Source organism: Arachis hypogaea, chromosome 17 (assembly GCF_003086295.3).
Source record: "Arachis hypogaea cultivar Tifrunner chromosome 17, arahy.Tifrunner.gnm2.J5K5, whole genome shotgun sequence".
Classification (NCBI taxonomy): domain Eukaryota; kingdom Viridiplantae; phylum Streptophyta; class Magnoliopsida; order Fabales; family Fabaceae; genus Arachis; species Arachis hypogaea.
Window position 1 is genome coordinate 37,325,615 of NC_092052.1, and position 144,179 is coordinate 37,469,793.

General features: G+C 35.1%; 3 protein-coding genes, 2 long non-coding RNA genes, 1 other non-coding gene and 2 pseudogenes across 7 annotated transcripts; 3 read left to right on the forward strand and 5 right to left on the reverse strand.

Annotated features, from left to right (window-relative positions):
* Positions 1-4,372: 4,372 nt before the first annotated feature.
* Positions 4,373-7,594, reverse strand: LOC112767223 (pentatricopeptide repeat-containing protein At4g14850-like). The gene is made up of 2 exons (XM_025813110.2): positions 5,085-7,594; positions 4,373-4,959 (listed from the first exon to the last, which is right to left on the reverse strand). The coding sequence occupies exons 1-2, from the start codon at positions 6,677-6,679 to the stop codon at positions 4,494-4,496; spliced, it is 2,061 nt and encodes a 686-aa protein (XP_025668895.1). The 5' UTR covers positions 6,680-7,594; the 3' UTR covers positions 4,373-4,493.
* Positions 7,595-10,357: 2,763 nt separating this feature from the next.
* On the reverse strand, positions 10,358-15,202 carry LOC112766620 (protein JASON). 2 transcript variants are annotated; one of them, XM_025812517.3, is made up of 8 exons: positions 14,665-15,202; positions 14,176-14,224; positions 13,957-14,036; positions 12,546-12,751; positions 11,660-11,742; positions 11,142-11,542; positions 10,967-11,049; positions 10,358-10,686 (listed from the first exon to the last, which is right to left on the reverse strand). In XM_025812517.3, exons 1-8 carry the CDS (start codon positions 14,824-14,826, stop codon positions 10,578-10,580), a joined length of 1,173 nt encoding a protein of 390 aa, XP_025668302.1. In that variant the 5' UTR covers positions 14,827-15,202; the 3' UTR covers positions 10,358-10,577. The 2 variants fall into 2 exon arrangements, with proteins under 2 accessions (XP_025668302.1, XP_025668303.1); XM_025812518.3 differs by having other exon boundaries at positions 11,142-11,461; positions 14,665-15,073.
* A 3,895-nt stretch (positions 15,203-19,097) lies between these two features.
* Positions 19,098-20,351, reverse strand: LOC140180579 (uncharacterized). The gene is made up of 3 exons (XM_072221820.1): positions 19,978-20,351; positions 19,642-19,800; positions 19,098-19,554 (listed from the first exon to the last, which is right to left on the reverse strand). The coding sequence occupies exons 1-3, from the start codon at positions 20,349-20,351 to the stop codon at positions 19,098-19,100; spliced, it is 990 nt and encodes a 329-aa protein (XP_072077921.1).
* Positions 20,352-31,029: 10,678 nt separating this feature from the next.
* Positions 31,030-113,799, forward strand: LOC140180580 (coniferyl alcohol acyltransferase-like; annotated as a pseudogene).
* LOC112763167 (fasciclin-like arabinogalactan protein 2) lies at positions 34,918-35,675 on the forward strand (annotated as a pseudogene).
* On the reverse strand, positions 63,613-63,716 carry LOC112767846 (small nucleolar RNA R71). The gene has a single exon (XR_003185287.1). It is a non-coding gene; the product is annotated as a small nucleolar RNA R71 (small nucleolar RNA).
* On the forward strand, positions 100,119-103,261 carry LOC112766067 (uncharacterized). Its single transcript, XR_003184087.3, has 3 exons — positions 100,119-100,853; positions 101,022-101,102; positions 102,596-103,261. It is a non-coding gene; the product is annotated as an uncharacterized lncRNA (long non-coding RNA).
* On the reverse strand, positions 104,248-105,464 carry LOC112763168 (uncharacterized). Its single transcript, XR_011875169.1, has 2 exons — positions 104,748-105,464; positions 104,248-104,409 (listed from the first exon to the last, which is right to left on the reverse strand). It is a non-coding gene; the product is annotated as an uncharacterized lncRNA (long non-coding RNA).
* Positions 113,800-144,179: the final 30,380 nt, after the last annotated feature.

Genomic DNA, 144,179 nt, shown 5'->3' on the forward strand with positions numbered 1-144,179 from the left:
GAGGAAAAATGTGGTGGATACTGCTGTGTGCCAGAGCTAGAACCACCGCCCACCAATGCAGGACCAGTCGCTCTAACCTCGTCGCCGCTGTCATCCTCAATCGTATCCGGCTCGACGTCGTCCTCATCTGCATCACCCAAGACTCCGTCTCCGACGCCAACCGGTTGAATGCCCTGTAAAGCGTTCGGCAGAATATCAAAGGATCCTACCTCGTCGCCTACGCCGTCATTCAGATCAACAGCAAAAGACGGGGAGGCGACAAGTTGGACCGCTGGCTCGTACACTGGGACGGAGGTAGAAGCCACAGCAGCCATGGAACTGGAACCAGCTGCCGTGGCTACATTGGTGGTATTCCGGTTCGAACCCCCTGAGCTGGATACCACATCAATCAGCTTTGCCAGCAATTCTGGTGTCCTCACCTCCGGAAACTGCCTCCGACAAAGAAACATGACTTGTAGGTCCTCATCACTACCAATCGTGAGACAATCATACTTCATCGTATCGTGCAGGATCGTGACTGGAATGCGATAGAAAAACTTCTTAACCCGCTTCACACCTTCCATGCCAAGTTTCATCAGCACAGATCTAACAAGGTCATCATAACTCGTCGTTGGATTCACGACAATACAGAGAGGATCCTTATCTGTGAACTTCACTCCGGAACGAGTTTTCATCTTAATGGATCCTCTGTGGTGAACCAGAACAACAAAACTCTCCTCACTAGCCATCTTACTCCATCTAATGAGACCAACTCACGTTTACAACCCTATATATACTGCCCTGTCTACCACTAAATCGAACCATACTGGTTCGAATTAGTTGTAGTGTAATTCGAACCATCTTGGTTCGAATTACATGACGCAGCATCTCTCCCTATAATTCGAACCAGCTTGATTCGAATTATATGTTGCAGTTTCTCCCTCTGTAATTCGAACCAGCTTGGTTCGAATTACTTGAACCAGCTACTCTCCATGTAATTCGAACTGGCTTGGTTCGAATTATTAAGGATTCGAGTTCGAACCACATTGGTTCGAATTATATAAATATATGATTTGGCTCATTGCTGAAACGAATTTCACTTTGGCTTATTTAGGTAGTTTGCAACTTCCCTTGGCTTATTCTAGTTTTTTGCCCTAAAATTTATGTGTATTTGTTAAGAAATTTTGGTATATATGCATAATTCAAAACTCTTTCTCTTTCTCTTTATCTTCTTTTTTTTTATTTATTCATCTTTTTTTTCTTGTTTTACCTTCTCAAGTTTTTTCTTGTTTTACTCTCTTAACAAGAATAAAAACAAAAAAAATCAAATAAAGAAAAAGAAAAAACATATAATGCTATAAAATTACTAGAAAGAGGATAAAACTACATTTATTCAACTAAAAGAAAGAAAGAAATAAGGGAAAAACAAAGAAGAAAAAATAAAACATTAAAGAAGACATTTTTGTACTTTTGTAGCAAAATTTTGGTATAAAAACTAAGAAATTTATATGTATTTGTTAATAAATTTCGATGTATTTTATTTATGATAAATTCTGTATAATTCAAAACTTTTTCTCTTCCTCCTCCTCATCTGCTGCTTCTTCTTCTTCTTTTTCATCATTATCTTCTTCTTTTTTCTTATTTATCTTTTCATTCTTGTTTTACCTTTTTAAGTTTATTTCTTGATTTACTATCTTAATAAAAATAAAAACAAAAAAAATCAAACAAAGAAGAAAAAAACACATATGCTGTAAAATTACTAGGAACAGAATAAACCTACATTCATTTAACTAAAAAAATAAAGAAATAAAAAAAGAAAAATATAGCATTAAAGAAGACATTTTTGTGTTTTTCTAGCAAAATTTCGGTGTAAAAACTAAAAAATCTATGTCTATTTGTTAAGAAATTTCAGTGTATTTTTATTCTTTATCTTCTTCTTCTTATTTTATTTTCTCATAATTCTTCTAGTTTCATTCTCTTGAGATGAATAAAAAAAAAGAAAGAAAATCAATGCTGCAAAATTACTAGGACAAAAATAAAGAGAAAAAAATGCAGCAACAACAGTAGTAATAAAAAAACGACGATGGAGAGAAAACGCAAAAAAGAAAAAGGAGGAATGCGAAAAAGAAGGAGGAAGAAAGCGTAGAAAAAGAAGGAACGCGAATACGAAAAAGGATATATTTACGTTAGTAAAACGCACATGTATACATAGTGTGTGTATTGAAAGTGGTTTTTGTTGGGTTTGGGCCAACTTTTTTTTTCCAAGATAAAATTCATTTCATTAAATGAAAATGAATGGTCCAAAAAAGGACAGCATAACAAGAGAAAGGTTGGAACGATCCAACTTTAGCCATAATACATAATTCAATAGAGGAGAGAAAATCAAAAGGTAAAGTGAATAAAAGTGAAGGAGATCTCCAGGAAGAAAGGTCAAGAACGGTGTCGGTCTTCTCCCATGGCGTGGCGAGCAGCATCAACCAACGGCGTCTCTTATTCTCGAATAGCTTCTCGTTCCGGGTAATCCAAATCTGACATAATACATTTGCTGCGAATTCTTTCTTCTTCGTCGCGTTGCTCACAAATTTCAGATTTTTGTCAAGCTCACTCCACCAAATCCATGGTTCTTCAATTAAAGTTGGAACAGGTAGATTAGTGATTCTCCAAGCCTCAATAGCGTCGGTGCACATCCAGAGGCAATGTGCAACCGTTTCAGGGAACCTGATACATTGCTGACATAATGGACTCACTAATGGAAGTCTTTCACTTAGCCTTTGTTGAACAGGTAGGCCTTTGTGCATAATTTTCCAAAGAAAATTTTTTATCTTGGGTTGGCATTTGATGCTCCAAATATCATACCATAGTTACTTATTTTGACACTATTCTGGCAGAAACTCTAGTGGGGGTGAAAGAATTGGAATGCTAGCTGGTACCCAGACGCTACTGAATAGTATCCATTTTTCTCCTTTAGCCAGGTAACCTCATCATCACCTTGTTGGATTTCAGTGTTTATGATTGCCTCTGCAATATCTAGTCTAAATAGTTCTTGTATTAGTATCTGATTTCCATGATTTGGTTGGTAAAAGTAGGTCTGAAACTCATGTAGGATTGTGCTCTGAATTAGTCTCTGTATTAGGAGTAATAGTCAGATAATCACGAACCCATGAATCTTCTCTTATTCTGATATCTGAACCGCTGCCTAGCCTCCATAGAATACTTTTTTTCAGAACTTTTCTGTCCTTTACTATACTCCTCCATCCTCGGAAAAAGTTTGGACCAACTTATTTAAACTTAATTGTTAGAAAGACTTAGATGTGTAAGAGGATTGTATTTTATAATTAAAATTATTTGTTACTTATGTGATTAGTTTAAACTATTATTATGTACTTATTATTCATTTTATGCTTTATTTGATTATAGTGTAATTTTTTATTATTAATATATTCTCATTGATCCTTATATAAAAATAAAAATAACATTTACCCTTAAACCTGAGAAGTATAATTTTTATAATTTAAGAGCATCTATAATCAATTAATTTTTTTAGTTTAACTTAAAAAGGCAATATAAAAGTTTTTATACGATTATTTTATTATATTTATTCTTTTGTATAACTATTCACATAGTGAAAATAAAAAGTAAAGCTTTTTTTACATAATAATATATAATTGAATATATTTGTAAAATTTTTTTATATTAATAATTTATCAAAATTAAAATTTATTTTTATAATGTTTATAATTTATAAATTAAAAAATATTGTAAATATCTCTTTTGTCTTGAATACATATGGATATTTCTAATATATATGTATATTGTACATATCTTTTTTACTTTATCTAAAATTTTATATTTCTAATCCTTTAATAATTTTGAATAAAATTGTTTTCTAAATAATTTATATAGGTGAAAAATCCTCCATACAAGATAATAAATTACGAAGAATGCTAGGGGATCAGTAATTTTTGTGATTTGTAGCCATCAAATAGTCATCAATGATGGTTTTAATGGTGTGAGATTAGTGTGAGATTTTATCCAATATCTCATTTTTTTTGTTGGTTACATGCTGGCCAGAATTTAACAAAGTTGCTTACCCCTAGACTTTTCCATAAATTACCATTTGGCTTTAAAAAAATATAATTTTTTAATAGAATAAATCTTAAAAGGTTACCATGACAAAATGATTTTCCAAAAATATACTCCGTCTAACAAAATAAACCAACTAATAAACTAACTATCAATGTCTTGATTGATTAAGAGATGAACTTCTATAAAAATAAGGTTAATAATCACATAACTATACATAGATAATTAGAAGTAAGAGTTATTAAAAAAGTTACATAATTAAAGAATACCTAGTTGTACTGTTTATTTTAATCTTATATATTATGCAAAGTTAAACATCAAATATATTTTTTCACTTTTATAATTAGCACTCCTCTATGCTTATGTTTCATTTTCTCCCTTGTTTTTTATATTTTCAATTAGTATATTATGTCGACATAGTATGAAAACTATCACCAATAATTTTTACAAGAGCACCAACCATCCTTAAACCTATGAAAACGATTATTATCTCGCACAATAATTTCTCTACCAACAATTCTTGAGACGAACTTAATGGCACTATGACAATCTGCACAAATCCTAAGATTTTTTGTAATCCGTATGGGAACTCCAAGAGGCAAAGCTATGAGGCCAAAAGCAAGAGCAATCTTTTCACTGTGATACCAAACTTCTGAAGCCTTTTCTTCTTCTTCTAAGTCAAAAAGCGATAAATTGGTGTCAGGAACATACCCAGCTTTTTTCATCTCCTCTTTTAGCTTATCTAGCATTGCATGAATCTCAGAGTTCTTTTCATGAAAATTATCCTTTGCTTGGAAAACATGAACTCTGTTCTTGACAGCAATCCAACTATAGCCAACGTTTTTTTCAATACCTATCTCTTTCATTTCCTTCTTGATAAGAGTAGCATCTTCCCATCTGCATTATGCACCAATTGTAATGTTAAATTAATTGGAAGTGAAATTATTAATTTTCCACTAAAACTTCTTCGATATAGTGATTAAAGGAAGGAAGACTTTGCCAAAATGGTCTTAAACAATTACCTGCCAGCAAATGCAAGCATGTTAGATAGTATTACATAGTTGCCAGAATCATCAGGATCAAGCTCAAATAATTTCTCTGCTGCAATTTTTCCTAACTTTGTTTTCCCATGCATCCTACAAGCCCCAAGTAGAGCTCCCCAGACTGAAATAGTGGCATGAATTGGCATTCTTTTTATAAGTTCATATGCGCGCTCAACAAAACCAGATCTTCCTAAAAGGTCCACAACACACGCATAATGCTCAGAGCCCGGTTCAATTCCATAGTTCACTCTCATAGACTCAAATATCTGCATCCCTCTATCCACTGCCCCAGCTCTACTACAAGCTGATAATATAGAAACTAATGTCACATAACTTGGTGTTATACCACAGTTACCCAATGTCATCTCCTCAAATAGATGCAAAGCCATGTCTACATCACCTTGGTGCGCATATCCACCAATCAGTGCATTCCAAGTTACCAAGTTCCTCGTAGGCATTTCACCAAAGACTTGCTCTGCATTCTCGATGCTTCCACATTTTCCATACATGTCAACAAGTGTACTCCCAACAAATATATTCTCCTCGACGCATGCTTTGACAGAGAGTGCATGTACTGTCCTGCCCAATTCAAGCCCTCCAAGCTCAGCACAAGCACTAATCACACTTGATATCATGAAATCCGTTGGTTCAACACCTTCTTCCCTAGCTCGCATGAAGACCATGCAAGCCCTCTCTTCCTCGTGGTTTTTCACAAGAGCAGCAAGCATAGAACACCAAGAAACAACATTCTTCCACCCAATTCTGCTAAAAACTATTTCAGCAGATATGATATCCCCACACTTTCCATAGAAATCAACAAGCCCATTCGAAACAGAGACATCCTCTCTGTATCCACCACGAATTACAAAAGCATGCAACTGACGCCCGAGCTCCAAACTTGACATGTCAGAACACGCATTAAGAAATGCACAGAATGTGATCGAATTCGGCTCTCCATTCAGGCAAAGTAACTCCTTGAATGCACCTATAGCATCCAAAGACTTTCCATCAAGCACTGCATTGGAAATATAAGCATTCCATGTGGCCAAATTTCTGTCAGGCATTTCATCAAACATCTTGCGAGCATCAATTAGAAGACCAGTTTTACTGTACATATCGAAGGCACTGCACCCAACAAAGACATCATAAATCATGCCACCCTTTAACGCAAGGGCGGCGTGAACCTGTTTCCCAGTAATAGGCATCTGCAGAGAAGACAAAGCTTTAAAGACGCACGGGAAAGTGAAGTCATTGGGGCGAATGCACTCACGGCGCATGTTAGAGAAGTGGTGGAGGGCAGAGACAAAATGGGCATTGCGAACGCAGCCGGAAATGAGGGAAGTCCAAGTGACGACAGTGCGAGTGTTGGTGAGAGAGAGAACGTGTTGGGCATAGGTAAGATGGTCGAGTTTGGAGTACATGTTGACTAGATGGTTGCAAAGGAAGGAAGGGAGAGGGGTGTGGTGGGTCTTGAGAATTTGTGCATGGACAGCACGACCAAATAAGGAACAGTGGCTTGCAACAGGCGACTCCAGCAAGCTGCCAAGGAAGTTCGAATGCTGCACCACCACCATGTTAATGACTTAATGTGTTATGCAACTTATCAAACTAAGATTTTTTTTTGTTGGTTGCCTTCATTGCTTTTAATCATTCTATGTACCACCCCCATTTTTTCTACTTTCTTTTCAGAGTGATACTGATACAACATCTAAGAAGTCAAGAAAATTATAGATGAATGTGTTTTTTTTAAAGATAGAAATTCTTTAACTCGCAATCTCTAAATGAACGTAGAAAGATTATGTCATTTGAATTATAATTCATTAATTTATAGGTGAATATTTGTTACGTATTAACTAAAAAATAAATTATATATATTATTTTTGTAATTAAATTACCTATTAATTTATTTATTTAGATAAAAAATTAAAATTAATTTTTCTATTAATCAAAATATCATAAATGTTTTGGATACCTGCATTCACCGCTGCTGGTAAGTTCCCATCCCCCGTAGGACTAGTGTCCCTATATACTATATATACAATATAGAGTTGATCCACTACTTTTTTTTTGACAACATCTACAGCTACTTTTGTTACAGTAGTTTCCATATATACTTATGATACAGTGGATTAAAATTTCTTTTACATAATCTTTTATATTTTAAAAGATAATTTATTTTTTATTTATTATTAATTATTTTTATATGAAAAATAAAATAAATATAAAAGAGAGGTATATATATTATTTTTAAATTATAAAACAATATAATTTTATACTAAAGATTTTCATGATTGTTATATATGTTCTAAGTTTTTTAATTTTGTCTTCTATGTTTCGGTGTTTTCAGTTATTAATAATGAGTTGTTTTTCAATTTGTTTTTAAATTATAATTTTTTTTTTGCTATGTATCTAGATGTTGTTGACACCATCACTTAATTTTCGTTAACTTATAATGTATATAATTTTTTACCTATGAAAATTTTAAAAACAACTTGACATGTTTAAAATCATGAGTACTCAATTGTACTCTATTATATTTTTTTCTTAGACTTTTTTTTTACTTTTTTGTTGTGCTTCATTAATTAATTAGGAAAGATATATCAATTTTAAATTTATTAATTTTACGGAGGTAAATCTTGTATATATCAATAACTATTTATTAACAAATAAGATCTATTTTATGCCAACTCATATGTATGGATGTTGCATTATACCAAAAAAGTGAAAAACTTTCTTTTTAATCCCTTTCAATTATTTTATATAAATATTTTAATCTCATAAAATCATAGCTATTCAATAATTTAATTTTTTTTAAGTGACTAAACAATCTTAGAAAGGATCCCATATATACTATACATCAAGTTTGAACTAAGGCTAATAAACTTTAACAAACACTATAATTTTCGAAAAAGCCAATGTGATCTCTTTTAGGCTTAAAAGTGATTAATATCATAGCATAATTTAATTTTTGCTCTCTCTTTAATAATTTATTTTCAATGGTCTATTTATTTTTTTTTAAAATAAATGTTATTTTATTAATATAAAATAAAAGTGTTTCCATAAGGAAATACAAAAGGATTGGGTATTCCCATATATCACCAACTGTGACTGAGTTTAGAAAAGAGTAAAGTAAGAGTAAAGAAAATTAGCAGCATTTATCAGGTATGGCTCACGAGTTCACGCACTAAATTGCTTGCTTCTTTCATTATCTCTAGTGACAGGCTTATTACGTTCTCAAAAATACACCAATTCCTCGCTTTCCATGTGCTATAACACAGCGCCGCTATGAGGAGGGTCTTTTGTCTACCGTCGAATTGAGCCGCTGTCCAGGATAAGACTCGTTGCCACCAATTGAAAAAGGTCTCTTCTTCTCTCATCTATAGGTCAGGGGTTATTAACATTGGAACAAAGCATTAACATCGAGCATTGGAACAAAGCATGAGAATGGTCTATTTATTTAGATCTTGAGGAAAAATAAATAAAATTTGTACGATTTATTAACATTTAAGATAGATTGAATTCCAATTCAAAAAAATTTATTGGTACCAATTAAAAATAAATTTTAGGATTATATAATTTGTATAAAAATATTAAAATATAACTAAAAATATTTGTTTAAAGATATTAAAATATAACTAACATCATTAGTAATAAAAATTTAAGACTTCACAAGTTAAAAACAAGAGTTTGTATCATTCTTTTATTTTTTTTTTTGTATAATAACTTAAAATATAACTATAAATAATTAGTCTTTTGTTTATTAAACTATATAATTTAATATATTAAGAAGCACTTATCAAAAATATTTATTATTGCATAATTTTACAATTCCAGTATTAATTATTCGGATAAAAAGTTATATATAATTTTAATTAATTTATAATATTTTTATTATGATTTTGTAAATTTTTTCAGTTATATAATTTTAAAAAAGCACTCAATATTTTTTAGACAAATAATATGCATCATCAATACTATTTAACTAATTTTTTAGTTAAATCATTGAATTCAATTTTCATGGTGCAACTAATATTTATATGTTTCTTTACAAACATCGAATATATTTTTGTCTACTGTATATTAACTTAAGATAAGTATATAATGTTAAAGATTTAATAAATGTATCCTGTGATGTAAGTAAAAAGAAAAAAAATAACAAAATGATATTTATAATGTTTGAGGCTAATTTGTATCATCTTAATTTTTTTTATAAACAACCAAGTTATATTAATTTGTTTTTTCTTAGTTAAACATAGTGAATTTTGATATTTTAAAATTGCCACATAAATTAAAAATGCATGATTGATTAATTAATTATTGTGCTAACTGAGCAATGGGATTTTTATAAAATATAAATATAAAAATAAATTGTAAAGGTAGTAATTTGACATTATATGATTGATGATATAATTCAAGTCACATTAACGCTATAGGAGTATTTGGAGTAAACTTTTCATTTATTTCTTTTATTTTTCTTTTAGTTTTAATTTATTTTATTGCTTTTCCTTTCTTTTCAAGTATTTTAATTTCTTTTAAACTTCAATTTTATTTGCTTTTGTTATTTAAAGTTCTGGTTTGTTTTTCAACTTCCCATTTGTTTTACTTTCGTATCATTACGTTATTTTATTTTTAATTCCTTTTTCTTCTAAGTATTTTATTTCCAAGTTTTACCTCCTTTCCATTTTAAACTTTATTTTCTTGTACGTTATTTATTACGATTATGGTTTTATTTGCTAAAATTTGTCACAAGTATTTTAATACAGTTTGATTTTGACACTCTGTCGAAATTAACAAAAATCAAGTGAAATAATCCTATAAAATGTATACATATTGTTAAGCTAATTAAAGTTTGACTTAAGGATTATCACAAATATTCAAAGAGAGTGGATCCCCTCACTTTTTTTTTTTCAATTATTTGATAAAATATAATCTCTCACTATTTAATATCTTTTCTCACATGCTTTTTCTTAATCTCACTTAAAGAGTGTAAAATAAAAAATCACACTTAAACAAATAATTGAAAAAAAATTGAAAAAATCCATTTTCAAATTCAAGAGTATTGATTAATCCAAAATAATTTTAAAATTTTATTTTTGTTATTTGTTTGTGGTCAATTATAAATTTATTTTCTAATATTTTTGTATTCTATTTTTACAAAGTTAAGTTATTTTATTAATTTTAGATTTCTTAAATTTCTTTGTGTTGATTAAACATTTGTTAGTATTTTGATAAATTTGATTTCTATGCCACCATTAGCAAATTTCAAATATCCATTATATAACGCAATAATTCTCATGACTTATGTACAATGCAAGCAGAGGAGGCGCTTGACAATTTCATGTTACTATAAAAATTTGTATAACCAATTGCTTGTTCCAACCAATCAACATGTTGAACCAGGTATATTCAGTTTCCATTCCTCAAATGCCAAACACAAGAATAGAACACTATTTGATTGACAACTCTAAATGATTAGAATGACACAACGGATTGAGGATGCGGTGATGACTGAAACTGAGACACTGCTGTGTCATTTTCTTCATTCTCATTAAAAGCAATTGGTTTTACACAAAAATCCTTCCTGCAATTCCAAATAACATTATAATCAACTATTTTCAACTACATAAGAATTTTTGTCAATGATTTAAGCAAGGTATAAATTAATTTTTGTCATAATAACTTCGATGTTAGCATAACTGAATAAGCAGGGTAGAAACTCAGGTGCAACCAACTTGACGTGAAGTTGACAACTGAGAGCCGTTAGATAAAAATTTAGTCAAATCATTCAAATTATTTAACGGCTCACAGCTATTAACTTCACGTGAAGTTGACAGCACTTGAGTTTTCACCAATAAGCATACCTTTGAGATATGGAACTCTCCTCGGACAACGCTTTCTCCAACCTTTCTTCAAATGGCGTTGCATGCCAGTTCACTTTCTGATCCTGAAAAGTGAAAAATCAGCAAAATCAGGAGCAATATCAAGCTTTAAAACTCAAATAGGAAAAGAAAAAAATGTTGATAATATAAGTCATACTTCCTTGTACTTATTGGTTGAGTTTGGTATCCCATTACCATCCCACCACTTAGGAGGAGGGAAATGAGATTCCTCGTCTTCGGTCCAATGCGCAGCAACCATTCCAATGATAGGCCTATCAGATGGAGCTTTGCGAATATGACTATTCGCCATTTCCATTCTCTTGTTTCTCTCCTCTAGAATTACGGACGCCGGCTTCAGCCATGAAGACAAGCTTTCTTCCACCTTTGATTCATTTTCATTCAAGACTTTCTTTGATTTTTCATTCTCTGCCTGCTTGGGATACCGAAATTGCGACTGAGCTGTCTCAAAGACAGTTCCTGGTGTTTGCATTTCATCAGGTAGCTTCAAAGGGATGGGATAAGGTGATAATTTATATTCACCCTCCTTATTTGGGGGTTCTGTTTTCATCATATGCCATACACCACAATCAAATGTATCATAGGTTGATGATTCAATTTCACATTCAAAATGTACACACTTGTTTCACATTCAAGAAGTTGTTTTCTTAGTCATACCTGAAGCATGAAGGTTCCCTGTCTTGCTTCCTTCACTAGAATCAAGAGAGTCACGTCTAGTATTTTGTGTATTGGAGATACAGCTGCAAAAGAAAGGAAATTAACTTTCGAGAAAAATCTTGGTGTGTTTTTTCAATAGAGCATTCTAAAATTTTGAAGAATTTAAAGTGATATGTAACTAAATTGCCATAATTCAATTACATGTAATTTTGGCAACACCTCTGTTGAAGACCTTCAACCTTTTAAATTAAAAAAAAAAAGTGTGATTAAATTAAAAATGCTACCAGATAATATAAAAGTATGACCTTAATTTAAACTATACTTTTTAAGTGTTGTCATAGCCAGCCATAAGATTCACCATTTTAAAATATCTTGTTTATATGCACAACAAGAAAAGATGAAATCCTATATATATATATTTCCAAATTTGATGGCAAATTATTTCCTTTTTACTATCCATCAAGTTTTAAAAGAAGAAAACAAGGAAGGAAATGGGAGAAATTCCCTATCTTATGGGGGTATTCTAAATTCTTTGTTGTGAACTAAACAAAATACCCCATAAAAGTGCTTCTGATTTGTAAAATTGATTTTATTAATATCAGAACAAATAATTTCTAATTAAAGGATTTAAAATACTCTTAAAAAATGCATTCTCTCTTTTTAAATTCTTTATCCGAATACACTCTTAATTTTGGAAATCAAATGTATAATTTTGACATTCAGAGAAAATCCTTTACTACATAGTAAATGTAAAGTAAGCTCCTGCTGTTCTCAAGATTAAAAAACGGAATATCGATCTCCTATGAAATAGACAAAAATGTGGTTATTCCACATTCACTATAAGACGTGAGCATAAAAAAATTCAAAATATAAATAGATGAACAACCTGCTTGGTGTTTGCTCTAAAGAATCTGTTCTTTTCCCCCAATCTTCAGAACATTTCTTGGGAGTTGGGGGGTTGAATGGTTGATTATCTAGCCGAACTTTATCGGCTGACGTGTTGGGACGCCAAGAATGAAACCTTGAAGGCTCAGAATCTTTGCCACAGGAAGGTGATACTTTCAGCTTCTCAGATGCTTTGAGAAACATGGCCTGTCGAAAAAGGGTTCATGTAATTATACGAAAAAAATTTTATCTACAAGCACCAATCTTAAGAGAGAGAGCCAAAAATTAAATAGTGTTCTAAGTGTTTTTCAAAATTTCTACAAATAGTAATGAGAACATAAACTTCAATCATTATACTACCAAGGTTTCTATGCCCAAGACTGCATACACTTGACTATCTACAAATGTGATAAGTATCCAATGAACCAGCTTACATGCTATCTACAAATTTGTTATCTAGTAGAACAAGGCTTACGCGCTATTGTAGAGAAATTTATCCTCTAAAAAAAGTAGAAAAACATTAACAGAAGAATATCTACAATTGAGAAAGGTTTGGGGTTGGATTTCTAACAATATTGCAGTTCTTTCCATCCATTATATCTTGAAAATACTAAACACTTCATAGAAATTGCAGTTGCTAGAATTAGAAATGACAAAAGGCTCAAATGTGATAGAGGTCGTTATCTTGAAAGACCATTTTCATATATGCCACTATTGCAAGTCCTACATCTATCAAGGATACTTCTCTAGAATGTTTATAAATGAGGAACATCCCTCACTTCTTGAGCTAGCTTTTGGAGTGAGCGAGGCCTAATCAGTTATGATACCACCATTTTTGGTGATCTCAAACTATACAGGTTACCCTGCTAAACTACAAGTCAACAACTGTAGATTCCGAGGTTGTGACATTTCAAAATACACAATCCAATATAAAATCCTCTTAGAATATAAAATATGAAACAACAGGAAAATAGGGTACAGTTGAACATAAAATGAGAGTATTCCAAGAGTTCTGGGATCTAAGTTCCTCCCTATAAACAGAGACACAATCAATTTTTGTTTTTAAATTTATTCTTTTTTATTAAAAATAAAAAGAAGAAGCAGCAAGCTTGAAGTCCTAATTGTGGCTATTGTCGATTGTTTTCAAATATGAGACTAACTGCTACTAGTTGTTTCCCACATTTAGTTTTTCACTAATCATTTCATCTATGAAACATGCTCTCCATTGTCCAGAAACTAGAACTAACTCTAATTGCAAGCTTAGTAGAAAGAAAAAGCATACACCAGCTAACAGCTTCAGCGACTTATCTTGAAGCATTTCCTATAGTATGAAAAATAAACTACATGCCAATATATATTCCTTATTCCATAATCCATACTGCTAAACATGTAAGAACTGTCATAATGCACACCTCATCCTTATGTCCCTTGTCATGAATCTGAGCTCCTGTGCCAAAACTCTTCCCCTCATTGCAAGCAGATTCTTCTCTTACTTTTCAAAAAATTAAGAGCAGAGTACACATTGAAATAAGAGGCCATATGCTCATAATGGTAAACATCAATTCAACAAAATAGAAAAAATAAAAGCCATAAAAGTATCATTAAAAAACAGAAACAAAAGAATTAATTACCTTCAGAGAGAAACAAAGTAGACAGCCGATTTCGAGAGACCACAGCATCCTGGTTTACACACAACAAAATTAGAACCTTGATCAAAAGCAAAATTAAAAGAGTTAATGCTTACTTTGGTCTGGTGTTAATGAGTCCAAATAGTTCCTATGAATAAAAAACATTAGTCAACTTGATCCCTTGATCTTTTTGACTCATTTAACCTGCTACATGGACTAAAAGGGGGACTCGTGCATAAACCTAGAGACCAAGCTAAAGTATTAACCCAGCATTAAAATTCATTGAAAATCAAACAGCTTTACCAGAAACTCTGACAAATTAATCATTCAAAATTCAGCTTATGTATGTCAACAATTTTCAACCATTTGCAAATCCTCCAACAACAATAAGATATTTCCAAAAAATTCCAATACATTCGTAACAATTAACAATATAGAAGACAAAAATAAGTGTTTTTTAATAAAAAAAAAAAAAAGGTTAGGACTGGTTACGTTGGTTTTGGACTGACGAGAAAGCGCTGCGGTGGTGGCGGCGGTGGCAGTAGTGGGAAGGTGACGATTGTCACGGCCTCTAAAGCAAGAAAAGAAGCTACCCATGGTGGCGCGGTAGAAGGATCGGAACACGAACCTCAGAATCAGACCTAACCAGCGCATATCATGCAGAAGAACCAGTAATTATAACGTTCCTTTTCTCTATTTTTCTCTAATTATTTCTTTTAAAAAAAATAGAGTGTAAATTGATAAGGAAGGAAGCAAGAGAGTGTGAGAGAGAGAGAAGGGAAGAGTGAGGAGTGGATTTTGAAATTTGAACTAACAGTGAAGTATGATGAGGAAGGAGGGAGAGGGAAGGAATGGAATTCATATTTCAGGCACACGCTTGGGGTATCTTTTTCCTACGCGCGGATCATTGCTACGGTGGGACGCGCTCATATATCGCGACACGTAGCAGTTTTTGGAGAGTAGGTGACTAGGTGGGTTCAAATTAGCGAAGGCGCGTTGCTAACATTGAATCGATGATTGTGACCGAGACCGAGATCCCTGTCTTAACGCGAATGTTTTTAACTCGAAAATAGGCATTTACTCATGTGCTTATAAAATTAGATAAAACTAGTATTTTTATTTTTTTTTCCACTAAACTACTATTTCTACTTGCTGACAAATTTATTTATGAAATAATTGTTGGGTATATGAAGATCGTAAGATGACAAAATCTTATATTTATGTAGTGGTTTCAAGACACAATTAGATCGCTTTTTTTAAAGAGATATTTGTCCCCACACTTAGTTGCTATAGGGTTAATGATAATACTCTCCCAGTATACAATGAAACCTAAGAATTTCTTAATTAGCAATAGTAAGAAATTCTCAACTCTCTTGAACAAGGAAAATCTCTTAATGGTTGAGTAATTTGTACACTTAGTACGTCATATCTGAAATAGTGAACAAGGACTTATTTATACATATTGCACATAGCAATTATGATTGGTTACGTATACAAATGGTTGTGTCTTTTCTATTGCCAATAGATACAATGTTTTGAATATACACAACTCTTAAAGAGTTGTGTCTCTTTAGCCAATAGACACAATGTTTTGAACATACACAATCCTTAAAAGGTTGTGTCCCTTCAACCAAATGGTACTAAACGGTTAGTAACCGTTTATTAATAATATTAATATTAATATCAATAATATTAATAATATTAATTAATCAAATTTGTAAATACCCTTCAATCCCCTACTATTTACAAAATTTAAATATCATACAAGTATATGCATAAAGAATGTGTCACTAAGATTAAACATTCTTTTAGTGTAAATTTTAAAGTTCTAACGAAGTAATAGGTGTCTAATCGATTAAACCTATACTCCATATGCTAGTACCAAAAATCACACACATTACTTATACCCTCCAAGTTCAAGAGTTTACAATTTTAAGCACTTATATGGCCTTGTGCTCATCCTGGTTTCATGAATATTTACGAGAATAAAACCTCTAAAATTCTCGATTAGAGCGGCACCACTCTTATATTCATATAGGTGGAATCTTTTGATAGATAATATTATCATTCCATTAAGAGTTTAAACTCACCCTCCTAATTTATTATAAATAGCACTAAATTCTATATCTTAGTGCTCCAATTGCTAAATAACTTGTTATTACCCATTAAACCTTGAAACTAGTGGTCTACTAGAATAAGGTTGGGTTCCCATCATTTAGCAATAATAGGTTTTAATCCCATTTTAGCAGTAGTTTCTTTGATTTTATCCCTTGACAAACCTTTAGTCAAAGGGTCTGCTAAATTTCCTTGAGATCTTATATAAGTAATGGTAATTACACCATCATCTATTAGTTGCCTCACAAACTCATGTCTCAAACTTATATGTCTAGACTTTCCATTATAAACCTTGTTATATGCTCGAGACATGGTTGATTCACTATCACAGAAGATTGAAATGGCTGTCGTTTGCTGTGACCACAGCTTTATATCATATAACAAATTTCTTAACCATTCCGCTTCTTTACTTGCGGCTGATAAAGCTACAAACTCAGCCTCCATAGTAGAATGTGTAATACATGTTTGTTTCTTTGAGGCCCAACTTATTGCTCCACCACCTATGGTGAAAATCCATCCTGAAGTGGATTTGTTATCACTAAGATTTGTAATCCAACTTGCGTCGGAATAACCTTCTAAAACTGCGGGATAATCACTATAATGTAATCCCAAGTTTATGGTTTTCTTGAGATAACCAAGAACTCTTGTTATAGCTTTCCAATGTTGATTGCTAGGCTTTCCTGTAAACCTTGATAATTTGCACACAGCAAATGCTATATCAGGTCTAGTATAATGCATTGCATACACATACATTAAACTTCCTATAGCACTAGCATATTCTAATTGTGCTATAGGTCTTCCCATGTTTCCTTCTAATTTAAGATTAGGATCATACGGCGTATTGGATTCTTTAATTGTGAGATGATCAAACTTTTCCAATACCTTTTTAATACAATGAGATTGACTTAAAGTAAAGCCAACTTCATTCTTATGTACCTTTATGCCTAATATTGTATCAACTTCATTCAAATCATTCATCTTGAATTTAGAAGTTAAATACTCTTTCGTTATACGAATTCCTTCTAAATTTGTTCCGATGATTAACATATCATCAACATATAAACAAATAATTACTCCATAATCTTTAGTAAATTTTGAGTAAATACATTTATCCGCACTATTATGTGAGAAACCATTTGATAACACCACTGAATCAAACTTCTCATGCCATTGTTTAGGCGCTTGTTTTAGCCCATACAAAGACTTAATTAATTTGCAAACTTTCTTTTCATTTCCGGGTAGCACATAGCCTTCCGGTTGCTCCATATAAATTTCTTCATTAAGATCTCCATTTAAAAAAGTCGTTTTAACATCCATTTGATGTATATGAAGCTTATGTATGGATGCTAATGCTATAAGAGCCCTAATGGAAGTCATTCTTGCCACAGGTGCGTAGGTATCAAAATAGTCTAGACCTTCTTGTTGTCTAAACCCCTTGGCCACTAACCTTGCTTTAAAGGTTTGTAATGAACCATCAGTGTTATACTTTCTTCTAAATACCCACTTACATCCTATAGGCTTTGATCCTGGAGGCAAATCAACCAAGACCCAAGTATCGTTAGATAATATTGAGTCCATTTCATCATTTATTGCTTCTTTCCAAAAAGCAGAATCCCTTGAAGCCATAGCCTCTTTGAACGTTTGAGGATCACCCTCTATGTTCATCACAATAGGAATCTTGTTTGTTACAGAATTCCTAGTTCCTTCTACCAAAAAGGTGATAGCCTGAGAAGAAATAAAATCTGGACCCAAGTCCTTTTCTTTTCTTACTCTCAAGCTCTTCCTTGGTTCAATCAACTCTTTGTCGTTTAGACGTTTATTATTTTGATTATTTATTTCTTGTGAAATATTAGTATCATTTTGGAGATACTCTAAATTAGAAGTTGAATCATTGATAAATTTATTTTCAATAAATTCTACTTCTCTTGATTCAACAACTACATTAGACACTAAGTCTAATATTCTATATGCTTTAGAATTTTGAGCATATCCTATAAAAGCCCCTTTTATGGCTCTTGGCCCCAATTTAGTTCTCTTTTGATCAGGAACTCGATAAAAGGCTAAACACCCCCACACTTTAAGATAATTTAAGTTAGGTTTCCTTCCTTTCCAAATTTCATAAGGAGAAACATTTCTATGTCTTGATGGTATCCTATTATGGATATGACATGATGTCAATAATGCTTCACCCCACAAATTGTAAGGCAATTTTGCATTTAGTAACATTGAATTAACCATATCCACTAAGGTACGGTTTTTCCTTTCCGCCAAACCATTTTGTTGCGGAGTATATGGAGCGGAAGATTCATGCACAATACCATGTAATTCACAAAAGTGATCAAATTCATTAGAAAATTATTCTCCACCTCGATCACTACGAAAAACTTTTATTTTCTTATTATGCATATTTTCTACTTCCATTTTATATTTCTTAAACATTTCAAAAGCTTCATCTTTATTTCTAAGCAAATACACATAAGTAAATCTAGAACAATCATCAATGAAGGTTATAAAGTATCTTTTTCCTCCTCTAGTAATATTGCCATTTAGTTCACAAATCACTATGAATCAATTCTAATAAATGTGTATTTCTTTCAACCTTAGGAAAAGGTTTCTTAGTAATTTTAGATTGTATGCAAATATCACATTTCTTATTAAAATCTTTGTTACTAAGATCAATATAGTTATTCTTTTGCATATATTCAATTGATTTGTAATTTAAGTGTGCTAATCTACTATGCCATAAATCACAAGAATCAACAACATACAAAGAAACATTCACTTTATTAATACTAAGTTTAAACATGCCTTCAGTACAATATCCTTTTTCCTATGAATACATCATTCTTAAGCAAGATCACTTTATCGGATTTCATTACAACTTTGAATCCTTTCTTACACAAGAGACTAACATAAACTAAATTTTTTCTCAAATCTGGAACATGAAGTACATTTATTAAACTTAATTTCTTTCCAGATGTAAAATTTAATTCCACACTTCCTTGACCACAAACTTTGGCTGAGTTATCATTGCCCATCAAGACTTCTCTATTGTTCACTTCTTCATATGTTTTCAATTGGTTGCGATAATTGCAAATGCGAACAGTAGCCCCAGAATCTAACCACCACTCAAGTGATTTTCCTTGTGTTGCTATGTTGACTTCTGTAACCATGCCAATATGCATGTTTTGTACTTTTTCTACAACCATAGCAATTAGATCCTTCTCTTCCACTAAGTTGGTCTTTGATGCTTCCTTTTTCAGAAGTCTACATTCTTTGATATAGTGTCATTTCTTGTGACAATGATAACACTCTCTTTGTCTCTTCTTATCTTGCTTTGAATCTTTAGAGAACTTTCTTTTCTTCTTATTGATGTTATTTTCATCAATATGATTCACTTTAGAACTTTGAGAAAGATACACAGCATCACGTTTTCGAGTTTCCTCCTCTATACGTATATGCCTTAGTAATTTCTCAATAGTGAAGTCCTCACCAAGATGTAAAAGTTTCTTCCTATAACCATTCCAAGATGAAGGCAATTTTAAAATAATTGCTCCAACTTGTAATGATTCAGGGATCACCACTTGTAGATCACGAAGTCTACTTACAAGGATTTGTAATTCATGAATTTGATCCATGACAGGCATAGTATCATTAATAATAAATTCAAAATATTTCATCATGATAAACTTATCTGTTCCTTGTTGTTCGGTATTGTACTTTTCTTCCAAAGACTTCCAAATCTCTAATGGCGATTGAATTGACATGTAGAGATCATAGAGTCGGTCGGATAAAGTGTTGAGGATATGACCTCGACATGCGAAAGTATCTTCATCACGTTTCTTCTTCAATTGAACGATCTTTTCTTTCTCTTCCGGTGTGACGTTTTCAGCGGCATCGGCAATTGGTGTAGTCTTTGGGTCAATCACATATGCAAGATTGAGAATCGAAAGAAGAAACATCATCTTGTCTTTCCAACGGTTGAAGTTCGTTCCATCAAAGCGATCTAACTTGACAAACTCTTGATTCATGACCTTGAACGTGGTGTTTTGATCTTGTGCCATCTTCAACAAATATCTCTCTAAAATTGTTGGGTATATGAAGATGGTAAGATGACAAAATCTTATATTTATGTAGTGGTTTCAAGGCACGATTAGATCGCTTTCTTTAGAGAGATATTTGTCCCCACACTTAGTTGCTATAGGGTTAATGACAATACTCTCCCAGTATACAATGAAACCTAAGAATTTCTTAATTAGCAATAGTAAGAAATTCTCAACTCTCTTGAACAAAGAAAATCTCTTAATGGTTGAGTAATTTGTACACTTAGTACGTCATATCTGAAATAGTGAACAAGGACTTATTTATACATATTGCACATAGCAATTATGATTGGTTACGTATACAAATGGTTGTGTCTTTTCTATTGCCAATAGATACAATGTTTTGAATATACACAACTCTTAAAGAGTTGTGTCCCTTTAGCCAATAGACACAATGTTTTGAACATACACAATCCTTAAAAGGTTGTGTCCCTTCAACCAAATGGTACTAAACGGTTAGTAACCGTTTATTAATAATATTAATATTAATATCAATAATATTAATAATATTAATTAATCAAATTTGTAAATACCCTTCAATAATAAAATTAAAGTTATATCCATAAAAAATAGACTTTATACAATAAAATTATTCAAATTTTTAAAAATTATCTAAAAATTCTGAATTATTTTTCTTTTACTGTTATTATTATCATTCTCTCTCTCTAAATTATCTTTCTTTCCAAAAAAAATTGTTACCTGATAAACAAAAAAATAATATGCTCAAATAATAATAATAAACCAATCAAAAACAAAAATAGCATCTACCATAAATTTACAACATATTGCTATTATATTAGATTCACAAGCATTTATTCATAGTGAACTAACAAAAAGATCATAGATTGAGAGGAGAAGATAAACCTAAATTGTGAACCTAAGTAGGAGGTTCGTACTTGGAGAAAGAGACGAAACCATCGTGATTTTTGTCGTGGAAGTCTATCTCCCTCTAAGAGCGATAGAGAACCTCTTTGTTGGACTGGAGAACATTTAGTTAACTCGTGATCACTAACGAATCCATTAAAAAAAAATTAATACAAGTTATAGACCTTACCAGCTTAACCCTTAAATGATAAGGGTAAAATTCTTAAAATTGTTGAGTGATATTTAAATGCATATTGTTTCTCATTATATGAATATCATGGCATCAAGCTTTGCACCAATTGTTAAATGGCGGGCTAGATTCGTTATAATTTTGTCCATCCTAATATGTATGTTTAATAGGTACAATGAAAATCATATCTAGGTCTAATCTCAGGTTATGCGTGTGTTTAGATTATAGTTTCCAAACGAAAATTTGTATAAAAGTGATTTTGTAAATTTATTTTGATAAAAAGTAAGTTTGTGTTAATGTGATTTATGTTTGGCAATCTTTATATCAAAATGGATTATAATAAAATAAATGTTATTTGGATTATACTACTCAAAATTACTTTTAGATGAAAAATTACTAAAAGAGACATCAATTTAAATAATTTTTTATATTATCCTATCATTTTACTTTAGATATTTGAATAAATCTTATTAATTTATTTTATAATAAAATTAATATTTACTTGCTAAATTAAAGTAACATTAAAAGTTGATAAAATATATTTTAATACATAAAAACACTAAAAAGAGTACTATACATTTTATAATGTCAAACAAAAAGAAAATGTTCTATATTATTTTAGTACCGTTACTATTTTTTAATTTAGTATCATTTTGGACTATAAATTTTTATAATTAGTATATAATAAAAACGAAAATAAAGTACAATAAGAAGTACAATAAAAATAACAAAAACAAAAAAATTTCGTACAAACATAAAATATAATAATTGTAACTAACAACATATATCATATGAACAAAAAAATTACAATAAGAAGTAAATAAAATTCATATGAATAAAATAAAATAAAAAAATAAAAAATTTTATACACAACATAAATATAGTACAATAAAAGATAGAAAAAATAATTTATACAAATAAAAAATAATAAAAATATTATAAAAATTAATAAAAATAAGAATTTATATCAATAATAGTTGTCATATGAATAAAAAATACAATAAAAATATATGACATCAAAACACTAAAAAAATAATATCAGAATACAAAAAATAATATAAAAAATATTTATATATAAATAAAAAAATACAATAAAAAATATAAAAATCAAAATATGAAAGAGAGTACTAAAAATAATAAAAAAAATTAAAATATTTATCTTGGCAATGATTGTAACAAATCTGAAAGATTTTGATGAAAAAAAAATTGGGACCAAAAACATATACAAAGAACTATTGTAAAAATTATATGGTTACTTACATCATTTTTATAGAAGAAATGAAGGATAGGATTGGTAGAAGAGAAATAATTTTCTTATTTAATTTCTCAATTGTAATTAGCCTTCCCCAACGTGAACGCAGAAGTTAGAATTTTTAGCTTCCTGTAAACATATGTTTAGAGTCAAAATCACTTTTGGGTTCACTAAGTTAACTCGTGCTCACTAACGAATCCATAAAAAAAAAAATTAATACAAAGTTATAGACCTTACGAGCTTAAAGCTTAAATGATAAGGGTAGAATTCTTAAAATTATTGAGTGATATTTAAATGCATATTGTTTCTCATTATATGAATATCATGGCATCAAGCTTTGCATCAGTTGTTAAATGTTGGGCTAGATTCGTTATAATTTTGTCCATCCTAATATGTATATTTAACAGGTACAATGAAAGTCATATCTAGGTCTGATCTCAGGTAATGTCAAGTTGCAGATAATCAACTGAAGCTTACGCAGAATGAGCTCATGGTCTACTTAGAACAAACATGCATCATATTATTTATCGTATATTTACTGTGGTTGTATTCTACGTTTATTCTCTATTATTGTGCTATGTGACTTGTTTGTACTTTCTTGTTATTACTGCTTGCTTGTTCTGGTAGACTATAACATTAGATATAAACAACATTAGATATAAACAGACTGAGACTATAACCTTAAGGTCAGACTAGTATATCTGTCACTCTTCTAATATAGAGATTTACCCTAGGTCTAATATACGATCTGTCTTCCTCCATTGGTACTCTGCTTAAAAATAGTAGATTTTCACTCCTTTTTTAACTGTTCTTACATATGTAATTGATGCTGAAGTACGTTGTCTTGCTAGAGTTATTCCCTTGCAGAGACCATATAATGGAGATACAATCATCTGAGGTGAAACTCGTATTCGCATCAGATGAAGACTCTAACTGATCATGTCTTTTTCGCTCTTTGCTATTTTCTTTGGACTTTAATTCATCGTATGAGTTTTCTCTTGCTGAGCCACACTCGGATGTTCCTCAACATCTACCCTCGCCTCAGCTGGAGTTTTCACCGGAGCCTCATCTAGAGTGATTAAAAAAAGAGGAATCAAAGACACCACAAAAATAAAAAGATTAAGATAAAATGATATTTGGATAGTGTTTTCCTACTAGAATGATAAGGAAAAAAAAAAAGGAACAAAAGATACTATGAAAACAAAAAGATTAAGTTAAAAGGATAGTTGGATACTGTTTTTCTACTAGACATCTAAGAAACCTATTCTTAGCGACTTAGGTTACCAATGAGTTTTTCCTATTAGACTTTCAAAAAACTTGTCCTTGACAACCTCAATTAAAGGGATGAAAGTATAATAACTAATACTAAGAGTTACTTTAAGCTGGATCTTTCAATTTCTTTATGCAACAAGTAAAGCAAATCACTCACCTCACTTGAATACAAAAAATTTGTGCATCATAGGCACCATAAAATTTATTCATAAGAAACTATTCAAATTTCTCACAAAAGTATTTAAACAACTTCCTAACGCATCAGTCTAAATGTGGATTAAATCTTTCTAGAATAAATTTATAAAATCTAAAATTAAATAAAAGATATAACTCCAAAATTAATTCTAATTAATTTAAATCAAATTTGATCTTATTAAATTAGATCATATTTAATTTAAATTTTAAATTTATAAAAGTACTACTAAATAAATTAAAAATCAAATTTTTTGGACAAATCCTAACAACAAATCAAATTTAAATATAGTTAAATAAATTTAAATTTTAATAACTCTTTGACTTTTTGTCGTCCTCATTTAGCTTATTGGGCTTTATCTTCTCTTTTATGGCTAACAAAATTTATATATTTCTTCATGTTCGAGTACTGACAAGTCAATATTATTGCTCTTGAAATAAACTCTTGATTTTTTCAATCTCTAATATTAGCACAACGTAATTTTTTTAATAATCAATTTTTTTAACATGACAAAATTACTATTTTGCTCTTTACATGAAAAAAAAATTAAAAGGATTTGACTTTGTTTATAATGTAATTCTAAAAAATTTACAAATAAATTGAATTTTTATTTTTATTTATTTTAAATAAACAAAAAATTAAATTTAGAATGAAATAATTTGTAATTTATCGTGTTTCAAACATAACATAAACAATTATCTTAATTTGAATTTCTGATATATTTATTATTCACAATATTAAATGATGAATATTTTTAAAAACACTAAAATTTATCATTTTTAACTATTATTTTAGTCAATAATTTAATTTTTTTAATTTAATAATTTAATAATATATTTTTAATACATATTTTAATTTTAAATATTATTAATAATAAAAAATAATAAATTTTATTATCCTCTAAAATTTTTCTACTTCAAAACAGGCTTACGGGGATTTGTTGCCAATCACCATTCCGTTAGAAGTTAGGGGTGATCATTAGTCGGGTAAAATTGGGTTTGTCCTGATCTAGACTCGATCCTAAATATACACTGAGTCTATTTTTTAGACTCTAATCCGACCCTAAACCCGATAAAATCTAAATATTTTCGAGTCACAACTATACCAGGTCCAAATCGAGTGAAAATCGGGTTTTTAAAACTTTAATAATAATTTATAAAAAAATTTATTTATAAAGAAACTTATTTATGATGCACTTATTTATAAAGAAGAAACTTGTTACTGAAAAGTTGATATCCATATTTGAACTTGAATTGTTTATAAATTATAATTTGATGTTTCTTTGATCTATTTTCTAATTCAACAAATGTGATAAAAAATAAAACAATAAACTTATAATTAATATAACATAATATTAAAATTAATTTAAAACATATATATCTTTTTTAGTTCCCACTCCACCCAAAATAATGATCAGGTATATTTTTTAAACCCTTATCCGACCTTAGACCGGATAAAATCTCACCAAATTAGCCTCTAAAATGTTCAAAATCGAACCAAATTTTCGACCGAATCAGACCATGAACACCCCCTATTAGAACCTCTATATATTGTTAGACTAATTCTATAATATTTAATATTTATAAGTTATTCTCTAAATTTTGCTTAATTTATTTTTTATAATAAATTTTAATTTTTTAAAAATTATTTATTTTTATATTAAATATTAATTTTTAATTTTTTTAATAAATAAATATCACCTTTTAAATACCATAGCATTTATCATACTGTTCGTTATATTGTATAATCACTTTTTTAATAATTAAAATGAAAAATAAACGAATAACGGAATAAGAAACAGCGCTGAACCAACATTGGCTGAAAATCAAACCAACTCACTGTGAAAATTAGTAAAGCTAATTTTAGAAAATATATAAATAAATAATAACTAAATAAAATGAGAGGTAATAAACAATCTTAGTTTATAACCTTAGAATTTTAGTGGTTGAAAAAGAGAAGAATTATATACCTCTAATTGACGGATGGTTCATATTGAAGAGACTCACCTATAAATTGAGTTTTTCTTTAATTCATTTCAATCAAGTCATCCAGATAGAATAACATAATATTTCTTTGAGTAGTTTTCTCCTATATATGATAGAGAGAAGTGTGTTCTCCTTTTGTCAAGAGAGAGTGTTATTGTAGTCTCCTTGTGATAGAGAGAAGTTGTAATTCTCAAAGAAAGTTATTCAATTGTTTCCATATTTTATACAAATTTCTAATTTTTCATCTCTATATTTTGCTGTGTCATTTGTCTGGTACCTAACAGTGGTATCAGAGCCAAAGGTTGCTGATTAATATATTTTTTTTCCGCTGCGAGTTACCGTCTAAAAAAAAATGGCAGCAAAGTATGAAATTCTAAAATTCAGTGGGAGTAATTTTTCCATATGGAAATTGAAGATAAAAGCCATTATGAGAAAAGACAATTGCGTGACAGCAATTGAAGGTAGACCCACTGGAATTACAGATGAAAAATGGAAGGAGATGGACAACAATGCTGTTGCAAACTTACACTTGGCACTAGCTGATTCAGTTTTATCAAGTGTAGCAGAGAAAAAGACAGCAAAGAAAATTTGGGATACTCTCACCAAATTATATGAAGTCAAGTCACTTCACAACAAGATATTCTTGAAGAGAAGACTTTATACTCTTCGAATGAGTGAATCCACATCGGCAACGGATCACATCAACAATCTAAATACGCTATTTTCCCAACTCTCATCGTTGGAATATACCATAGCGGAAAACGAACGTGCAGAGCTCTTACTTCAAAGTCTACCAGATTCATATGATCAGCTTATCATTAACTTAACTAATAATGTTTGACTGATTATCTTTCTTTTGATGACATGGCTGCGGCGGTTCTTGAAGAAAAATCTAGGCGCAAGAATAAGGAAGATAGATTAGAAAGCTCAAAACAAGAAGAGGCTTTGTTGATGACAAGAGGGAGATCAATGGAGCGTGGTTTCAGTGGGAGTCAAAGTAGACCAAAGTCACAAAGTAAGAAGCAGGTCAAATGCTACAATTGTGGTAAGAAAGGGCACTTCAAGAAAGATTGTTGGAATAAGAAGAGTATAGAGAAGGTTCCAGAAGGATCAAGTTCTCAAGGATGTGTTGCAAGTACCTCTGATGATGGAGAAATCCTGTATGGCGAAGCAACAATTGGTTCTAAAGGCAGTAAACAACTCACTGATGTTTGGATTGTTGATTCAGGAGCAACATGGCACATGACTCCTCATCGTGATTGGTTTTGTACATATGAACCTGTCTTGGAAGGATCTGTGTTTATGGGAAACGATCATGCCTTAGAAATTGTTGGAATGAGTACTGTCAAAATAAAAATATTTGATGGTTCTATTCGTTCACTTCAAGGGGTAAGACACGTGAAAGGCTTGAAGAAGAATTTGTTGTCGATTGGGCAATTGGATGAACTTGGTTATAAGACCCATATTGAAGGTGGGATCTTAAAAGTTGTTAAAGGAGCTCTTGTGGTAATAAAAGCAGAAAAGATTGCAGCAAATCTATACATGCTTATGGGAGATATTTTGCAAGAGGCAGAGGCATCAGTTGCTTCAACAAGCCAAGAAGAAATGACGATGATATGGCATTGCAAACTAGGCCACATGTCAGAACGAGGCTTGAAGATTCTTGTAGAACGTAATCTCATTCCCGGGCTCAAATCGGTAAACTTACCATTTTGTAAGCACTGCGTTACAAGCAAACAACATAGATTGACGTTTGGTAGATCAACTGCTCGGAGCAAGCACATATTGGAGTTGATTCATTCTGATGTGTGGGAATCGCCGGAGATGTCCCTAGGAGGAGCAAAATATCTTGTATCATTTATTGATGATTACTCTAGGAGGCTATGGGTGTACCCGATCAAGAAAAAGTCAGACGTGTTTGCGATGTTCAAAGAGTTCAAAGCAAAGTTAGAACTTGAATCTGGAAAGAAGATCAAGTGTTTAAGGACAGATAATGGAGGAGAATATGTTGATGGTGATTTTCTAACATTTTGCAAGCAAGCAGGTATTCAACGACAATTCACAGTTGCATATACGCCTCAGCAAAATGGTGTAGCAGAGCGAATGAATAGGACTCTCCTAGAAAGAGCACGAGCTATGTTGCAAACTGCAGGTTTAGCCAAGTCTTTTTGGGCAGAAGCTGTTAAAACCGCCTGTTATGTAATAAATCGGTCACCATCAACTGCAATTGGGTTAAAGACACCAATGGAGATGTGGCAAGGTAAGCCACCTAATTATTCTTCTTTACATATATTTGGTTGTCCTGTGTACGTGATGTACAATTCCCAAGAAAGAACAAAGCTAGACCCAAAGTCTAGAAAATGTATATTCTTAGGTTATGCTGATGGTGTTAAGGGGTATCGCCTGTGGGATCCCACTGCCCGCAAGGTAGTTGTCAGTAGAGATGTGATATTTGCAGAAGATGAATTGCAAAAAGAACAAGAAAATGACAGCACTATTAAAGAGATAACCACTGTTCAAATAGATGAAAAATGTAGAGAAGGTGATCTTTCTGAAGCAGAACCACAGCACGAAGAACAAGAAGCAGAGGCTAATGACATAGAAGTTCGTCGATCCACTCGACAAAGAAGAACACCATCATGACACTCAAATTATGTTTTGACAAACCATGATGCATATTGTCTTTTGACAGAAGATGGAGAGCCAACAACTTTTATGGAGGCTATGCGCAATCTAGACGCTTCTATGTGGATGACAGCAATGCAAGAAGAAATTGAGGCATTACATAGGAACCATACCTAGAAACTTGTTGAACTTCCAGCAGGTCGGAAAGCCATTGGTAACAAATGGGTTTACAAGATCAAACGAGATAGTAATGATCAGGTGGAACGATATCGTGCAAGATTGGTTGTCAAGGGATATGCTCAGAAAGAAGGTATTGACTTCAATGAAATATTTTCTCCGGTGGTGAGACTAACTACTATTAGAGTAGTTTTGGCTATGTGTGCTGCATTTGATTTACATCTAGAGCAATTAGATGTAAAGACTGCTTTTCTTCATGGAGAACTTGAAGAAGAGATATATATGCTCCAACCAGAAGGTTTTGAAGAACAAGGAAAAGAAAACTTGGTTTGCAGGTTAACTAAATCTCTGTACGGTCTAAAGCAGGCGCCAAGGTGTTGGTACAAGAGATTTGATTCTTTCATTATTAGCCTTGGATACAACAGACTTAGTTTAGATCATTGTACTTATTACAAGAGGTCTGGTGATAATGATTTCATCATTCTACTGTTGTATGTGGATGACATGTTGGTGGTAGGTCCCAACAAAGATCAAATCCAAGAATTGAAGGCACGGTTGGCTAGGGAGTTTGATATGAAAGACTTGGGACCAGCAAACAAGATTTTAGGGATGCAAATTCACCGAGACAAAAAAGATAGGAAGATTTGGCTATCGCAAAAGAATTATTTGAAGAAAATCTTGCAACGCTTCAATATGCAAGAATGTAAGCCAATTTCAACCCCACTTCCTGTGAATTTCAAATTATCCTCAAGTATGTGCCCTAGTAGTGAAGCAGAGAGGATAGAAATGTCTCGAGTACCGTATGCATCAGCAGTGGGAAGCCTTATGTATGCCATGATCTGTACAAGACCAGATATCGCTCAAACAGTTGCGGTGGTAAGTCGATTCATGGCAGATCCGGGTAAAGAGCATTGGAATGTTGTTAAGAGGATCTTGAGATACATCAAAGGGACCTCGAATGTTGCATTATGTTTTGGAGGATCGGAATTCATTGTCAATGGATATGTCGACTCAAATTTTGCAGGTGATCTTGATAAACGAAAATCTACTACAAGATATGTATTTACACTTGCAGGAGGAGCTGTGAGCTGGCTATCTAAATTACAGACTGTTGTAGCTTTATCTAGTACAGAAGCTGAATATATGGCAGCTACACAAGCATGCAAGGAAGCTATTTGGATCCAAAGGTTGATAGAAGAACTCGGGCACAAACAACAGAAGATTTCTGTGTATTGTGACAGTCAGAGTGCCTTGCACATTGCAAGGAATCCTGCCTTTCATTCAAGAACAAAACACATTGGAGTACAATATCACTTTGTTCGGGAAGTAGTAGAAGAAGGAAGTGTTGATATGCAGAAGATTCACACTAAAGATAACCTAGCAGATGCCATGACAAAACCAATCAACACAGAAAAATTTGAATGGTGTAGATCCTCATACGGTCTATGGAATACATGAGCAACATGAATTTTGAAAATTTATCAAAATTAGCTTTAAGTGGGAGATTGTGAAAATTAGTAAAGCTAATTTTAGAAAATATATAAATAAATAATAACTAAATAAAATGAGAGGTAATAAACAATCTTAGTTTATAACCTTAGAATTTTAGTGGTTGAAAAAGAGAAGAATTATATACCTCTAATTGATGGATGGTTCATATTGAAGAGATTCACCTATAAATTGAGTTTTTCTTTAATTCATTTCAATCAAGTCATCCAGATAGAATAACATAATATTTCTTTGAGTAGTTTTCTCCTATATATGATAGAGAGAAGTGTGTTCTCCTTTTATCAAGAGAGAGTGTTATTGTAGTCTCCTTGTGATAGAGAGAAGTTGTAATTCTCAAAGAAAGTTATTCAATTGTTTCCATATTTTATACAAATTTCTAATTTTTTATCTCTATATTTTGCTGTGTCATTTGTCTGGTACTTAACACTCACCATACCGTCTCTTCTTTTATCTTCTCTTATCTACCAGACTACCACCTTCTGCCTTTAAATCAGTATACTACCCAAAGAACAATTTTCACCGGTAAGCCAATCAGCTACACAAAAATATATACATATATACAATAATTAATAATGGATAGTGCTGCTGGAGAGTTCAACGTGAGTGTGACCAACGAAGAGGTCGTAGCAGCGGTTCTACCAACTCAAGAACACTAGCTACTACTCTCTAACCTCGATCTACTCCTTCCTCCGGTCGACGTTAGAGTCTTCTTCTGCTACAAGAACAACAGCACAATTGTGATGAATAGCTTTGCATCCATGGTGGGGTGTTTGAAGAAATCGCTGTCGCAAGCTCTTGTGTCTTACTATGCATTTGCCGGCGAAGTGGTGGCCAACACGGCAGGTGAACCCGAGTTGCTATGCAACAACCATGGAGTTGATTTTGTTGAAGCTGTCGCAGACATTGAGCTTCAGTGTCTTAACTTGTACAATCCTGATGTCTCCATTGAAGGGAAGCTTGTTCCCAAGAAGAAGCGTGGCGTGTTTGTGGTCCAGTAAATAATAATATTAAAATTTGGTCTGTACTTAATCGAGTTAAATATTAATTTGGCCCCTGAAATTTAGTCTGTTATTCAGAATGACCCGCACAATTTTGTTGGCCTCAATTAGAACTCCCAAATTTGTAATTATGGCTCTGACTTGCCCCTGCGATCATCTTCGTCAGCAGAATACTGATTTGATACAATTACATGATATGGTGGACACTACTTAAACGACGCCGCATTAGTTCCGTGCTCAAATCCTTTGAAAACCACGCAGTGTAAGGGTTTTTTTTGATATTTTGCAACTTATGATCGTCCTAGTGGAAAGAAAGAGAGTTTAAGTAGTGTCCATCATGTCATATAAATACGCTAGATCAGCATTCCGATGACGGAGATGATCACAGGAGTAAGTTGGAGACACAATAGTACTTAATCATTAAAAGAAAAATAAATAATTTTATATCATTAGATATAATCTCACATCATTAAAAATACTCATAACAATTAATTAATGACTATAAATCATAAAATCTGTTGGCCCTAACATTCCTCATACAAAATTACTAAAACTTACGTAAATCTTTAGAATATTTAATAATAGGTAAAAATTCACTTACAAATAATTTTATATAAAATTAATAATTAAAAATTATTAAACAATTTAATATATTTAATTAAATTATTAATAATTTTATGTTATTAATTTTATATAAAAATAGTTGTACGTAAATTTTTACTTTAATAATTTTATTTTATATAAATTTTTTTTGTTTATATTTTTTATAATCATATAAATAGCAATCATAATATTCATGATCTAGGTCTAATACGGAGACTAAGGTAGTATAACAAATAATAATACATAATGATTAGTTATGCATAATTGCATATCATGAAAAGAGTAATATGCTTGGGACAGTCCGATGAAAAGTATATATTTTCTTTTCTAATAAATATATACTATAGTACTTGCATATTTATATTTCTAAATTGATAATAACATTTTATTTTTAAATATGATACTATGAATTTAGAAGTGACAATGTTTATTTATATTTCTGAGTTTGGCTCCTTTTTATTAGTTTCTTCTTTTAAGTGCTGATATGCCATGAGAATTGATAATATGACAAACTCAAATACATTACGTCTTAGCATTTAATGTAGCATATTAATATTTAACGGAGCAAAGTAAACAAACAGGACTAAAACCAAAATCTTTCAATTTTATTGGACCAAAACCAACAAAAAATAAGTACAGGAACCAAAACTAAAATACGGTTATTTTATAAGGATAAAAAATTCATTTAAGTAAAAATAAAAATAACAAAGTAGTTACAAAATATTTTTTAAAAAGGACAAACCAGACTTTAATTTTCTGTAAAAATACTTTAGCTAGCAGATGGTTGATTAAAGTGTTTTATTGGAAACTAATTTGCTTAATACTTTAAACAATAAAGAAATAAATTATGAATTGCCTTTTGATACAAATTATTTGTCGAAACAAAAATATAATATTAAGGATTAGATAGTTCCTCATCTAATAAATTTTAACACACACATAAATATACACCGAATATTTTTTGTTTGGTGACTAACATACCCCGAATATAAAATTTTAGATTGTGAAATTCGAAATAAGAAAATAAAATAGAATAAATAATTATTTTTTCAAGATTTAAATGTTGATATTTTTATTTATAAAAGAGAAAAATTAAAGTAATACCCATAAAAAATGGGCTTTTGTAGATAAAATTATCCAAACCTTAAAAATTAAAATAAAATTTTTAAATTATCATCTAATATAATTGATGAGCGGATATTTTATACATTTTTTTATCATCTTTTTCATATAATTTTTAGTATGTTTTATTTAGTTTTTATTAAGTTTTTATAGGTTTTAGTGTTAAATTCACATTTTTAGATTCTACTATGAGTTTTTGTGTTTTTGTACAATTTCAGGTATTTTTTTGCTGAAATTGAGGAACTGGAGCAGAAGTCTGATTCAGAGACAGAGAAAGCACTGCAGATGCTGTCCGGATCTGACCTCCTTGCATTCGAAAGAGCTTTTCTGGAGCTACAGAAGTCCAAATGGAGCGTTCTCAACGGCTATGGAAAGCTAACTTTCAGAGGTTTTCAGCAATATATAATAGTCTATACTTTGCTTCGAATTAGAAGGCTCAAAACTGGCATCCAACACTAGCTACCTGCCCCCTTCTAGGCGTCCAGCGCCCAAAGAGCAGAGACCAGTGTCCAAACGCCCAAAGAAGACCCCCTAGCTGGCATTCCACGCCCCAGAGACCTCATACCACGTGGATCTCACCAAAGCTCAGCCCAAACACTCACCAAGTGGGCCCTAGAAGTGGATTTTAGCACTAAAAAGACTATTTTACCCTTACTAGTCATTTGTTTAGTATAAGGGATTTTATTTATGTTATTGGGGGATCTTCGACCCTCTTTTACCAATATACATGTTTTACATTGTATTTTTACATCAGTATGAGTTTCTAAACCTCTTAGGTTGAGGGGAGGAACCCTGCTGAGTCCTATAAATTAATAAAAGTATTATTGTTTCTTCTCCGATCCATGTTTGATTTCTAAGATGTATACTCGATCTTCATCGTGGTGAATAGGATAATCAGACAATCAGCTCTGTTCATCACATTAAGACGAACGTGCCTGACAAACACTTGCGTCTACTTGGGTTCGTGTGAATACGTGACTGGAAAGCACGAGCCAACAGCTATGTTTATACATCTCTCAGATGGCTAATCCATGACTTCGTTGGGGACTTCTCGAGACACCAGTTCAGCCGATTTCTGGGGAGATTAGGGTCTCTATGGTATAGGCTAGAATCCTAAGAAGCAGCATCCTCTGATCTGGAAGATTCGACCTTGTCTATGGCGTTTTGAGTAGGATCGCCAAGAGAATGAACTGCTAGCACTTCACCCTTCGTCAGATTGGATGACACAGCCAATGGCATTCAATCTGTAGCAGAGGAGATCAATGACCACGGCCCATGGCGTTGATCACATACAGCCTACCATAGAAGAAGTCATTCACAAGCAGAGAAGATAGTAATGCCAGAGTTAATTCAGAAAGGCTAAGCAACTCCAATCCTTAACCCTATTCCTATTACTGATTCCCTTCTAATATACAAGTAGTTCATACATTCCTCTTACAACTCCATATATGACATAAAATCAACAACTTTCTGATCTGCCTGACTAAGACCTGCAAGATAACCATAGCTTGCTTCAAGCCAACAATCCTCGTGGGATCAACCCTGACTCGCTCAGGTATTACTTAGATGACTCAGTACACTTACTGGTACAACAGTACGAAAGTGTGGGGATTTGTGCTACCAATAACCTATTTCTAATTTCTAATTTTATTCCACACCACCACTCCCTCAATTTTTAACCTTATCACCATTCTCATCTCCAACTACCACCATCGCTGCCGCTATCACCATCACCACCACCGCCATCACCACCGCCATCACCACCTCTACTGCTTTTGGTCCTCCATGTTCCAGGCCACTGGCATTGTCGTTGGAATTGCCGGCTTCAATATCGCCAACTTCAAGGGCGGCAAAGTAGGCTTCGCCTCTAAATTAAAGACAACAACAGACTCCACTCTTTCTATGTCAAGTGCATCCAAAAATTTCCTTACAATGTCTCCATCCTTGAAATTAGCAGCGCATTGAGCTCTGCTGAAGCAGAAGCACCCACCGCGGCCCCAGCCAGATCAACATCATGTCCGATCCGAGCAAAGTTGCAAGTCATTCGCAGACTTGCTCAAACCTTCAAAGTCTCTTCCAACTTTTCAGGACAGCGTGGATGGTGGCTTTACCGTGTTCTGCCCCATGGACACTATCGTCAGCGGTTTCATACCCAAGTACAAGAACCTCACGGACGCACAGAAGATATCGGTGCTGCTGTACCACGAAGTTCCAGTATATCGTTGCAGATGCTAAAGTCAAACAACAGGGTTATGAACACTTTGGAAACACAAGGAGCGAACAAGTTCGACTTCACGATGCAGAATGATGGGGAAGACGTGAAACTTGAGATGAAGGTTGATACGACGAGCATAGTGAGGACACTGATTGACCAAGATCCCTTTGTTGCGTACAAGATCAGCAAGGTTTTGATGTCGAGGGAGCTCTTCAAGATGGTGATGGTGATGGCGGCAGTGATGGTAGTTGTTGGGGATGAAAGTGGTGGTAGGAGTTGAAATTGAGGGTGTGGTGGTGTGGGGTAAAATTAGAAGTTAGAGTTAGATTATATTATAAAGTAATTTGAGAATTTTATTTAATTTTTTAGTAAAGTATCATTTTTGTCCCCAACGTTTGAAGTAAGTCCCAAAGTTGTCCCTAACATTTCAATTGTCCTATTTAAGTCCCTAACATTTCAAAATTGACTCAATGTTGTCCTGCCGTTAGGGATCCGTTAACAGAATTGACGGCAGGACAAAATTGAGATGATTTTGAAACGTTAGGGACTTAAATAGGACGAAAACGTTGGGAACAAAAATAATACATAAAAATAAATTTTGATTTTATCTTTTAATAATATCAACTTTTTACTGTACATAGTATTCAATTATTTTTTAATCACATCTAAACAAGTCACACTTAATCACATTACTTTCATTCTAAATAAATTTATTTTTTTTTATAATTTTACACTTTCATTCTAAATAAATAATGTAATGTGATTAGAATAAAAGTGTAAAATTATAAAAAAAAATATAAATAATATGATTAAGTAATGAAAGTAAAATTACATTATTTAGAATGAAAGTGTAAAAGTTATTTATTTATAAACAAAATTACATTACTTTAAGAGTAAAATTATAAAAAAATTAATTTATTTAGAATCAAAGTGTAAAATTATAAAAAAAATATAAGGAATGTGATTAAGTAATGAAAGTAAAATTACATTATTTAGAATAAAAGTGTAAAAGTTATTTATTTATAAAAAAATTACATTACTTTAAGTGTAAAATTATAAAAAAAAATTATAAGTAATGTGATTAAGTAATGAAAGTAAAATTATATTATTTAGAATGAAAGTGTAAAATCTATTTATTTATAAAAAAATTACATTATTTTAAGAGTAGAATTATAAAAAAATTAATTTATTTAGAATGAAAGTGTAAAATTATAAAAAAAATATCAGTAATGTGATTAAGTAATGAAAGTAAAATTACATTATTTAGAATGAAAGTGTAAAAGTTATTTATTTATAAAAAAATTACATTACTTTAAGTGTAAAATTATAAAAAAATTAATTTATTTAGAATGAAAGTGTAAAATTATAAAAAAAATTATAAGTAATGTGATTAAGTAATGAAAGTAAAATTACATTATTTAGAATGAAAGTGTAAAATTTATTTATTTATAAAAAAATTACATTACTTTAAGAGTAAAAATATAAAAAAATTAATTTATTTAGAATGAAAGTAATGTGATTAACTGTAATTTACTTAGATGTGATTAAAAAATAATTGAATACTATGTACAGTAAAAAATTGATATTATTGAAAGATAAAATTAAAATTTATTTCTATGTATCATTTTTGTCCCCAACGTTTTCGTCCTATTTAAGTCCCTAACGTTTCAAATTCAAATTTTGTCCCGCCATCAATTCTGTTAACGGATCCCTAATGGTAGGACAACATTGAGTCAATTTTAAAACGTTAATGACTTAAATAGGACGATTGAAACGTTAGGAACAACTTTGGAACATACCCCAAACGTTGGAGACAAAAATGATACTTTACTCTTAATTTTTTAAGATTCAAATAATTTTATCTGCAAAAATTCATCGATATAACTTTAATTTTTGCCTTTCATAAATAAAAATGTTAACGTCCAAATTTTTTATAGTGAAAAATGACTTTTTAATATATATATATATATATATATATTTTGGGAAAGTTTTCAGGTGTGACAAGCCACTTTACTGGCATAGCGTTATGTAAGTGTGCAGAGCCATACAGATATACATTAAAGAATTTGAACGATGTAGATTTCGTGTTAAGGTTGTGATGTAGACTCCAATAAGAATGGTGGAGGGTGCTCCTTGAACCGGTGGAACCCATAACCTTGGCAGATAAATTTAATGACCTGTTGTGTGTCCTTGCATTGGATATTGTCATTTTGGTAAGCCGATACTAAAGGGGAGGCGTCAGCTGACAGTTGTAGCCAAGGAAAAAATTGGGCTATGCATTTTTGTTGGAATTTGTGGGCTTCATAATATGTGAAGAAAAAATCGTTGGCAAGAGTTGAAGAGTGTGGGTACTGATCTTTAAAACAAAAAGTTGCTAGGCCTTGGGAGAGGTTATAGGACTACTTAGAAATATTCAAGTGCATTAGGGAAAATGATGGACTGGTGTTAAAGTGAAAAATTTAAAATTTCGAGTGCCTAATATTGGTTGAATAGGAATAAGTGATGATCCAGTTATCTTCAGAGTTCAAATATTTTAATTTAAATTCCAAACATAAAAAATTTATAATTTTTTGAATAGGAGAATTTCTATAAAAATTTGAAACTACTTCAATTATGCTAAGATAGCCTTAGTTTGGTAAAATTTTTCGATCAAAAGTACAAATATTTTATTTTGTGTTTAGTAAATAAAAAAACTTATGTACTTATACTTATAGTTTATAAAAGTCAGGGGTGATTTTAAAAGCATCCAAGGAGAAACTTATCAAAATTATAAAACCTAAAATGATTTCATACATGAATTAATTTTAAATTTAACTCATACATTTATATTTGTTATAGTAATTTTAAATTTTGAAAATTATTTTACTAAACGTAATTGTTGTTACTCGTACTTATTAAAAGTTATTTTTAATTTGATTTACAAAATATAAATGTTTCAACTTCTAGAAGTCATATTTTAAAAAATTATTTTTTATAAGTAATTTTTAAAAATAAAAGTGTTACCAAAGTAAGCTTTAGTCTGATTTAGGATGTGAGAGATTAGTACGACAAGTTATGGTTAACATTTTATTATAGAGAATTAAAGTTTTGTTATTAAAAAAATCAAAATTTGATTGATTTAATCGATGGAGTTGGATAATTGTGATCGGTTTAAGTCCAAATTGTTATAATGATAAATTTTAATTTTATAATGAATAATTTGTAATTGAAAGGACCCACTAACTTTTATTTCAGTCGATATTTAAATTTACATTTTAAATTTTTTAAAAGGGAGAACTTAAAAATTTTATTTTAAATTATTATTATGACATATCTTTAAATCTTTAATTGTTATTATGGTATATTTAATTTTGTTTTAGTCAACCAAACATGTTTTTTAATTACTTTAGATACGTATTTATCTAGAACGACTTTGTGCGGAACTGCAGATCTTCCAAATAGAATTTGAGTTGATGATTAAATATAAATTTCAAAATTTAATAGATAATTAAATAAATTTTGTGTTACTAACTATGATGATCAATTAAGAGTGATAGGTGATAGACATATTATTTAATGGATCATTGCAATTAGCATATTATTTTTTTTATAAGATCTTAGAAGGTTAAAAATTATTAAAAAATAAAAGTACGAAACAAATGTTGAAAAATAAGATGCTATATTTTATTTTCACCCATTTTTTTTATTAAGTTTCAAATACTTCAATCATATACCCGGATATATATGGTGGAGGAGACCAAGAGGCACAGCTGATAGGGTTCCATCATTTATAAAAAAAAAATTAGGATTGGAATAATTTGAGAACGATGTAGGAGTAAGAAAAAATGAATTTGGATCCTCTAAATTTTAAATTTGTACTTTAGAGGATAAAGTGTGATCTTCTACTTTTGAATGGTTTTTCTCTCATATTTATTCTTGGTCTCACTTATAAAAAAATAGTGAGAGATCACGCTTTACTCTCTAAAGTAAAATTCAAACTTTAGAGAATTCAAATCCCAAAAAGATGAGGGGAACATTTGTCAAGCAACATCTTAACTGCATAGATGAGCAGCATATTATTTTACGCATTTCATCCAAAATGAAAATACACGTTGTATTGATTTATTTTTCGTATAATAAATTAAATATTATTATTGTAAATTTAAACAGTATTGTTTAAATTATTGATAATTTTTTTTGGTGACTCAAATTATTGATAATTTAAATAATAATACTAGTTACTATTTGATGTTATACTTACTATTAGTGTAATAATAATAATAATAATAACAATAATAATAATAATAATAATAATAATAATAATTATTATTATTATTATTATTATTATTATTATTATTATTATTATTATTGTTATTATTATTATTATTATGAGTAAATAGTCGGATTAGTTCTTAAAAGATCGTTCGTTCTATAAGTTGGTGCATGAAAGATTTTTTTTTAATCTATTTTGTCATTTAAAGATTTTAAATTAATCGTGTTAGTCATTCCGTCGCTTTATTCATTGATGTTATCAAAATTTACAAATGTGACACATGAAGTGACACTTCGATACACACTTTGAAGTCTTAATTAACTATTAATATGATTAGTTTATGAAATTAAATCAAACCAAAATTAAATTGGGGGAAGAACTCAAGGCATTGGAATTTTTCATATCTACTCTCCACAAACCCACTCAACTTGGCATGTAGAGATTCACAACAGGACGTTGTCGTTATACCTGCGAAAAATGGGCCTCTGATGCATGTTGCCGCCCATGCGATTTTTTTGCGGTACAATTCCTTCACCCGTTCGACTTCCCGAACCCCACACTCATCTAGCATCGTCTCCCATTGCGTCTCGAACTTGTCAACGTCCATGTCCACAAGCTTGCAGTGTCTAAATAGTTGGGTGAATAGGGACTCATATATTTTGGAGGTCGCATTACGAAGCAAATGTGAAGCACAATTTTTGCACTCTCAAGTTCTAACCTAACTTGACTTGGTTATGCTAATACCTAACTCTTCATTCTTAGTGCTCACCCAACTAAAAAAGGGGTACGTCACTAGTATAAAATACAAGACACAGAATCAACCTAAAGAATTCTGAAATCACTCAAGGCCTTTCACTCAAGTGTTTCTCTCTGCCTCTTTCCACCCTTAGACTCTTTCAATGACTCTCTCGTTCAGCCTTTTACGTCAAGAAATTACGGAAAGATGAACATTGAAAAGAAAATTACAATCTGTAAAACATGAAGGAGATTGATGCTTCAACAACATCTACACTAGGGGTGGCAAAATGGGTCGAGCCCGTCGGGCCGATCCGCTAAACCCGCTAAAAAAGGCGGGTCGGGTTAGGATTTGGAGCCCGCCAAATTAAAAAAATCCGCCAAACCCGCACCGCCAAATTGGCGGGTTTTGGCGGGGCGGGGCGGGCCGGTCCGCTGGGCCGAAAATTTTTATTTTTTATTTTTATTAAATAAAAGAGTGATTATTATTATTATAAAATTAATAATTATAGAATTTTTAAACACTTTTTTTTCTCATTTTTTGTGTTTATTCTTCTTTTAGTTATTAACTTTATTTATTTTATTTTACAATTTCGTATATATGCTCAAATTATGTGATTTATTTTTTAAAATAAAGATGATTCTATTGACAAATATTATTTTGAACAATTTTATTGAAGCTAAAAATAAAAAAAATATAGTAAAAAAATTATATTATAATTTGACTATTTTTTATTTGTATTTGATTTTTTTATTATTATTTTTTGGTTAATTTTAATGAATTTTATTTTTCAAAAAAAAGAAGCGGGTTAGCCCGCCAACCCGCCAATCCGCCATAAAGCGGGGCGGGCTAGCATTTTGAACCCATTTAAGTTGGCGGGGAGGGCCGGTTCGCCCCATTTATGGGACGAGCCTAGGCGGGGCGGGGCGGGTTGGGGCATTCTACACTATGTAATAAACCAGATTAGCTTGCCTCTGATTTGGTTCCTCATTCTGGCGTAATGCTCCTTTGACTAGGAAGCGCTGTCCAAGTTGATGAATTTCTTCAGAGAAATCTTCTCGGAACATAAAATTCAAAAAACTTGTTATCCCTCCTTACCTCAGAAAAACTCCAGACCTTTCTTTTATATGTCCTTGCATGTTGTTGAGTTGCTGTCTCCTAAGTCAACTCTTTGAGCTTTGTGCTACCAACTTACGACATCACCTTTTCTAGTTAATCCCCAAATTAGAAATTTGAATCTGACTTACTTTTGCTTGACCAAAAGCCTCAGGGGAGCAAAGAAAAACTTTTTCAATGGTAAACCCAAATTTGAACCCTTGAGAAACTACTTGGTCCCCAAGAAACAATCTTGGCCATTGATTTGCAGCAATTGTTAACAGAAGTCACTTTCTCCATTTATCCCAAATTGGAGTGGCAGAAACTTAGTCAAGAGGAGAATAAAACACGATGCATGCAAGAGGAAATAAGTTACCTTTAACTTCTACCTTAGTTTGATGTGGTTTGAATTGGGTGATTGGACCTCAACCTTTCTTGCCTAACCTTCTCTTTCTTTCTTCCTTGGTGAATAGTTTAAGAACTAAACTTTCTCTATCCTCTCTGAGTTCTGACCGTATCAAAATAGGTGAATGTTGCTTTTGTGGAAGCAACTCGGAGAGATTGGCTTGAGAGATGAAATCGGATTTCGGTTTACTAGTTGACCCAACTGAATTTCTTGCTTTGTGTTATTTGGGCTTCCTTTGGATCGTCAGCCCACCAGCAGGTTCAATTTGTTCCATAGTGGGCTGCAACTATATATTGAGTGGTGGCTAGCATCACTCAAACAAAATAATCAAAATTGATTGGGTAATTAGCCCAATAAAATAACATTTTTCGTGATCAATTAATTTAGTTAATTTCTTAACTCAACACCTTATTTGTCATACCAATGTATTAGTAAAGGGATTGAATAACATTAAAATTTTCCTATGTTCTGATGAACAAGTAAAAATTGCAACCTTTTGTAACTTTAAAGATCTGAATGAGCTCAGTTAAAATGCAATCTTTAATGCATTTTTTGAAAATATGTATTTACTGTTAGTCATTTTTGTCGCATTCTTGAATTCGAATGCATCTTTTGTCGATAGTAAGAATTAGTCATTCTTAGCTTCTGTGTTTTGCTTCTAGGCTTCTAACCATTAACACGCTATGGGTGTGTTTGGATTAGCGGTTCGAGTATCAAGAGCTCGTTTAATTTTGCCGAAAGATTCACCGTCTCTTATGGCTGTATTTTATTTCACTGAACATAAATTTGATTCTACCGTTCAACCCACGTTTACCAATAACTACGATTTCCAGCTGTTCAAATTGGACTGAAATTTATTTATACATACCAATTGTGTCCTTTGTTATTTATATGGTGAATTTTGTTGTTTTTTAATAACATTTTTTGTCTAACATACTTTCAAGAATTTTTTATTTTTTTGAAATTGTTATTATTTTTTATTCATATAATTTTTTTATTTTATTGTAAACTTTTTTGTATCGAATAATTTTTAGCTTTAAATGAAGATTCTGTTAATTCTATAAGAGTACTGGAGATGACTGAGAATACTAAACCAATGTTAAAATTTAGTTAAATATCCCAAGTAAATTTATAAAGTCACGTAAAATTATTATTTAAATTCATGTCCTATTCTCTAATTATTCATCTCAAAGTAATTTCAATTAATGCAATCCGAACAATATTCAGTTTACCATAATCCATTTTAAATAAAAAATACGAAACAAAAACCATGCCACTTTTAATACGGAATTGTGTTTTATTGATTGTTTGTTTAAAGAATATATCTCAATTTAGGCATGCTACTAATGTGGATGGAAGTTGATCTGTAGTAATTCAAAGTGGCCAATGTATTTTTTAGAGTATTAGATAGAAGAATATTTGTTACAATGAATATACCCATTGTAAAGAAATTTTTTTCTCAGTTGTTATATTTTTATGTTAGTTGTGTAAATTATTTGAAGGCACAAGATAGTAAAGTAGGTTGACTTTGATATCATTAGAAGCTAATTTTAACGGTTCAAACAAGCACGATTAATTCTGTAAAAAAAAATAATTTGTAATAATAATGTGATTTACATGTTAATTTTTTTGAGTAAATTCATTTCAAAATGTAGAAATTAGATGTAACGACGCTAAAATTTTAAAAGAAATATAGAAGTTGACAACAAATTTAACACTCATTAAGGAAATAAATTTATTTATGGCTATTTCCTAATTATTCTAAATAATAACAAGTCTTATAAAAAATATTAATGTCATTATTTTGATCAATTAATTATTTCAACTCTTTTTTAATGTATAAATATGTTCAAAATGACAAGGTATGGATGACTGTTTCATTAATTGTTTGTTTGACAAATATTGTAGCAAAAAAATGTCTCAATTTAGTATTTCCACCGCTGTTGACGGAAGTTCAACCTGTAGTAATTTTTTCAAAATTTTACCGAGGAGATCTGCATTCCCTAAGGGGTAATTAAACAAGAACTTGCAATGACGGAGAAGGAACGCGGCTTTTTTTTTTAAAAATAATGAGTGAGGGATGGGAAGGGGGCTTCTCACGCTCCTCAGAGTATTCATTATCATATCTAACTAGCAACGGAGATCCAATTTGAGTCGACTTAACTGGGGTCTGGTGCACGAATTGTGAATCACACTTTTCACAACTCGTACCACTAACCAGCAAGTGCACTGGGTCGTCCAAGTAATACCTTACGTGAGTAAGGGTCGAATCCCACGGAGATTGTTGGTTTGAAGCAATCTATGGTTATCTTGCAATTCTTAGTCAGGAAGTCAATTGTATTTATCAGTTGAATTGCGAATAAACAAGAGAGCATGGGTTAAAGGTTACTTGTTATGCAGTAATGGAGAATATGTTGGAGTTTTGGAGATGCTTTATCTTCTGAATCCCTGCTTTCCTCTGTCCTCTGATTCACACACACACGTCCTTCTATGGCAAGCTGTGTGTTAGGGCATCACCGTTGTCAATGGTTATATCCCCTCCTCTTGTGAAAATGGTCCAGATGCTCTGTCACAGCACGGCTACTCATCTGAGGTTCCCGATCGTGCTGGAATAGGATTCACCCTCCTTTTGCGTCTGTCACTACGCCCAGCATTCGCGAGTTTGAAGCTCGTCACAGTCATTCAATCCCTGAATCCTACTCGGAATACCACAGACAAGGTTTAGACTTTCTGGATTCTCATGAATGCCGCCATCAATCTAGCTTATACCACGGAGATTCTGATTAAGGAATCTAAGAGATATTCATTCAATCTGATGTAGAACAGAGGTGATTGTCAGACACACGTTCATGGATTGAGGAAGGTGATGAGTGTCACTGATCATCACCTTCTCCATAGTTAGGCGCGAATGGATATCTTAGATAGGAACACGCATGTTTGAATGGAAAACAGAAATACTTGCATTAATTCATCAAGACACAGCAGAGCTCCTCACCCCCAACAATGGGGTTTAGAGACTCATGCCATCAAAGAGTACAAAGTTTTGATCTAAATGTCATGAGATCCAAAATAAGTCTCTAAAAGTTGTTTAAATACTAACTAGTAGCCTAGGTTTACAGAAAAATGAGTAAACTATAGCAGATGGTATAGAGATCTACTTCTGGGGCCCACTTGGTGTGTGAAGGGGCTGAGACTTAAGCAATTCACGTGCATAAGGTCATTTTGGGCGTTCAACACCAGGTTTGGATCCATTTCTGGCGTTGAACTCCAACTTTTGATCCTTTTCTGGTGCTGGACGCCAGAATTGGGCAGAGAACTGGCGTTGAACGCCAGTTTACGTCATCTATCCTTGAGCAAAGTATGGACTATTATATATTTCTGGAAATTCCTGGATGTCTACTTTCCAACGCAATTGAAAGCATGCCATTTCAAGTTCTGTAGCTCCAGAAAATTCACTTTGAGTGCAGGGAGGTCAGAATCCAACAGCATCAGCAGTCCTTTTTTAGCCTGAATCAGATTTTTGCTCAGCTCCCTCAATTTCAGCCAGAAAAATACCTGAAATTACAGAAAAACACACAACTCATAGTAAAGTCCAGAAATATGAATTTTTCCTAAAAAATAATAAAAATAAACTAAAAACTAACTAAAACATACTAAAAACTATATGAAATTAACCCCAAAAAGCGTATAAAATATCCGCTCATCACAACACCAAACTTAAACTGTTGCTTGTCCTCAAGCAACTAGACAAATAAAATAGAAGACTAATAGGTTGAGAAGCAATAATATCTCAGAGTTTTTGAGTGAAGCTCAGATTCTAATTAGATGATTGGCATCTATAAGAACTTAGAATTCAGATAGTGTTATTGATTCTCCTATTTCAGTATGATGATTCTTGAACACAGCTATTTCATGAGTCTTGGCCGTGGCCCTAAGCACTTTGTTTTCCAGTATTACCACCGGATACATAAATGCCACAGACACATAATTGGGTGAACCTTTTAGATTGTGACTCAGCTTTGCTAAAGTCCCCAATTAGAGGTGTCCAGAGTTCTTAAGCACACTCTTCTTTCTGCTTTGGACCTTGACTTTAACCGCTCAGTCTCAAGTTTTCACTTGACACCTTCACGCCACAAGCACATGGTTAGGGACAGCTTGATTTAGCCACTTAGGCCAGGATTTTATTCCCTTAGGCCCTCCTATCCACTGATGCTCAAAGCCTTGGGATCCTTTTTATTACCCTTGCCTTTTGATTTTAAGGGCTATTGGCTTTTTCTGCTTTTCTTTCTCTTCTCTTTTTTTTTGTTGCTTTTTCTTGCTTCAAGAATCATTTTTATGATTTTTCAGATTATCAATAACATGTCTCATGTTCACCATTCTTTCAAGAGCCAACATATTTAACAGTCTTAAACAACAAATTCAAAAGACATATGCACTGTTCAAGCATTCATTCAGAAGACAGAAAGTATTGCCACCACATGTAACTAATTAGAATTTCTCTTATTAAAACTCGAAATTTTATTGCCTCTTATTCAAAAGATCTACTATTTTATTCATGTTTGCTGATGATGAGAAAAATAAACTATGGCTTAATTAGAGATAAAATCAAAATAGATACTAATTACTACTATATGACTCCTAAGGTGAACTTTTATAACGACACTATCACAGAGTTAAAGTAGAAATTGGAATTTAACAACCTTAGTTCTGGGAAACGGGTGTTCCTCGGATCTTTGGGGTGCTTGGTCCTTCAAGAGATAACTTCTGGCGCTTCAAGTCCCTCAAGTCATGCCCTTGCTCCTCTTGTTCTTTAAACATATAGGTGAAATTTGACTGTGCTCCTTCTGTTCTTTTATTATTTGTTCCATAGCCTCCCGTATCTTGGTAACAGACGTCTCAAGATACTCCCAGTATTCAGATTGAGGGATTTCTGGGAGAGATTCCTGTGTTTTCTTCTTGGTGGGATCATCCTGTGCTTGTTGTTTTTCCATTGATGCTTTGGTGATTGGTTTCTCAACTGAGATATACTCAGTTATTCTCATCCTTACCCCAATCTGGCTTCTTTAGAATTTTTGTTAGCAATTTTGTAGAGTTCAGCTGAGATCAGCTGATGAACTTCCACTTCTTTTCCCATCATGATGCAATGGATCATCACTGCTCTTTTAACTGTGACTTCAGAACGGTTGCTAGTAGGTAACAGAGAGTGCTCAATGAAGTCCAGCCATCCTCTGGCGACTGGTTTGAGATCTTCTCTCTTGAGTTGATTTGGGACACCCTTTGTGTTGGTGGTCCACCTGGCTCCAGGGATACATATGTCCTCTAGAATCTTATCCAGGCCCTTGTCTGTTCTCATCATTCTCCTGTTGAAGGAGTCTGGATCATCTTTCAGCTGAGGTAGCTTTAAGATCTCTCTGATCTTGTCAGGGATGGTATGAACAATCTTTCCTCTGACCATGGTCCGATATTCATAGAAAGCAGTTCCAGATAGTTTTTGCTTGTCAGTCTGCCACATATTAGCATAGAACTCCTGGACCATATTCCTTCCCACTTTCGTTTCAGGATTAGCTAGGACTTCCCAGTTCCTGATTCGAATTTGCTCCTGGATCTCCGGATATTCATCTTCTTTCAGATCGAATCTAACTTCTGGGATCACTGATCTTAGACCCATTATTTTGTTATAATGGTCTGAATGTTCTTTAGATAAGAACTTCCCTTGATTCCAAAGTGGTTTTGGAACGCTCTCTTTCTTGCCTCTTGGAGTGGGTTGTTTTCCTTTAGGAGCCATGATCTTAGTGATCGCGGATAAACACACCAAACTTAGAGGTTTGCTTGTCCTCAAGCAAAAGAAAAGAAAGGAGAGGGATAAAAGGAGAGCTAGGTGCAATTGTTGATGGAAGGGGAGAGAGGCCGAACCCAAATTTAAAGGGAGGGAGGGTGGGTTTTCGAAAAAAGAGATAAAGATATGATAAAAAAGACTGATTTGGAAAAGATAAGATAGAAGATATGATAAGAGAGGATATAGTTTAAAATTGAAAAGATATGAAAGATTTTTGAAAAAGATAAATCTAGATTTTGAAAAAGATAATGTGGAGATTTGAGAAAGATATTAGTTGGAAAAAAATTAGATTTGTTTTGAAAATAGGATTTGAAAAGAGTTGGATTGAATTTGCAAAGAGGCTTGGTGCTTATGGATTAAGATACATTTGATATTTTTAAAGTAGGATTTTTAGAAATTAGGGATTTTAGAAATCAGGGTTCTTAACATGTTTATGCAAGAAATCATGAATTGAAGTATGAAAATCAAGATTAGAATGAAAAAATATGAAGAAAAATGAGTTTGCCTCCTCCCTGCCATCCTGGCGTTTGAACGCCCAAACACTACCTGTTTTGGGCGTTCAACGCCCAAATTCTGATCTCCTGGGCATTCAACGCCCAGTTGTTGCCCTTTTCTGGCGTTGAACGCCAGATTGCTACCCTTACTGGCATTCAGCGCCCACTGGCTGCCCCTTTTGGGTGCTGAACGCCCAAAATAGGCTCTTACTGGCGTTTTCTTGCCAGTGAGCTCTTTTTCTCTGTTTTGTGTGCAGATTCCTTCTGTAACCCTGTGAACTTATGCAATTGATTCTTTACCTTGTCATCAATGAACTCTATATAAACAAATAAAAATAAAAATAGAAATAGGGCAAAATTCTTAGAGGATTAATGCCCCATGGCTGGGTTGCCTCCCAGCAAGCGCTTCTTTATTGTCTTTAGCTGGACCTTGCTGAGCTTTTAGTCTAGCTTCAGCCTTGAGCATTCTTGCTCAACGTTGCCTTCAAGATAGTGCTTGATTCTCTGTCCATTGACAATGAACCTCTTATCAGAATCAATATCTTGAAGCTCCACATAACCATATGGTGATACACTTGTAATCACGTATGGTCCCCTCCACCGGGATTTCAATTTCCCGGGGAATAGCCTGAGTCTAGAGTTGAACAGCAAAACCTTCTGTCCTGGCTCAAAGATTCTAGATGACAGCTTTCTGTCATGCCATTTTTTTGATTTCTCTTTATAAAGCTTGGCATTTTCGAAAGCTGTGAATCTGAATTCCTCTAGCTCATTTAGCTGGAGCAATCTTTTTTCTCCTGCTAATTTGGCATCAAAGTTCAGGAATCTGGTTGCCCAATAGGCTTTATGTTCCAGTTCCACGGGCAGGTGACATGCCTTACCATACACAAGTTGGTATGGAGAGGTCCCTATAGGGGTCTTGAATGCTGTTCTGTAAGCCCACAGAGCATCATCCAAGCTCCTTGCCCAATCCTTTCTACGGGTACTTACTGTTCGTTCTAGGATTCTCTTTAATTCTCTGTTAGAGACTTCAGCTTGACCATTAGTTTGTGGATGATATGGAGTAGCCACCTTATGGCGAATTCTATACCGAACCATGGCAGAGTAAAGCTGTTTATTGCAGAAGTGAGTGCCCCCATCACTGATTAGTACTCTAGGGACACCAAACCTGCTAAAGATATGTTTCTGGAGGAACTTCAGCACTGTTTTAGTATCATTGGTGGGTGTGGCAATGGCCTCAACCCATTTTGATACATAGTCAACTGCCACCAGAATATAAGTGTTTGAGTATGATGGTGGGAAAGGTCCCATGAAGTCAATTCCCCATACATCAAACAACTCAATTTCCAAGATTCCTTGTTGAGGCATGGCGTAACCATGAGGCAGATTACCAGCTCTTTAGCAACTGTCACAGTTACGTACAAACTCTCGGGAATCTTTATAGAGTGTGGGCCAATAGAAGCCACATTGGAGGACCTTGGTGGCTGTTCGCTCACCTCCGAAATGGCCTCCATATTGAGATCCATGGCAATGCCACAGGATCTTCTGTGCTTCTTCTCTAGGCACACACCTACGGATTATTCTGTCTGCACATCTCTTAAAGAGATAAGGTTCATCCCACAAATAGTACTTTGCATCAGTAATTAATTTCTTCTTTTGTATCCTGTTGTACTCCTTGGGTATGAACCTTGCAGCTTTATAGTTTGCAATATCGGCAAACCATGGTGTTTCCTGAATGGAAAATAAATGCTCATCCGAAAAAGTCTCAGAGATCTCAAGAGAGGGGAGGGGCGTCCCTTCTACTGGCTCTATCCGGGACAGATGATTAGCCACTTGGTTCTCTGTCCCTTTTCTGTCTCTTATTTCTATATCAAACTCTTGCAGAAGCAACACCCATCTGATGAGCCTGGGTTTTGAATCCTGCTTTGTGAGTAGATATTTAAGAGCAGCATGATCAGTATACACAACACTTTTGATCCTACTAAGTATGATCTGAACTTGTCAATGGCGTAAACCACTGCAAGTAATTCTTTTTCTGTGGTTGTGTAATTTTTCTGGGCATCATTTAAAATGCGACTAGCGTAATAAATGACGTGCAGAAGCTTGTCATGCCTCTGTCCCAACACTGCACCAATGGCGTGATCACTGGCATCACACATTAGCTCAAATGGTAATGTCCAGTCTAGTGCAGAAATAACTGGTGCTGTGACCAGCTTAGCTTTCAGCGTTTCAAACGCCTGCAGGCACTCTGTGTCAAACACAAATGGTGTGTCAGTAGCTAGCAGATTGCTTAGAGGTTTTGCGATTTTTGAAAAATCCTTTATAAACCTCCTATAGAATCCTGCATGCCCTAGAAAGCTTCTGATTGCCTTAACATTGGCAGGTGGTGGTAATTTTTCAATTACCTCTATTTTTGCTTGATCCACCTCTATTCCCTTGTTTGAGATTTTATGCCCAAGAACAATCCCTTCAGTCACCATGAAGTGACATTTTTTCCAGTTTAAAACTAGGTTGGTTTCTTGGCATTTTTTCAAAACAAGTTTCAGGTGATCAAGACAGGAGCTGAATGAGTCTCCATATACTGAGAAGTCATCCATGAAGACTTCCAGAAATTTTTCCACCATATCAGAGAAAATAGAGAGCATGCATCTCTGGAAGGTTGCAGGCGCATTACACAGCCCAAATGGCATCCTTCTATAAGCAAACACTCCAGATGGACATGTGAATGCTGTTTTCTCTTGATCCTGAGGATCTACTGCAATCTGGTTATAGCCTGAGTAGCCGTCCAAAAAGCAGTAATAATCATGACCTGCTAGTCTTTCTAGCATCTGGTCTATGAATGGTAAAGGAAAATGATCCTTTCTGGTGGCTGTATTGAGCCTTCTGTAGTCAATACATATGCGCCACCCTGTAACTGTTCTTGTAGGAACCAGTTCATTTTTTTCATTATGAATCACTGTCATGCCTCCCTTTTTTGGGACGACTTGGACAGGGCTCACCCAGGGGCTATCAGAAATAGGATAAATAATCCCAGCCTCTAGTAATTTGGTGACCTCTTTCTGCACCACTTCCTTCATGGCTGGATTTAGCCGTCTCTGTGGTTGAACCACTGGTTTAGCATTATCCTCCAATAAGATTTTGTGTATGCATCTAGCTGGGCTTATGCCCTTAAGGTCACCTATGGACCACCCAAGAGCTGTCTTGTGTGTCCTTAGCACTTGAATAAGTGCTTCCTCTTCCTGTGAATTTAAAGCAGAGCTTATGATCACTGGAAAAGTGTCACCTTCTCCCAGAAATGCATATTTCAAGGATGGTGGTAATGGCTTGAGCTCGGGTTTAGGAGATTTTTCCTCTTCCATAAGAGATTTCAAAGGCTCTTTCATGTCCTCTGAATCCTCCAAATCAGGTTGAACATCTTTAAAGATGTCTTCCAACTCTGATTCGAGACTCTCAGCCATGTTGATCTCTTCTACTAAAGAGTCAATAAGATCAACTTTTATACAGTCTTTTGATGTGTCAGGATGCTGCATGGCTTTGACAGCATTCAACTTAAACTCATCATCATTGACTCTCAGGGTTATTTCCCCCTGTTGGACGTCAATGAGGGATCGTCCAGTTGCTAGGAAGGGTCTTCCTAGAATGAGAGTAGCACTCTTGTGCTCCTCTATTTCCAGCACAACAAAGTCAGTGGGAAAGGCGAATGGCCCAACTCTGACAATCATGTCTTCAATCACGCCTGATGGGTATTTAGTGGAGCCATCAGCAAGTTGGAGACATATCTGGGTTGGTTTAACTTCTTCAGTTAAGCCAAGCTTTCTGATAGTGGATGCAGGTATTAGGTTGATGCTTGCCCCAAGATCGCATAAAGCTGTCTTGGTGCATTGACCTTCTAATATGCATGGTATCAGAAAACTCCCAGGATCTTTAAGCTTCTCAGGAAAGCTTTTCAGAATGACTGCACTGCATTCTTCAGTGAGGAGAACTCTTTCTGTTTCTCTCCAATCCTTTTTATGACTCAAGATCTCTTTCATGAACTTGGCATAAGAAGGTATTTGCTCAAGTGCTTCTGCAAATGGAATCTTTATTTCAAGAGTCCTGAGATAATCTGCAAAGCGAGCAAATTACTTATCCTGCTCCTCTTTCCGGAGTTTTTGAGGATAAGGTATCTTGGCTTTATATTCCTCAACCTTAGTTGCTGCAGGTTTATTGCCTACAGGAGTGGTTGAAGAAGCCTTTTTAGAGGGGTTGTTATCAGCATTTGTGTGTGTCTGATCCTTCACTGGCAATTGAGTGCCAGGGTTAGAAGCTGGAGTGAAATTGGACGCCAGCTCCTTGTCTGTTCCTGGCGTCTGAACGCCAGAACTGTGCCCATTTTGGGCGTTCAGTGCCAGATCTTGCCCATTTTGGGCGTTCAACGCCAGATCCTTGCCTATTTCTGGCGTTGAACGCCAGTCCTGCCTTGTTTCCGGCGTTGAACGCTAGTCCTGAGCATGGTCTGGGCGTTCAGCGCCAGCCTTCCACCAAATTTCTGGCGTTTTGGTTCCAGAATTACTTTTCCCTGGGCTCTTACTGTCCTCAAGTGAATTTTGGGTGGTTTGCTCATTTCTTAGCTTTTTGCTGCCTTGAGGTGGGGTATTTAATGTTTTCCCACTTCTTAATTGAACTGCTTGGCATTCTTCTGTTATTTGCCTTGACAGGTGCTGCTTTGTTTGCTTAAACTGGTCTTCTATATGTATATTAGCCATCCTTGTCTCTTGTAGTCTATCTTTGAATTCGGCTAACTGCATTGTTAGAAAGTCCAATTGCTGATTAAATTCAGCAGCTTGTTTTACATGACTGAGTTCAGCAGTTACTGTCTTAATCTCTTCTTTCATGGAAGGGTCACTGCTTAGGTACAGATGCTGATTCCTGGCAACTGTATCAATGAGCTCTTGAGCCTCTTCAATTATCTTTCTCATGTGGATAGATCCACCAGCTGAGTAATCTAGAGACATCTGAGCTCCTTCTGCAAGCCCATAGTAGAAGATGTCTAACTGAACCCACTCTGAAAACATTTCAGAGGGGCATTTTCGTAGCATCTCTCTGTATCTCTCCCAGGCATCATAAAGAGATTCATTATCTCCTTGTTTAAAGCCTTGGATGTCCAGCCTTAGCTGTGTCATCCGTTTTGGGGGAAAGTATTGATTTAAGAATTTTTCTGTCAGCTGTTTCCATGTCCTTATGCTGGCCTTAGGTTGGTTATTCAACCACCTCTTAGCTTGATCTTTTACAGCAAATGGAAACAGTAATAGTCTGTAGACATCCTGATCTATTTCTTTATCATGTACTGTGTCAGCAATCTGTAGAAACTGTGCCAGAAACTCTGTAAGTTCTTTCTGTGGAAGACCGGAATACTGGCAACTTTGCTGCACCATGATAATGAGCTGAGGATTCAACTCAAAGCTACTGACTCCAATGGAGGGTATGCAGATGCTACTCCCATATGAAGCAGTAGAGGGGTTAGAATATGACCCCAGAGTCCTCCTGGACTGTTCATTTCCGCTTAGATCCATGATGGAGGAAGAGAGATGATGTAAAATAGAGAAAATATTTTTATTTATTTATTTATTTATTTATTTATTTATTTATTTATTTATTTCGAAAATGAGATAAAGATAAATAAAAATGGGTGAAGATTTTCGAAAAATTGAGGAGAGAGAAAGTGGTTAGGAAGTTTTGAAAAAAAAATCTGAATTTTAAAAATTGATTTTCGAAAAAGATGCTTTAAAATAGAGAGAAAAGCAATAAGATAGCACTCGATTTAAAATTTTTAGATTTAATGCTCCTTATTTTCGAAAATTTTTGGAGGAAAAAACACCAAGGAACACCAAACTTAAAAATTTTAAGATCAAGACACAAGGAAAACTCAAGAACACTTTGAAGACTCACAAGAACATGAAGGAAGAACACCAAACTTAAAATTTTTAGAAAACCAAAATAAATTTTCGAAAAACACAGAAAAATCAACAAGAAAACACCAAACTTAAAGTTTGGCACAGGATTTAATAGAAAATTTATTTTTGAAAAAGATTTTTTTTTTAAAAAAAAAAGAGAAAATAAGGATTCTAAAATTTTAACACGACAATAATAAGAGACTCTAAACAAAAAAAAGAGAAATTTTTCCTAATCTAAGCAACAAAATAAACCGTCAGTTATCTAAACTCGAACAATCCCCGGAAACGGCGCCAAAAACTTGGTGCACGAATTGTGAATCACACTTTTCACAACTCATACCACTAACCAGCAAGTGCACTGGGTCGTCCAAGTAATACCTTACGTGAGTAAGGGTCGAATCCCACGGAGATTGTTGGTTTGAAGCAATCTATGGTTATCTTGCAATTCTTAGTCAGGAAGTCAATTGTATTTATCAGTTGAATTACGAATAAACAAGAGAGCATGGGTTAAAGGTTACTTGTTATACAGTAATGGAGAATATGTTGGAGTTTTGGAGATGCTTTATCTTCTGAATCCCTGCTTTCCTCTGTCCTCTGATTCACACACACACGTCATTCTATGGCAAGCTGTGTGTTGGGGCATCACCGTTGTCAATGGTTACATCCCCTCCTCTTGTGAAAATGGTCCAGATGCTCTGTCACAGCACGGCTAATCATCTGAGGTTCCCGATCGTGCTGGAATAGGATTCACCCTCCTTTTGCGTCTGTCACTACGCCCAGCATTCGCGAGTTTGAAGCTCGTCACAGTCATTCAATCCCTGAATCCTACTCGGAATACCATAGACAAGGTTTAGACTTTCCGGATTCTCATGAATGCCGCCATCAATCTAGCTTATACCACGGAGATTCTGATTAAGGAATCTAAGAGATATTCATTCAATCTGATGTAGAACAGAGGTGATTGTCAGACACACGTTCATGGATTGAGGAAGGTGATGAGTGTCACTGATCATCACCTTCTCCATAGTTAGGCGCGAATGGATATCTTAGATAGGAACACGCATGTTTGAATGGAAAACAGAAATACTTGCATTAATTCATCAAGACACAGCAGAGCTCCTCACCCCCAACAATGGGGTTTAGAGACTCATGCCGTCAAAGAGTACAAAGTTTTGATCTAAATGTCATGAGATCCAAAATAAGTCTCTAAAAGTTGTTTAAATACTAACTAGTAGCCTAGGTTTACAGAAAAATGAGTAAACTATAGCAGATGGTATAGAGATTCACTTCTGGGGCCCACTTGGTGTGTGCTGGGGCTGAGACTTAAGCAATTCACGTGCATAAGGCCATTTTGGGCATTCAACGCTAGGTTTGGATCCATTTCTGGCGTTGAACTCCAACTTTTGATCCTTTTCTGGCGCTGGACGCCAGAATTGGGCAGAGAACTGGCGTTGAACGCCAGTTTATGTCATCTATCCTTGAGCAAAGTATGTACTATTATATATTTCTGGAAAGCCCTGGATGTCTACTTTCCAACGCAATTAGAAGTACGCCATTTCGAGTTCTGTAGCTCCAGAAAATTTACTTTGAGTGCAGGGAGGTCAGAATCCAATAGCATCAGCAGTCCTTTTTCAGCCTGAATCAGATTTTTGCTCAGCTCCCTCAATTTCAGCCAGAAAAATACCTGAAATTACAGAAAAATACACAACTCATAGTAAAGTCCAGAAATATGAATTTTTCCTAAAAACTAATAAAAATAAACTAAAAACTAACTAAAACATACTAAAAATTATATGAAATTAACCCCAAAAAGCGTATAAAATATCCGCTCATCAGGGGCATACGAACTTCAGCTGCATTGGGCCTTTAAGGTAATGAACCTAAGTCGGATTTGGGACCTAACAACGGATTCTAGTTGATCTTGCATGCGTTGAGGACTTAATAAGCCCAAATATATCTTGGATTAATATTTTGAGTCATTGTTATAGCATAAACTATACTATTTAATATTATAATACTTAGGATATGTAAAAGTTGAATATATTTACATGACTTTTTTTTAATTCAGATTAAAAAAAATTAATTATTTCTTTTTCAGTTTTAAATATTATTTTTTTATGTAACGAAATATTAAAAAAAAAACAACAATAACTCACATAATTAAAATAGATAATTTTAATATATATAGGACACTATGCATATCAAGGATTATTATATATGATATATAATTTTTTTTCCTGTAATGACTATTTACATAATTTGTTGAACAATTTTTTTTATCTTATATTTAATAAATATACATAGAAAATATTATTGAACATACAACATACGTAACTTAAGTCATTATCTAGTACAATAAATATAATAGTTCAAATATTTATTTACTTATTCATTAATAAGTAGTAAAGAGTATGTAAGTAGTTTAAACTGATATTTTTTTAGTATAAAAGCAATAGTAAAGATTATTAATTAAGTTAATTACCTATTAAAAAAATTATGAAAAACTGTGTAAATAAAATTAACAAATAAGATCACTATTTTTACATAATACAAAGTTTACGAAAAAAATTTTCAATAATAAATTAATCCTCTGTAGATTATACAATAATTCTATCGAAAAATAAATAATTAATACATTGGATATTATTATTTATGTATGAATATATATATATATATATATATATTACTCATTATTAAGTTTATACTTAATATTTAATCCAATTTTTGGAAATTAAAATTTAACTGATTGAAATTAATACATGCTAAATATTTTACATTTAACCAACTTATTTTTTATTGTAATTTAAAAAAGGAGTCATTACTCAATTCTAAATTTAAATTTAAATTTGATTAAGAAAATAAGAAATATGTCAAATTTTATCTCACTAAGCAGAATTAATTTCAAGAAAAGAAATTATTTTGCATATCATATATATATTGTGGTATAGTATGGTCATTTGCTATTTTTTTAATGGTAAGTATTGTCAAATAAAATAGTGTAAAAAATTAGAAGAAAATGTATCCCTAAATTTAAGAAATATTAAATTATTTTTCAATAGAAAAAATTATATACTGAATAACAAAAGTTACTATTGGCTTCTCCTCACACTAACTAATACACATCGATGGTGTTTCAGTACACCATGTTATCAGGTAATATTAGTCGCTCTAATAACTTTTGTAACTGCATAAGTTTATGAATTTGCAAATTTAAAAATTGTTTCATAAAATGTGAAGTTTTAACAAGTTACAACGTTGATCATGTTGTTTTGACTTCACGAATGAAAACGATACCAACAAATAAAATTGTCCTAACTAAATTTCAACAAAGACAAAAGTCCATAAGTATTGCTATTAATGAAAAAATAATCCATTTTAAAGACACATACAATTATGGTCTACAGATTTGGTAGCTCGGCAAGTCTAGGATTAATCCACTACATATTGATGCTCTATTTATTAAGGGCAAGATTCGAACACCAAAGACTTGCTTAAGCACACAAATGAGTTAACCATTCAATCAATTCAAATTAATTAAAATAAATATTAATTTTTTTAATATTTTTAAATTGTAAAATATTTATAATAATAAGTACTATATATATTTTTCATTTAAAATTTAATAACAAATTTTTATATAATTTTATATATTACTCCATGCATGGCACAAAAACAGACACTAGTAACATGCTAGAAAAAAGTACGAAGCGTACCAAAAACATACAATATTAAACCTGTTTAAAAAAAAAACCATTTACAACTACGCAAGCACGGAAAACTCATTTTTATAATTAAAATTTGTGTGCATTAAATTTATTATTAAATTTTTATAACATTATTTTTTAATCTCATTATGTAAAATAAATTAAACAAAAAAAAATTGTCCATAACTAATAATACTAGTAACAAAGTTTTGCATAATATAGAAGAGTACTAAGAGTGTCAATAATGTAATATACAAAAAAAATATTTTACAAATAAATGTAACAAAAAATAAACATGCAAAAAAAAATTATATAATAATTCAATGTCATTAGTGAGTATGTAGCAAAAAGTAATTTTAACTAATGTTTTTGAATCAATATTTACTTTATGAAAATCAATGTTGTTATAGAGTTGGGAAGACATAACTTTTGTTAGCACACACTTACTTAAATCCAAAAAGGATCCATAAAAATACTATTTTTCACAAAATATTTTGACAATTTACAGTCCAAACACACACTATATAGTTGGTATTTTCTTTAATTTAAATACAACTTTGTCTTTAGCATACAAATTTCTGTATTCAGCTAAATAGGTATTTTTCTAATTGATGTTTCATTTGGCCATTGGTGAAACTCTAACCCTAAAGGAGACACGCGTATACCCTTGGGCGAGTGTTAGAGAATTTAGGTTGCAGGTGTGTGGCAATGGGCACGCAAACAATTTCTGCAAGAGATCTTCTCACCATGAAGTCTTCTGAACACGTTTGTATGCCTCTGGTTCCGATGAAAATCCAAAAGAGCCCGTTCTGCAGGTTTCCGTGTCCCGTTCGATGTAATGGCTAGTTAAGGAAATTGTTGCTTTTTGCGCTGTGTTGCGGAGATAAGAATCCAAGTACAGTCCTTATTTGCAATGGATCCTCATCTCCTGAAAATGGGGCGCGCGATCGTTCCACATCGCCTCTGTCTCGGTACTTTCACGCCGAAAGTAGAGTGATCTGGAAGAAATATGGCAGGCGAAGTTGCAGAGGTGATCCCCATTGTCGATCAGGTATGTCTGGCTTCTGTGCCAAAATAATGATGACCACTGAGTACATTGGTTGATGTGATGGTTCAAGGTGTAGACCAAAGTTGAAAATTGCACCTATGGTAGAGATAAATTTTTTTCGGCCCAATTGATCAAGTGTATTAGGTCGAACCATAAGTGTTACACAGTAGCGATGGAGTCATTGGACTTCGCTAACATGGCATCCGGTTGCAAATTGAGAAGAAAATTTATTTTTTTAACAATATTCTACTCGGTGAAGCCAAGCAAGGGGTCCGACTATACAAATGGCAAGTGTAAGATGTTCTATGGTTGGGGTTGTTTGCAAATTGGCACGTGGGGAGATACTTGGGAAGGCACTGGGAAGTCTTTACCAGGTTCTCGTTCTCTCTCCACACCAGCTATATATAAGGTCATTTCCAAATCACTTTAGATCACAATCCACCTAGTTGTACAATCATTCTCCTTTCTTAAAATTCCTGAACGCTTGGGTGTTTAGTCGCAGCAAAAATTTCTTGAAGGGGTGCTTCAATGACGGACCAGGGGGGACGTTAATTGAATCGAAGGACTGAAGAGGAAGGGTAAGTAGTTACTTTGGCGAATGCCCAAAAAGTTTCCTTGCAGTTGATTTCAAAGTCGTTGCCCCAACACGTGCACGACGTGGGCCATTTAAATGTTTGGTGAGGAGAAATGGGTTTCCGGAGCTAACATTGTTTTTCATCATGTAGGGTCGAACCGTCGTTGCATGTGACGCCATTAGAAAGCTCTGTGGCGGTGGCCGATGACACCAACTTGAACTTGGGTCTGTCTATTGATGTCGTAAGTAATCAAACATCTTAGTTTTAAATTCACATAGCATCTGTTAACTATCTAACCGATAGTGTTGATTTTGTGGTGGGTCAGGCAATTGCACCTTTTGTCACGGCGGAGGTCAACCCGGAGGGATTCGTGGAAGGAGAGAAGATGCTCCTGAAGCGCATATTTAATATTGTGCAGCCAAGTTGCAATCCCTTCCCAAATCTTTCATCCGATGCGTGTACTATATCTTCAGCTAAGCATGTAGTGTGGCTGGGACTGGCATAACCCAGCTAAATGTTTTTGTTTTACATAGATGGATCTTTTTTTGTTGCAACTACAGTTCATGAGGTGTTCCTGTTTCTGGAAGCTTACTGAAAATGTAAAAACCCTATATAAAGAACCCAACCAATTTAGCCATGCTCATTATACCTCTTTTAACACAAGTAAAACATTGAAGGATAGAAGGGCGCACCCAACAATAGTAACAAGGACACATGTTTGCCTTGTTGCAGCATTTAATGGAAAAATAGATATCGTTTGTGATAACGACTAACGAATGTGTTCCTGTTATGTTGTGGGTTATTGCAGCGAGTGGAAGCCACGATGGTCGAAGGTGATAGGAGGTTAATCGACATTGCCAGGCGAGTGAAGCGTACTCAATCAGCGTTGGAGGATCTGAAGCAGATTCTCACCGCCAAGGCAGGATGCAGCAGTGGGGTATGGACGCCAACATCGTCTGCTATTCTGGCCGGGAATAGCAATGTCACTAGCACGGCTGTAGGTCTTTCTGAACCGCTGAGACTTGCTGCAAACCTTGGCTTCTCTCCTCCCGGACCAGATGCAGGGGGCAAACGTGGAGGCCATACCCACCTGATTAGCCAAACCGAAAAGGGTAAAGGTCAGCTTGATTCCAAAGTGTGTGGCCTGTTAGACGTAATAGTCCCAAATTCTCCTGGCCATGACGATGATGTCATCATCGACGAATCCCTCTCTACTCCTAGGCCACGTGCCCCGACTACCGTTGTTTCTTGGCAAAGTGGAGGGTTTCCGTATTGGTGCGTTGGCATGCCTAAAGTGGGGGTCAGCCAGGCCCCAATCACAACTGCTCCTGCCCGCACACATAGGGACAAGGTATTCTTGACTTTATCCAACTTATAGCAATGTTATGCACAGTATACTGTACAAATTGCATGCTCAAGAGTCTTTGTATTAGTAGGTCATGGCACATCTTCCAACTCTCTCCCAAGTGGATACCACAAGTCAAGTCTGTAACTTGTTTAGCTCAGAACTAACTCGGCAAGGACCATCTAAGATCCCAAAGATGGAGACAGGTGATATTCTGAGCAGGATCCCTTCGCCGGAGATATGCAATATCCCACAGACACCCCCTGCAACAACTGCAACTCTTGGATGTGGGGCTTTCAAGCCTATACCCAGGCCATGGTCGCGGAACACACTGACAAGAAACATGGAGTCCCCAATGATGCTAATCCCGCTGGCAAGTTCATTTTCTAAATGTAACTAATTGACGTTGTTTCATGCATGGTTTAAAAAACTAACCGGGGCATTAACATGCCAACTTCATGTGTAGGGGTACGAGATGGAGTTTCGGCCGACGATCGGCATGTCACTCTCATACGATGAGACTGTCATGGCTACCTACTGATGAGCGGATAATTTATACGCTTTTTGGCATTGTTTTTACATAGTTTTCAGTATGATTTAGTTAGTTTTTAGTATATTTTTATTAGTTTTTAATTAAAATTCACATTTTTGGACTTTACTATGAGTTTGTGTGTTTTTCTGTAATTTCAGGTATTTTCTGGCTGAAATTGAGGGACTTGAGCAAAAATCATATTCAGAGGTTGAAGAAGGACTGCAGATGCTGTTGGATTCTGACCTCCCTGCACTCAAAAGTGGATTTTCCGGAGCTACAGAACTCCAAATAGCGCGTTCTCAATTGTGTAGGAAAGTAGACATCCAGGGCTTTCCAGCAATATATAATAGTTCATGCTTTGATTAAAGATAGACGACATAAACTGGCGTTGAGTCAAATTTGAGATCCTTATTTTTCTTTTCCAATAAATTTTCGAAAATTCAAAATTTTTTTTTATAAAATCATAAAATCAAAAATATTTTTGTGTTTCTTGTTTAAGTCTTGAGTCAAATTTTAAGTTTGGTGTCAATTGCATGTTTATCTCTTTATTGCATTTTTTCGAAAATTCATGCATTGCATTCTTCATGATCTTCAAGTTGTTCTTGACAAGTCTTCTTGTTTGATCTTCATATTTTCTTGTTTTGTGTCTTTTCTTGTTTTTCATATGCATTCTTGAATTCTTAGAGTCTAAATATTAAAAATTTTTAAGTTTGGTGTCTTGCATGTTTTCTTTTCTTGAAAATTTTTCAAAAATAAGTTCTTGGTGTTCATCTTGACATTCAAAGTGTTCTTGCATGCATTAGGAGTTTTGATTCATAATTTTCATGATTTATTTCAATTTTATGTTTTTCTCTTTCATTATTAAAATTCAAAAATCAAAAAAATATCTTTCTCTTTTTCTTCTCATCAAATTCGAAAATTTGAATTGACTTTTTCAAAAAAATTTTAAAATTAGTTATTTCTTATGAGTCAAATCAAATTTTCATTTTAAAAACTCTATCTTTTTCAAATCTTTTTCAAAAAATCAAATCTTTCTCATTATTCTTTCATAATTTTCGAATTTTTCAAAATTAATTTTCAAAAATCTTTTTCATAATTTTCGAAAATCTTATTAGCATTTAATGTGATTGATTCAAAAATATTAAGTTTGTTACTTGCCTAGTAAGAAAGGTTCAATCTTTAAACTCTAGAATCATATCTTTTAGTTTCTTGTTAGTCAAGTAATCAACTTTAATTTTTAAAATTAAATCTTTTTAAATTTCTTTTTCAAATCTTTTTCAAATTAAGTTTCAATCATATCTTTTTCAAAAACAAATTTCAAATCTCTTTTAATCAATCATATCTTTTTCAAAACTGCCAAACTAACTCTCTACCTTTAATTTTCAAAAATTCCTTCCCTCTTTTTCAAATTTCCTTTTTAATTAACTAATTATTTTAATTTTAATTTAATTTAATTTCAATTTTTTATTTTCGAATTTTAACTTTAATTTTAAAATATTTTTATTTTATTTTATTTAAATTTTCGAATTCTTTTCTTTCTCACCTCCTTCTATTTATTTATTCATCTACTAACACTTCTCTTCCACCCAAAATTCGAACACCATCTTCCTCTCTTTGTTCGAGTTTTTCTCTTCTCCTTCTTACATTCTTCTCTTCTTATACTCACATGAAGGAATCTCTATACTGTGACATAGAGGATTCTATATTTTCTTTTGTGTTCTCTTCTTTTTCATATGAGCAGAAACAAGGATAAGAACATTCTTGTTGAAGCTGATCCTGAACCTGAAAGGACTCTGAAGAGGAAGCTAAGAGAAGCTAAAGCACAACTCTCTGGAGAAAATCTGACAGAAATTTTCGAAAAAGAAGAAGATATGGCCGAAAATAATAACAATGCAAGAAGGATGCTTGGTGACTTTACTGCACCTAATTCCAATTTACATGGAAGAAGCATCTCAATCCCTGCCATTGGAGCAAACAACTTTGAGCTTAAACCTCAATTAGTTTCTCTGATACAACAGAACTGCAAGTTTTATGGACTTCTATCTGAAGATCCTTTTCATTTCTTAACTGAATTCTTGCAGATCTGTGATACTGTTAAGACCAATGGGGTTGATCCCGAGGTCTACAGGCTTATGCTTTTCCCGTTTGCTATGAGAGACAGAGTTAGAATATGGTTGGACTCTCAACCTAAGGATAGCCTGAACTCTTGGGATAAGCTGGTCACGGCTTTCCTAGCCAAGTTCTTTCCTCCTCAAAAGCTTAGTAAGCTTAGAGTGGATGTTCAAACCTTCAGATAGAAAGAAGGTGAATCCCTCTATGAAGCTTGGGAGAGATATAAGGAACTGACCAAAAAGTGTCATTCTGACATGCTTTCAGAATGGACCATCCTGAATATATTCTATGATGGTCTGTCTGAGCTATCAAAGATGTCACTGGACCATTCTGCAGGTGAATCCATTCACCTAAAGAAAACGCCTGCAGAAGCTCAAGAACTCATTGACATGGTTGCAAATAACCAGTTTATGTACACTTCTGAGAGGAATCCTGTAAGTAATGGGACGCCTCAGAGGAAGGGAGTTCTTGAAATTGATGCTCTGAATGCCATATTTGCTCAGAACAAAATATTGACTCAGCAAGTAAATATAATCTCTCAGAGTCTGAATGGATTGAAGGAATCATCCAACAGTACTAAAGAGGCATCTTCTGAAGAAGAAGCTTATGATCCTGAGAACCCTGCAATAGCAGAGGTGAATTACATGGGTGAACCCTATGGAAACACCTATAATCCCTCATGGAGAAATCATCCAAATTTCTCATGGAAGGATCAACAAAAGCCTCAACAAGGCTTTAATAATGGTGGAAGAAACATGTTTAGCAATAGCAAGCCTTTTCCATCATCAACTCAGCAACAGACAGAGAGTTCTGAGCAGAATCCATCTAGCTTAGCAAATATAGTCTCTGATCTATCTAAGGCCACTCTAAGTTTCATGAATGAAACAAGGTCTTCCATTAGAAATTTGGAGGCACAAGTGGGCCAGCTGAGTAAAAGAGTCACTGAAATCCCTCCTAGTACTCTCCCAAGCAATACAGAAGAAAACCCAAAAGGAGAGTGCAAGGCCATTGAATTGACCATCATGGCCAAACCTACAAGGGAGGGAGAGGACGTGAACCCCAGTGAGGAAGACCTCCTGGGACGTCCAGAGATCAATAAGGAGTTCCCCTCTGAGGAACCGAAGGACTCTGAGGCTCATCTGGAGACCATAGAGATTCCATTAAACCTCTTTATGCCATTCATGAGCTCTGATGAATATTCTTCTTCTGAAGAGAATGAAGATGTTACTGAAGAGCAAGTTGCCAAGTACCTTGGTGCAATCATGAAGCTGAATGCCAAATTATTTGGTAATGAGACTTGGGAAGATGAACCTCTCTTGCTCACCAATGAACTGAGTGATCTGGATCAACTGAGATTGCCTCAGAAGAAACAGGATCCTGGAAAGTTCTTAATACCTTGTACCATAGGCACCATGACCTTTGAGAAGGCTCTATGTGACCTTGGGTCAGGGATAAACCTCATGCCCCTCTCTGTAATGGAGAAACTGGGAATCTTTGAGGTGCAAGCTGCCAGAATCTCATTAGAGATGACAGACAACTCAAGAAAACAGGCTTATGGACTAGTAGAGGACGTGGTAGTAAAGGTTGAAGGCCTTTACATCCCTGCTGATTTCATAATCCTAGACATTGGGAAGGATGGGGATGAATCCATCATCCTTGGAAGACCCTTCCTAGCCACAGCAAGAGCTGTGATTGATGTGGACAGAGGAGAGTTGGTCCTTCAACTGAATGAGGACTACCTTGTGTTTAAAACTCAAGGATCTCCCTTTGTAACCATGGAGAGGAAGCATGAAAAGTTTCTCTCACTGCAGAGTCAACCAAAGCCCCCACAGTCAAACTCTAAGTTTGGTGTTGGGAGGCCACAACCAAACTCTAAGTTTGGTGTTGAACCCCCACAACCAAACTCTAAGTTTGGTGTTGGGAGGTCCCAACCTTGCTCTGATTATCTGTGAGGCTCCATGAGAGCTCTCTGTCAAGCTATTAACATTAAAGAAGCGCTTGTTGGGAGGCAACCCAATGTTTTTTAATCATTTTTATTTTATTTGTTATTTCATATTTTATTAGGTTGATGATCATGTGGAGTCACAAAAACTACTGAAAAATCGAAAACAGAATGAAAAAACAGCATTGAAAACAGCACACCCTGGAGGAAGGGCTTACTGGCATTTAAACGCCAGTAAGGAGCATCTGGCTAGTGTTTAACGCCAGAACAGAGCATGAAACTGGCATTAAACGCCAGAAACAAGCAGCAGTCTGGCGTTTAAATGCCAGGATTGCACCCAGAGGAAGGCTGGCGTTAAACGCCAGAAACAAGCATCAGACTGGCGTTTAACACCAGAAACATGCACCACACTGGCGTTCAACGCCAGAAACATGCTATAGACTGGCGTTGAATGCCCAAAACAAGCATGGAAGTGGCGTTTAACGCCAGAAACATGCTGCAGTCTGGCGTTAAACGCCAGGATTGCATATATAGGGCATTTTACACGTCTAAAAGGTGTAGGGATGAGAAATTCTCAAACACCTCAGGATCTGTGGATCCCACAGGATTCCCTCAGGATCTGTGGACCCCACAGGATCCCCACCTACTTCTTCTCTCTTCTTCACACCTTTCCATAACTCTCTTCCCCAAATACCCCTCACCAATCAACTCAATCACTCTTCCCCATCACCTCTTCACCAATCACATCCATCCTCTCTTCCCCAGAAACCCCACCTACCTTTAAATTCAAAATAATTTCCCTCCCAAACCCAACCCTAAATGGCCGAACCCTAAACCCCTCCCCACTCCTATATAAACCCCTCATTCCCTCTTCATTTTCACACAAAAAAACCATCTCTTCTTCCCCTTAGCCGAAACCATCTCCCTCTCCCTCTCCTCCATTTTTCTTCTTCTTCTATTTCTTTCTTTCTTCTTTTGCTCGGGGACGAGCAACCATTTTAAGTTTGGTGTGGTAAAAGCATAGCTTTTTATTTTTCCATAACCATTCATGGCACCTAAGGCCAGAGAAACCTCTAGAAAGAGGAAAGGGAAGGCAATTGCTTCCACCTCTGAGTCATGGGAGATAGAGAGATTCATCTCAAAGGTCCATCAAGACCACATCTATGAAGTTGTGGCCAAGAAGAAAGTGATCCCTGAGGTTCCTTTCAAGCTCAAAAAGAATGAGTATCCGGAGATCTGACTTGAGATCCAAAGGAGAGGTTGGGAAGTTCTCACCAACCCCATTCAACAAGTTGGGATCCTAATGGTTCAAGAGTTCTATGCAAACGCATGGATCACTAGGAACCATGATCAAAGTGTGAACCCGAATCCAAAGCATTGGCTTACCATGGTTCAAGGGAAATACTTAGATTTCAGTCCGGAAAATGTAAGGCTGGCGTTCAACTTGCCAATGATGGAAGAGAACGCACGCCCCTACACAAGAAGGGTCAACTTTGATCAAAGGTTGGACCAAGTCCTCATAGACATATGTGAGGAAGGAGCTTAATGAAAAATTGACTCAAGAGGTAAGCCGGTTCAACTAAGAAGGCATGACCTCAAGCCAGTGGCTAGGGGATGGCTAGAGTTCATTTAACGCTCAATCATTCCTACTAGTAACCGGTCTGAAGTTACTATAGACCGGGCCATCATGATCCATAGTATCATGATTGGAGAGGAGGTGGAAGTTCATGAGATTATACCTCAAGAACTTTACAAGGTGGCTGACAAGTCCTCCACTTGGGCAAGGTTAGCCTTTCCTCACCTCATATGCCACCTCTGCAATTCAGCTGGAATTGACATAGAGGGAGACATCCTCATTGAAGAGGATAAGCCCATCACTAAGAAAAGGATGGAGCAAACAAGAGATCATGGACCTCAACATGAGCATGAGGAAATTCCTCACCATGAAATCCCTGAGATGTCTCAGGGGATGCATTTTCCTCCACAGAATTATTGGGAGCAAATCAACACTTCCTTAGGAGAATTAAGTTCCAACATGGGACAACTAAGGGTGGAGCATCAAGAGCACTCCATCATCCTCCATGAAATTAGAGAAGATCAAAGAGCTATGAGGGAGGAGCAAGAAAGACAAGGAAGAGACATAGAGGAGCTCAAAAGCATCATTGGTTCTTCAAGAAGAGGAAGACGCCACCCTCACTAAGATGGACTCATTCCTTAATCTCCTTGTTTACTTATTTTACTGTTTTTTTTATTTTTGGGCTTTATGTTTATTTATGTTTGTGTCTTTATTACATGATCATTAGTGTCTAAGTGTCTATGCCTTAAAGTTATGAATATAAATCCATCACCTTTCTTGAATGAAAAATGTTTTAATTACAAAAGAACAAGAAGTACATGGTTTTGAATTCATCCTTGAAACTAGTTTAATTATTTTGATGTGGTGACAATACTTTTTGTTTTCTGAATGAATGCTTGAACAGTGCATATGTCTTTTGAAGCTGTTGTTTATGAATGTTAAATATGTTGGCTCTTGAAGAATAAGGAAAAAGGAGACATGTTATTTGATAATCTGAAAAATCATAAAAATGATTCTTGAAGCAAGAAAAAGCAGTGAATACAAAAGCTTGCGAAAAAAAAATGGCAAAAAAAAGAGAAAGAGAAAGAGAAAGCAAGCAGAAAAAGCCAAAAGCTCTTTAAACCAAAAGGCAAGAGCAAAAAGCTAATAGCCCTTAAAACCAAAAGGCAAGGGTAATAAAAAAGGATCCAAGGCTTTGAGCATCAGTGGATAGGAGGGCCTAAAGGAATAAAATCCTGGCCTAAGCGGCTAAACCAAGCTGTCCCTAACCATGTGCTTGTGGCGTGAAGGTGTCAGGTGAAAACTTGAGACTGAGCGGTTAAAGTCAAGGTCCAAAGCAAAAAGAAGAGTGTGCTTAAGAACCCTGGACACCTCTAATTGGGGACTTTAGCAAAGCTGAGTCACAATCTGAAAAGTTCACCCAGTTATGTGTCTGTGGCATTTATGTATCTGGTGGTAATACTGGAAAACAAAGTGCTTAGGGCCACGGCCAAGACTCATAAAGTAGCTGTGTTCAAGAATCAACATACTGAACTAGGAGAATCTATAACACTATCTGAATTCTAAGTTCCTATAGATGCCAATCATTCTAAACTTCAATGGATAAAGTGAGATGCCAAAACTATTCAAGAGGCAAAAAGCTACAAGTCCCGCTCATCTGATTGGAGCAAAGTTTCATTGATAATTTGGAATTTATAGTATATTCTCTTCTTTTTATCCTATTTGATTTTCAGTTGCTTGGGGACAAGCAACAATTTAAGTTTGGTGTTGTGATGAGCGGATAATTTATACGCTTTTTGGCATTGTTTTTACATAGTTTTCAGTATGATTTAGTTAGTTTTTAGTATATTTTTATTAGTTTTTAATTAAAATTCACATTTCTGGACTTTACTATGAGTTTGTGTGTTTTTCTGTGATTTCAAGTATTTTTTGGCTGAAATTGAGGGACTTAAGTAAAAATCAGATTCAGAGGTTGAAGAAGGACTGCAGATGCTGTTGGATTCTGACCTCCCTGCCCTCAAAGTAGATTTTCTGGAGCTACAGAACTCCAAATAGCACGCTCTCAATTGCGTTGGAAAGTAGACATCCAGGGTTTTCCAGCAATATATAATAGTTCATACTTTGATTAAGGATAGACGACATAAACTGGCGTTGAACGCCAGTTCTATGCTACATTCTGGAGTTAAACGCCGGAAACAGGTTGCAAAGTGGAGTTAAACGCCAGAAACAGGTTACAGACTGGCGTTCAACTCCAAGAAAGACCTCTACACATGTGAAGCTCAATGCTCATCCCAAGCACACACCAAGTGGGCCCCGAAAGTGGATTTCTGCATCATTTACTCAATTCTGCAAACCCTAGTAACTAGTTTAGTATAAATAGGTCTTTTTACTATTATGTTTATATCTTTGGATCATCCTTGATTAGTTTTATGCTATCTTAGACTTCTGTGAGGGCTGGCCATTCGGCCATGCCTGAACATTTATCACTTGTGTATTTTCAACGGTAGAGTTTCTACACACCATAGATTAAGGTGTGGAGCTCTGCTGTTCCTCAAAGATTAATACAAAGTACTACTGTTTTTCTATTCAATTCAACTTATTCTGCTTCTAAGATATTCATTCGCACTTCAATATGATGGATGTGATGATCGTGACAGTCATCATCATTCTCAACTTATGAACGCGTGCCTGACAACCACTTCCGTTCTACCTTAGATTGAATGGATATCTCTTGGATATCTAATACAGGGGACCGAGTCCGAGTTATTAGTGTCTTCGTGGTATAAGTTAGAACCCATCGACGGCCATTCTTGAGAATCCGAAAAGTCTAAACCTTGTCTGTGGTATTCCGAGTAGGATTCAGGGATTGAATGACTGTGACGAGCTTCAAACTCGCGAGTGCTGGGCGTAGTGACAGACACAAAAGGATCAATGTATCCTATTCCAGTATGATCGAGAACCGACAGATGATTAGCCATGCAGTGACAGCGCATTTGACCATTTTCACTGAGAGGACAGGTGGCCATTGACAACGGTGATGGCTAACATACAGCTTGCCATGGAAAGGAGTAAGAAGGATTGGATGAAGACAGTAGAAAAGCAGAGGTTCAGAGGGACGAAAGCATCTCTATACGCTTATCTGAAATTCTCACCAATGAATTACATAAGTATCTCTATCTTTATTTTATGTTTATTTATATTATTAATTCACCATAATTATCTGAATCCGCCTGACTGAGATTTACAAGGTGACCATAGCTTGCTTCAAGCCGACAATCTCCGTGGGATCGACCCTTACTCACGTAAGGTTTATTACTTGGACGACCCAGTGCACTTGCTGGTTAGTTGTACGAAGTTGTGAAACAGAATTAAGAACATGAACGTGCGTATTGAGTTTTTAGCGCCGTTACCAAGGAAGGAATGATCACGATTTCACACACCACCTACATATTCAAAAATCCCAAGTCAAAAGAAGATTACGAGTAAGTTTTGGTTGCTTTGTAACTGTAGAATGCTTTGGTAGAAAATGGGGGTTCCATGAGTTGTGACATGTTTGGTTGTTTACTGGTCAGAGAGATGTTGTACAAGTGCCTTGAACTACAGATGCCTCGAGGGATGTTCTTGTCTCTATGCCCTAGATACGTTCCTCACACAGATGTAAGTTTTCTCCAATCATTCAATTTTATTTGGAGTCCTGACATATCACCATTCCGTTCTACACGCATAATACAACTACTTTTTTGGCATACCAGATAGTGAACACCATCGCATGGCTTGCCTCACTTAGAGCACATTGAACCAAGCTCGTGCGTGACTGGTTCTTGCCTTCCTCATTTGCGGACCATATCCTCCAACTGAAACCCGTAGAGGCAATCCTTCAGACTTATCTGGGCCGATGGATGCCAGAAACAGATGAACTGGAGCATGTAAGTAGTTACTTATTTTGAGATATGTAATGACAATGTAATGTCTATTTTTTAACTGGCACGAGGATTAACTAAACTAACTTCCCTTATACTATACAGGTATTCGTGCCGATATTGGAGCCTTCTCATAGCTGGTACATGATGGTCCTGGATGTTAAAAAAGGTAAGGTGTTAGCGCTTGACATTTGCAGGACTGATGAGAACAAAACCAGAAGGGAGAGGAACATGAGGACTATAGTGAGTTATTGTTGTCTACCTGGAAAACGAATGCTTAGCTGCAACGCATTTCATTGGAAAACGAATGCTTAGCTGCAACGCATTTCATTACTGTTGGTAACTTAGACGATCATTTTGGTATTCATGTGTCTCTCGCCTTCTTGCAGCTTGTCGTGCTTGGCCAGATATTTAGACTTGATAGGAACTTACCAAGTTTTCATGTGATCTCTTCGGATCCTACTACTTGGGGGCCCATAGAATACCCACCGATGATTCCATTCCGTCCAGACAGGTAAGGAAACTTTTCTCCGATAAACCCCCAAATTTAATGTAATTTTCACTTTGCTTTACTAGCCAGATGCCTGACATTTTCTTCTGGGAAATATCTCCTTTCACTATAAGGGATGATGATACTCCAATTTGGTGCTTGTATTGGCTACAACTTGATGGCAACTTCAACCCTGCCTTACTTCCGAAGAAGGTAAAAATGCCATTATATTGCAAACTTTGGTCAGTTTCTCAATTATTTAACATGTTGACCCATCAGCCACCGCTACCTTATCTAACACTAACACTCCCTTTTGTGTGGTTAGCTTAACGAAGGCAAAGTTAGAATGAGGACTGCAACAAATATTGTGAATTCAGAAACCAATCAGAACAAGCTAGAAGTCAAAGTCAACAGTGAAATGGCGTGGCACGAACTTCTTCGCACTGTTGCCTAGCTTGCGCCGTTGCCACTTAAGTCTCTGTCTTTTTGCCATGGCATACATCTTCCCATGCTCGGAAGCCATGACAAGTTGTGTCACCTTTCCTTCCCTTTGTTTTGTTAAGCATGTATGCGTTATCCTTGTAACTTTGTGTCCGAGACAGTTGAAGTGGCTCTGATGCCAAATGTGTCTTATATTCTGAATGCCTTGTTAACGTAATTAGGAACAACTTTAAATGCTGCTATTGTGTTTTGTGGAGAAGCGTGGTCCCGCTTGTGAGCAGGAGCACACAATCCACAATCACCTTTTGTATGGGTTGTGTCAATGTGAATGAATGCAAGCATTGGTCTCTGAATTTAGTAGAACTCTGTGATTTTTGAATTATACCTGTGCATATTTTACTTAACTAAGGATGTCCACGTAACATGGAGTCATGTTCTAAGGCTGTTTAATTTACCAACATATTTTGTCACTTTTCATTGTAAATGGTTGACCCAATTTGGAAGAGCGTGAATTCCTTACTCGTATAGTAATTTATACAAAATATACCCATATATCAAATCCGATAAAAATTAAAATGACAAACCCAAAAAAAGTGCATGTGTTAGAAAACCAAAGAAATACATGGGCTACATTAATTCCATCGTCAAAGTTGATTAATAAATATACATTTTTAGTTATTTAATTTTTAATGGAGTTAACAATTTATTTTTATATAATATTAAACGTGAAATGCATCACTGTTTTAAAATAATTTGTATTTATATGGACCACCGACCAACCATTAAAAGATAAGAATACTAATTAATCTGTTATTAACCATAAATATTTTTAGTAGTATTTTTTTATCATTGTAAAATTTATTTTGATGTAAAGATGTTTATTAAAATAAAATTTTATTATTTAACCAATTTACATAAACATCTTTCTAAATATGTGAATAATAAAATATTTAATGTTGTCAACTTTAATGAAAATTTTGTTAATTAATTTAAATAAAGTTATAACATAATTTGTTAACATAGGTATAAAAAAAGATAGACTCTCCCAAATTTAACAAAAAAAAAAAACAAATTCAAAGTCACATATAACATACAGTCAGAAAAAGAACTAATAAAAATATAGTCAATGTAGTTGTAAAATTTATAATGCAAAAATTTAGGATTGAATAAGTATACTTGTTCAATTTTTTTATTTAGTATTGATTACGTACTCCATGAATTAAAACATTTATAGTAAATAATAGATTAGTTTATTACTCTTATTTTTTAATGGTTGATATATATGAATACAATTAATTATCTTAAGATGGTAATTTATTTCATATTTTATATTATATAAAAATAAATTAGTAACTTAATAAAAAATTAAATAATCAAAAGCATGCATTTGATAGAAATAGAATTTTATATTTTAAAATATTAAAAGATATATTTTATACATAAAATAACTAAATTTCGTAGCCCTAGTAGAAGTATCCCTCCTGAGATGAGGACTAACATTTTAGTAAAATTTTTTATATATGCCACATATGGGAATTAATATATTTTAGTTACTTATTTATGTAAAAAAGCCTATTTCTTACCATGTTACCTAATTGGATGATAGAAGAGACAATGTCTCCTTCGAGCTGGCAAAAAGATTATGGCATTTTATAGTAAAAATTTCTGGTTTACTTGTCCTTTTATAGTGTTCCCTTTCTAACACTCCTACTCATGTACAATTGCTCCAGCATTTTTGAGTATTCCTTTTTTCTCTGTTCTTAGGTCGATATAGTTATAAAATTATTTAATTTTCTTATTACCAGAATGAATTCTAAGTTCCTTATGTACATACATTTTACTTGTGTATAGCATGGCATTGTGATATGCAATGTCCCTTTCTGACATATATCTGAAATATGTTGATATTTATTTTCTCATATTTTATCCATTAATTTTACAATTTTTTTCCTTAATCATTCATATAATTAACTCAGATATAAAAAAGATATGAACACGTATATATCATGTCACACACCCACAAGTCACAGTAATGTTTAACATAGTTTAAATTGCACTAATCACATCTTCTCTTATCCTTTTTTTTCTCCATTTTCATTCTTTTACAATTTTCTTTTTTTTCCTGTTCCTGTCCACCAAGCAATTATAAATGTTAATCAATGAGTTGGTGTGTTCATCATGGGAGCTGAAAAGACCACGGTAACCTTAATAACGTTAAAATTCTTCAAACACAGCAAGAGGCAAGACATTAACAGGGTCACGTAAAGATAATATCGTCATTCAACCATAGTCATTATCCTATTGCTACCCCCTTAAGTTTCAGGGAATTAAACCAAAAATTCCAAAAGATTGGAAAAAGCCACCACACATGACCAGACACCCTCCAAGTACCTTCTATCAGAGTTCATATGTGTGACACACATACTAGTATTTCCTCAAGCACATTTTAGCAATTTTCCAAAAAGATGACATAACAACAATCCATAACATGATTCATAGCTTCATTTGGGATCAAATTAACTACACACTCCTAACTATCATCTACTCCTGAAGAACCATACATCCCTCCTGACTATCACCACTGGCTTGCAAACTTTGCAATTGCTCGAAATCAGAAGTACCTGGGATATGTTTTCGAAAGGTTGCATGTCCTTTTTCCTGACCTTCTCTGCTCCGGTGGACCATCTGCCTGCAACATCAACAAAAACATGTATACATGGACTCACGACATTGATCTTTCAACCAACGCACATCATAATGTAAACTAGCGCACTACCCAGAGACACATCATACTATCGCTAACAATACCTATTGCCAAAATGGAAACAACACATTCCCAAAGTTGCAACTCAATGCTTACCCGCTGGTGCTAACTTTACCATGATACAATTAATTGGTCTTACCTGAAAAAATAATACAATTAAATGGTCTTACCGGAACCGGTTAGGCACTACTGCCTGCCACTTCATGAAGTCTAACGCCGGTTGTCCCTGATGCACCCACACTTGGGCACCTAGTCCTTCGATGGCCCAATCCTCCGCAGTTACTGCATTTCTGTCGCTTCCTACCGGTTGATGGAGATGCTTGATTACCACGTCCGGTCCCTTTGGTTCTCACACGAACCGGATCCTTAACTCCTCCTCCTTGCGATTCATTTGACACGGGATTGTCCCCTCGAAGTCCATACTTCATTTCCAAAGACAACTTGTCGTTCACCACCTTCTACGAAATGGATTTGAAGTCCTCGTCGCTCATGCAAGTAACCCTTTCGAGCCTCTTGCACAACTGTTTAGTTGTGATTTGGCTTTCCCATTACTAGCACTGCCTTCACAGTCTTGAAATAAAGATCCAAAGGTTTCTGGCTTTCTACTGTTATTCACAGTCCCAAATTGCTTGTGGTCTCTCTTAATATCTTGAGTTTGTTGAGTATGAATCTGGTTGTTGAAATTTTTGAATTTGTTTAATTTTTTAGTATGGGGCTGTTTAGGTTAATTTCCTGAAGTTCTGAATTTGTTGAGTATGAATTTGGTTGCTGAGTTTCCTGAAATTTTTTATTTTGTTGAATTCTAGAATTTTTTTAATATTTTAATATTTGAGTAGAAATCTATTTAGGTTAATATCTTGAATAGCTGAATGTATCGAGTGTGAATCTGTTTGTTGGTTTTTTTTGGATTTCTTGACTTTGTTGAATTTTTTTAGTATGAATCTGTCTAACTTAGTTTATTGAATTTCTTATATTTGTTGAGTATGAATGTGTGTGTTGAATTTCTTGAATTGGTTGAAGATTTGGTGGTTGGCAGCATCGTGGCAAATGATGAGTAGTGACGCTGGAGTTGTTGAGTAATTGAGTTTGTGTGATGGGTATCATTTCAAGTAAGGGAGTGCCAGTGGAGAATGACATCGAGTAGTAGCAAGGCTGAAGACCCGTGGAAATGGAACGTGGCGATGGTGGAGAAGTTTTCGCAGGCGCAAACCGATTATGCAGATGAGGGGGTATGTATGCGATTTTATCTAGTTCGCCAAGAATGAATAGGGTTGATGGTGAGGTATTGAGGTGTGAGAATACAGTTGTAAGCAACATGTAAGGATTTATTGTTAACTAGGTTGTTTAATGAGGCATTGCCGCTATGTAGTTAATGGGAAGGTAACATAGTTGTAGGTTTTTTTATTTTTGTGGCTCATAGATGGACAACGTGAGGGTGCTTATTGGTTGAAATGTGCCATGACAATTTTTTTGGTATTAAAGAATGGTTTAGGGACACTGAGGAGTGGTTATGAGTGGGTTAATTATGTTGGAATGATGTCGAAGTAATATATTGCAGGTGAAGTTGTTAAGTTTGCAGGCAAGTTATTTCAGCCAACTCATTTTATAATTTTCATTTCTCGTGAAACCGATCTTTTATTAAGAAGTTCAAAATCCAGAAGAACTGAATTTACGGTGGTTAGCGAATTGAGCAATCATTGTTGTGGGTGATATGCTTTTGGAGGAAAAAGATGCAGGAAAGTAAGTAAACATGGAAAGACATACATAGAAGATGGAAACCAAAAGAGAGAAAAGAATGAGTGAATGTATTGCTTCCCTGTGAGTTTGATCGACTCTTCTCCTATCGCCACTAAGTTAAATTAAATGAATGCTTAGTCTTTTTAGTTGGGTTCTTGAGTTAGACTCCTGAGTTTCGATTAGTTAATTATTTTTTCTGAAAAGATATTATTAAAGTTAGAATCACACTTTTTTTATAACGTAAAAATTAAAAAAATTATAAACTAGAACTCCTCTGAAACTCTTGTAATTAGGCAAAAAAAATGAATCATGATTAATTAGTTAAGATTTTACACTAAATGTCAGATTAATAGTTAATATTTAGTCTGATGATGTGATTTAATTCAGTCTATCTGGGTTTTGATGTTTTTAATGAACAATTAGTTTAAAAGAAATTGAAAATTATGAAATGAGTTTTACTAACTCCTGTAATATAGAGAAAAATATTTTGTTATGACTAATTTATAATTTATTTCATTTAGTAATTGTAGGAGTTGTCAGAGAGGGTAACTTACCCGTTATTGTTAATAATTTGTGATTTATTTTATTCAATAATTGTTAGACATGTTTGAGACAGTAACTTTGCCTTCAGTTTTTTAGAACATGAGCATAATGTGTAATTCTATGTCAGTGAATTATGGATTTTGTACATTAAAAAATTAAAAAGAATGAGTGTTATGTGTTGTGTATCTATGACTTATAAATTTTTTTGCTTATATCCTACATCAAAGTCATGTAAAAAGAATGACTATAAGATGTGAAATAATTGAGGGCATTAATAAATAAACGGGTCTCTCGTTAACTTTGTGTCGTGTATAATTTATGAATTTAACTAAATTAATATTCATAGATGAGTAAAGTTGAATCACATTTGCAATCTGTAGAGTGTGTGGATAAAATAGACTATGCTGAGAGTTGCAACCATGAAATAGAAGGAGTTGTTTATCAATTCTTAAGTGGTTTTTTGTCGACATACTAATATTTTACTCAGCTTCATTTGATGGACCTTTGTACAGGAGCTCCACCAAAATCTTTGCCAAGTTTGTGATGTATGTTTGGTTTTGTCATCATTGTTTTGTTGACCTTTTTGCAGGAAGCGTTGTTTGACCTGGGTACTGATGGTGAAGTTGTGGTTGGAGATTTGGAGTGCGATAATTTGGGGGGGGGGGCGTCGGTTGGATATATAGATATGGGTGGGCTTAGATCGGAAGACGTTCTTCTAATGGAATTTAACACGCCTGAGGAGGCAAGAGGTTTCTATAATAAGTATAGCTGCATTAAGGGGTTTGCAACAAGACAAGGAAAGAAGGTAAGAAATATTGTCGGAGACATTGTTAGGTATACTTTTGTCTGCAACAGAGAAGGGTTCAAAGAGAAGAAATGGTTGGAGAATACTGATAGAAAGAGGGAGCATAAAGTGGTAACTCGTTGTGGTTGTATGGCCGAGATGAGGATTAAGAGGAAAGACGGTAGTGGAAAGTGGTATGTCTTGCTATTTATCGATGAGCACAACCATGAGCTTCTGCCGGGAAAGTTTGTTGATTTCTTGAGATCACAAGAAAATTTCAGAGGTTGAGATTGCTCACCTAACCAGCATTCGGGATATAGGAATTAGCATTCCGAAGATCTATTAATCGTTTGCAACCCAACTTGGTGGCTTCAACATGGTCACGTTTACGAAGCAAGATATGTATAACAAGGTGAGGAGACAAAGAGCATTGCAGAATGGAGATGTAAATGCGGCCATTCGGTTCCTAGAAGGTGTTGGTCGTGTTGATGGGAAGATGTTTTGGAGGCATAGATTGGGTCCTGGACAACACTTGTGCGACTTGTTTTGGAGTGATGGGCGCAATCAGTATGATTATGGGGTATTTGGTGATGTGCTGGCATTCAATGCGACCTACGGGAGGAACAAATATAATCTACCCGTAGTGGTGTTTTCCGGGGTTAACCATCACAACCAAACGTGCGTATTTGCCACAGCTTTAGTGTCATGCAAGTCACAGGAATCTTACGTATGGGTGCTTGAACAATTTTTGGAGTGCATGGGGGTGTAGCATCGAAGTCGGTAATCACCGACGGAGATCCAGCAATGTGCATAGCTGTTCAAAGGATTTTTCCTACTGCTCATCACCGATTGTGCGTGTGGCATCTTCTTCGGAATGTGACGTCAAATATTTGTGACCCACGATTCACACAACTTTTTAAGCATTGCATGTTGGCAGACATCGAGATAGACGAATTTGAGGTGATGTGGGAGGCAATGCTTGAGGAGTGCGGCGTGAGGAAGGTTGAATGGGTACAGGAGTTGTACAGGAAGAAGTATTCATGGGCAACTGCTTATATTAGAGGAAGATTCTTTGCGGGGATTAGAACAACTTCTCGGTGCGAGTCTTTGCATGCCAAACTGGGACGGTTTGTGGAAAGCAGGTATGGCGTGATTGAATTTGTGATGAACTTTCAGAGGTGTGTGGATTTTCTTAGAGACATGAGGATGATATGGAATTTCGTTCGTGCTACGGGACTCCAGTCTTGCAAAGTCAGTTCATAGAGTTAGAGAAGTCTGGTGCGACACGATTCACGCGGGAGATGTTTTGGAGATATCGTGAGTCGCTAAATCAGTGTGTGCGGGTGAGGATAAATGCTTGTGTTGAGATAGAAGGTGGCCAAACTTTCAATGTCTAGAAGTACCGCAAACCAGGAATGGCATGGCAGGTTAAGCACGAGAATACAACGAACACCTTCACGTGCTCCTGTTTGAGAATGGAGTCCTTCGGCTCCCATGTGTACATATACTAGCTGTTCTGGTGCAACTTGATGTTGTGGTTATTCCTTATACCCTCGTGCTGCGACGTTGGTCAAAGACAGCAAAGATCGACATGGATCTGGAGAAGTGCCGGTGTCCGTCTGGGGAACCGTCGACAATTTACCGTACTAGGTTGGGTGCATTCTCACAGTTGTGCAAGAGACTCGAAAGGGTTGCTTGCATGAGCGATGAGGACTTCAAATTCATTTCGCAGAAGGTGGTGAATGACACGTTATCTTTGGAAATGAAGTATGGACTTCGAGGGGACAATTCCGTGTCAAATGAACCTGTTAATGTCTTGCCTCTTGCTGTGTTTGAAGAATTTTAACGTTGTTAAGGTTACTGTGGTCTTTTCAGCTCCCATGATGAAGACACCAACTTATTGATTAACATTTATAATTGATTGGTGGACAGGAACAGGAAAAAAAAGAAAATTGTAAAAGAATGAAAATGGAGAAGAAAAAAGGATAAGAGAAGATGTGATTAATGCAACTGTTAGACATTAATGTGACTTGTGGGTGTGTGACATGATATATACGTGTTCATATCTTTTTTATATCTGAGTTAATTATATGAATGATTAAGGAAAAAAATTGTGAAATTAATGGACAAAATATGAGAAAATAAATATCAACATATTTTGGATATATGTCAGATAGGGACGTTGCATATCACAATGCCATGCTATACACAAGTAAAATGTATATACATGAGGAACTTAGAATTCATTTTGGTAATAAGAAAATTAAATAATTTTTTAACTATATCGACATAAAAGAAAAGAGAAAAAAGGAATACTCAAAAATGCTGGAGCAATTGTACATGAGTAGGAGTGTTAGAAAGGGAACACTATAAAAGGACAAGTAAACTAGAAAATTTTACTATAAAATGTCATAATCTTTTTGTCAGCTCAAAGGAGACATTGTCTCTTCTATCATCCAATTAGGTAACATGGTAAAAAATAGGCTTTTTTACATAAATAAGTAACTAAAATATATTAATTCCCATATGTGGCATGTACAGGAAATTTTACTAAAATGTTAGTCCTCATCTCAGGAGGGGTACTTCTACTGGGCTACGAAATTTAGTTGTTTTATGTGTAAAATGTATCTTTTAATATTTTAAAATATAAAATTCCATTTCTATCAAATGCATGCTTTTTATTATTTAATTTTTTATTAAGTTACTAATTTATTTTTATATAATATGAAATATGAAATAAATTACCATCTTAAGATAATTAATTGTATTCATATATATCAACCATTAAAAAATAAGAGTAATAAAATAATCTATTATTTATCATAAATGTTTTAATTCATGGAGTACGTACTCAATACTAAATAAAAAAATGAATAAGTATGCTTATTCAATCCTAAGTTTTATCATTATAAATTTTACAACTACATTGACTATATTTTTATTAGTTCTTTTTCTGACCGTATGGTATATGTGACTTTGGATTTGTTTTTTTTTTTTTTGTTAAAATTGGGAGAGTCTATCTTTTTTATACCTATGTTAACAAATTATGTTATAACTTTATTTAAATTAATTAACAAAATTTTCATTAAAGTTGACAACATTAAATATTTTATTATTCACATATTTAGAAAGATGTTTATGTAAATTGGTTAAATAATAAAATTTTATTTTAATAAACATCTTTACATCAAAATAAATTTTATAGTGATAAAAAAATACTACTAAAAATATTTACGGTTAATAACAGATTAATTAGTATTCTTATCTTTTAATGGTTGGTCGGTAGTCCATATAAATACAACTAATTATTTTAAAACAGTGATGCATTTCACGTTTAATATTATATAAAAATAAATTGTTAACTCCATTAAAAATTAAATAACTAAAAATGTATATTTATTAATCACCCTTGATTAATGTAGCACATGTATTTCTTTGGTTTTCTAACACGTGTATTTTTTCTGGGTTTATCATTTTAATTTTTATCGGATTTGATATATGGGTATATTTTGCATAAATTACTATACGAGTAAGGAATTCGCGCTCTTCCAAATTGGGTCAACCATTTACAATGAAAAGTGGCAAAATATGTTGGTAAATTAAACAGCCTTAGAACATGACTCCATGTTACATGGGCATCCTTAGTTAAGTAAAATATGCACAGGTATAATTCAAAAATCACAGAGTTCTACTAAATTCAGAGACCAATGCTTGCATTCATTCACATTGACACAACTAGGGTGTTCGCGGTGCGGTTTGGATCGGTTTTAAGGAAGAAAGTCATCCGATCCGAACGTTTAATTTATGTGCGGTGCGGTTTGGATTGGATGAACTTTTTTTGGAAATCCGATCCGATTACAAGCGGTTTGGATCCGCAATTTTTTAAATAAAAAAAATAATAACTTAATTTATAGAGTTGATAACCTGTCCAACAATCTAACATAATAATAAAACGTAAATTCCAAAAAACATTATAAAGCAACATGTCCAAATATCCAACAATCCAATTATCCAACAGCAAGTTTTGAATAATAATTCTTCAACATAAAAACAACTAAATAAATCTCAACAACATAAATATAAATAACATAACAAAGTCTTAATAAAAACATAACATAAAAAACTCCAAGCTGAGAAGTGAAGCACCGATCACTAATCAGATTCATCACCAGAGTCTTCTTCATCTATTAGTTGAGGAATTGGCTCAAGTTTTACAATAAAATATAATAAAACAAATTGATGGATTACCATGTGTTCATAACACGCAGCGGAAGAAAAGAAGGTAATCCTAAAGATCTATTTTTGTGCTTAAACTTTATTCCAATAATAAACAATCAGATCTAAATACCTTTAAACGCTTTAGTAAAAGCTTTATTCTTCGATTGTACGAAGATTCTATGCGTATCCACACCGAGACCAACCTTTGCTGTCAACTCCTTGACCAATAGACATCTGATCTAAATTGAGAAACCTCTTGCAACTCTTTGCACACCATAAAATTCTTCTCCAAGAATTAGGCTCACATACATTTATGTGCGTAGAGGTAAAGGAATAAAACTCTTGTTATTCTCTCTTTTCTGTGATTCCTCTACTCTTGGCATACACATATATATAGTATGAGATTTGTTAATGATTTTAAATTTGAATCTCAATTCAAATTTGAATCATATCTTAAAATTCTAAATCTGAATCCTTCAAATTTATGAATCATATCATAACTCAATTTGAAACAGAATCAGTTAGGATCTCATCCAAATTTAGAAATAGAATAACTAATTATTCTCAAATCTCATTTAATATTCTCAATTATCATACTATTATTATATTCATAGTGCTAGCAAAGAATATAACAATATTCTATTTTGAATTAATATAATTATTTATTTGATCAAATCAAAATAATAATTAAATAATTCTACAACAAAGATTAGAACACTCGTTAGTGTATGATCCCATAGGTTCAATACTAAGCGGGTAGTAAATTAGTCATACTGAATTTACTAATCAAGGTTGGCATCTAGCAACACTCCTCAATGACCCAATAGTATGAAGTAATATATTTTTACTAAGAACCTTAGAAGAACAAAGTATAATTCCTTCCATCTTTCCAGCTCTTGGTTAACCCTTAGAGTATGGTTTAATTGTCAAACTCTAACTTGTTAGCATTATTATAATGAACTGTGCATGACTTAAGAAACTCATTTCTTCATTCATTCAATCTCCTTGGCCAAGGTTTTATTCATCTCAGTCATTATAATCATAGAGCTCAAGCTCTTTACCGAGAGTTGACGGATTCCTTATTGACTAATCATTAATTCTACAAGTATTTAAATCATACCCAATATCCATTCAACTAGCACCCTAGGGTATTAGGTGTCCGGAATCAAAGTATAATAAATACATTGTTAATTACTATGACAGTCGCAGGTCAAAGAAAACTCTATTACCGTGTTCATCTTGAGAATATCCTATTGACAAATATGCGGTAATTATAACCATTAGGAATTCTCAATGTGAGTCAGTTCAATGGTGATATCTCTATATGCACCTTCTATATATATAATTTAATAAATGAGATCTATTAATCTTCATCCAATGAAGACCATTATATATATATTGATCTTTTTGGATTACTAATTTCCTTTTTAATAATCCTATGACCAAGAACAATTTAGATTAAATTATAAAAGATTTATCTCTCAATATTATGATCACTACCACAATGATAAATCTCTAAATTTAATTAAGGACCTTATTATATTAACATTTTAATATAATAACAATAACAAATTATTTGACACATGATTGATTGGATTGTGGTCATACTCCTTATTCCCAACATAAATATTAGTAACTTGAACATATTATCAAGTAGTAATGTTAATCAATATATGTAGATAGAATAAAACATAATAATAAAGAACATTACCTTTCTCAAGTTTTTCAAATTCTTCAAAAGACTCCTCAAGGTCAATTGGCAATGAATTGGCTCGAAACCAATTTTGTGCACAAATCAAAGCTTCAACAATTTTTGGGGTAAGAGAGCTTCTATATTGATTAAGCACTCTACCTCCAGTGCTAAAGGCGGATTCAGAAGCAACCGTTGACACCGGCATAGTTAGAATATCTCTCGCAATTTGACTTAGAATAGGATATTTGTAATTGTTAGAGCTCACTTTCCACCAAGTTAAAATATCAAAACTACTTGGATCAACTGGTTTCTCCAAGGACTCCATGAGATATAAATCCACTTCATTTGTGTTGACACTTTCACTTGCTTGTACATTATTTTCAAATGCTGCTGCAAAGTGAACATCATCTAAGGCACTATCATCTATATCCACATCTTGGCTGTGTTGTGCAGATTGGTGTGCTTGATCACTATTGAGAGCAACCCTATAGCTGTTGAACAAGCCATTGAATACTTCCTTCACCTTACCACATAAGAAATTAGCATCCTCCTTCTCAAACAACCTTTGAAAACTCCACCAACAAACTTAATCTTATATTTAGGGTCAAGTACCACAGCCACAAAAATTATCATATTCATGTTTCTCAAGTTACCCCAATATTTATCATGCTTAGCCTTCATTTTTGTAGCCATACCCTTAAGTAATATGTCATTACTATCAGCCCAAGTTTTCAAAGAACTAAGAATTGAACAAAAGTGATGAAAATATGAAGAAGAGGTCACAAATGTAGAACCCGAGACTTTTTTTGTTACATCAGAAAAAATCTTCAAAACCTCACAAAGCATCTTGCATTATCCCAATCTTCATTCTTTGGAATGCCCCCTTGCATCATTACAAACTCAGCATCCCTCTCACTTAATCTCTTAAAGGCTTTTTGGAATTTTAAAGCACTATCAAGCATTATGTAAGTGGAATTCTACCTAGTGGGACATCTAATTGCACAAAAGAGCAGTATTGGATCCTAGCCTCTTTAATACAACTTTTGAACCTATCCATGCGATTAGGAGAAGCACGAACATATCTAACAGCATTCCTAATTTTACTAATTGAAGAATGCATATCCCTCAAATCATCATTCACTACCAAGTTCAAGATATGAGCACAACACCTAACATGCAAATATTTACCTTTTAAAGGATGTGAATTCCAATCCTCCATTCTACCTTTCAAGTAACAAATGGCAATATCATTTGAACTAGCATTATCAACTGTGATGCTAAAGACCCTACTTGTTTTCCAATTTAAAAGACATTTTTCTATCTTTCTACCAATTGTTTCACCTTTATGATTCTTGATAAGACAAAAGTTAAGAATTCTCTTTTGTAACTTTCAATCTTGATTAATAAAATATGCAGTGAGGCAAAGATAGTTTAGATTTTTTACAGAAGTCCAACAATCAGTGGTCAAACACACACTTTGATTTGAATTTATAAAGACACTCTTCAACTTATGTTTTTCATTCATGAACAAGTTCCAACAATCCCTAGCAACTAATATTCTGCCCGGAATATGGAGTTTTGGCTGCAAAACACTCATGAAATAACGAAACCCCTCTCCTTCGACAAATCTAAAAGGCAACTTATCTACAATTATCATTCTAGCAAGAGCTTGTCTACATAAATCAGGATCAAATGATACAGCAATCAAAGAATTACCCATCCCATTTCCTTCTTCTTTTTTAAGTTGCTGCATAACAAGTGCTTTTTGTGTGGGATCAAGTGAATCTTTTGGAAATTTTCTACACTGACTCAACAAGTGACTTTTAAGATTGCTAGTACCATTTTTATGTGAATCAGCAGCATAAGATGCTCCACACCACTTACATATAGCCCTAGGTTTAGGACCACTTTCATCTTTTTTAAAATGCTCCCAAGTCCAAGACCTAGGTCTAATAGGTTTTTTAGTGTTACCTGTACCTGGTTCCTCAGACTAGCCAGGATTAGTTGACTCATCAGCAACATTTGCTTTGCCCCTCCTCCTCTTAGATCTAGTTCCTTCATTGTTCTGATCACTGCGTGGCGGCAGCGATGGTGGCTGCGTCTGTGTCTGTGTTTGTAGCTGGGACTACGACTGTGGCAGCGGCATCGACTCTGACTGTCCCGAAGATCTAACTGATTCAAAAGTGGACGGAGTAGCACTAGTAAATCCTGGGTCACTGCTTTGAACATCCTGTGATAACCAAAATCAGTTTATGTTATTTTAATATTTTTTTTCAAATAATCAACATATTGAATTGTTACTAACATAAACTTTCCAAAATAAGAATATTACCTCATGATATGAAGCTGACATTGTTGACCTTCAAATTAAAAGTTAAAATCAACTGAACAAATATAAAATCTGCAAAAGTACAACAAAAAATTTAATATAACAGATTCTCAAAGATAATAATAATAGATTGTCAAAAATAACAAATTTAACATAATAAATTGTCAAACTAAAAAGAACAGATTGACTTCAAATTCAATACATTAACAGAAAATCAGAAATAGAGAAGAAAAACTGTTTCTTTTTTATTTTTAATAAAAATGTCATCGAGAAAATAGAGTTGGTGGTGGTTCGTAGATATTATTATTACAACTATGGTTTGAACATCAAAGACACAGATAATGTTGATCGTCATATAAAAAAATAAAAAATAAAAACTCACCGAGAAGAGGAAGCAGAAATGACATCGAAGAGGAGCGGCGGATGGCGTCGGTAACTTGGCATGTGATGGTGAAAGTGAGTGAGGTCTGAGCCGAGGTGTACGTAATGTGAGTCTGTAACGGTGAGGTACAGGGTTTGTGTTTCTTTGTGGGAAAGGGAAAATGGGGAATGACTGAATGAGTGTGTGCAATGCAGCGCTGTGGGTGATTGGGTCTGGGCTTGGTGGGGGAAAATTAAGGGAAATGGAATAAGGAACTAAGGCCTAAGGGAGTATGGGCTGCCGTATGGTATTATTATTATTATTATTATTATTATTATTATTATTATTATTATTATTATTATTATTATTATTATTATTATTATTATTCGGTTCGGTTCGGTTGTATAGAGTGGAACCGCAAACCGAACCGAACCGCAATAAAACCGATCCAAAATAAAAAAAATCCAAAATTGAGCGGTTTAAAATGGTTTTCGGTTTGGATCGGTGCGGTTTCGCAGTTTTTTTTGGACCAGTTTGGATGTGAACACCCTAGACACAACCCATACAAAAGGTGATTGTGGATTGTGTGCTCCTGCTCACAAGTGGGACCACGCTTCTCCACAAAACACAATAGCAGCATTTAAACTTGTTCCCAATTACGTTAACAAGGCATTAAGAATATAAGACACATTTGGCATCGGAGCCACTTCAACTGTCTCGGACACAAAGTTACGAGGATAACGCATACATGCTTAACAAAACAAAGGGAAGGAAAGGTGACACAACTTGTCATGGCTTCCAAGCACGGGAAGATGTATGCCATGGCAAAAAGACAGAGACTTAAGTGGCGACGGCACAAGCTAGGCAACAGTGCGAAAAAGTTTGCGCCACGCCATTTCACTGTTGACTTTGACTTCTAGCTTGTTCTGATTGGTTTCTGCATTCACAATATTTGTTGCAGTCCTCATTCTAACTTTGCCTTCGTTAAGCTAACCACACGAAAGGGAGTGTTAGTGTTAGATAAGGTGGTGGTGGCTGATGGGTCAACATGTTAAATAATTGAGAAGCTGACCGAAGTTTGCAATATAATGGCATTTTTACCTTCTTCGAAAGTAAGGCAGGGTTGAAGTTGCCATCAAGTTGTAGCCAATACAAGCACCAAATTGGAGTATCATCATCCTTTATAGTGAAAGGAGATATGTCCCAGAAGAAAATGTCAGGCATCTGGCTAGTAAAGCAAAGTGAAAATTACATTAAATTTGGGGGTTTATTGGAGAAAAGTTTCCTTACCTGTCTGGACGGAATGGAATCGTCGGTGAGTATTCTATGGGCCCCCAAGTAGTAGGATCCAGAGAGATCACATGGAAACTTGGCAAGTTTCTATCAAGTCTAAATATCTAGCCAAGCACGACAAGCTGCAAGAAGGCGAGAGACACATGAATACTAAAATGATCGTCTAAGTTACCAACAGTAATGAAATGCGTTGCAGCTAAGCATTGGTTTTCCAGGCAGACAACAATAACTCACTATAGTCCTCATGTTCCGCTCCCTTCTGGTTTTGTTCTCATTAGTCCTGCAAATGTCAAGTGCTAACACCTTACCTTTTTTAACATCTAGGACCATCATGTACCAGCTATGAGAAGGCTCCAATATCAGCACGAATACCTGTGTAGTATAAAGGGAAGTTAGTTTAGTTAATCCTCGTGCCAGTTAAAAAATAGACATTACATTGTCATTACATATCTCAAAACAAGTAACTACTTACATGCTCCAGTTCATCTGTTTCTGGCATCCATCGGCCCAGATAAGTCTGAAGGATTGCCTCTACGGGTTTCAGTTGGAGGATATGGTCCGCAAATGAGGAAGGCAAGAACCAATCACACATAGGCTTGGTTCGATGTGCTCTAAGTGAGGCAAGCCATGCGATGGTGTTCACTATCTGGTATGCCAAAAAAGTAGTTGCATTATGCGTGTAGAACGGAATGGTGATATGTCGGGACTCCAAATAAAATTGAATGATTGGAGAAAACTTACATCTGTGTGAGGAACATATCTAGGGCATAGAGACAAGAACATCCCTCGAGGCATCTGTAGTTCAAGGCACTTGTACAACATCTCTCTGACCAGTAAACAACCAAACATGTCATAACTCATGGAACCCCCATTTTGTACCAAAGCATTCTACAGTTACAAAGCAACCAAAACTTACTCATAATCTTCTTTTGACTTGGGCTTTTTGAATATGTAGGCAGCCATGACAGTCTCATCGTATAAGAGTGACATGCCGATCATCGGCCAAAACTCCATCTCGTACCCCTACACATGAAGTTGGCATGTTAATGCCCCAGTTAGTTTTTTAAACCATGCATGAAACAACATCAATTAGTTACATTTAGAAAATGAACTTGCCAGCGGGATTAGCATCGTTGGGGACTCCATGTTTCTTGTCAGTGTGTTCCGCGACCATGGCCTGGGTATAGGCTTGAAAGCCCCACATCCAAGAGTTGCAGTTGCTGCAGGGGGTGTCTGTGGGATATTGCATGTCGCTGGCGAAGGGATCCTGCTTAGAATATCACCTGTCTCCATCTTTGGGATCTTAGATGGTCCTTGCCGAGTTAGTTCTGAGCTAAACAAGTTACAGACTTGACTAGTGGTGTCCACTTGGGAGAGAGTTATAAGATGTGCCATGACCTATTAATACAAAGACTATTGAGCATGCAATTTGTACAGTATACTATGCATAACATTGCTATAAGTTGGACAAAGTCAGGAATACCTTGTCCCTATGTGTGCGGGCAAGAGCAGTTGTGATTGGGGCCTGGCTGACCCCCACTTTAGGCATGCCAACGCACCAATACGGAAACCCTCCACTTTGCAAAGAAACAATGGTGGTCGGGGCACGTGGCCTAGGAGTAGAGAGGGATTCGTCGATGATGGCATCATCGTCATGGCCAGGAGAATTTGGGACTATTACGTCTAACAGGCTACACACTTTGGAATCAAGCTGACCTTTACCCTTTTTGGTTTGGCTAATCAGGTGGGTATAGCCTCCACGTTCGCCCCCTGCATCTGGTCCGGGAGGAGAGAAGCCAAGGTTTGCAGCAAGCCTCAGCGGTTCAGAAAGACCTACAGTTGTGCTAGTGACATTGCTATGCCCGGCCAGAATAGCAGACGATGTTGGCATCCATACCCCACTGCTGCATCCTGCCTTGGCAGTGAGAATCTGCTTCAGATCCTCCAATGCTGATTGAGTATGCTCCACTCGCCTGGCAACGTCGATTAACCTCCTATCACCTTCGACCATCGTGGCTTCCATTCGCTGCAATAACCTACAACATAACAGGAACACATTCGTTAGTCGTTATCACAAACGATATCTATTTTTCCATTAAATGCTGTAACAAGGCAAGCATGTGTCCTTGTTACTATTGTTGGGTATGCCCTTCTATCCTTTAATGTTTTACTTGTGTTAAAAGAGGTATAATGAGCATGGCTGAATTGGTTGGGTTCTTTATATAGGGTTTTTATATTTTCAGTAAGCTTCCAGAAATAGGAACACCTCATGAACTGTAGTTACAACAAAAAAAAAGATCCATCTATGTAAAACAAAAACATTTAGCTGGGTTATGTCAGTCCCAGCCACACTACATGCTAAGCTGAAGATATAGTACACGCATCGGATGAAAGATTTGGGAAGGGGTTGCAACTTGCCTGCACGATATTAAATATGCGCTTTAGGAGCATCTTCTCTCCCTCCACAAATCCCTCCGGGTCGACCTCCGCTGTGACAAAAGGCGCAATCTCCTGATCCACGACGAAACCAACACTTTCGGTTAGATAGTTAACAGATGTTATATGAATTTAAAACTAAGTCGTTCGATTACTTACGACATCAATAGACATACCCAAGTTCAAGTTGGTGTCATCGGCCACCGCCACAGAGCTTTCTAATGGCGTCACATGCAACGACGGTTCGACTCTACATGTTGAAAAACAATGTTAGCTCCGGAAACCCATTTCTCCTCACCAAACATTTAAATGGCCCACGTCGTGCACGTGTTGGGGCAACGACTTTGAAATCAACTGCAAGAAAATTTTTTGGGCATTCACCAAAGTAACTACTTACCCTTCCTCCTCGGTAGGCCCCTATGATTCAATTAACGTCCCCCCTGGTCCATCATTGAAGCACCCCTTCAAGAAATTTATGCTGCAACTAAACACCCAAGTGTTCAGGAATTTTAAGAAAGGAGAATGATTGTACAACTAGGTGGATTGTGATCCAAAGTGATTTGGAAATGACCTTATATATAGCTGGTGTGGAGAGAGAACGAGAACCTGGTAAAGACTTCCCAGTGCCTTCCCAAGTATCTCCCCACGTGCTAATTTGCAAATAACCCCAACCATAGAACATCTTACTCTTGCCATTTGTATAGTCGGACCCCTTTCTTGGCTTCACCGAGTAGAATATCATTAAAAAAATAAATTTGCTTCTCAATTTGCAACCGCATGCCACGTTAGCGAAGTCCAATGACTCCATCGCTACTGTGTAACACTTATGGTTCGACCTAATACACTTGATTAATTGGGCCGAAAAAAAAGTTATCTCCACCATAGGCGCAATTTTCAACTTTGGCTTGCACCCTGAACCATCACATCAACCAATGTACTCAGTGGTCATCATTATTTTGGCACAGAAACCAGACATACCTGATCGACAATGGGGATCACCTCTGCAACTTTGCCTGCCATATTTCTTCCAGATCACTCTACTTTCGGCGTGAAGGTATCGAGACAGAGGCGATGTGGAACGATCGCGCGCCCCCATTTTCACGAGACGAGGATCCATTGCAAATAAGGACTGTACTTGGATTCTTATCTCCGCAACACAGCGCAAAAAGCAACAGTTTTCTTAACTGGCCATTACATCGAACGGGACACGAAAACCTGCAGAACGGGCTCTTCTAGATTTTTACCGGAACCAGAGGCATCCAAACGTGTTTAGAAGACTTCATGGTGAGAAGATCTCTTGCAGAAATTGTTTGCGTGCCCATTGCCACACACCTGCAACCTAAATTCTCTAACAGTCGTCCAAGGGTATACGCGTGTCTCTTTTAGGGTTAGAGTTTCACCAATGGCCAAATGAAACATCAATTGGAAAAATACCTATTTAGCTGAATATAGAAATTTGTATGCTAAGGACAAAGTTGTATTTAAATTAAAGAAAATACCAACTATATAGTGTGTGTTTGGACTGTAAATTATCAAAATGTTTTGTGAAAAATAGTGTTTTTATGGGATCCTTTTTGGGTTTAAGTAAGTGTGTGCTAACAAAAGTTATGTCTTCCCAACTCTATAACAACATTGATTTTCATAAAGTAAATATTGATTTAAAAACATTAGTTAAAATTACTTTTTGCTACATACTCACTAATGACATGGAATTATTATATAATTTTTTTTGCATGTTTATTTTTTGTTACATTTATTTGTAAAATGCTTTTTTTTGTATATTACATTATTGACACTCTTAATACTCTTTTATATTATGCAAAACTTTGTTACTAGTATTATTAGTTATGGACAATTTTTTTGTTTAATTTATTTTACATAATAAGATTAAAAAATAATGTTATAAAAATTTAATAATAAATTTAATGCACACAGATTTTAATTATAAAAATGAGTTTTCCGTGCCTGTGTAATTGTAAATGGTTTTTTTTTTTTTTTGGGAAACAGGTTTAATATTGTATGTTTTTGGTACGCTTCGTACTCTTTTCTAGCATGTTACTAGTGTCTGTTTTTGTGCCATGCACGGAGTAATATATAAAATTATATAAAAATTTGTTATTAAATTTTAAATGAAAAATATATATAGTACTTCTTATTATTATAAATATTTTACAATTTAAAAACATTAAAAATAATTAATATTTATTTTAATTAATTTGGATTGGTTGAATTGTTAACTCATTTTTGTGCTTAAGCAAGTTTTTGGTGTTCGAATCTCATCCTTAATAAATAGAGAATCAATATGTGGTGGATTAATCCTAGACTTGCCGAGCTACCAAATCTGTAGACCATAATTGTATGTGTCTTTAAAATGGATTATTTTTTCATTAATAGCAATACTATAGACTTTTGTCTTTATTGAAATTTAGTTAGGACAATTTTATTTGTTGGTATCGTTTTCATTTGTGAAGTCAAAACAACATGATCAACGTTGTAACTTGTTAAAACTTCACATTTTATGAAACGATTTTTAAATTTGCAAATTCATAAACTTATGTAGTTACAAAAGTTATTAGAGCGACTAATATTACCTGATAACATGGTGTATTGAAACACCATTGATGTGTATTAGTTAATTTGAGGAGAAGCCAATAGTAACTTTTGTTATTCAGTATATAATTTTTTCTATTGAAAAATAATTTAATATTTTCTAAATTTATGGATATATTTTTTTCTAATTTCTTACACCATTTTATTTGACAATACTTACCATTAAAAAAATAGTAAATGACCATACTATACCACAATATATATATGATGTGCAAAATAATTTTTTTCCTTGAAATTAATTCTGCTTAGTGAGATAAAATTTGACATATTTCTTATTTTCTTAATCAAATTTAAATTTAAATTTAGAATTGAGTAATGACTCCTTTTTTTTAATTACAATAAAAATAAATTGGTTAAATGTAAAATATTTAGCATGTATTAATTTCAATAAGTTAAATTTCAATTTCCAAAAATTGGATTAAATATTAAGTATAAACTTAATAATGAGTAATATAATATATATATTATATTCGTACGTAAATAATAATATCCAATGTATTAATTATTTATTTTTCGACAGAATTATTGTATAATCTACAGAGGATTAATTTATTATCGAAATTTTTTTTCATAAACTTTGTATTATGGAAAAATAGTGATCTTATTTGTTAATTTTATTTACACAGTTTTCATAATTTTTTAAATAGGTGATTAACTTAATTAATAATCTTTACTATTGCTTTTATACTAAAAAAATATCAGTTTAAACTACTTACATACTCTTCACTACTTATTAATGAATAAGTAAATAAATATTTAAATTATTATATTTATTGTCCTAGATAATGACTTAAGTTACGTATGCTGTATGTTCAATAATATTTTCTATGTATATTTATTAAATATAAGATAAAAAATTGTTCAACAAATTATGTAAATAGTTATTACAGGGAAAAAAATTATATATCATATATAATAATCCTTGATATGCATAGTGTCCTGTATATATTAAAATTATCTATTTTAATTATATGAGTTATTGTTATTTTTTTAATATTTCATTACATAAAAAATAATATTTAAAACTGAAAAAGAAATAATTAATTTTTTTAATCTAAATTAAAAAAAGTCATGTAAATATATTCAACTTTTACATATCCTAAGTATTATAATATTAAATAGTATAGTCTATGCTATAATAATGACTCAAAATATTAATCCAAGATATATTTGGGCTTATTAAGTCCTCAACGCATGCAATATCAACTAGAATCCGTTGTTAGTGTCCCAAATCCGACTTAGGTTCATTACCTTAAAGGTCCAATGCAGCTGAAGTCCGTACGCCCCCAGTTAAGTCGACTCAAATTGGATCTCCGTTGCTAGTTAGATATGGTAATGAGTACTCTTGAGAAGCCCCCTTCCCATCCCTCACTCCTTATTTAAAAAAAAAAAAGCCCGCGTTCCTTCTCCGTCATTGCAAGTTCTTATTTAATTACCCCTTAGGGAATGCAGATCTCCTCGGTAAAATTTTGAAAAAAATTACTACAGGCAGGTTGAACTTCCGTCAACAGTGGTAGAAAGACTAAATTGAGATATTTTTTTACTACAATATTTGTCAAACAAACAATTAATGAAACGGTCATCCATACCTTATTATTTTGAGTATATTTATACATTAAAAAAGAGTTGAAATAATTAATTGATCAGAATAATGACATTAATATTTTTTCATAAGACTTGTTATTATTTAGAATTAGGAAATAGCCATAAATAAATTTATTTTCTTAATGAGTGTTAAATTTGTTGTCAACTTCTATATTTCCTTTAAAATTTTAGTGTCGTTACGTCTAATTTCTACATTTTGAAATGAATTTACTCAAAAAAATTAACATGTAAATCACGTTATTATTACAAATTACTTTTTTTTTACAGAATTAGTCGTGCTTGTTTGAACCGTTAAAATTAGCTTCTAATGATATCAAAGTCAACCTACTTTACTATCTTGTGCCTTCAAATAATTTACACCACTAACATAAAAATATAACAACTGAAAAAAAAAATTCTTTACAATGGGTATATTCATTGTAATAAATATTCTTCTATCTAATACTCTAAAAAAATACATTGGCCACTTTGAATTACTACAGGTCAACTTCCATCCACATTAGTAGTATGCCTAAATTGAGATATATTCTTTAAACAAACAATCAATAAAACACAATTCCGTATTAAAAGTGGCATGGTTTTTGTTTCGTATTTTTTATTTAAAATAGATTATGGTAAACTGAACATTGTTCGGATTGCATTAATTGAAATTACTTTGAGATGAATAATTAGAGAATAGGACATGAATTTAAATAATAATTTTATGTGACTTTATAAATTTACTTGGGATATTTAACTAAATTTTAACATTGGTTTAGTATTCTCAGTCCTCTCCAGTACTCTTATAGGATTAACAGAATCATCATTTAAAGCTAAAAATTATTCGATACAAAAAAGTTTACAATAAAATAAAAAAAATTATATGAATAAAAAATAATAACAGTTTCAAAAAAAATAAAAAATGCTTGAAAGTATGTTAGACAAAAAATGTTATTAAAAAACAACAAAATTCACCATATAAATAACAAAGGACACAATTGGTATGTATAAATAAATTTCAGTCCAATTTGAACAGTTGGAAATCGTAGCTATTGGTAAACATGGGTTGAACGGTAGAATCAAATTTACGTTCAGTGAAATAAAATACTGTCACAAGAGACAGTGAATCTTTCGGCAAAATTAAACGAGCTCTTGATACTCGAACCACTAATCCAAACACACCCATAGCGTGTTAATGGTTAGAAGCCCAGAAGCAAAACACCGAAGCTAAGAATGACTGATTCTTACTATCGACAAAAGATGCATTCGAATTCAAGAATGCGACAAAAATGACTAACAGTAAATACATATTTTCCAAAAATGCATTAAAGATTGCATTTTAACTGAGCTCATTCAGATCTTTAAAGTTACAAAAGGTTGCAATTTTTACTTGTTCATCAGAACATAGGAAAATTTTAACGTTATTCAATCCCTTTACTAATACATTGGTATGACAAATAAGGTGTTGAGTTAAGAAATTAACTAAATTAATTGATTACGAAAAATGTTATTTTATTGGGCTAATTATCCAATCAGTTTTGATTATTTTGTTTGAGTGATGCTGGTCACCACTCAATATATAGTTGCAGCCCACTATGGAATAAATTGAACCTACTGGTAGGCTGACAATCCAAAGGAAGCCCAAATAACACAAAGCAAGAAATTCAGTTGGGTCAACTAGCAAACCGAAACCCAATTTCATCTCTCAAGCCAATCTCTCCGAGTTGCTTCCACAAAAGAAACGTTCACCTATTTTGATACGGTCAGAACTCAGAGAGGATAGAGAAAGTTTAGTTCTTAAGCTATTCACCAAGGAAGAAAGAAAGAGAAGGTTAGGCAAGAAATGTTGAGGTCCAATCATCCAATTCAAACCACATCAAACTAAGGCAGAAGTTAAAGGTAACTTATTTCCTCTTGCATGCATCATGTTTTATTCTCCTCTTGACCAAGTCTCTGCCACTCCAATTTGGGATAAATGGAGAAAGTGACTTCTGTTAACAATTGCTGCAAATCAATGGCCAAGATTGTTTCTTGGGGACCAAGTAGTTTCTCAAGGGTTTAAATCTGGGTTTACCATTGAAAAAGTTTTTCTTTGCTCCCCTGAGGCTTTCGGTCAAGCAAGAGTAAGTCAGATTCAAATTTTTAATTTGGGGATTAACTGAAAAAGGTGATATGGTAAGTTGGTAGCACAAAGCTCAAAGAGTTGACCTAGGAGACAGCAACTCAACAACATGCAAGAACATATAAAAGAAAGGTCTGGAGTTTTTCTGAGGTAAGGAGAGATAACAAGTTTTTTGAAGTTTATGTTCCGAGAAGAGTTCTCTGAAAAAGTTCATCAACTTGGACAGCGCTTCCTGGTCAAAGGAGCATTACGCCAGAATGAGGAACCAAATCAGAGGCAAGCTAATCTGGTTTATTACATAGTATAGAGGCTGTTAAAGCATCAATTTCCTTCATGTTTTACAGATTGTAATTTTTTTTTCAATGTTTATCTTTCTGTAATTTCTTGACGTAAAAGGCTGAATGAGAGAGTCATTAAAAGAGTCTAAGGGTGGAAAGAGGCAGAGAGAAACACTTGAGTGAAAGGCCTTGAGTGATTTAAAAATTCTTTAGGTTGATTTTGTGTCTTGTATCTTGTACTAGTGACGTACCCCTTTCTTAGTTGGGTGAGCACTAAGAGTGAAGAGTCAGGTATTAGCATAACCAAGTCAAGTTAGGTTAGAACTTGAGAGTGCAAAGATTGTGCTTTGCATTTGCTTTGTAATGTGACCTCCAAAATATATGACTCCCCGTTCAGCCAACTATTTAGACACTGCAAGCTTGTGGACATGGACGTTGACGAGTTCGAGACGCAATGGGAAACGATGCTGGATGAGTGTGGGGTTCGGAAAGTCGAACGGGTGAAGGAATTGTACCGCAAAAAAACTGCATGGGCGGCAACATGCATCAGAGGCCAATTTTTCGCAGGTATAACGACAATGTCCCGTTGTGAATCTCTACAAGCCAAGTTGGGTGGGTTTATGGAGAGTAGATATGAGAAATTCCAATGCCTTGAGTTCTTCCCCCAATTTAATTTTAGTTTGATTTAATTTCATAAACTAATCATATTAATAGTTAATTAAGACTTCAAAGTGTGTATCGAAGTGTCACTTCATGTGTCGCATTTGCAAATTTTGATAACATCAATGAATAAAGCGACGGAATGACTAACACGACTAATTTAAAATCTTTAAATGACAAAATAGATTAAAAAAAATCTTTCATGCACCAACTTATAGAACGAACGATCTTTTAGGAACTAATCCGACTATTTACTCATAATAATAATAATAATAACAATAATGATCATTATTATTATTATTATTATTATTATTATTATTATTATTATTATTATAACACTAATATTAAGTATAACATCTAATAGTAACGAGTATTATTATTTAAATTATCAATAATTTGAGTCACCAAAAAAAATTATCAATAATTTAAACAATACTGTTTAAATTTACAATAATAATATTTAATTTATTATACGAAAAATAAATCAATACAACGTGTATTTTCATTTTGGATGAAATGTGTAAAATAATATGCTGCTCATCTATGCAGTTAAGATGTTGCTTGACAAATGTTCCCCTCATTTTTTTGGAATTTGGATTCTCTAAAGTTTGAATTTCACTTTAGAGAGTAAAGCGTGATCTCTCACCATTTTTTTTTATAGGTGAGACCAAGAATAAATATGAGAGAGAAACCATTCAAAAGTACAAGATCACACTTTATCCTCTAAAGTACAAATTTAAAATTTAGAGGATCCAAATTCATTTTTTCTTACTCCTACATTGTTCTCAAATTATTCCAATCCTAATTTTTTTTTAATAAATAATAGAACCCTATCAGCTGTGCCTCTTGGTCTCCTCCACCATATATATACGGGGTAAATAATTGAAGTATTTGAAACAATAAAAAAATGGGTGAAAGTAAAATATAGCATCTTATTTTTCAACATTTGTTTCGTACTTTTATTTTTTAATAATTTTTAACCTTCTAAGATCTTATAAAAAAATTAATATGCTAATTGCAACGATTCATTAAATAATATGTCTATCACCTATCACTCTTAATTGATCATCACAGTTAGTAACACAAAATTTGTTTAATTATCTATTAAATTTTGAAATGTATATTTAATCATCAACTCAAATTCTATTTGGAGGATCCGCAGTTCCACACAAAGTCGTTCCGGATAAATAAGTTTTTAAAGTAATTAAAAGACATGTTTGGTTGACTAAAATAAAATTAAAGATATCATAATAACAATTAAAGATTTAAAGATATATCATAATAATAATTTAAAATAAAATTTTTCAGTTCTCCCTTTTAAAAAATTTAAAATGTAAATTTAAATGTCGACTGAAATAAAAGTTAGTGGCTCCTTTCAATTACAAATTATTCATTATAAAATTAAAATTTATCATTATAACAATTTGGACTTAAATCGACCACAATTATCCAACTCCATCAATTAAATCAATCAAATTTTGATTTTTTTATAACAAAACTTTAATTCTGTATAATAAAATGTTAACTATAACTCCTCGTACTAATCTCTCACATCCTAAATCGGACTAAAGCTTACTTTGGTAACATTTTTATTTTTTAAAAATTACTTATAAAAAATAATTTCTTAAAATATGACTTCTAGAAGTTGAAACATTTATATTTTGTAAATCAAATTAAAAATAACTTTTAATAAGTACGAGTAACAACAATTATATTTAGTAAAATAATTTTTAAAATTTAAAATTACTATAACAAACATAAATGTATGAGTTAAATTTAAAATTAATTCATGTATGAAATCATTTTAGACTTTATAATTTTGATAAGTTTCTCCTTAGATACTTTTAAAATCACCCCTGACTTTTATAAACTATAAGCATAAGCACATAAGTTTTTTTATTTACTAAACACAAAATGAAATACTTGTACTTTTGATCGAAAAATTTTACTAAACTAAAGCTATCTTAGCATAATTGAAGTAGTTTCAAATTTTTACAGAAATCTTCCCAGTTCAAAAAATTATAAATTTTTTATGTTTGGAATTTAAATTAAAATTTTTGAACTCTGAAGATAACTGGATCATCACTTATTCCTATTCAACCAACATTAGGCACTCGAAATTTTAAATTTTTTACTTTAACACTAGTCCATCATTTTTCCTAATGCACTTGAATATTTCTAAGTAGTCCTATAACCTCTCCCAAGGTCTAGCAACTTTTTGTTTTAAAGATCATTACCCACACTCTTCAACTCTTGCCAACGATTTTTTCTTCACATATTATGAAGCCCACAAATTCCAACAAAAATGCATAGCCCAATTTTTTCTTTGGCTACAACTGTCAGTTGACGGCTCCCCTTTAGCATCGGCTTACCAAAATGACAATATCCAATGCAAGGACACACAACAGGTCATTAAATTTATCTGCCAAGACCAATCCATTGGCCAGCGACAAACCCTTAAATGGAGCTCAGTACCGCGACGGATTAGTCTTTGACCTGTCGGGTTGGGGGATACTGTAGAAAACCAAAAAAAAAAAAAAATTTATCTGCCAAGATTATGGATTCCACCGGTTCAAGGAGCACCCTCCACCATTCCTATTAGAGTCTACATCACAACCTTAACATGAAAGCTATATCATTCAAATTTTTTAATGTATATCTGAATGGCTATGCACACTTACATAGCGTTATGCCAGTAAAGTGGCTTGTCACACCCGAAAACTTTCCAATAACATAATGCTTTAAAGTACGTTGAAGATTTTTTCCGTAAAATGTGGTAGTTGAAGGCAGTTGTTCCATTAATGCCTGCGGCTACCAATATCTGTACTGTTTATTATTGTAGTCACAAGTCACTTGTGTCAGAAGGTGATAAAGTCGCATATATCCACAGCTATAAACACGCAAGTAAGGTTTCCTTTAGGATCTGGAAAGTTCCATAAGTAAAAGTTTTAGTATCCAAAGTTTTGCAAAATTATTTCTTCTAATGACGTCTCTGATTCATTGGTTGAATAAAGAAAAAGATGTACCAATAGATACCTTAGACCCTATAATAATAAAAGTTTGAATAATGCTAGAGAATCAAGAGGGGTTCAACAAAAAATCTGCCAACTCCTGTTGGGCTGGGATCCTCAAGCCCACTTCACTCAAAAGTAACATCCAAATTTCACTCAGGTAAACCAAACTAACCCTAACTAAGCCCTCTCCTCTCTTTTCACCATTTCATCGCAGCAGAATTCCAAAACCATCTACAACAATACCACACTATCAGGTTCATTGCGTGGCGTTCTCCTCCGTTGTCAACGGACGCAGCACCTCCGTCCACCACGTGCGGGCACCAGCCGACTACCATAGCTCGCTTCAGGTTGCCGCAAAGCTTCCATTCAGTCAACGCACTAACCAGTGTGTTAATCGTAGTTTTGCCCAGCTCCGCCGCAGCGACGTCATGCCACCCAGGTGCGATGAACAAGGGGGTTCTCCTTCTCACCAAGGTTGCACTGCTGCGGATGCATGGCGCTGTTGGCAGTGCCATTGAAGCCTCCCTGCTCTCATCTGACGAACGCAATAGGACGTCCTCTGCTCCAGCCTCAAAACCTCACTTGACAGAACTAATTGGTTAGTGTTTAATAATTGGTGTTGATTGATGTAGGTTTTGAGTACCATGGATGATACTTGTTGGATGTTGCCTATGATTTGGGTATAATTAAGGAATTGTTAGATGTTCCTTCTAATTTCGTTGTTATAACTGTTTGTTGTGAATTTTGGTGTTTTTCTATCAACCAGGAAGTTGCATTGGAAGCCAACTCAAATAGCTTTGACATCCAGTTTCCACCTTCCAATGCGTAGCTTTGTGGCTGAGAATAGGTGGGTTTTTCTATATTTAAGTGACACAACTATATTTAAGTGACACAACTTGTATGCATAACAAGAATTCAGTGTTGGATGTTATGGTATTCAGATTGAATATTGTTTCCAAAACACTTGAAGAAAGGGTCACAAATCAAAAGGAACCATCTCTGAATGCACCCAAGCATGTTTTCGTTTTGCTAGATGATATTTTCTATTTTATCTGTATGCTTTAGGTGGCAACTATTGAATGTTGCAATTACCTGAGGTTGATTTTTGGGAGACAAAAATTGATTTAGTACTCTGCTTTATGTTGCAGTGTGTTCTCACCGGCTTGCAGATTGAACTTGGCTTGCATATATTTTTTTCTTTATTATTAAATGCCTCAAGATGTAGTTTACTAGGATTGTGTCTTTGATGTGCACAACAATTTTATACTGATTTATGAAACCATCTATATGTTCACTATTTAAACTTGAACTAAAGTGCTGGCATGTTTTTATCACTACATGAGTTCCTATTTGTATGGCAATTTTAGTTTATAGTTTTGGACTTGTTAGCCAGCTTTAGACTCCAATTAATCTCATTCCACTGAGATTTACTTGTGATCAACTTGACAATTTTTATTCACTCAAATTTATTGTCCTACCAATTAATTGTTTATTTTACAAATATGATTCCGGTATCGACAATATTAGATTGCTTTAATTTATTAGCAAAGTGTGATGATTACATGAACCTATGTTTCACTTATCATGGAACATGATGAATTGATCCACTAAATAATCTATAGTATCGTTAAACAGATTAAACTTTTCCACTACATACTGTGAACACATGATTCATTCAATTATGCAAGCTCTTATATATATATATATACTGTTTTTTTATATTTGATAAGCAATCATTCACATATATGCTGTAAATTCTGATTATTTTAATTTAAATGTTTACACTAAATATATAGAACATATATGTGTGTACCTTCACCTATAAATTAGGCCTTTTTGGCAATTGATTATGATATTGCATTAACAAGAGTTTTTCTTGTGTAACTCATTAAATACTACTGGCAACTAATTTAAAAATGACCTTTTTAAAAGTGACTAGAAATAACCACACACACACAGAGACTAGAAATAACCACACACACACACACGCACGCACGCACATGCATCTAGCACAAAATGCTCTAGCACCATCATCTTTATCCTTATGTCATTTACCTAGACAACTAGAATCATATGCATCTGTTAGATTTGAAAGCAAACCTCCTTATATATATATATATATTCTGTGAATATGTAGCTTGTAATAAACTTTTGATGAATCGGTACTTCTAGAAAATTGCTTAATTTACATCTTTGAAGGATTAGTAAAGAAGTTGATTCTAGAGCTTTCATGGACCCTTCTTTCTTAACAAGGAGTTCTTATTCCTTTTTTTTTTCATTTCCTTTTTTGATAATGATATTTAAGGATTTGTTGGATGTTGCTTTTGATTTCATCTGCAGGTTTTATTAAAGGATTTGAGCCTGTTATATAACTGTTTCTTGTGAACAAGCACCAGGGTTGTGTTGCCATAAAGCCAGTCAAGATGGGGAAAAAGATAAAATGATATTTACCGTTAATGACGTGTCATTCCACATGATCCTATTTGTGACTTACAGCTACTGTTGTCATTGACAGAAATTATTAGAGTCGCGATGCTCGCTAGCTACGTCCATGACATGATGAGCACACTAACTAAAAACAACGTCATAGAGAAGCTTGCGGAGATTGATGAAATCGAATTCGGATTCTTAATTAATTATGTGGATGGTGCTTCTGATAGGCATTAGGATGTTTTTTTTCATTGCGAATTGGATGGTGCTGAATATGTTTTCCGAGTTATCAGGTGCAATGCATTTGCGGATGCATGTACTTCATTGAGAAGTGGATGACTTTTATTTTTTTTAGATATTCCTCAGTAGGTTTCATGTGTTAAGAATTTGAGATTGTCCAGTAATTAGTTCACAAATTGTGGTTGTCTCCAGTTCATTAAGCAATACATTGCCTTATTATGCTATTCAGTCTACTCTCGTTGGTGTATATACCCCATTTGTTTTTTACTACATATAGGTGGCACTTTGATGCATTAACCGGAATGATGTTAACTAAATGGAAGTTTATTTATTTTTTATCCTTGTTTTCTATTGCTGAAATTGTGAAGTTGCTGGTACTTTAAGCATTGCCTGGCCTTCTATTGTAATCAGTCTACTCGGCAGGTTCCTTTGTGTTGGCACCGGTGACTTTATCCAAACTTTTATGTGGATGATGCTTCTGATAGACATTAGGATATTTCTTTTCATTGCAAATTGGATGGTTCTGGATATATTTTACGAGTTATCACGCGCAATGCATTTGTAGATGCGTGTACTTCATTGAAAAGTGGATAGCTTTTGTTTTTTAACGTATTCCTCAGTAAGTTTCATGTCTTATTATGCTAGTCAGTCTACTCTGCTTGGTATATATTCTCCATTTATGTATGACTACATATAGGTGGCACTTCGATGCATTAAGCGGCATGATGTTAGCTAAATGGAAGTTTATTTTTTTTTTCTATTGCTGAAAGTGTGAAGTTGCTGGTACTTTTAGCATTGCTTGGCCTTCTGTCATAATCAGTCTACTCGGCAGGTTCCTTTATGTTGATATCGGTGACTTTATCCAAGTTTTTAAGTGAATGATGCTTCTGATAGGCATTATGATGTTTATTTTCATTGCGAATTAGATGGTTCTGGATATATTTTTTGAGTTTCATGTCTTAAGCATTCGCGAATGCGTATATTTCATTGAGAAATAAAATAAAACAAAATATAGCTAGGTTAAGGAAATTAAACTCAATCAGGAAATTACAACGAAAATTAAACAAACAAATAAAATGAAAGACATATATAATCATCATTAGATATTGTAATGAAAACCAAAATCTAATTCATTGATTTTTTTTTTCAGTTTCTACATGGTAAATGGCTAGAACATCAAATCCTTCACAATCACACCCTAATAATTAAACATGAAAAAAAAACTCCATCCCTAATTAAAAACCATTATACTAGCTATAAGGACTAATAATAATAATAATACTATAGTCTATGCTAGTATCTATAACAATATTTAACAATAACAAGAATAATAATAGTGTTATTAATTAAATATTCATAGTGATTTAAAAAAATCAGTTTTTGTAACAACAGCATTCCTCACTTTGCTAAGATCTATAACTTTGAGTGTTCTTCCAACATCTTCCAATACTGAGAATGCTGATATTTGACTCCTTGCTAGCCTCCTAGCAATAAACTCATGTGGTGGTAGCAATATTTTATTATTATTATTATTAACATCATATTCATCATAATCTTCAGCTAATAAATCCTCATCTTATTATTAACATTTTATTACTATATAATAAACCACCCAAATAAAAAATATAAAAAATAGTACAAACACACATAGAAGTCAAGCATATATACCTATTGTTATTAATATCTCAACTAACTATATCACTATACCAGATTTTTCCAAATAACTCAACTTAAAAAACATCTAATTAGCATGAATAAGAAACATTCAATAACACATTGTCATAAAATTTCATACAATACAAAACTATCCTATCCAACATACCTTAGACCTCTCTTGAATAACAACTTCACCCACACTCAATTCTTCATTGCCTTCATTTGAATTGATCAATGTGCTATTCGATCCGCCTTCTAGGGTTGAAAGCTCCATGGACGATGCTTTTATCCAGAAGCTTTGTACCGCGAAGTAATTTCTTTGTGCATGAAGGATCTGGTGTGATGGTCTTTGCATGAGAACGGATACGTTATCGAATCACGAACATAACTTGAACCACGCTCATGAACGACATGGCCAATGGCGGCAAGCACTGGGGAGAAGCGACGATGGAGTCACGGGTTGATTGAATTGTTGGAGAGAGTGGGCGAAATTGATAAGTAGAATAGTGAAAGGTTGCACTGCAACCGGGCGGCATGGATCGAGGGTTGCACGCACCGGGGAGAAAGGACGAAGGAGCTACGGGTTGAATGATTTGATGGAGAGGGTGGAAAAAATGGATGAGCAGAAGAGAGAAAGGTTTCACCGTAACCGAGAACCTCTTGCAAGCACCACGATCAATCGCTACACCGCTAATGGCGGCACAGACCGTGGGTTACCGAGAAGGGAGCGCTGGAGGATGCCTTGGATGGAGGAGGTTTGCGCCTTTGCTGTTTGGAAGAGAGGACCGATGCACGGCAGCCGTGGAGAGGGAGAGAGGGTGAAGACTCGAAAGTGTTGAAGTCTCTTCCGTGATTCCCATCGCAAGGTTATGGACGTATCATACCAAACCTGATTTTGACATTAAAAAACAATTAATAACAAATATTCTAAATTAAAAATAAATAAAATTAATTAAGATAATTATAATTAATTAAATTGTTTAATTCCACTGGTTAAAAGTTAGTTCCATATACTTTTTCTAAAAGTTTAGTATGAGAAATTGCTGATTGAAATGAATCTGATTATACTTAAGCATACTTAAGTGCGGTGGGATAGTAATGGGATGCACATTTGATCATCGCATAGCGGATGCATACTCAGCAAACATGTTCCTTGTATCATGGGCCAACATGGCCCAATCCATCAGGCCCAACATCAAAGGCAAAAAAGTTTGTGTTATGCGTAAAATTAAAACTACCATATTGAAAGATAAAAGAAGCTAATTTAATGACTATGGTTAAAAGAAGTAAAATAATTAGGTGGTTTCTAACCAGTCCACTCCTAATTAACATGTAATCCATCCGGTCAATTTTTAATTCGTTGACTTTTGTTTGGTTAGTAATTCTACTACTAATATAATTGTTTAAATTTAACTAAATGTAATTTTTTAATCATAATAAGGTCATTTTATAATTAATTTATTTTTTAAATATATGTCATTGTATAATTTTAAAGAGAATAAAATATATTTTTTATTTTTAACATTTGTAATTTTTTTTCAAAAATATTTTTAATGTTTAATTGTATTTAATTTTAATTTATTCTTAATATTTTTTATTTACATCAAAATAACACTCGAACATTAAATTCATCTAAAATGTTAAAGATAAAATTGAAAACGTTAAAGATAAAATTAAATGAATAAAAAATATTAGGAAAAATTTGAATAAAATTAAACATTAAAAGAGTTAAGCTCCATTTTGGTCATTGAGATTGGCGAGTTGAACTCATTTAGTCCTTGAGATCCCAATTGCTCTAATATAGTCTCCTAGATTCGAAAAAGTGCATCACGTTAGTTCCAAACACATTTTTCGTCACCAGAGCTCAACATCGTGAATGACGTAGCTTAGTTTTTGCCATGCTGGAGAAGGAACAACATCATCGTATATGTTTTATGTAACACCCTAACTACTAAAGCTCACGCTTCCGGCTGCGCGACTCTGATAGCTCGGACATTACGACGACTTTTAAATTATTTAATACTAAAATATGAGTCTGTTTAAAATTTTAAACCGCAATACCGCTCCCAAAGATACTTTCGTTCGATAACGTACATCAATACATACCATACAACTTACAGAAACTCATAAAGAATACATCCATATATATACATACATATATATAAGTAATATTACAAACATAATCCAATATAATTCCTATCCCTCTTACAGATTATATCAAGATAAAGGCGAGGGTGCAGTAAACCATAACTAAAACAATACAGAGCATCACAACAACAATTAAATAAGCTCTTCATAACTTCTGCGCCCACATCCTGAAAGGGGAAAAATGTAGGGGGGGTGAGAAACATCATCCTCGAAAGGGTTCTCAGTAGAGGGTTTTTGGGAATTATTGTAATAGGATACATGAAGATAAACCGTACCAGTGATTAATAACTGTCTTATGCCCCTTTTCAAATACAAAGGTTTACAATAAAAGAGAAATCTGAAATCCTTTTTCTAAAAGAAGAAACTGTTCATTTAAAACAATATTCAAAAGCATTTCCAAAGGCTTATCTATGCTGAACCAAATTAGCCTTTCACACATTTCCAAACCATAACCACAATACCGAAACCAACCATCGGTACATCTCAATTCAACCACGGCCCTAGGCCTAAACAATCCAACCAACAACCAATCACCACAATCCAATAGTGTCCCAGATGCAAACACAGATAGAAAGTTCAAGCACAAACAAACAGTTATTACAAGTAGAACAGTTAGCAATTAATCACATAGGCAAACCAAGTATAATATGCACACCCAACCAATGTCACACAAATGCATATGATGCATGCCTGTCCCTAGTGGCTGATGATATCATCTGTCGGTTACCAAGCCAACCCGACGTGTCCGGTAGCTAACCCGGACACAGTCTCTCTGTTGCGCTTTATTATCATTAGAGGGTATCTGCGCCCTGTCGCCATTAGAGGGTATCTGCGCCCTGTCGCCATTAGAGGGTATCGGTGCCCTGTCACCCTTACAACCAGAGAGAAAACACAAGCATACTCGCATACAACATTCATCTCAGCCATCCGGCTCACGGTTCATTCCAGAACCAGCCAATTTATCAATAAATACAGCCCTTCGGCTTAAGTTCATAATTCATAATCAGCCATACGGCTCACAACTCATTCGGCAATCAGCCATAGTCCAATAGCATACACAGCCATTCCGGCTCATAGCAAAATAGTACTTCCACCATTCGACATCATCAAATTCATAAATCAGCATTTAAGCCATAAATCACTTTTCTCAATTCATTCACTTTGAAATCAAGTTTCAACTCTTTTCAGCCTTGGCTTTAAAGATCTCATTTCTCAAATCATCTCAGGCTCATAAGCCACTTTTACTCAAAGTAAGTTCCCTTTTTAAAACAAAGCCACTCTCGGCTTTCTCTTTCCAAAACTTCCAAAACCATGGCAAGTTAATGATTTATTTCAAAGTATTCAAATTCATCCATCCAACAATGGAATTTTATAACAAAAGTTTCTCGGCAGAATCCCAAGTCTTTAGGGAAGGTCAACCTATATCAATTCCTTAGAATTCATTGAAACTATTAAAATCATAGATTCTCGGTTCAAGTAAATAAAATTGAATTTATTATGAAACCGACCATACAAAATCACAAGTTCCAACCCGGTCCAAAAACCAACTCATTTGAAAAGGAACCGGTTCATTTGAATCAAACCACTTTCAGGTTTCTTTTTGGAACCCATTTTTCTGACTCTTCCCAAAATGCCTCAAACTTAATTACTCAATCAAAAGTCTAGATTCCTTTGAAATCACTAAAAGCTCCTTTTTATATTGAAATCGATATTAGAGCATCATTCTTTCCTTCAGTGATTCAAACGGTAAAAATAGTTCATTTCTAAATAAGTTAAACCCAAGGCATAAAGTTCACTAAATAAATTAAGCTTGAAAATATAAATATTCTCTTAACAAATCAAATAATACCACTTCTCAAATCCAACCCCTTTTAAATGACTTTTTAAACAAGACTAGGATTTTGTAGAATTTTCGGCAGCACCTCCCCTAAAACTTGGACTTTTGCCACCCGGTTCGGGTCCCAACTAAACCGTTTCTCATTCCTTTTCAACAGCTCAAAACCAGAAATCAATTCAAAGCAAGCTAAATCCAACAGTCGCCTCAGTGGCACATCTCAAGAAAACCATTTCAAAATCAACTCAATATCAACCGATTTAACTCATTTCCAAAGCTTTAAAGAATCGGTTTAGCAATAAATCATTTATCAAAACCAAATCGATTAAAGCAACCCAAGCTGAATTTCAAGAGTATTCTATCTTTCACATCATCAAAATAATTGACTCAATTCAAACCAATCCTCAACGGATTAAACTCATATTTTAAATCTTTAAAGAGTCAACTTCAGACATTACATTTCACAAAACCACACAACAATTCAGCCAAACCAACATCCATAGTCATTCGAGTCAATCAAATAATACATAAGGCAGATACAATCACCAAATACACAATATCTCACACCAGTATCCATATGTAATAATTCCAATACACAAAACATAGTGTTTGGAAAGCGCCCCTACCTCAAAACGCAATTCCATAACCCAAACGTCTCACAGAGTCCTTTCCGTCTCAACCCAAAATCAAAGGCAGCTTCAAAGCACAGCCCCACACGTTTCGCAACAGTGTAAACAGCTCTAAATTACCACAAGCAACCTCAGTTACTAAACTCTAAGGACATTAATACCGTAAAGGCTTTAATACACGTATGGGACACTAACGTAAGGCTTTCAAAACATAATTACTTACCGAAACTAAGAAAGGACGGCTGAATCGAAACAGCGGCGGTCTCCGGGCCCGCTCGGCAACAGCCCGGCAGCCACCTCAAGCGGCAGTGGCGACAAATTCTGATTACGACATCTGAAACCAACACGCAGCGACTATAGTATTCCCGGAATTCAAAAAGGACAGAAACTACAATTAAAACCCTTACCGGCAGAGCGTTCTCCAGCGGCGGAGGCAGCCTCAGCTCCAGCTACTCATAACAGCAACAACAGCTCTAACCGCGATAGGCAATGACTCGAACTCAGCCCTATGTTATCAAAACCTTAGGATTTCTACCCAATTATAACAGTGCAGATTTTCAAGGGTTCCGGAAATGTAACTCTTACCGCAACTAAGGAGAAGTGACTGAGCCATGAAGCGGCATCCCAAGCGGTGTTTCCGGTGGCCACAAGACTGCTCCTGGCGGCCAGAACCGCAACACGGTTTCTTCCTCCTTCGGCAGCAACAATAGTGGTGCTTTTCGGCCACCACAGGTCTCCGGCAACAGTAACAGAAGCTCCAACTAAGCACCGCAGAGCAGCAGTTTGGCAGCACCGTCGGCCAAGTTGCGGTGATGGAGACGCCCTCAACCGCGGTGAAACGCGACGGCTGTGGAAGCTCGGCGGCGGCTGGCTTTGTGACGAGGATGACGGTGCGGTGACGGCGCGTCAGCAGTGATGCGACAAGCTGGTCGGCGACGAGGAGAACGGAGAAGGCCCCACGCTCGGCGACGGTGACAGGCGGTGATGGCTTCCCCGCGGTGGCTCCCTTTCGTGCATCTTCTCTCTCTCTGCGCGCGAGTTCGGAGGTGGCGAGGCAGTGAGGTGCGACGGTCTTCTCCCTCGGTCAGGCGACGGCGCGATGGCGGCAGTGAAGCCCGCATGCCGGCGCGAGCCTTTCTCTCCTCCTTCTCCTTTCTCGGCCCTCATAGATCTTTCCCCTCCTTGTCAGCAGCGGCGGCGACGGTGGCAGTGGCGTCCACCACGCCGCCTTTCCTCCTCCCTCAATCTGCTTCTGCTTCTGTCTTTTCGTTTGGTTTGGGAACCATGTGTGTGTGTTGGTACAGAGAGGGGCAGCAACTGCTGCTACTATAACATTAGGGAATTGCGTGTGGGTGAAACGGGTCGGGTTAGGGTTTTCAGGGTTAGGGTTTCATTTTCAAAAATTAGGGTTAGGGGCATATCTGTAATTTCACCCAAAAAAATAGGTATAATGTAGTAATGTAGTAATTGAAACCCAAACTAAATCCAACACTAATTGTATATAGAAAATACTATTTGCTCATCAATTTCACAAATTATTTTCAATAAAATGCCCAAATCTAAAAATTAGAAATAATATACTTGATTTTCTTCATTTTCCAAAATAGCAGTAATAATATTTAAAATATTACTTATCTAATCCAAATCATATAAAATCTTTATTATTTCATAACTATCAATCTTATACTTTAAATATAGAAAATAATCCAATAATTATAAAATTGGATAATAACCATAACTTATCTCAAATTCAATAAATCAAAACTTGCCTTAATTACCTTTAATAAAATAATTTCTAAAATTAAGGCTATAAATAACTATATGATTTGAGACTTGATCATAATAAGACTTTTCAAAAGTTCTGGGTCTTACATTTTAGCGCTAAAGAAAGATTGAAACGACATCGTTTGAGGATTTTAGAGTAATAAAACGTTACTTTTCCACCTTTTGTTCATTCTTTGTATTCTCTCCCCTAAATTTTAAAACAAAAACATTTCTCTCTCCCATGGCTGAAAGTAACTAGTGGTTGTTGGAAGAGAAAGGATTTGTGGTTGAATATTGATTTTCATAAAATGTGTATAAGCGTGCATGAAGGTTGAACATAGCTGTAAGGATTTTAACTCTGCTCACAGAGGTTAGTGACGAGTGGCAAAAATTTTTTTTTTGTGTGATTTTTTTGCGATATATATATATATATATATATATTGGCGATGATATTTCTTTGTTTCTGTTATTTTGATCCTACTTTTGTTGAACATGAGTTTGTGCTAGGGTTTATTTTTGTTCTTGTGTTACTGGGTGCAATGATTCCTATATATGCGTTGTAATCATAATTCTTGATCACTAAGTATGTACAGAGAAGAACTAAATTGGTTCAATCACACTTTTCTTCCACCTCATATAATTGTTATCATGTCCAGCGTGACAAGGACTAAGCTACATTACTTACGCCATTGAGTTCCGGTGATGGAAAATGTGTTTGGAACTAATGTAGTGTATTTTTTCAAATGTATGGGACTAAGAATAATTAGAATTTTAGGGACTAAATCAGTGCAACTCGCCAATCTCAGAAGTTAAAATGGGACTCAACTTAACATTAGAGATATTTTAAAAAAAAAATTACAAAAATTAGAGACAAAAAGCATACTTTTGAAAAACTTCATCTCTTCCATAATTTTTTATAAAAAAGGAAAAAAAAAACTTCTTCATTGCGTCCCTTAATCACCCTCTCACTCATCCTCTCTAATTCAATAATTCTCTGCTCTACCTTCTCTCTCATTGTTGTTTTTGCCACTTTAAGAGGGGTATAGTATTTCCTTTTTCTTTAAACTAAGAGAAAATTTGAAAAACCAACATTATACAACTAAGCAATCAATTTTTTAAAAAATCTTAATTTAAAAAATGAATTTTATGCTAAAAAAATTCGCGCCCTCCCACTCCCCTTCACCTCTCTTCTCCTTTCCCTCTGCTTTTTTTTACGCCGCTTCCACCTTTCAAGAGTCAAAAAACAAGAGGATGCTAACATAGACATTGAAAAATTCCGTCCATCCCTCTAGTTGTCGCATTTTTTTCAATAATTTTTTTATGTTTTTTCCTTTAGTTGTGGATATATATTTTTTAATAATGTTGGATGTTTCTTCTTTTTGGTTTTTGGATAATTCTTTTTAATAGTTTTGGATGTGTATTTTTTCTAGATTTCGGTTGTATCTTTTTTATAGGTTTTGCTTGTTTCTTTTTCTTATGTTTTGGATGTTTCTTCTTTTTAGGTTTTGGATGATTCTTTTTAATAGTTTTAGATGTGTCGTTTTTCTAGGTTTTAGATATGTCTTTTTTTTATAGGTTTTGGATGTTTCTTTTCAATAGTTTTTATGTTTTTTTTTTCTTAATTTTTGGATATTTTTTTATGTTATGAAAAGTAACATCCAAAACTTAATAGAAAAAAGTCTAAAATCATAAAAAAATATCCAAAACTTAACAAAAAAAGCATCTAAAATCGTTGAAAAGAACATCAAAAATCTAATAAAACAAAACATCCAAAATCATAGAAAAAAATTATGAAATGTCTAAAATTTAAATATCCAAAATTCAAAGGTATTGTTTGTTTTCATTTACTTTTTAACGTACATGTGCAGAAAAAAATCTGAAATCTCTAAAATTCAAACATCGAAACCTAGGTATAAAAAAATCTAACATGATGCTTTCGTTTTTAATAATTTGCTTTTATTTATTTTTAGTTGTATATTTCTAGAAAAATACCCGAAACCTCTAAAATTTAAACATCTAAAATCCAAGAATAAGAAACATATAAAATTATGTTTTTTTTTAATAGTTTGGTTTCATTTATTTTTAATTGTACATTTAAAAAAAATCCAAAACTTCTAAAATTTAGACATCCGAAATCTAAATATAAGAAACATCTAAAAGTAACACATTCTTTTTTTTACCATAATTAAAAGAACTTTTTTTACCATGGTCTTAGATGTTCTCTTTTATTTTTACATTTTAAGTATTTTTGTTGTTGTTAGGTTTTGAATTTTTTTACAATAATTTTAAATTTTCTTATTTAATTTTAGATATTTTTTAATTATATTTTAGATATATTTTTTTAATTTTGAATATTTCTTTTCAATTAATTTTAAATATTTTTTTAGTTTGTTTGTAACTCAACTAATAATTAATTGTTATTGACTGATACCCGGTCAATTACCTAACATGATTGTTAAACTAATTCTCTCTTTCATTTTTAGTTCATAGAACCTTCCACTTCACAATTGAACACCACACTTATTTTCTATCTTTTCAACTATTATCTATTATATTCTTGTATTTATTTATTCTAATAATGATGTAGCAGGTTGTCGCCAAAATGGCCATAGTGGTGGATGGAAGGAAGAGACTAGCCGATGGTGATGATAGTAGTAGTAATGGAGAAAAAGGAAAAAAAATCACTGATGAATTCTTATTTTGGAAATGTGCTTTCCATACCCTTTGGTAAAAAACTGGTGGGGGAACTGGTGGAGAAACCATTATGGTGGGTGGCAAATGTGGTTCATGATTTTTTGGAGGTGGCAGTAACAAAGGAGCGCACTTTCATTACAAGAATTTGACAAATTAGCGACGATTTTTTGTGAGAAATATTTTTTGTTACTAATCCGTTACTAATTTGTGAGGAATTAGTGACGCACTGACGACAAATTAATGAGCGGTCACAAAATACCCGAACTTGAGAAAAGCGACTAATTAGCGAGAGATTTACGAGTAAGTTTGTTTCTCGCAAATTGACTTTTGTGGATAAAAAAAGAGCGAGAAAAAATTGTCACAAATTAATTAGCGAGTGACAATGTTCTAGAAAATCAGTCACTTAGGGGTTCAATCGAATAAAAGCAAAGTAGCGAGAGATATTATTGTCACTATTCCATCTAGGGATGTCAATGGGGCGGGGCGGGGGCGGGGGAAGCCTCCCTGCTCCCCGTCCCCGCCCCCAAAATTAATTCCCATCCCCGCCCCGATCCCCGCCATGGGGGGATAATTGTCCCCATCCCCATTCCCCGCGTTCTCCATATTCCCCGCGGGGCCCCATTCCCCATCCCTTTATATTTAACATTCATATGAAAATTATAGTAAAAAATATCAAAAAAATAAAAAACAAACTACAAAATACTATTACAAACACACAAACATATCTTATTCAAGATTATAAGTCCAGAAATACAACATAGCAAATTATAATCTATAAAATAAAATCTTAAAATACAACTTCTATTCTAAAAAAAAGCGATAAGATATAGTCTTTAACATTAAGTATTCTTTGATGGTCAGCATACTTAGCAAGAGAAATCATAATTGCTTTAGATACATAGAAGGAGAGAAAATCAAGCAACTATTTCAAAATCAAACCCTAACTATTTCAAAATTATAAACCCTATATGTCTAATTGCTTTAGATACATAAAAGGAGAGAAAATTAAAATTATACAACACAATGAGTAGAGAATACTGAATAATAGGGTTAGGGTTTTTTTAATTGGTAAAATTACTAAAAAATTCACCTATGTTAGAAATAAAGTAAGGTTATTTAAGAAATTTCAAACATTCGGGGAATTATCGGGGATGGGGCGGGGATCCCCGCTCGGGTCCCCGCGCCTGTCTCGGGGGAATTTGGCTCCCCATCCCCATCCCCACGGGGAAAATTCCCCACAAACGGGCCCCATTCGGGGCGGTCCCCGCGGGGATCCCCGCTTCCTAGGGATTTTTGACACCCCTAATTCCATCGCAAGTGTTTGATATACAATTAGCGAGAAACAGTTCACACACTAGTTCATCGCTAAATAAACTTTGTGCGAAAAGGCTAATTAGTGAGGAACAATGTTACTAGCTAATCTGTCACAAAGACTTGAAGTGTATTCTGTGATGGACAAATTCCTAGCTAATTTGTCATCAAGGTTTTTATTTTTAGCGAGCAACTAGTTTCTCGCTAATTTGTCGCATAATATTGTAAAAATTTAAAATTTGGATAGCGACAGAAAATAGTTGTCGCTAACTCATCGCAACGGATAAATCATTCAGCTAGGAAAGTGTTCCTTGCTAATTAGTCGCTAAAGTGAAAATACGGATATTGAGTGCCTAGGACCTAAGTAGCAAGAAATTTGTGACCGTTTAACAACTGTCACACTTCATTCGCTGATTTCAAGTCGCTGATTAGCGAGCAAAATATATTTGTCGCTAAGTTGTCGCAAGTTGAATTTAGCGATAAACTTGGCAACGACAATATTGTCGCAAAGTGTAACACCCTAATTAGCCTAAGCCTTACCTCGCGTCGTAAAGCAAAGGTAAATAAGAGGTTACGACAGTTCTAAGCTCATACATATAATATATAGAAGAATAATATAATATCTAGAAGCCCGATGAAAGATATAGCTCAAATATTGGATTTCAAAAGCGCAAAGCGTACTAACGTGCTACTAGCTTAAGGCACAAGAAACAGATAAGATACAAGAAAATATAAGTATATAATATCATAGGAAACTAGCCACGACTCACAGAGTTTAAGCCGGCTAGCCATATACAAGTATACAGAACCATAGAGAAACCTGACAGTTTAAAAACAGCTTATACAAGTTGTTCTCTCAAATACAATCCTCTAGAGTAAACAAAATACAAAATACAAAAGTGAGAGACATATAAACAAAATAAACCAAAAAGACTCCAAAAGAATCCAAGATCCTCCGCTCCTGTCACCATCCAAAGCAACTCACTGAGGTGGGTTGCGACCTGCATCTGAAAAAACACAACAAAGATATGGTATGAGAATCGGAGGTTCTCAGTATGGTAACAGTGCCCAGTGATGTAGGATATAAGACCCCGGGATGCCAAAGGCAATCCTAAGCTCCATATCCATCATAAGATTCAAGCTTAAAGCATTCTAAAACAAATAAGCATAATATAAACCTTATCATAAGTAAACCGGGTGATCTATCTTAAGGGATTTCTATTCTAACTAAACACCGTTGTCCCACAGCCTTCACCAACCTATCCTCCATGCGATCCCATCGCCACCGCCTTCCAAACCTCCCCAATCCCAGTAGAAAGCACAATTAATAACAATGCAAGTAATTCACAAGTAAAAACATACAAGGCAAGTAGATCAAGTAAGCACTTATACATGTTATTCAATTAGACATACAAATATAAGTCGGCAAAGCAAACAAACAGATAGAAATGCATATGATGAATGCCTGCCCTACTGGTTGTGATATCACATTGTCGGTTCAACTGCCAACCCGACACATCTCCATGGAGACGTCGCCCTTCGGATTTCTCATATGGGAACTGAACGAGACGGACTTCTGCTAGTAAAGAATTTTATAAAAATAATCACATTGTAGGTGTAGTTTCTAAACCAGCAAAGAATCATTCCATACAAAAGTTTGGTTGTCACAAGTAACAAAACCCAATAAAATTTATAATCGAAGTATTTAAACCTCGGGTCGTCTCTCAAGGAATTGCAGAGAAGTATGATTTATTATTGGTTATGGAAAAAGGTATATTTTTGGGTTTTTGAAATAGGGAACGAGGAAATAAATTGGCAATAAAGTAAATTAATTATCATGAAAACCATTGCAAGGTATAAAAACTAGAAATCCCATCCAAGTTATCCTTATCAAGTGTGATGAGTATTGTTTATTGGTCCCACTTAGTTAACCCTTACTAAATAAAGAAAAGTCAAGTGGACTAATCAATGGGATTCCTCAAGTCCTAGTCAACTCCTATGGAAAGACTAGCTTTAGAGGGATCCGAATCAATCAGCAAATTCCAATTTTCAGTCAACAACTAAGTTTGATAACTCAAGTGTCACCAATTACTCAACCAAAGCAAGGGGGAAAATCTAAATTAAATTAAAAGCATCAATAACATGAATTTGAAGAAAGCAATCTTAAATCTGAAATACCTCGAATTGTATTAAGTAGAAAATCAAATTAAACATAGGAATTCATAAACTAATTTGGCAACATAAAGTAATCAATAAGGGAAATGGATAAACTAGAATGATTAGAATAAATAAAAGTAGAAGAGAATATAAATTAAAGGAACATTGAACCTGGAATTAAGAAGGAATGAACCATAAACTAAGAAAAATCCTAAATCCTAAAACCTAAGAGAGAGGAGAGAGCCTCTCTCTCTAGAAAACTACATCTAAAACTTAAAATTGTGAATATTGAATGAATGTTGAATCAATGATTTGATTCCCCCATTCTCCAGCCTCTATTATGTGTTTCCGGGCTTGGATTTGGGCCGAGAAAGAGCCCAGAAATCGTTGAGGGTGAATTCTGCAACTTTCTGCACGTGGCGTCTGTCACGCGTACGCGTAGGTCACGCGTGCGTGTCATTTGGAAGTTTTCCTTATCACGCGTATGCATCGCTCGTCCTCTGCGCTAAGCACGCGTCCGCGTCGTCCATGCACGCGCGTCGCTACCATTTCCTTCAAAACTTCATTTTGCGTGTTCCTCCCATTTTTTGCATGTTTCCTTTCTGTCCTCTAAGCCATTCCTGCCCTATAAAGCCTGAAAATACTTAACACAGAGATAATGGCATCGGATGGTAATAAAGGATAAATAAAATTAACAGTTTTAAGGCCTAGGAAACATGTTTTCACATATATCACAGAATAAGGAAGGAATTGTAAAACCATGCAAATTATATGAATAAGTGGGTGAAGAATTAATAAAAACCACTCAATTGAGCACAAGATAAATCATAAAATAGTGGTTTATCAAAAACCCCCGAGATATAGTGCCTGGATCACTGTCCAGGTACCGGCGCCTGCTCGCCTATAGATCCGAAGGGATGCGAGCGGGATACTCTTGCCATAGACCTCACATCTCAACGCAAGCGAGACGAACCACCGCCCTTATGCCGCCGCTATCTCGACAAGCAGGATCCAACCACCGTCCCTGCCGGGGGCATAGCGTCTCATATTCTCAGTAAAAAAATAATATTTCAGTGGTTTTAGGAAACATTTTCAGTATACAGAGATCCATCATCTCAATCTGAGTCCTCGACTCATCTCAACCACTGTCCATTCATAACTCATTTTCCAATGTCAAAATTTCATCATTCCTCATCTCATATATCACTCATCCTCCACCCAACATCAAATTATTTTCAGCACGCCAGAAACCTAGGCCTCCGTTTTCTAATTTATCATAAAACCATGTTCTAGCAACCTTAAGTTACATCCCATGTTCTAATACTCAAAATTAAGCCCATAAGTCTTAAAATGGTGTTTTAGAAGCTTACAACCTTGTTGGGAAGGTAGAATACTTGAAAAACAAGAAAAATTTAAGAAACAGGACGTGTGCGGCCGCACAGGGGTGTGTACGTGCGCAAGCCCAGGAAAATTTAAAATGGGTGTGTACGCACAATGGTGTGCGTACGCACAGGTGACAAAATTTTCAGAATCTGTTCACCCGCACAACCTGTGCCAGCACCCCCAACAGACTGACCTTCCCGACGTGTGCGTCCGCACAGACCTGTGCGTCTGCACAGGTTGAAGTTTTTCCTTAGATATGTGCGCGCACAAGCTGTGCTAGCACTGCGAACAGAGCGCACTTCCCTGCCCGTGCGTGTGCACAGGTGTGTGCGTCTGCAAAGGTCAAAATATTTGCAGAGTGTGCGTCCGCACGAGAGTGTGCGCCCGCACATATCAGTAATCATGAAATTCTGCAACTTTGCAGAATTTCAGATATTTAACACCAACTTTGAAGGATCATAACTTCCTCTACAAAATTCCAATTTTCACAAACTTTATATCGATTTAAAGGGTTTTCAGAGATCTTTAATTATAAATAAATTTCAATCAATTTTGAAAATCGAGAAAAAATTTATGATCCGGCAAATTTCACCAAAAACCCAATTTTATCAAACTTCACAATTTCCAAAATTTATTACCTTACCCATACCAAATCACATCAAGCCATTCAAAACACCACTTTGCATCAAAATGTACTAGTTATACCATAATACACCAACCTTACCACATTCTTCTTCTCATTTCATTACTCCCAATTCCAACATTAATTTTATAATACTTATGATCAAAATCACCATCAAACCCACCATTTCATAAATCATAACACTACAATTATCATAAAGAACTAACTTCCAATCCATACAATCATTCAACATTATCATATCATTAAAATTCATCACAATCAACCCAACATTCATCAATTCACCAACATTTAACACACCAACCATCATTTTAGTTCAACCTATCTTATTGGTCCCTAGCCTATGTATCCATGAATATTATATACTACATAGAGGAAACCGAAACCATACCTTGGCTGATTCCCTTTATGCACCCAATTCCAACTTAGCACAAAGAAGCTTCCAACCACAATCCAAGCTTTCAATTCCAATCCAATAAGCACAATTATGTTCCAAGAGCTCCCAAAGCCACAATAATCAAACTATATACATATAAATCACCTCAAATCAACCTAGGGTTCCAATTATACATAAATTCACAAGAGTTTAGTGGCTCTTACCTTCTTCAACAGATTTACTAGCAAGAATCCAAGGCTAAGCAAGGATTAGAGCAAACCTAAACACCAAGAATCACAAAACTCATTTAATCAAAAACCCTATATACCCAAAATTTTGAGGAGAGAAACTGAGAGGGATTCGAGCTTTTCTTACCGGTTTTTTATATGAATTTTGTAGAGCTCTCCACGAGGAACACATAGCGTCAAACGGTGCGGCGATCGGAGCTCTCTAGCTCAAGATATGAGCTTGGCAAGTTTGAAGTGAATAGTAACAATGGTGGAAAGCTCTCACCTCTCTCCTCACTTCAGCTGCTGTTGTGTTTAAGTTATGAGGGTGAATGTGGCTGAAATGGGTTCACTTAAGTGTATTTATATGTTGGGCTTGGGCCCAACTTGGGCCCGGTCTAATCCGTTAGCGTTTTTAGCCCGTTTGGCCCAACTTTGGGCCAAACCTTCAAAATTAACGCCCGGTTTTCCATTTCTAACATTTTTCTAAGGTTTTTGCCGGTTTTCACTTTTTCTCATGCGGTACCGGACAGACTTGAACCGGTTCAACCGGTTCAACTGTCGGTTTGCGATTTTCACGGTTTTTTGTAGAAAGCACATTTTCTGACTCAGAAAGACCCACCGAGTCCAAAAATCACCTTTAAATCCTCAAATTCTCACTCTAAATTTTCGGAGCCTAATTTGGACAATTAATCACTTAATTAATCGGTTGATTAGTTGTGGTTCTTACACAAAGTAAATGTTATATCCTACCTATTTTGTAGCAAATTACTCGCTAATCTCGTTGGAAATTCGTCACAGAGATATAACAAATCCAAAGCTAACTGAGAAAATGTTAGAAGTAACTAGTCGCCGTTGAGTCAGTAATCAAAAGCTTATTTATTGAGGAATTAGCAACTGTTTAACAACTAATAGACTTTTCTCGCTTATTTCATGTTGCTACTAATTTGTCAGAGAAAACGTTAGTCCTTATTCTGTCCTTATTTCATGTTGCTACTAATCACTAACCTCTATATAAATCCACTACAACAAATATGGGATTTAGCAACGCCAAAATCTGCAACGCCTTAAAACCGTTCTTTTAGATAGTTTTAGATAATGGTTTTTTACAGTGTTACTGTTGAAGTTCAGTTTTCATTATTTTATAGCAACAAAATAAAATCGTTCTCTTTGACTATTTTAAAGAACGGTTTTATAACCATTATTAGAATTTATTTTTAAGCAATGGTTTTTTAATGTTATTTAAATAATTATACAAAAGATACGCTTAAAATCTGTTGCCAAAGTTGCTACACTTTAAAACCGTTCTCTTAGATGATTTTAGACAACAGTTTTTATAGTGTTGCTGTTAAAGTTTAGTTTTTCCTTAAGTTATAGCAATAAAATAAAACCGTTCTCTTTGACTATTTTAAAAAACGGTTTTATAACCATTACAATAATTTTTTTATTAAGCAACAATTTTTTAATATTTAAATAATTATGCAAATTAAAAAATACATATAAAAATAGTTCTCTATAAATATTAACTTAGTGGAAGACTAAAAAATTATTGTTATAAATAAATAACAAATATTATTTATAAAGAAAATAAATTTAAAAAAAATTTATAACAAATATTATTTTTTGTTTCATTCTCATTCTAAAATTTAACTTTTTTTACACTTGAACAAATTTTTGAAAAACTCCCTCTAGAACAAAAATACAAAGCTCTGGTATTTTTCCTCCTCTACTAGCCCTAAGTCTCTAACCCACCATAACCACCACTCATCATCAAAGCCTGGCCATCATCGTCGCACAAAACCAGCTTCATGCAGTTCGTGTGGTACGCTGTCGAAGGAAGCAGTTCGTGGTGCATCGTTGCTGCGTCTCCGCTGTCCTCGCCATGTGGGTTGTTGTTGCTTCTCTCCTCTCTGCGCTGTGGTCGTTGCTTGTAAGAATCCAGAATTTTTGAAAAAATCTTATTATAAACTAATTTTAATTTATTTATTTATTAGAGACTCTGATTTCTAATATTATTTTATTAAAGATAATTAAAAAATTTTTGATAAATTTAATTTAAAATAAATTAAGGTTTTTACCGAACTTTACAATTATTGAATATTTTTCTATTTACAATTTAAATTTTAGAAATTTAAAAATAATAAGGTTTTGACTATTTAAATTAAAATTTTTATTTAATTTATAATTATTGAATAATTTTCTATATTTAAATTATAAAGTTTAATAGTTGTAAAATAATAAGAATTTTATATAATTTAGTTTAAATAATTGATATTTTTGTAATTTAATACTTTAAGTTTTATGAATAAAGAAAATTAATTATATCATCTTATAATTTTAAATTAGAATACTTGATTGAAAACCAATTAATAAATTAATACAACAAATAATATTTTTAAAAAATAATTTTAAAAAATTAAATTAAATTTCAAATTAATACTCTATACTCTAATTTTATTAAAATTATCCTACTCTAATTAATCCAAAAATTTCCAAATCAACCCCTAACCTAACTCTAATTTTTATCTAACCCTAATCCAATTACACACATTACCCTCAGTTGCCGCCACCCACACTTCCCTCACCCCCTCATGTAACACCCTACCACACAGAGCCTTACGCTTAAGTCGTAAAGCAGAGGTGGCAATATATTACGACCTCTAAAAGAAAAGGATATATACATAAATATAGTGGATGAAATCATATCAAGGAGCCTTGAAGAATAAGCTAAACAAAAACGATAAACAGAAAATCGTATCACACTCGCATGGATATTCGTAGAACGGACAAGTAAGATCAAAGGAAAACTGAAAACATATGTATATATCAAAGTTCCGAAACTCAGATAGCAAGCTCCAGACTCGACCTGCGAAGCTAAGGCCGGCCAGAGTATATAGTTATATATATTTATATACAACCCAAAATAAAACTCAAACTACAAAATAAACACCTGTATCTCCTAGTCAACCTCTAGGAGGGACAAAACACAAAATGTACATGCGGAGATTCTATAAACACACACACACACACACACACACACACAATATATATATATATATATAGCCTAAAACAAAATATGAGAGTCCAAAAGATAGTTCTTCGCTTGTAAGGAGGCTCTCCAGACGCTCAACAAGGTGCCTCTCAACCTGCATCTGAAAAATAACAAAATATATATAGAATGAGAACCGGAGGTTCTCAGCATGGTAAAGGTACCCGCATAGTTAATATAAAAGGGTTCAACTAAACCAGAAATTAGGTAAGTTATCCAAGGTATTAAAATTCTAAATCTAACTTTAACTTAATACTTCACTTTTTGACTCCTCCTATCCTCCGAGACACTGGTGGAACAACCCCCCCCCCCACACCTCTGTCAAGAGGGATTTCTCAGAAAACATACACATACAATTCAAGCAAGGAAAACACAGATAGAGAAGTATTTACAGCAAGTAGAATAAAGTAGCAGATAAGCAGAATTAAGCAGCTAAGCAAACTAAAATAATGCAAACTCAAACAATGCAAACAAATGCATATGATTTATGCCTGTCCTATGGCTAATGAGTCTCATTTGTCAGTTATACAACCAACCCGACATGTCTTGGTAGTTAACCATTGGATAGTCCCTCTGTACGCGCATCCCCAAGCTCAATAATATAGTATTCCATGAAGTCAAACTCCAAGCTCAAATATAATATTCAATATTCATATATATATATATATATATATGCATGCCCATGGGAGAATCCGGGGAGTTAAGGTGCCCGGTCACATCTTGCGATAGAGGGTCAACAAATAGTCTCAAATACACAAGCCACATAATAATTTCTTTCCTTTTTAAAATAACACTTCAAAACAAAACTCCAATTCTTATAGAAATTTTAGCAGTATCTCCTCTAAAACTCGAATTTCTGCCACCCTTCAGGGGTCCCAACTACAAAACCAAACACCCCTCAGTCATTCAAATCATTTTCAGTAACAAATTATTTCAAAATAAAAAAATACCAATATTAAATCTTTTCCCAAAACCAACCAACTTCAACAACAAATTATTAACAACAGCTAAACTACACATTTTATACCACATACACAATCCATCAATTATACATTCAGTTCATTCCTATCTTAAGGTCTTCTAGCCTAAATTTTCACGTGACATTAAACATTAACTATGAGAAACCAAAACCATACCTTCGTACGAAATCAAAATATTCGAAGCTCCGGTGAAGCTTTCTGACCGAGCTATCGAAGAAGAAAACGTCCAGAATCGTCTGTGCTTCCTAGAACTCCCGTTGGCCAAACTCAAGTGGTAGAGGAGCTACATCACCGTCAACTTCCACCGACCAAAAGTGGTACCAACGTGTAGAGGAGGAGGATATGAATACTTTTACTAGATTAGATTTTTGATTGGGGTTACGGATTTAAAGAAATCGAAGCCAAAAGGTTGGAGGAGTGATGCGTGAGCATCTTTCCTATCTTTTTCTAGTGAATTTGTATTTAATTTGTTGAGTTTAATCAAGAATTAATTATCTTTTAACCACTATGGATGCTACTTTGAGTCTTGTGCAATTCTGTTTATTTAAGGTAGCATTTTGGTTGGATTTGATGGAGCTTCCGCAGAAAAAGAGAAGAAGGCTATCTAGGACATGAATGGCTTAGAAGATGGAGAGGAAGCTTGCACAAATGGAATCAGCACAAGAATTAAAGGAGATGACAGCGAGGAGCGACGCGTGCGCGTACCTGACGCGTACGCGTGATTTGGAGCTTTCCATGGCGACGCGTGCGCGTACCTGACGCATACGCGTGAAAAGCGAAGTTGCACAGTGACGCGTACGCATACCTGACGCGTACGCGTGACACGCAAAGAAGACCATCGACGCGTACGCGTGACTGACACGTACGCGTGACAAGCGCGAAGTGCAGAAAACGCTGATTCCTATTAATTCTAATTTAAAACTTTATTTTTATTTTAAAATAGGAAAAGATATTATTTTAGTTTTAGAGAATAGATTTTAAATTAATTAGGATTAGATATAAAATGGAAAAGAAACTTTCCTTTTGGGGATCCCAACATTATTCCACTTTCATTCCACCTCAACCAAAATACATTTTATCAGAATCCTTGTTTTCACTTTAAACCATGAGCAACTAAACCTCCACTGTTAAGGTTAGGAGCTCTGTCTATTGTATAGATTGATACTATTATTTTTTTATTTTAATTCATGTACTGATTTATATTTCAAGAATTGTTTTCGTTCTTTATCTTATGAATTTGGGTGGAACGGAAGTATGACCCTCTTTCTAATTGAGTTCTTGCGCATCGTTTTCCCACAATGGCCATCCACACGTACGCGTCCATGACGCGCACGCGTCATATGAAATTCGCGCGATCCACGCGTTCGCGCGCCTTACGCGTACGCGTGCCTTACGCATACGCGTCGCATGCGACGCCCAATTAAACCACCTCAGCGCCCGATTTTAAATCATCTATCCCCAAATCCTAATTCTCTCTTTTTCTTTTATCCTTTTATTCTTCTTTCCTCTTACTATTTGTTTTTGTTTTCAGTTTTTCTTTGCTTGAGGACAAGCAAACCTTTAAGTTTGGTGTTGTCGCTTCGCTTATGGCTTTTCTATGGGACCAAAGGGAGGCGAATCATCTTCACTAAAGAGCATAGCCAGAGGAATGAGATAGCCACCAACACAACTGAGGTGGTTGAATTTCTTTCATTCTATATTTCTTCCTGCTCTTACTATGTTATGTTCCGGTTTTCTACTATTTTGTCTCGTTTGTTGCATGATCCTTTATTAGTTAGATTCCTAGGTTCTAGTTAGTTCTACTATTTTGAAATTTTCTGTTATTTGCTTTAATGTTGAAAGGTGCCTCATATATTGCCCACTGAGCTTGAAATCAAAAAGAAAGAAGGAAAGATGTAGTTCATGAGAAATTGAGTTTAATTTTCAGAGTAGTCTCATTTATTCAAATGTGGTAGTATTTTCTGTGACTCTAAATGCATGACATGAACATTGCATATTTAAATTTGAATCAAAGAATGTTGATGTACAAGGAACAGGGATTTAATTCTTTTTGGTGTTTTGTGCTAAGAAAAATAATGGAGAGAGATCACATGGGTTACTACTCACACCCAAGGAGTGATTCATATTATTATGAATGGGGGAACTACCCAAATTTTGGTTGGCAAAGTCAAAACCAAAGAAACTTCAGTGCTCCATGTTCCAACTATCAAGAACCACTATCTCCATATTCATACCAAGAACCACCACCTCTCTATCCATATCAAGAACCATCATCTTTCTACCCATATCAAGAGCCACTATCTCCCTATTCACACCAAGAACCATCATCTTTTTACTCTTATCAAGAATCATCATCTCCTTCATATTCATATCAAGAGCCACCATCTCCTTATTCATATCAAGTACCATCAGATATTGAACTTCGTCATACATGATATAAAGACGAGTGTCAAAAACGTAGAGAAACATGTGCAGTCGATTATCAAGTCCCAGGAAGAGGAACAAGCAAATTCCTTCCCAAGAGATATAATGCAAGATCCTATAGAAGAAAGTGAGGAAATCAATCAAAGGAATTTATACTCCAATGAATTAGAGAACTCTCCACCCTCACACATGGAAGAAGAGGAAGATGCAAAAACAAAGGAGGTTGTAAGGGATAAAAACAATTATGGGAATCTACACTCCAATGAAGTAGATACTGGCATAGATAGTGAGTTTATTGAATCACCAATTCAAGAAGTTCTTGATGAAGGGTACACTCTAACCATCACACAACACCCAAATTTTGAAATAAAAAAAAGTGAAGGAAACCAAGGAAAGCACTGAAAAGGGGATTGTGACCAAGAAGCAGAAGAAAATATCCATGAAAAAGAGAAGGTCAGAAAAAAACAATCCAACCTCTACACCAACAAGCAAGGTGAATCAAGTTAGTCACAATAAAAGAAAGCTTGTTCAGAGAAATTTATATCAGGGGGCACTAATTTTCATCTAACCCCCCTTAGAGACATTTCTTTTAACCAACTGGAAGAAGAGGAAGAAAATTCAACAATCAAGTGTCAAGCTAGTCACATTAAAGAAGCGCTTGTTGGGAGGCAACCCGATAATTTTGTATCCTTAGTTATTTTTTGTAGTAGTGATTTTCTTATTTATTTGATTTTTATTGAGTTTTTACTATTTTTCTTTTGTTTTACGGTTGTTCTGATCATGCAGCTATTTTAGAACAGGAACCGAACACTTCGAGAAGGATTATTTCAAAAAAACAAAAAGAGCACACGACGCGCAAGCGTCGCTGACGCGTACGCGTCATATGTGTGTGCGTGAAAAATAAAAGTGAATAGAGAGTTGAGCAGGAGTGGCACTGGAACTATGCCTTGCGCACAAGCAAGCCCACGCGTACGCGTCGCTTGCGTTTTCACCAGCCCAGCGTACGTGTGACCCTGCAAATTGGCGTAAATAGGTGTATGGCCAGAGAGTTATGATGGTGTGGGGCTGGAACTGTGCTGGGTGCACAAGCCCCATCACGCGTACGCATCCCTAACGCGTGTGCATCATTTTCCTACAATGGCCATCCACGCGTACGCGTGCCTTATGCGTATGCATCGCATGCGACGCCCAATTAAACCACCTCAGCGCCTGATTTCAAATCATCCACCCCCAAATCCTAATTCTCTCTTATTCTTTTATCCTTTTATTCTTCTTTCCTCTTACTATTTGATTTTGTTTTCAGTTTTTCTTTGCTTGAGGACAAGCAAACCTTTAAGTTTGGTGTTGTCGCTTCGCTTATGGCTTTTCTATGGGACCAAAGGGAGGCGAATCATCTTCACTAAGGAGCATAGCCAGAGGAATGATATGGCCACCAACACAACTGGGATGGTTGAATTCCTTTCATTCTATATTCCTTCCCGTTCTTACCATGTTATGTTCCGGTTTTTTGCTATTTTGTCTCGTTTATTGCATGATCCTTTATTAGTTAGATTCCTAGGTTCTAGTTAGTTCTACTATTTTTAAATTTTCTGTTATTTGCTTTAATGTTGAAAGGTGCCTCATATATTGCCCACTGAGCTTGAAATCAAAAAGAAAGAAGGAAAGATGTAGTGCATGAGAAATTGAGTTTAATTTTCAGAGTAGTCTCATTTATTCAAATGTGGTAGTATTTTCTGTGACTCTGAATGCATAATATGAACAGTGCATATTTAAATTTGAATCAAAGAATGTTGATGTACAAGGAACAGGAATTTAGAGAATTATTATGACTTCTCTGAAATAAACAAAAATTTAATCCTTGAAGCAAAAGAAACAGCAAAGAAAAATAAAAAAGAAGGGATGTAAAAGCAAGGTCTAAGGCTCTGAGCATCAATGACTAGGGAGGTCAGACATGATTAAAAGCTCAAAGAGTTGTTTCCCTAGTCATATGCTTGTGGTGTTCTTGTGTCAAGTAATCCTTGAGACAAAACATTTAGAGTCGAGATCAATTGCAATTAAAAGAGTATGCCAAAGGCTTTGAGCACCACTGTCTGGGAGTAGCTGAAAGAAAAATCAGAACTTCAAAAGAGTTCCCCAGTTAAGTGCTTGTGGTATTTCTGTGTCAAGTAAAGCTTGAGACAAAACATTTAAAGTTACGGCTAGGCTCAAGGTGCAAAGCACCAAAGAAAAGAGAATTAAAGTAAATTTTGCTGTGTTCAAGGATTAAACTGGTGTATAAAGATCAGAGAATTCATAATATGATCCGGATTCTAATTCCGAATGACACTGACACCCTTCTGATTTAAAGGAGAGTGAGATGCCAAAACTATTCAAGATTGCAGTTGTAAACCCCACTATAAGAAGAGACATGAGCTTAATCAAACACTCATTCTCATGCAAATTCACATTCTAAGCCTATATTAGTTTAGTTGCTTGAGGACAAGCAACAATTCAAGTTTGGTGTTGTGATGCGTGAGCATCTTTCCTATCTTTTCCTAGTGAATTTGCATTTAATTTGTTGAGTTTAATCAAGAATTAATTATCTTTTAGCCACTATGGATGCTACTTTGAGTCTTGTGCAATTCTGTTTATTTTAGGTAGCATTTGGTTGGATTTGATGGAGCTTCCGCAGAAAAAGAGAAGAAGGCTATCTAGGACAGGAATTGCTTAGGAGATGGAGAGGAAGCTTGCACAAATGGAATCAGCACAAGAATTAAAGGAGATGACAGCGAGGAGCGACGCGTGCGCGTACCTGACGCGTACGCGTGAAAAGCGAAGTTGCACAGCGACGCGTACGCATACCTGACGCGTACGCGTGACACGCGAAGAAGACCATCGATGCGTACGCGTGACTGACGCGTACGCATGACAAGCGCGAAGTGCAGAAAACGCTGATTCCTATTAATTCTGATTTAAAATTTTATTTTTATTTTAAAATAGGAAAAGATATTATTTTAGTTTTAGAGAATAGATTTTAAATTAATTAGGATTAGATATAAAAGGGAAAAGAAACTTCCCTTTTGGGGATCCCAACATTATTCCACTTTTCATTCCACCTCAACCAAAATACATTTTATCAGAATCCTTGTTTTCACTTTAAACCATGAGCAACTAAACCTCCACTGTTAAGGTTAGGAGGTCTGTCTATTGTATGGATTGATACTATTATTTTTTTTATTTTAATTCATGTACTGATTTATATTTCAAGAATTGTTTTTGTTCTTTATCTTATGAATTTGGGTGGAACAGAAGTATGACCCTCTTTCTAATTGAGTTCTTGTATTACTTGGAATAGCTCTTTACTTGAACAACAGCTTGAAAATAATTTCTCCTAAATTCTAATTATCTGGACTTAACAAGATACGTGACACATAATCCTCTTATATTTGGGTAATTAGGATTTTTGTGGCATAATAACTTGAATTAAACTTCACCCCCTAATTGGAATTAATTGACCAAGGAATTGGCAGTTGATAAATTTTAGAGGAGACTAGAAAGGTCTAAGGAATTAGGGTTTAGTCACATATAGTTTGCCATGAATTGAATCTTGCATGATTAAAATAAATTAATAAGAAAAGTCAATCCAGAAAATAGATAACTCTGAAGCCTTAACTGCCTTCTCCATATTTTATTCCCAACTTATTTATTCACCTGTCTTTAATTTAATGCTTTTTGAACTCTCAAACACTCTTTTCTGTTTGTCTAACTAAGCAAATTAATCAATCATTGTTGCTTAGTCCATCAATCCTCGTGGGATCGACCCTCACTCACCTGAGGTATTACTTGGTACGACCTAGTGCACTTGCCGGTTAGTTTGTGGTTGTAAATTCTGCACCAAGGAGGTTTACGTTCTCACGCTTCTCTCTCTCGGTCACTCTTCTCTCTCGCCACTCATTCCTTCGTATATATATATATATATATATATATATATATATATATATATATATATATATATATATATATATATATATATATATATATATATGCAACGTAATGCATAATCGAAGCCGCCTTTTGTTTCCATGCTTTATGATTAGTAATGATGATGATGATGATGATGATGATGATGATAATGATATATAAAGTTGAATGTATATGAGTTACTAATATAAATGACATTAGTAACTTAAGGATAAAAGATATTTAGTGAAGCATTAGCAAAGTTAAGCTCACCAAAAAGTACCAATATTTACTCATATCGGCGGATATCAAACTCGATAATAATATTATTAACTAAACTTTATTTTTAAATTAAAATAGCAATTACTCAAATTAAGATATATGTTCATACCCTGACCCAACACTAAGGCCCAGGTCTAGATAAAAGGCCCAATCCAAAGATTGGCCTTCACTCGACACCGACCTTCTCTCAAGAAGTCGGATCTAGCACAGACTTGCTCTAAGAAAGTCGGAGTGAAGATTAACTGGCAGATAACCCTTATTCAAATAAGTAAATGCCCCTAAAATCTCTCAACCCACTTCCAGGAGCCATATCTGAACTTCCCTAAGATAAAGAGACGGTTATCCACCTTAAAAGGCGAAACTACTCCAACGGTGGTTATTGGTTCACCACTATAAATACACTGACACCCCTCAGGTATCTAAAAGTTCTAATACTCTCTAAACTTGCTTAGACCCTTGCTGACTTAGGCATCGGAGTGTCTTTGCAGGTACCACCCCCCATTCCTTCACACATAAAAGTCGAATGGAGGCTCCCAGACGCAAACTTAGTCAAGGACTCCCTCCTTCAGACGAGTGGGCCAACCCAACGAGGACAGTCCACTAATCTCCGTTTACCCATCATAACATTGGCGCCATTGTCGGGGACCTGAGAGATCAAACAGTAATGGCAGACGAATCCCACGAAGATGGCCATACAGCGTCAGATTCTGAACAAGAAAATCAGGAAGCTGGAAACAACAACGAGGACATTGATGCTCACCAAGGGCTGACCAATCAACATAGAGAAGGCACCTCAGGATTGAAAAACCCGAAGGCAAACTCCTCTAAAGGGCGCGAATCAGGAAAAAGAGGGACAACCCCATGCAGCTGATTACATGGGATTGTTCCACAGCCATCAAGGGCGCCTGGAACAGTTGGAACAAGAGCTGGAACGACAGCGAGAGGCAGAGAGAAACTTGAGGAATGAGATTGAGCGGCGAAAAGAGCTAGAAGAAAAGCTCTTAAAGTTGGAGTCTGCTCTTAAAAGTCGAAGCTCCCGCAGCGATCGAGAAGATTCTCCCTTGGGAGGAGAAGACCCGTTCAGCGAGGACATTATGAGGGCAAAAATTCCAAGGAACTTTAAAAGCCCTGATATAGACCTTTACGATGGAACCACCGATCCAAAGAATCATTTGAGCAACTTCAAAAGTTGGATGTATCTGGCCGACGCCTCTGATGCCACTCGCTGCAAGGCTTTCCCGACAACCTTGACGAAAGCAGCGATAAAGTGGTTCGATAGTCTTCCCCCGAGGTCGGTCACCAGTTTCGATGACCTCTCACGAAAGTTCCTGATGCGATTCTCCACCCAGAAGGACAAAGTGAAGCACGCACCAAGCCTCCTGGGAGTAAAACAGGAGGCCGGGGAACCTTTGAGGGACTACATAGAGAGGTTCAATAAAGCGTGCTTGGAGATTCAAGACCTCCCACAGAGACGGTGATTATGGGCCTAGTCAATGGACTTCGAGAAGGTCCCTTCTCCCAGTCCATCTCGAAAAGGAATCCGACTTCCCTAAGTGATGTATAGGAGAGACCTAAGAAGTACATCAACATGAAGAAAAATGCCAGACTTCGAGAACCAGACTGGCGATCTGGGCAATCTCACTAGTCAAAAGAGAAAGAGAAAGAGCCCAAGAAAAAAGAGGAGGTCGGCCCTGAGAGGCCCAGGAGATACCACTCCTATACTCCTCAACGAGTTTTCCTAGTTGATGTCTACAGGGAAATTTGTTCTACTAAAAGACTGCCTCCCCCTTGACCCATCAAAAATAAAAGAGGGGGTCGTGGCGACTACTGTGAGTACCATAAGCTATATGGTCACTCAACAAATAATTGTTATGACCTCAAAAATGTGATAGAAAAGCTTGCCAGAGAAGGTCGGCTGGACAGATATCTCATGGAGAGGTCGGACCATCAGGGGAAAAGAAAGCGAGATGACGATGATCGAAGAGACCCACCACCTCAGACTCCGGAAAGACATATATATATATATATATATATATATATATATATATATATATATATATATATATATATATATATATATATGATCTCGGGAGGATTCGGTGGAGGTGGCCTCACAAAGTCATCTCGCAAGAGGCACTTGAAGGAAGTCTATCAGGTCGGAGGTGAAGCTCCCGACCTACCAACTATTTCTTTCACCAAAGAAGATGGGCAAGAAATTATTCCTGGACATGACAATTCAGTTGTGATAACTATGATCCTTGCCAATGCTCATCTTCGCAGAACACTGGTAGCTCAGGAAAGCTCGGCCAACATCATTTTCAAACCAGTATTTGATAAGCTGGGGCTAGATGAGAAGGAGTTAAGAGCTTACTCTGACACCCTATACGGGCTGGAGGATACACCAATAAAGCCACTAGGATTCATACCCCTCCACATAACTTTTGGACAAGGGGCAAAATCCAAAACTCTGAGTATTGACTTCATATTTGTCGATGTGGGTTCAGCCTACAATGCCCTAATAGGCAGAACCACTCCAAATCGGCTCGGAGCAGTGGTGTCTACCCCCCACCTTTGCATGAAATTCCCAACACCAGAGGAAATTATAACCATTAGGGGAAACCAGAAATTCGCAAGAAAATGCTACAATGAAAGCTTGAACCTGAGAAAAAAAGGCAAGGAGGTGCACACCATTGAGCTCGGAGGAATCAGAGATAAAGAAGAGTTGCGACACAGCCTGGGGGAAAAACTGAGGAGGTACAGGTCGGAAAATAGGAAGGAAAAAACACCAACATAGGAGCCAACCTAAAAGAATATTTGAAGCAGAAGCTTATAAGGCTCCTACAAGAGAATTCTGACCTCTTTGCTTGGAAAGCCTAAGACATGCCAGGGATAGATCCCGAGCTCATGTCACATAAACTCTCAGTGTACCCCGGATCGCGACCGGTTTAGCAAAGGAGACAGAAGCTCGGACCTGAACGTGCCCAAGTGGTAGAAGAGCAAGTAAAGCCCTTCCTAGAAGCCGGTTTCATCAAAGAGGTCAAGTATCCAGCATGGCTTGCAAATGTAGTGCTAGTCAAAAGCAAAATGGCAAGTGGAGGATGTGCATCAATCACTCTGACCTGAATAAGGCGTGTCCTAAAGATCCATATCCACTTCCAAACATTGATACCCTAGTAGACTCCAGCTCGGGGTATCAATACTTGTCATTTATGGATGCATACTCGGGATACAACCAAATTCCGATGTATAAGATGGATCAGAAAAAACATCTTTCATCACGCCAAGAGCAAACTATTGTTATGTGGTCATGCCTTTTTGGAATGAAAAATACAGGAGCCACATATCAAAGGCTGATGAATAAGGTGTTTGCCCCTCATCTTGGGAGCTTAATGGAAGTCTATGTAGACGATATGCTGGTAAAAACCAAGGATGAGGATGACCTCTTGACTGATCTCTCGCAAGTCTTCAACACCATTAGGATGCATGGGATGAGATTGAATCCCACAAAATGCACCTTCGTGGTAGAGGCAGGAAAATTTCTAGGATTTATGCTTACATAAAGAGGGATTGAAGCCAACCCCGACAAGTGCAGAGCAGTCCTAGAAATGAAAAGCCCGACTTGCCTAAGGGAGGTCCAGCAGTTGAATAGCCGACTTGCAGCTCTCTCTAGGTTCTTGGCAGGATCAGCGTTAAGATCCCTACCACTCTTCTCTCTACTAAGAAAAAGATGCTAGTTCGAATGGACTCCTGAGTGCGAAGAAGCATTCCAGGAATTCAAAAGGTTTTTAAGCCAACCTCCAATTCTGACCCGACCAAAAAACGGGAAAGAACTCGTCTTGTATTTGTCTGTAGCCGACAAAGCTGTAGCATCAGCTCTAATACGGGAAGACGAGGTCGGGAAGCATCCTGTATACTTCACCAGCAAAGTTCTACATGGCCCTGAATTAAGGTATCAAAAACTCGAGAAGTTTGTATATGCCTTAATAGTAGCCTCTCGAAGGCTACGACCTTACTTTCAAGCTCACACGATAAGAGTCTGAATGAACCAACCCATGAAGCAAATCCTTTAGAAAACGGATATTATGGGTAGAATGGTTCAATGGGCCATAGAGCTATCCGAGCTCGACTTAAAATACGAAACTCGGATGGCAATTAAAGCCCAATGCCTCACCGACTTTGTGGCAGAATATGTGGCAGATTAAGAGGAAGCCTCCACTACATGGGAGTTATATGTAGATGGATCCTCTAACAAAGTTGGGAGCGGTGCAAGTATCATACTAGTCAACCAAGAGGGAACGCAAGTAGAAGTCTCCCTCAAATTTGAATTTCCAGCTTCTAACAATCAGGCAGAATATGAAGCCTTGATTGTGGGATTAAAGCTGCCCGAAGAAGTCGGTATGACCAAAGTAGTCATATTCAGCGACTCTCAGGTGGTGACCTCCCAAATAAATGGAGAGTATCAGGCTAAAGACCCCAACATGAAAAAGGTACTTAGACAAAACCTTGGAGCATATTAGGTGTTTTGCGGAGACCAAGGTCAAACACATAACTCGGGATCTCAACAGCAGAGCGGACGCACTCTCCAAACTAGCAAGTACCAAGCCAGGAGGGAACAATAGAAGCCTGATCCAAGAAACTCTCCAAAAACCCTCAGTTACAAAAACAGAGGGCAGACAAGACGTTCTTGAAGTATCCGGATTGGACCTTGGATGGATGAACCCACTGATCGAATATATGAAATTCGACATCCTACCCAAAGAGGATAAAGAGGCCAAGAAAATACGGAGGGAGGCGCAGAACTACACCTTAGTGAAAAATATCCTTTATAAAAGAGGGATATCAACACCACTATTGAAGTGTGTCCCGACCTCAAGGATGACAGAAGTCTTAGAAGAGGCCCACAATGGTATTTGCAGAAATTACCTCAGAGCAAGATCTTTGGCTAGAAAAGACATCCGAGCTGGGTTCTATTGGCCGACTTTGCAGAAAGATGCCACCGAGTTCGTAAAGAAGTGTCAGCCATGCCAAATGCAAGCAAACTTCCACGTCGCTCCCCCCGAGGAGCTCATAAGTATAACTTCTCCATGGCCTTTTGCAAAATGGGGATTGGACCTATTAGGACCCTTTTTCCAAGCGCCTGGACAAGTAAAATACTTAATAGTGGGAGTAGACTACTTCACGAAGTGGATCAAAGTAGAAACATTGGCCACCATCACCGCCCAGAGAAGTCAGAAATTCCTCTACGAGAATATTATCACAAGATATAGGGTACCTTACTCCATCACCACTGATAATGGCACTCAGTTCACCGACTCTACCTTCAGAAACCTGGTAGCCAGTATGAAGATCAAACATCAGTTCATCTCGGTAGAACACCCACAAGCAAATGGGCAAGTCGAGGCAGCCAACAAAGTCATACTGGCGGGGCTAAAGAAAAGGTTACAAGATATAAAGGGAGCATGGGCTGAGGAACTCCCTCAAGTACTATGGGCCTATCGGACTACACCTCAGTCTGCTACAGGAGAAACACCCTTCCGACTTGCTTATGGCATAGAAGCCATGATACCAGTTCAAATCAATGAGCAAAGTCCAAGGATGAGCTTCTACGACGATGTTGGAAATATACAGGGGCACAAAGAAGAGATCGAGCTACTTCCCGAAGTCCGAGAACAAGCCCAGATAAGAGAAGCAGCGCTGAAGGAACGGATGACAAACCGATACAACAAAAAAGTCATTCGAAGAAGCTTCACCCCAGACGACTTGATCTTGATTAGAAATGACATCAGAGTCAATAAATCGAGGGAAGGGAAGCTTGCTGCTTATTGGAAAGGACCATACAAGATAAGTGAGGTCTTAGGAAAGGGATACTACAAGGTAACCGACTTAGGTGGTACCGAACTACCTAGGTCGTGGCATGCTTGTAATATAAAAAGGTACTATAGTTAGAAGCGAACTCCACTCCCTGATGTACTCTTTTTCCCAAAAAGAAGGGTTTTTCTGAAGGGGGTTTTAATGAGGCATCAAAGTATAGGCTAAGGGACAACAATTTTTAACCCCTTAGTAGCAAAAAGTACCTTCATCAATAAATAAAGATCTTTTTCTACATCTCTTTTTAAATTCCATTAGGTTACCATCATTTTTTCTATGAAATGTGCCGACTTAAGCTCGACAAAATGTGAAAATCCTATGCCCGACCTACGTGGTCGGCAGGATAAAACGACGAGGTACAAGTCGGTGTAAAGAGTTTATAAAGGCATATCATGATAACTCGGAAGTGTTACGACTAACAAGTCGACAAGATCGAGAAAACTTGAAATGCATCACAAAAATAACCTAAGTTATGAGCAATTCAGATAGAAAAATTTGAATTCATAAGGAATGCAAAAAGAGAAAAAAGGAAAATCATAAAAAATCAAAAGCAGGGGCTAGCTCAAGTCTTTGGAAAACCTAAAGACAATTCAAAGCACCACCTGCCCAGATAAAAAGGTTTTTTCCAAAAAACAAAAAGATCAAAAGGGTTTTTCATAAAAACCTAACAAAGGAAAAATCGTAGAAAGCATGTACACGACAATTAATCTTAAAACCCCTTATCCAAAAAAAGGGGGCAGAATAAAAACACTTTTTGTTTATGGCCATAAAAGGCCGGGAAGTGTCAAGATCCAACCACCACAATAACAAATAAATAAAATTGTTCAAAGAAGGGGTCCAAAGGCCAGGCCCCACGATAGCCAGAAGTTGGTTAAACAGCAGGAAGGTCAACATCACCAGAAGGCAGAGAGGTCGGGTCAGCAGCAGGGGAGGACGGAGCAGTCTCTTTAGTCGCAGGAGTCAGAACGCCTGAAGACGTCAGCTGAGATCTTTCTCGTTGATCCTCACGAGGAGGAGATTCTACAATCCTTTGACCATGGGTCTTCAGCTCAGAATTCGTCTCAGGACGGAGAGGAGAGACAATAGCACCATTCACCATAATCTTATCAGGATCCAGAGGAGAAAGGTCCAGGCCAGGAGCAATAACTCCGACTTGTTCCTTAAAAATCCTCCAGGCTTCCTCTGAGCTCTTCGATACGGAGTCCTCTAGATTCTGATAAGCCTCCCGGCCTTTGTCCAACTCCCGCTGAAGATCGATGTTGTCGGTGAAGACCCTGACATAGTTCTGCTCGGCCTTCTCTTTCAGACCCTCTGCCATGGCACACTGGGCCATCAAATTCTTCTCCTTCTCCTGAAGTCAGGACCTCTCCTCCTTCAGGTCAGCAACTTCCTCCAAAAGCCTCTTCTCTTCCTCTTGATAAAGGAAAATCCTCCCCTCCAGCTCTTCAACTTTTTGGGTAGAACCCAAAGAGCTAAGGGGAGTATTCTAAAAAATATCAAGAAGTTTGGTACATACCCCAGCCTTCCGAACACTCCCCTGAACCAGGATATTAAGATGGTTTCGAACGGAAGTATCATCCATATTAATATGAGTATGGGAAAAGATGTGTTTCCAAACAAATTGGGGACTATCAAAATCCCTGGAAGAAGCACCTGACCCTGAAGTCCTGCGCTTCTTCCTCTCAGGCTCAGGGGAAGATCGGGCAGGAAGGATATGAGAAGGAAGAGAAGAGGCAGAAGTAGAAGTTACCATAAGAGGACGAGAAGAGGTTCCCAAATCACGAGGGGGAGGAGGAGGAGGGGGGAAGAGTGCTGGCAGCCCTTGCGGTGTCAACCCGTGCCCACGACCTCCTTTTAGCATCCTGGACCTTCTGGTAAGAAGCACTAGAACCCTTCTTCACCATTTCTGAAAAGAAGGAAACAAAAAGAGTTAAGACTACTACAAGTCGGAAATAGCTAGTTACAAGTCGGAAATAGCTAGTTACAAATCGAAAATTATCAAAAGCAACCATAAAGCTACCTAGTTGGGTCCACACAAAATTCGAAGACCCTTGAAGAAACTTTTTTGTATCCAAATAAGGGCTTGATCGAGATGTGTTTTGTCATGTCGGTATAGAATTTCCTCAATTGAAATATCGTTGCAAGTATAGTTTTACACCAACAAACAATCCTCCCAATCAAATAACGAACCCCAATAAAAATTAACCAGAGTATTTGGACTCCGGATCGTCTCCCTAGGAAACAATGTAATGTATGCGTATTGGCTATGATGGGGGTAAAAAGGGTTTTGTTTATGAAATGGCAAGAAAGTAAAATGAGTGAGTAAGTAAAGAAAGCAAAATAAAGAACTCTTGGCTAAGACTTGGGTACTTGAGATCACCTTCCTAGTCAACAAATCAAATATTAACAATTATGAGAGGCCAATCCATTAAGTCTACTTCTCGAAGCCTTAAGTACGTAACATTTACTCCTAGACTTGAAGTATGTCAAATAGGCTTGATCACATCCACCCTTAAGTCCTAACCTACCTACTAATTGGCTTAGTAGTGGGTTAGTGTCAATGGGCTTCAAATTGATCACCCAGGGTTCTCAAATTACCAGTTCCATTATATCCAAAGACTCAGGATCACTCAAGTCCCTTGGCTTAGGCCAAGAGTTGGCAAAACTACTCAAGAACTAAAGAGAGCATTTCATCAAACACTTAGAATGCAATAAAAGTCAACATCATAAATTGCAAAAATACTAAAATCTACCACTATTAATTGCAAGAAAAATGAGATCACAACTCAATTCATCAATCAAAGAAGCATCAACATCAAAATTGCATTAAATGTAAACAAATTCAACTTGAGTCATCATCACACAAGATAGCAAAATGGAAAATTAACATAAAAACTAAGAGAATCAAGATGTAGAAAGGAGAAATTATAGAAGAAACAAGATGAGATCAAGTAATTAAACATGAAATTAAAATAATCTAACCTAATCCTAACCTAATTCTAGAGAGAAGAGAGAGCTTCTCTCTCTAGAAAACTAACTAAAGGCTCATGTTGGCTAAAACTAATTGCTCTCTCTTTGCTTGGACTTCAATTTTGCATGAAATACACTCAGAAACAAGTTGGATTTGGGCCTGGGCAGCTCAGAAATCGCCCCCAGCGAATTGCCTTCAAGTGGGCCACGTGAGAGTATCGGCGCGTGCGCGTCGACTGGCAAATTCTCAACCCGCGCGGACGCGGCATGTACGCGTGTGCGTCCATAGGCGAAACCAGTTTTGCGCGTGCACATCTGGTGCGCGTGCGCGTCTGGTGCGCGTGCGCGTCTGGTGCGCGTGCGCGTCCTTTGGTGCTTTCCCAATCTTTGTTTCTTCATGCATTCCCCCTTTTGTATGCTTTTCTCCTCATTTCTTCCATCCAATACTTGCCCTATGGACCTGAAATCACTCATCAAATGCATCAAGGCATCGAATGGAATTAAAGTGAATTAAAATCACCAATTTAGATCCTAAAAAGCATGTTTTTACACTTAAGCAAAATTCAAGGGAGAATTACAAAACCATGCTGTTTCATTGAATAAATGCGAGAAAAGGTGGCAAAATCCCCCAAAATAAGCACAAGATAAATCACGAAATTGGGGTTTATCAGGGCTCTTCCCCAAGCTTCTCAGAAGAACCCCACAACCGCCTCCTCAACCTCGTCCAAATCATCCAGGCCGTATTTCTCGACCGGAGAGGCCTCCAACCAATATAGAGGAAATCGGGGAGAGGAATTTTCATCAAGAAAGAAGGGATGGTGACCCTCTATGGCTTGGACTTTAAAGAAAAAGTTTTTGAAGTCATGAAAATATTCATCAAAGATGGAAAAAATTTTCCGACCTTGGATGGCCCGGAAAGAGATCCACTGTTGCTTATTATTTTGCCCACTGAAGGGCTTGGTCATATAGATAGAAAAAGATCATCAAAGACGTCAGAAAATCCAACTCCCGACTAACAAGCTAATAAATTTTCTTAAAACCTCTATCTCAAAACAAACTGGGTAGGAGCAACTCGGCAGTGGTTCAGAACTTCTATCTCAAAGTCAGAAAAAGGCAAAAGAATCCCTAGACGGGTAAAAAGACTATCATACATAAAAAAGAAATGAGGGGCAGCATTGGCAGCCTTCCCAAAACAAACTCAATCTTCAGGACCCGGGACAATTAACTCATACTTGGGTTCATCCTCATCAAGAACACAAATCCTATGATGGGTGTGGAGGTCAGTAATGTAGTCTGTATCTACTAGGGGTTCCTCCCAAAGAACAGTAACGTCTACCCAGTCAGAAATGTGAGAAGTCATCTTTCCTAGTAAAAGAAATGGAAGAAAAAGTGACAACGACCTACAAAGAAAAACGGAAGAGGATCATACATAGAACCTCTAAAAAACTAAACAGCCTCACTCAAAGGCAAGAAAACAAAAAGGCTAGTTCAACATACTCGCTAACAGCATGCCAGAACTCCTCTAAATACATAAAAAAGTAAATAACAAAGAGGAGAAGAATGGGGAACTAACCTTTGTTGATTAGCGCGAAGAGAAGCAGAGGCAGCAGCAGTCACGACAAGGAAGGCTAAAAAGCTTTCTCTTTGATAAAATAAGATTCGAGGAGAGAAATTTCAGAAAATGAAAGAAACAGAAGAAAGAGAGGGAAAAGTATTTATAAATACACTAGGGAAAAATGGTAAAACGAGGGTATCATTAAAGATATGCGTCGTTACCAATGTAACCGCTCCCTACGTGTAAATATAAAACTCTTAACGGATGCGACGTTTGATTAGATGCGACTGTTGGAAATTTTTAAAAATCACGTCGGCTACAAGCCCGAGTTCACATACTCGAATTCAACCCTTAGTCAAAAAGAGATTGGACTCGAGTAGGGCCACTGTTCATACCCTGGCCCAACACTAAGGCCCAGGTATAGATAAAAAGCCCAATCCAAAGATTAGCCTTCACTCGACACCGACCTTCTCTCAAGAAGTCGGATCCAGCACAGACTTTTCCTAAGGAAGTTGGAGCGAAGATTAGCTGGCAGATAACCCTTATTCAAATAAGTAAATGCCCCTAAAATCTCTCAACCCACTTCCAGGAGCCATATCTCAACTTCCTAAGATGAATGGACGGTTATCCACCTTAAAAGGTGGAATTACTCCAACGGTGGTTATTGGTTCATCACTATAAATACACTGACACCCCTCAGGTATCTAAAAGTTCCAATACTCTCTAAACTTGCTTAGACGCTCTATGACTTAGGCATCGAAGTGTCTTTGCAGGTACCACCCCCTATTCCTTCACAGATACAAGTCAGACGGAGGCTCCCAGACGCAAACTTAGTCAGAGGCTCCCTCCTTCAGACGATTGGGCCAACCTAACGAGGCCAGTCCACTAATCTCCGGTTACCCATCGTAACAATATACATATAAGTTTCATTACTTATAAATTACTAGAATTATTGTAAAATATTTCATCATAAAATATATATATATATAAGAATATGAATTTGATTGAATTCAAATTGATATAAAATTAGTTCAATTACTGATAGTAAAATAATTTTCTAAAAATAAGGAACTCTAATTTTATAAAATAAATTATAACTTATTTATATTTATATTTTTTTTAAATTGAGGGTCGCTACACCTCACATAACACACAACACACACATACACAGAGATGACGAAGAGAGGAAGAGAGGGAGCCGCCGTCATGTCGTCACCGTCCAGCCCATCGCCGCCGCCGTGTTGCCACGGAGCCGCCGGTCACGAAGGGAAGAGAGACAGAGGCGCGCCGAGTTCAAGAGGGAAAAGAGAGAGGCCGAATGCGTGGAGGGAGGGAACCCTCGTCGTCACTATCACAGAAGAGTATCCCTGTCTTCGCGAGCTGCCCCCATCAAAGCTTCTGCTTCTGGTTCTGCTTTGCTGCTTCTGCTGTCATGTCGTCGTCCCTCTGGACGTCGCTGCTTCTGAATCTTGCCCTGTCACTGGTTCTCTGCCTCCTTATTGTGGCTCAACCTCTATTTAGGTAACTCAAGTGTCTCTTGTTCAATGAGTTAAATTGATTTAGTTTCTGTTTTGATTTGAATATTGATTTAGTATAATGCTGCCTGTTTTGGTCACTGCCTGTCACTGGTTTCTATTCTGATAGCTGCTGCTATTTTTTGTGTTTAATTTGTTATTGATTCAGTAATTTATTGTTGTTCTGTTTTTTGTTTTAATTTACTTCTGTGCTGTTATTTAGTGTTTACTGTTTAGTGTTTGCATTCTGATTTTTGTTATAATTTCTAATTTATTCTTGATTTTTTGTTGGGCTATTTCTGCAATTTTCCATTCATAAATTATGGCTATGTGGATATCAGAGCAGCACCTGCAATTTACTTGAGTTGTTATACTTTTAAGTGCCTCCACCTGCTCTATCAACTTGTTATAACTGTTCCTTGATCATTGATACTATGCTTTGATTTTTAGGCCAGTATTAAATCATATATATATATATATATATATATGGAGAATATATTTTTGGCGTCTGAATTCTGGTATCTAGTATCATTTTAGTGGCCCTATTATCAACAACTCTTCATGTTGATTTCATAAGTAGAAAACTTAATTTGGCTTCCTTGATATGGCTGACAAACTCATTTTAGCACAAGATGGGAGCAGAATTCCAATTTGCAGTTTATTTAGGGATACGAGGTACTTATTTTCATTACTACTTCATTATTTTCATTGCCTTCTGCTATGGCTTTGACAGCTGATCCTATTGCTTCACTGGTTGACACAACATTCATTGGCCAAATAGGTATATATTCCACTATTAACTCCAAGTTTGTTAAGTGTCTCATAGCAGAAAATATAAAAAAGGAGATAGAGATAAGACAAAATGGTCATGTCTCTATTTATATCTATGTATCTGTCTCTTTCTTCAAACAAGTTTGTGTCTGTCAATATTTTTGTGTTTCTGTCCTAAGATAGAATAATTTATAACAACTTTAGCATAATTTCTATCAATATTTTTGTGTTTTTATTTGGAAGATCCCTACTAATATATTAAAATATGTTCGAGAACACTTATCAAGTTAATTGAGACATGTCTTAAAGGTTTAATTTATAATTTCATTGGTTAAGAGTAGATGTGCTTGTGCTTGTGCAGTTGTTGGTTGCTCTCACTGCAGTTGTGGATATGCCTAAATTGTGGTGATTAAAGCCTTATGGATTGATACAAATTAATTTGGATTCATAAAAAGAGTGTTTTTTCTTTTTTGCTCTGTGTTCAAACACTGGTAAATAAGGTAGGTGAAAAAAGCTTATTACTGAAGCTTAGGTATCTTGAGATTTGCATGGAATTCAAGTATGATCCAAGTTTCCCCATTCGAGGCTTATACTATGACAAGTCTAAAGGTTGCCTAATGAAGCTGGATTTCTTCGGGTCAATTGAGCCAGATGGATGTTATTTTGGTCAACGCAGGGTATTTGCTGCTCATTCTTATGTTTTGTTAGGCACATGTATGCACCATATTAGCTTCTTTTGCTATTTAGTTATTTAAAACCTTCTCAAGAATACCGATTGTATTAAGTGGCTGTGTTGAAGAATTGTTGTTCCTAGTTTTCTTTGACACGCTTCTCATGACATATCTTGTCCATTATAGCCAAGGGAAAATATTACCAGCAAAATATTTTCTTTACATAGATTTCTTTCCTTCCAATAATTTACAGCTAAGCGGAAGGTAAATTCGTGATGTATATCGAACACCACATATTGGTCGCGATCAAGCTCGATCACTTGTTGGTTTGATGGATTTCTTCTGCTTCAGTGAGGTTAGTTCCCTCTCATTCTGTCCTCCAGTAATTATGAAGAAGCTAATATTTTTGCAT

What these genes read in the sequence shown, in the direction of transcription:
- LOC112767223 (XM_025813110.2), bottom strand. Translation starts at nt 6,679, where the DNA reads ATGGTGGTGGTGCAGCATTCGAACTTCCTTGGCAGCTTGCTGGAGTCG. An exon ending in ATGCTTGCATTTGCTGGCAG is followed by an intron (nt 4,960 to 5,084) that starts GTAATTGTTTAA and finishes TGCATAATGCAG; the next exon opens with ATGGGAAGATGCTACTCTTA.
- LOC112766620 (XM_025812517.3), bottom strand. Translation starts at nt 14,826, where the DNA reads ATGCGCTGGTTAGGTCTGATTCTGAGGTTCGTGTTCCGATCCTTCTAC. An exon ending in ACAAGGGACATAAGGATGAG is followed by an intron (nt 12,752 to 13,956) that starts GTGTGCATTATG and finishes CTTTTTCGACAG; the next exon opens with GCCATGTTTCTCAAAGCATC. An exon ending in GAGAGTTCCATATCTCAAAG is followed by an intron (nt 10,687 to 10,966) that starts GTATGCTTATTG and finishes TTGGAATTGCAG; the next exon opens with GAAGGATTTTTGTGTAAAAC.
- LOC140180579 (XM_072221820.1), bottom strand. Translation starts at nt 20,351, where the DNA reads ATGGCACAAGATCAAAACACCACGTTCAAGGTCATGAATCAAGAGTTT. An exon ending in GAACAACAAGGAACAGATAA is followed by an intron (nt 19,801 to 19,977) that starts GTTTATCATGAT and finishes GAATGGTTATAG; the next exon opens with GAAGAAACTTTTACATCTTG. An exon ending in ATCAATAAGAAGAAAAGAAA is followed by an intron (nt 19,555 to 19,641) that starts GTTCTCTAAAGA and finishes CAAAGAATGTAG; the next exon opens with ACTTCTGAAAAAGGAAGCAT.